Consider the following 142,361-nt stretch of genomic DNA (forward strand, 5'->3'; position numbering starts at 1 on the left):
AGAGACCAGAGGATGGAGTAGTGGCCAAGTAATCTCTGTCAAAGGGTCTTAACTGGCAAACCAGCTGAAGCTGGAAAAAGGCACTCCTCCTAACTACCAAAGCCATCTGAGTCTTCAGTGACAGTGCTGGATCCAGGAACGCTGCCACCCCTGCTCAAAGGACAGACCTGCTTTTCCCAGGTGAGTGCAACCCCATCTATAACAGGCCACCTCCCTACCTAATACCTGTGAATTCAGACCAATAGCAGTGGCTACGTAGGAGGTGTAACTTCTAAAGCAGGGTCTCCCAAACGTTGGTCTCCAGCTGTTCTTGGCCTACAACTCCCATCATCCCTAGCTAGCAGGACTAGTAGTCCAGGATGATGGGAACCCTAGTCCAAAAACAGCTGGAGACCCAAGTTTGGGAAACCCTGTTCTAAACCCATGTGCTCTACCCTTAGAAAACAAAAAAACAGAGATACTTGTTTCACTGAAGAGTCAAAATACCAACAATTATTAAATCCATTTAATTTTTTTCACATTGCCTTTTGTTACAAGTATTCTCTTCACATGCAATTATTTTCTATGAGACCAAAACAACGGGAGAGTTCTTACATGGTACAAATTTTTACATCTCCTAGATATGCAAATTAAAAATAATTTAGTTACTGCTGTACAATGAAAATCCATTTATTCACAGTTAGACCATTATTTACAGGGCACTCTCCTGAGAATTATCCTATTAAGCTTCAATTTGAGCAATAATACAGTCAGTTAAGTAACAATAGCTACTTAACAGCAAATTACTGAGTTGAGAGGAAAAGGATAGAGCTAGTTCAAAATAGAGTCAAGTTTCTTGTTGTGATTCTTGAGGAGTTGCAGAAGATGCAGTTGACGGATGTGTTAACTCAGCAGGCATTTCATTTCTGCTCTCAGGTGGCAGTGGTGGAAAAAACCCAGCCCTTGGAGGCGGGTATTGAGAATAAGGCCTCACGGGAAATGGACCTCTCACTGTTCAAAGAGAATGATCAAAACCCGTTTGGGTTAGTATTCAGAATGCAGCTACTTTCTTACAGATTTGACACTGAATACTCACAAACACGCACACATTAAAATCAACAGTAGCCGTAACCCATAAGCAAGAATAAAGGAAGACATTAGAAAGCTCAACAATACAAGTTCATGATGCCTATAACCATGGAAGATGTTTGCCTTCCATGGTGAAGGCAAATGTTAACAGTTAATACTTAAATAATGCCCATTGAGGTATCCAGGAGCATCCATGTGCAAGTGGGACAGAATTTTCCTTGTACAACAGGATTCTCCTCACCTCTGCAGGCCCCACATGTGCCCAACACTTGCTTGGAAGCATAGAGGGAACTCAGGGAAGGGAGCTGCAGGAGGAGAAAAAGAGGGGGAAGTCCTGTTGTGTAAGGGAAATGTTGCTCATGTGATGTGGGGTTCAACGACTATCTGTTGCCATGGCCAACTTCATAAGAGAAGCTATGGCATCTAGACTGCCTAACTCACGGGCCCCTTTGCCGTGGAAGCTTCCGCTAGCACTGGTCTCTTCATCTGACAAGAGAAGTAGAGTAGCACTTGGTGCAGAGAATTTCCAAATTTATTTATTCTACAAAATGTATATCCTGCCCTTCTTAACACATCTGCATCATTCAGAGTGGTTTACAATTAACCGGGAATGAAAACCGGCTCGGATGCTAGGAGCATTCTAAAATGAAAGTCAACCTTATAGAAATAATTTGTCCAGCAGCAACCATATAATAAAACTGGTTGTTGTTTCAACCCAATGTTTTAATCAATCATCACAAAGCAGTTAAGAGGGCCCAAACGGGCCTCACCAGGTAGGGTATTTTAAAACCTGGGTGCAGCTGCTGAGAAAGGCTTGTTAGGTTTTCTAACAATAGCTTACGAGGTAAAGTTTAATCATATCTTCCACTAAAAGTAGTTATTAATTCCCTTAACGCAGCTTTGAACTTGGGAAAATGTCCATTAAAAGTTATTGAGCACCATCAGCAAGTTAGCAAGACCCGTTCAGGCATTCACCTCCAACATAAAAAAGAGATTTCCCCAACCTGATGCCTTCCAGGTATCTAGAGAGGACCAGAGTTGTATATGCTAGCCTCTTCTTCCACCTCTCTACTAGCTGCAGAACTTTACAGACTGAGTGGGAAGGTCTGGAGGGGGAATCTTCATGTACTCAGCTGATTGCAGATTCCCGTCCACATGGAGGAGTCTATGTGAAGAGTCTTCCTTCCTACCTTCCCACTCCATGAAGCTGATGGGAACAGAGACACTGGGAGCAGGTTTCCTCTCTCGACTAACTTAAGCCCATTAATTTCAGTGGAACTTGGGTGCAATTCATTTTTCCTGGGTTGTGCCTCAAGTTATTGCGGTTTCCAAACGTTTCCCCGTGAAATGCATTTCATTATTTATTTTAGGGGGGAAATAATGTAAGAGCAGCAAGAACCTACTTGGCATAAGAGGACGTGGCAGACCAGCAAAATCCCTTGGGAAATATTCTCGAGGTCCATATCCGCTAGGAGGCACTGGTGGAAAGGGAGGGCCTCTTCTCATGAAAGGCCCCCTTGGGTCCATTGGCATTAGAGGAGCTCGCAGTAAGGGCAGTGGCGGCGGCACAATTCCAGGCCCAAAGCCTCCATTGTCAGGTGCATGAGACTGATCCGAGGCATTGAGCGTATTCTGCGAGGAAAGGGAAGTGGGCAAGTTAAGATTTAGAAAGAAGCTCGTGCCGCTTTTTCAAGCCACTGAGAAACTTGTCAAAGCACGTAAGCCCGAAAAGAAGCTATGATTTACAAGCTCCAAAGAGGGCAGATCAAAGCAGAAGCCCAATCCAAATCAGGAATGTGGGCTAACAGGACTGAGATGGAGCCAAACTCAAAGGCTACAAGTAGGAAGTTCATTAAAGCAAGACACAACATCACCCCTGTGCTGAAAAGCTAGTCCACTCATTTCCAACTACCTTTCTTTTCGGTCCTTTCATCTTTCTTGCTCTTGCAGGTTGTAAATAAATTCAGTCGTGAAACTATTATTTTAGCTAACATGTCTTCAGTAATTGAAAATGCCCACAAGGTAATAAATAATGCTGCAGCAAAATACATGCTGTGTAAAATCAATTTAAAGAACTGTCAAATTCAGCAGAAACTTGGCAAACCTTTTTCGCACCAAATGAAATTGATCTTCTCAGTCTTTTGTCTGTTACTTACACTGTCATTGGGATGATCTCTTATTCCATTTCCACTTAAGTCTGTTCCTGAGTTATTCTCAGATGCTTGTCCATCTGGAAGTGGGGGGAAATAGCCAACAAGCACTTTAGCATTAAGTAGTCCCAAAACAGCTTTCCTCCAAAGAACAGATGGGTGTGGAAATGTATGTTTTTGCACATTTACTAAACAGAGGTGTTGACTGTATTGATACTTTTGTGCCCTTCAAAAAACAAAACAAATAGTGCCATTCCCGCTCACAACCAGTTTGAACTATTGTTTTTCCTACTGAAGTTAAATAAATGACAAGGCTGCTGTATAGATTTACTAGACGATCATTTCAGGGAAGAAAATTTATCTTTTCAAAACAACCAGTGTGTAAACACCAAAGGCATTGTTTAAACGCTGTGCTGGTTGTAGAGAACAAGGTCTGTTTCAAAGTCTAAATCAATGTTTTACTGATCTTGGGTCAAATGTCTTAGATGAAAGGCTTTTTGCTTTCAGCATGAATTCAGGTTATTCCTTCCCACATGTGACCACAGATGCTGAATGGAGATAAAGGAATGATGTGACTTATGGTAAGCAAAGCATAGCTGTCCAGTTAACACAGAGAAAGTGCAGAAGTTTCTTAAACTTTATTGCTGCCTCTTTTTTTTTTTTTTTTTGTATCACAAACATGGATTACTGCTTGGTATTACAAACAGCAAAGAACATTAATTTCAAAATACCAAAGTCATTACTGGCATTCTTTGATATGCTACGAACAAGAGAACAGAAAGTGCTCTGAGTGTTTGGATTTCAAGCTCTTTGGGCTTTAGTTCTGAGCAGAAAAGGATTATTTACTGCTGCAGCCAAATTTGGTAATGAACTCCTTTATTTGGGCACTAAAAGAAAGCAGTTCCTACCTGCTTTATCAAATGAAGGCATGCTATAACTTCTTAGTTCTGCTGGTCCTGAAAGTCTTCCTGAGTTTGGATGACTGGGATAAAATCTTTCTGGTCTTCGAGGAAGAGATTGCTCATTATACAGCTGACCTACCATTCAATAAAAAAGTGCAATTTATTCAGTAGATTTTATTAGAATCACTCAATGATGGCTTATCAACAACTTATATCTTCTATTCCTTGTGTTATGGAATATGCAAACTAAAGGACATGGGGCGATAGCTAGCTAAACCTAGTAGCTGATGGAAATCTCACATCTATCCCATTTACCAAGGTCGATCAACTATACAATATGGTCTTGGAATCTTTAAGCAGTTATCAGACTCATATATATCATACGTATGCTGCTATCCCTTAGGTACAACATCAAACACTTGAACCTAAAAAGCCCTGTTACAGATAGATAGCCGTGTTGGTCTGCCATAGTCAAAACAAAAAAAAATCCTTCCAGTAGCACCTTAAAGACCAACTAAGTTAGTTCTTGGTATGAGCTTTCGTGTGCATGCACACTTCTTCAGATACACTGAAACAGAAGTTGCCAGATCCTTCTATATAGTGAGAAGGTGGGGAGGGGTATTACTCAGAAGGGTGGTGGGAATGGGTGATTGGCAGATAGCTGTGATGAGCCTGTTGACGACTCTTAACGACTGCAATAGATCTTACAGGAAATTGCAACTCATTACCAAACTTAAAACCATGGAGAGACCTGGTCTGAACAAAGACATTGGATTCTTATCTCATTATACATGACAAAGCCATTTTTCACCTTCTCACCCCTTGCTTTTTCCTGTAAGACCTATTGCAGTCGTTAAGAGGAGTCAACAGGCTCATCACAGCTATCTGCCAATCACCCATTCTCACCACCCTTCTGAGTAATACCCCTCCCCACCTTCTCACTATATAGAAGGATCTGGCAACTTCTGTTTCAGTGTATCTGAAGAAGTGTGCATGCACACGAAAGCTCATACCAAGAACTAACTTAGTTGGTCTTTAAGGTGCTACTGGAAGGAATTTTTTTTGTTTTGACTAAAAAGCCCTGGCAATGATCCCTCCAGAGGTCACAGCACAGTTCAAAACAAAAGGGAGCTCAGCAGTATTTCATTTTGTAATTGCCATTAAAATAGAAAATGTCCAAGAATGATGGGCTGTGTTTAGTTACCTGGAGGCGGGGGCATTATCCTGTGATCTCTATCCCATGGAGGTGACAAAGATCCAGTGTCAGAAGGTGGTCTGTGGGGATCAGATAACCTGTCAGAATGCAACTCTCCTCTTTCATTACTAACTTCATACATGCCAGCATTCCCCGGTCCTCTTGATCCTAATTGAACAAGTTACAATGGATTCAGTCACTTGAGACATCCGTCATTGCAGTTTTCACCGAGTACCAAACCACGAGATCCCAACACATTGAAAGGTGGTAGAATAACACACATGGCTCCCTTGGTGAATTTCAGTCTTGTGCTCTTTTTCCAGGAGGGGTGCAACTGTTCAGTCAGTCAAAAGTACAGTAAATACTCAGAGACAGCTGCTTTGAAAGAGGGTGGAAGGAACCCTGAAACAAAGTCTACATTATATTCTGATTCCTCTCACTGGGCAAAGGGAGGAAAAAGAATGTTAGAAGTCTTTTCATCAACCTCATCAGTGTTGGCAACATCTTGGCAGAGATTCCTCCTCCCTCAGAGCCCAATTCTGCTTCCTCTTCCCCAAGCAATTTGATCAAACCCATCAAATGCAACGTTCTCCCCTCTCTTAAATCTCTAATATTTAAAGTAAGAAGACAGCTGGAAAAGATTAGAGAATTTTTTTCCCATTTAGAAGAATAAATGAGAAAACACGCTTTAAACCAGTAGGGCAATATTTTGAACTACTGTACATTAAAGCGTTTTCATTTCTAATTATTCAAGCTGTTGAGAAGCTTTTAAGGTCTGACTCACTCTGTGGCTCATAAGTACTGATTTATGTTGGTCTATCACCTATTTTGTTATACTTGTACTGGCTCTGAGTTTATCTGAGTATAGTTGCACTTTCAAGTCAGCAAATTGACATATTTCCTCCATCCTCTCCAACAAAAGCCAGAACAAAAAGAAACAGCTCCTGAGATTATTCACCACATGCTGTCAATACATATCAGTTAAAAACAAAATTATTTTGTTTTTTTCTGTTGAGATCAACAGCCTAAAATACAAATAGACTCAAATATTCTTGCTACAATGATATAAAAGGCCTACTCTTTCAAACTCCCTTTCTTGAATCTGAAAGATTCACTTTTAGTAGCTAGATGGATGAGCAGTGTTGGTTTAAAAAATTAAGAGTAAAGTAGGTGTTTTTTTAAAGCTTTTATTCTGTTTTTGTTTTGCGTTGGACACCCATCTACTGTAATGAGCTGCAGAAACTAGGGGAAATAGACTGTTCCACAAATGGATGGACAGCACTAGGGGAAGCACAGATAGTTTCATGATATTCACAAAAAGCACTAGTAGGTGCTGTTAAGAATCCTTCCATGAGCAGAATACATCTTTCACATGTAAAAGAGCATTTTTAGATCCAACACACTGGTTTTTGGAACATAGAGTCATAATGGTACTGTATACTTCTGCTTCCTGACCTGTATGCTAGAGTGCATTTATATGGATAATTTAAGCTTACTCTTAACCGGGTTCTTTTTAGTATACTTTTACAGATAGATCCATTACCAAGAAAGGAGGGATAGACTAAGAGGAGAGAGAATCCATGAAAGTTAAGTTTTCAAATTTAAGAATTGTACCTCTTCCTCCTCCACCACCTGGAAGCACAGGTGAAAATCTTAAGGGGCCCTCCAATAAGGTTGGAGGGGAAAGAAAAGCTCTTGTTTCAGATGAAGGTCTGCCCATTGGTGAGGGTCCATATGGGGAGTGCTCTGGAACAGTTAAAACAAAATACTAAAATTCACAGGTTAGAGTTAATGGGCTGACATAATAGTTCATTTCTCACCTAGGTTTAAAACTAATTTGGGACAAAAGAAAAGTCAACCTCTTGGCTTCATTATCAGTCATGGAATTAAAAAAAAAAGTCATTTTAAATAATTTTCAAATGCTCTACAGATTGTTAATAGGAACAAAAATTACAATGGGAATCAAAATACTATATGCTGTTGCTGCTACAGGTCAATGAAATAAAAATGATCCCTGCATGAATAAAGACCAGCTATGTTTTCATACATAAATGGAGTCATGATCTCTTTACACTTCAACAAGATGCACATTTTAAAAAGTACTGTACCTCTGCCAAATGCCCTAACTGGCATATCAAGAGCATAAGGATCCTTTTCCAAACGATCAAATTTAAATTCTGCTTCTGTTAATCTAAAGGAAAGAAGAACATGTTAATAAACTAACCTCTTTCCTATTTTTTTCTAGAACTCAACTTTTCAACTGTTGAAAAAGGTAAAAATCAGTTAATGAAATAGATTACAGGCATTAATTGTTAAATCAGAAAGTTAAATCCGGAGTTTGGGAGTACATTGTCAGTACAGTCATACCTTGGGTTACAGACGCTTCAGGTTGCACACCGCACCAAACCTGGAAGTACCGGAACGGGTTACTTCTGGGTTGCAGCACTCGCGTGTGCACAGAAGCACTAAATCACGCATTGCGCATAAGCGCCAAATCGCGACCCGCGCATGCACAGACGTGGTGCTGCGGGTTGCAAAAGTGCCTCCCACACGAATCACGTCCACTGTAATATGCTGATGACACATATGTGCATATGTATCAATTTTTATTTTTCCAGAAAACCCACATAACTGATCACTGGTGTCACATAGTAACTGAACAACGGCACATTGTTCAGTGACAACAGTACGTCAACAAAATCAAGTTCTTCAGTATGTACATTTTTATGCTTACTTTTGTCTACTGTATGCATTTTCTTCTCTTATATCACTGAGGTGCCTTTCAGCTGCCCGCGCTGCCAGCTTTAAAAATAAAAGTTCTTGTTAAATACTGCTATTCCTTAAAGCACAAGAAATATTTCCAGTTGAAAGTTCGAACACTGTTATCTATTATCGTAGAACAGCAGTCTATTAGAAAGCCTATGAAACAGCTTAAATGATACTAAAAGTGAAGTACCCCTCTCCTGTTGTGAGCAAAGACCATAATGCAAGACTGCTGATTTCAATGCAGTTTGCAGCTGCTGGACCACTGTGACTCTATCAAGGGTCTGGGTGTAAACCTGCTTTTAAATACTCTGATCTTTCTTATTCACTAGCAATTTGAATCAATGAGTACTAACAGACAAAGAAGCTATGGAATACTGATGGCCATAAAAGTTGGAGATTAATTAGCATGCTCCTTAGATGGAGTAGCTACTAAAATGTCACCCTCTCTGACACCCACAACTTACACAGAGACGGTGCTGTTGAGCTGGTGAAAACAAACTATGAGTAGCCAACATGTTGCCCTCCATGTGGAAGTCTACAATATCCACCAGCCCATCAGAATGGCCAACAGGGCTGGGATGATGGGTAGTGCAGAAGAAGAGTTTGGATTTGATATCCCGCTTTATCACTACCCGAAGGAGTCTCAAAGCGGCTAACATTCTCCTTTCCCTTCCTCCCCCACAACAAACACTCTGTGAGGTGAGTGGGGCTGAGAGACTTCAGAGAAGTGTGACTGGCCCAAGGTCACCCAGCAGCTGAATGTGGAGGAGCGGGGAAGCGAACCCGGTTCACCAGATTACGAGTCTCCCGCTCTTAACCACTACACCACACTGGCTCTCTGTGTAGTCTAACAACAACTAGAAGTAAAATAAGAAAATTCCTTCCAGTAGCACCTTAGAGACCAACTAAGTTTGTTATTGGTATGAGCTTTCATGTGCATGTGCACTTCTTCAGATACCAACAGCTGTCCATGCACACGAAAGCTCATACTAATAACAAACTTAGTTGGTCTCTAAGGTGCTACTGGAAGGAAATTTTTTATTTTGTTTTGACTATGGCAAACCAACACGGCTACCTACCTGTAACTAGAACATCTAGAAGTGTACCAAGTCTAGCAGGATTGGTACAGATCAAACTAATGGGAGGAATTCAAGGTTGCGCTCTTCTGATCGTTCCATCAGGGCAAGCAGTTTGGCTTGCCAGATGGAACGATCCCCAGGAACCATTCCAGTTCTCCCACCTGCCACCCAAGCCAGTTTGAAGGGGTGCAGAGTCTCTGTGCAAGGGCTTCACTAATTGAATCCCACCCAACGGTTGTTGAGCAAGCCCTCAATACTAGCTGGGACATTTTCCCTTCCCATCTGTTTTAGCGGTCCATGCCAATTCAAGCTCTGGAGGAAGCTTTCAGATGGACAAGCCTTGGATTCCGTTTGTGTGAATCTCTTGATAAAACTGGAGTGCCTTATAAGGGGAAAGAGAGGGGTGGGGTTTATTTTTTGTCGTGTGTGAAAGATGGGTTTTGCAATCACATTTTGTGCTCCATTACTGCAATGTTATCAGAGGACAGACTGTTTTATTCTTAGATAAGAGCCGCAAGAACAGCCAAAATATTTATTAAAATGGCATTGAAACAAGGCCAAAAGAGTGTTGCAAAATCAAACATTTTAAAATTGGCATTGGGTTTGGAAGGATTTATTTTTACAAGAAGGGATTTACTGTTACTATAAAAAAAAGATTCCATAAGACATTGAGGAAACTGGGCACAGCATCCATGGGCTCATATTGATATAGTCTTTTCCTGCCATAAGCTTGTACTTTTTGAGGTAAATTAGATTTATCCAGTGCTTTTTTCCCTGGGAGGATGCAAGGGTATGCATACCCCTAAACATTTTGTGAATCTTTATCATTTTGTCCATTTGCTGTATTTATTTCCCCTGATTTGAACTATAAAATGGAGATTTCCTTGAGTCAAAATGAGAGTACCCCTAAACATTTTTCTTAAGGAACAAAGCACTGGATTTACCCCACCTATTTTTTACTGGTACTGATGAAAAGGAGTATTTTTATGGTCCTACAATTCTGAATCAAGGGGCATGGGAAGCTCCCCCCCCCCTTTCTCCATTCTTCTTCTGCCCTGAAAGAGTTCCTTCTGAAATGCATTGCAGAGTGGCTTTTCTCCAAACACAACTTGAACTGCCACAAATTCTGCCACTGAACAGCACACAGAGCCCTGCAGCTGATCCTACAACTGAGCAATAGCACCAGACTTTATCAGAGGAGACAGAAAATACTTATTTAAAGAGAGCATGTTTAAAAGGCCCTATAAAATATAATTTAAAAATCCTATTGGGGAGCTGGTGGTCAGTAAATGAATAAGATAACAAACGGGGTGGGGAAGCAGCATCCAGGTGCACATCTGGATTTATAGCAGCTCACAGAAAACCTTCAAAATAACTTTTGTCAATTTACCCAGCATAAGGAGTTCAAAGGAGCAGTCTAACAGTTGTTTTGGGACAGCTGCAGAGCAAGGGGCAAATGAGTGTATTAGAAAGATCCAGGTGAATCTCTCAAAAGCAGAATACTAATAGTTTAAAATAATAAAAATGCCCTGGCCCCTTTTGAAAGCATCACACTTTTCAGAAAGGCTGGGAAGTTTTTAGCATTTGCAACTTACCCAGTTATCGTGAGCTTTCTGCTCATGGGACTTAACCTGTTAAAAGAGAATTCCACATTAGTTCAGAGGTGCAGAATTCAAATCACAGTCTGAAAGGCAAGATGCATTTTTTTCAATTCCAAAGAGCCACGCTAGCACATGACCTGTGGGAAAGTACAGTTATACCTCGGGTTGAAGTAACTTCGGGTTGAATATTTTCAGGTTCTGCTCTGCAGCGCGCGTGACTTCCGGGTTTCGCCGCTTGCGCATGTGCAGACGCTCAAAACGACATCACATGCATGTGCAGAAGCGGCAAATCGCAACCCGTGCAGATGCAGGTTGCGTTTGCTTCAGGATGTGAACATGGCTCCAGAACGGATCCTGTTCGCATCCAGAGGTACCACTGTATATGGCAATTCACCTTCTCTCCACACCCACCTTCTATTAATCTCTCTCCTTTCCCCACTCCATAATGTTTATCTCTGTTGTGCCTCCATTCCACAGGTCCCTCTGCCTTCCTCAATACTGTTTTTCTCTCACGTTGCTCTTGCTTGCTCACTCCTCCTCTCATTTCCCACATTTTTTCCTGCGGTTTCTTCTCTTATCTCTACTTCTTTCTTGCCAAGTTCATCCACAACAGCAAACAAGGTCATTGTTTTTTACGTTCCCAGGATTTTCCCCCAATGAAAGTGTCTCGGGCACAAGAGAGGAATGCCATCTGGACAGATACTAGCATGCCTCTGTTTCTCAGCTGCGTGCCTCAGAAACCAAAGAGGAGGAAGAGGAAAGTGCATGCATTGACACAAGAATTCCCCCATCCCACTCCTATTCATGCTGAGCTTAGGTGGGCCTTAGATGTCTCCACAAGGGGCTGAGAGAGGGCTGGCAAATGATCTGGCATGCTTTTGATCAAATATAAACTAACATCTTGAGTACTTAAATACATAGCACTGGTTGGGTTCACACATGGTTTGAAGTTGGCTTATTTAGAAACTAAAACAGCTTGTTTTAAACCAGGAAATGTGGTTCGTATGTAACGCTAAGCTACGACTAAACTCAGCAGAGGTACTCCTCCTGTAGAAAGAAAATGATGCCAAATGCAAAAAGGAGCAAAGCACAAACAGAAATTTTCCTTTGCTGCCGTGACTCAAAGATGAGCCATGTCTGCAAAGGTGGAATGTTCCTTCACAGCCACTGCTTCAGTTGAAAAGCCGTACCTGCGAAGGAAGGAAGGGGAGTTCACTTGATGTGCTTTTGTGTTGCATCACCTGATGTCATGGGCCATCGTGGACTGACATATGGGCAACCCCATCCACCTATCAAAATGGCCCACAGAGGTGGAGAAGTTTTGGATCTAGCCCACTGGATACATTCCTCGCCTGTGGTCAAAGTCAATAAACCTTTAAAGGTGAGAGATGCTGCATTTAAGATATATGTTATTAATAAAAATAATAACAACAAAGGACTCAATCTGCTATACACTTGTCTGGGAGCAAATTTAATTGAACTGAATTTTACTTCTGAGCAGTGCTTTTTTCTGGGGGGACGAATGTACCCCTAAACATTTTGTGAATCTTTGTACTTTTGTCCATTTACTGTATTAATTTCCCCCAATTTGAATTACAAAACAGTGATTTTCTTGAGTCAAAATGAGAGTACCCCTAAACATTTTTAAAGAAAAAAAGGACTGCTTCTGAGTAAACATGCTTAGGATCATGCTATAATGCTGAAATCCTAAGCAAGCATACTTTGAAGTAAACCCAACTGAAATCAGTCATGGTAAACATAGCACTTGTACTAATTTAGAAAACAATATATATATAAATACCAGATTCTCATAAGAGTGAACTGTTTTTTTCAGTTCTTCTTCTAGTTCTTCTGCTCGTTGTCTGTAATGGAATTATACAAGGATAATTTTGCACACCAGATATTATCACAACACCTTAAGTAACATTGAAAAGTATGTCATTAAAAAAAAAAAGCAACAACCCCAAACCTAATCTAACTGGGAGCCCTACTGAAGCAGAAGGCAGAGCACCAGTTAGGCAAGAACAGATAGCCTTTGAAGCAGATTGGAACCTGCCTGCAGAACTATTCCCTTTTGTCAAGCTGCCTGCAAAATTCTGTTGTTGTGAAAGAGACAAAACTGGAATTGAATGGGGTCTCTTCCAATTGAAGCTTAGCAGCCTACATTGATTTACAAGGCCCTGTAAGGTTGGGGGAGGGTATTAACCTGGCTGTGTCGAACCAAAGGCAAATTGTTCCAGAAGCTCTGCAAATGTCATCTTGGTAGTCAAGATAACCCCACAATTAACTGGCAGCTGTAGCAATGAGCTCATATATGTTTATATTCACTTGTTTTCTCATAAGCTAATTTGCTTGCTATGATGCTATCCTTATCTGTGGGCTTGGAGTGCTGGGTTCTGGGCCCAGAAAGGGCAACTATCTGTAAGACTTGGGCATTGCCAACTATGCCCTCATCTGGTCAGGTGGAGTGATGGGAAGTCCTGGCCGAGAAACGTATGCTGCTTTGTCTATAAAGCATGTATGAATGTTTGTGTGGGTGCAGACAGCCATCTCCTTACTTCAGTGTCAATCCCATAAAGGCTGGGAGACCTAGCAGGCTGATTTGCTGTTAAGTCTGCACCTTTCTTTTAATAAAGCACTAGAACTGACCATTCTGACGGTTTTGACATCCTTCTTTGGCATCTCTGCACCCAACCACTCCCACAAGCCCTTGTTTAGAACACTGATGCAGAAGGACCTCCTCCACTGATGCAGAAGGGACACTAGAATATCTAGCACCTTAAAAAGGGGATAACCTATCCAGTCAATCTGGTGACTGTCAAGACCCACAAGCTCTGCAAGGCTACCTTAAAGCTGCCTGCCCCTTAGGGGAAGTTCTGGGTGGGTTTGGGAAAAGCATGAGCAGTTTCGTAACAGGGCTTTCCTGGCTCCTTAGGATGAAGGGATCATCTAGAATTGAGGTGGGATGGGACACAGTGGGCTCCAGAAGGATGGAGGAAAGCAGCAAAATCTGGTGAATTGCCTTTCTACTCAAGGAAGATACATTCAGATCCAAGCCTCTGATAACCACTCTCTCCACCCAAAACACTATGAGAAGGGGCTTGAGTCAGTTGTGATTACTGTAATGGGGCTTCACTGACTTGATTAGAGGTACTACTCCATACGACTCCTCTGATTTTTCAAAAGTTTCAAGATGCTAGGTCTAATTCTCCACTGAATTTTGTTCATTCAACAGAGGAAAATACCAAATGAAATCCATAGTTACCGATAACGGTTCACTTCTTCAGCAGCATGACTGATTGTCTCATCAACTTTGGAAAGCTTTTCTTCTTTCTGTAAACGGTCTTTTTCTTCTACAGTTAATTTCCTTTGAAAAATAAAAGAAACAAAGCCTTTCATTAGCCACGACTCAACTGTTTTCTAGTCATCTTAAGAAAACATCCACAAAAAGCTGAAGCTCATTTCAAAAAACAAACACTGACACGTACAGTAACTTCCATTTGCCCTAGTAGCCTGATCCTTAATTATAAGCAGCGTAAGCAACAATAAAAATGGTGTTAAAATCCTCAATACATTAAAGGTTGTGCCACCCTGTGCATACTTAGAGGGCTTCTCAAGGTGTGAATCAGCTAAGAATCCCTGTCAGTAGAAGTCCTGTGCAAATGGGGCTTCTGCCTGCCCCCCCCCCATGCAAATTGGCTAGGGATGGAGACAACATTGCATGTGGGTAGGAGAGGAGAGATCATTCCATCTGGCAAGCTGCAACACATGAGCAGACAGAATGTTCAACACAGCACCACCCTCACTGAGAGTTCAGAGCAAACATGCATAGGACTGGGCTATAGCAGAACTTGCCAAATTTATTCCTTGAAGGTTGCAGCAGTAGCTTTGAAAAATGATTTGTGAAGAACTTGCCGGTAAATATCTGCTAACAATAGTAACTTGTCCCCAAGAGAAATTTAGTACTGATGAAGTGCTAGCACCCCCGTGATCAAAATGATCAGGGGATAGGCCAACTCCAATCTCTCTCACCACCAAAGAAACACAAATGAACAGCAGAGAACCTGCACGAGCAACGCTGACACCAAATCCTACATACATTAAGCAAAATAGAAACATTGCCACCCAACCCCAACCCCACCCATCTTCCCCCCCCCCTCCACCCCTTAATTCCCCCTAACGTCTCAACAGATGAAACTGATTTGTAAAAATGTTACATGGAAAAAATACGAGAGACATTACACATACTTCTGTAAAACAAGAAAATCTTTAATTTAAAAAAAAATGATCAGGGGATCTTAAGATAAAAGAATGAAATCAAGGAAGAATCCAAAAGAGGAAATACTCAAGTTATGGGTGACTTCAACTAGCATCATGCAGACTGGCTACATATGTGTTCCAGCCATGACAAAGCGGTAAATTATCTAGATATCCTAAATGACTGTGTCATGGAACCAACCAGAGGGACAGCAAGCCTGGACTTTTATCTTGAGTGGTGCACAGAACTTGGTACAAGATGTAAGTGTTGCAAGCCAGTTAAGTGAAGTAGCCATAGTGCTATTCATGCACATACATGAAAATGGCCAATTGCCAAGAAAATCCAGCACAGTCACATTTGGCTATGAAAGAGGAAACACCCCCAAAATGAGGGGATTGGTAAAAAGGAAGTTGAAAGAAAAGGTCAAGAGGGTCACATCAATCCAAAGTGTTTGGGAGTTGTTTAAAAACACGGTATTAGAAACCATATGAAGTAGTAAGCAAATAGACCAAGAAGTGGCAGCAAGGTCCCAGTGCCAAGACAAGGGTATAATTGTTGAAGAAACATGGCAGGCTCAAGTTACATATAACATCATTTTTCTGTTATCTAAACAAAGATTCATGTATCAAGCAACAAATCGACCACTACCAATACCTGTGAAGGTTCATTTCATTTTCTTGATATAGCTCAGTCATGACTTTAAGCTTTTGCTGAAGCTTCTGAACTTCGCTTTCAAAGTGTGTATTTTCAGAATGCAACGTGACATGTTCCTTTTGTAGATTTTCAATGCGTTCTGTCACAAGAGTTAATTACAATTAACTGATATGTTAAACCCATACGATAAAGGAAACAAATATTGAAGACTGAATACAGTATTCTAATGCTGAAAAGAAAAATGATTTCTGAAGGAGTTTGGAAGAGATGTAAAACCTCATTATGTCCCTGTACAATAACTCCAGTCACTTTGAAAAATGCTTTGAAATCTCACTAAAAGGATACATTTCCCCCCTCCCCTTTCACATGTATTTGTGGACCAAATTTTGTTTTGATTTCCTTCACAGGACAAATATGTTTGGACCAAATGGGCTGAGGCGCAGACAGGAGGGAAATAAGGCACAGGACAGCTTTACCATAGCTAAATAGAATCCTTTTTAATACTAATACCACACGTCAGCATCAACAGTTTCCCAGCTAACAAGCCCCGCATCTCAATCTACTAAGATAATGGCAATGTAATGCATAGAAATCCAGGTTTGGGGTTTTGTTTTTGGTGTCTTCTTTGGTGTCTTGTAAAAACTGAATTCTTCGTTTTAATGGTTTTTTTCCAAGATACCTTATACTTCAGTGAACCCTGATCATTTAAGAGATTTCTAATTATCTTTACAGCTTCATTCAGTTAAAAGTAAAGATTTTCCTAAAACATTAATGGAAAACAGCTTTCTTCTTCCTTTTAAAAAAATAATAATTAAAAATCAAGAATTCATCATTACCTGCAAGTTCCTCTTTTGCTTTGTTTTCATCTGTTAGCTTTGAACAGATTTGATTTACTTCTGATTCCATAGATTTTAGACAAGCATTTAGCTATATCAAGGAAAAAAGATAAATTATTTCAAATCGTAATTGCAAAAGAAGCTACTGATGTACATTTGCACTTCTAAAACAAACCTTTATCTAGTTCTGGATCACTTTCTGGCTGCAATGCTTATTTATGTATTTGATTTTTTCCCCCACCCCACCATTCCACCAAACCACAACAGAAGCTGGTTTCACAAAGTATATCATTAAAACAGCCATTTAAAATAAATATAACAATCACATCACTACATTACACTAAGAATATATCACAGCAAAAACAGTAGGTACCTAAAGGGAGGTTGTGCACCCATTGTTAAAGCAACAGTGGGACCACACACACCCTCCCAAAATGATGTGCCCTCATCTGATGGGAGTGCACACACACAACCAGAGACTTTTCCTGCACAAATGTTATTGCTGCTCTTCCCTCTTCAAGCATCTCCTGGTTCTAAAAAACAGCAGAGCAGGGGATGGCAGGGATTGGACCAGCCTGCCCCTCGCCTGAACAGCCTCTTTCTCTGCTTCCAACGTGTTCTGCACCCCCACTTCTGTCTCTGACTCCTCCAACCCTTCTTCTCCTCTTCCCCCTGCCCTGGCTCCTTTCTCACAGGTGGCACCAAACACCATAAATCACTGGGGAGCCTTGCTCCTGGGTCAGTCTCCAACCCCCTTGCCTCCATCACACACACATCAGAGCCCTGCCAATCCCTGGCAATAGTTAAGCAATAGCAGCACCCCACTGCATCACATATACTAAAGAGGCACACCATTAAACTAATTCTTTGGCTTGAATCCAGAGTTCTTATGAGCAGGACTCCGCTCATAGGCTGCTTCTGCTGGCGGAGGCAACTTTCAGCAATTCCTCCTTCTCCCAGCAGCCCCTCTGGGACAGTGCGTGAGGTGGTGCAGTAGATAGCAGAAATTGAAAAATTACAGTAGTTAAAGTGGTCTCTCTTCCTTTGTCCAGTTAGTTGGAACTCAGCCCACTTCATGCATGGAAGAAACTCTTCCATTCACAAAAGGGCAACTCTGGATCCTATCATTCCAAAAAAGCTTGCAGATATTTTCTATTGAATTTTTTTTTAATTGCTTTATTTTTCCCCCAAAAAAGTTTTTATAAACCAGTAAAGAAAATAATCACAGTATTAGTGTATTACCTTCGCAGCATAAATCAACTTCTTTACAGTTCGTTTTTCCTGATCATCTGGTTTAAGGGAAATGAAGAGAAGGTGAAAAAACCCAACAAATCATAGAAAACTTTTTCTTTTGTTATTTATTTATAAAACACAGTGTTGTTTTTTAAGTGGGAAAGATTTCTTTTGCCCAAGTTTTAAAAACAGTTGTATTGTTTGTAAAAAGCAGTGAGTTCAAGAGGGAGGGGATAGGGACATTATTCATCTAACAATGCTTTACAGAAGCAGTTTTTCTGAAATGTGTTTGAAATGTGTAATCAATCCAATGCGAGAATTACACTCCTCAGGCTTAATTAAGTTCCTTGACCTTTTCATGTGGGCTGCTTATCCTCAGGCTAAGGACAAGAACGAGCAGTGGTTGTCAGACCAGTTTGTGCTTTGCCAAGTTAACCTGGGGTTAGAGTCTCAACAACTTGGATTGTCTTTTTCTAAATTTTTTGTTTTTTAACTTCAGGGGTTACATTGAGCAGTAGGATGCAGCACACAGAAATCTAGCATATGTCAACATAAAGCTTTGGTGAAAATCCACTTTATGCACTGAATGCAACAGGCTATTGCCTATTAATACCTATGCCATAGATTTTGATTAATTCCTTGTGTGTAGTTGATTCACACATATTAAGGAGGAGAACAGGTGACAATTCTAGAATTTGAAAATGAAATCATTTCTCTTTTCCTTCCCTTTCCGTAGGAAATGAATAATGATTTACCCAAGTGCTCCCCATTTTCTGTTTCAGTCTTTATATCATTATCCCAATGGTTGTCTTCAGCAGCAGCATGTTCATCTAATGTACAGCTCCAGTCTTTCATCTTCAACAAGCACTCGGTCAGTGACTATAGCATATTTATAAAACAAGATGCACAAATGAGTCCTTGGCTCTTCACAACGCAAATTCATGATTTTATTCATTTCATAAAGGTAAAGGGTAAAGGGACCCCTGACCATTAGGTCCAGTTGCGGACGACTCTGGGGTTGCGGCACTCATCTCACTTTATTGGCCGAGGGAGCTGGTGTACAGCTTCCGGGTCATGTGGCCAGCATGACTAAGCCACTTCTGGCGAACCAGAGCAGTGCACGGAAACGCCGTTTACCTTTCCGCCAGAGCGGTACCTATTTATCTACTTGCACTTTGACGTGCTTTCGAACTGCTAGGTTGGCAGGAGCTGGGACCGAGCAACAGGAGCTCACCCCATCGCGGGGATTCGAACCGCCGACCTTCCAATCGGCAAGTCCTAGGCTCTGTGGTTTAACCCACAGCGCCACCCACGTCCCAATTCATTTCATATATATTCAATAAACCTATTGAATGTTTAACAGTATTTTCATATCAAGTGTTTTACAGGAATAGTTCCTGTTCTATGTGGACTACTTCTAAGAGAAAAACTTTTACAACAGCATGCATTACTGTGGTAGCTAGACCTCTTGCAAACTCAATACAAGTAGAATTCCAGAACCCCAAGTAAAGTTGCAGGCAGGTTTTCTCTCTATCCAGCACTGCAAATCTGTATCTGACCACTAGCTTCCTTGGTCTCTGAAAAAGCCACCTGAACCTCCACTAAAGCTATTTGGAAATTGCCCTTTGAGGAATTTGGAGGGATGTGGATAGATGCCTAAAGAAATCAGTGAACTATTATGGCCCTAGTTTTCTGCCTAGGCCTTTTCTCCCATTCACTTACACAAATGGAATGCTTGATATGAGAGGAGGGAAGACTCCAAGAAGTTTAAGCAGATAACCCTACATCTCAGCCTTAGCAAAAGGGCTTAGCAACTTGCCAAACATACCAGTCTACCATGCTCCCTCCTAGAGCTTTGCACCAGTGACTCCCATAGGAATCAATGAAGCTATGAGGCAACCACAGTTCCAAGCAGTGTTATCAATGCCTGAGGGACGCATGTGTATCTGTCCAAATATTCCCAAAGGGAGGAGTGAAAGCTGTTGTTGAGTGGCAGGATTTTGAAGCACACCAAGCAATACTTTGGGGGTAGGATGGAGGGAGGGAATTATATACATAATAAAATTGGTTCTCTTGCAACTCTTGGAATTTCCCCCTTCTTTCTCTCTCTCCCCCCCCCCCCCTAGAATTCAAGAGCCCTTCCTACTGTTTTAAAATGTGACGCAGTTTTCCCATGATAGAGCCCCAAAATAAATAACAAATTTCCTCCTGTGTGCCAGGTGACATTAGGCATGCACAGAATTCACACATCTATATGAATAAAGTAAAGCAAGAGCGGCAGCCAGCGTGTAGTGGTTAAAGTGTTAGACTAAGACCTGGGAAACCAGGTTTCAAACCCCCATTCGGTCATGAAAGTCACTGAGTGACCTTGGGCCGGTCCCTGCCTTTCGGCCTAATCTACTTCACAGGGTTGTTGTAGGAGAACCATCCTTTGAGAAAAAAGTTGGGATATAAATATAAGAAATAAATCTTTAATTTTACCTTGACTTGACTTTCTTTGTTTTTAAGAGTCTCCTCCATACCTGCTTTTGAGGTTTCTAACATTTTTGCTTGTTCCTTTAACTCACTTAATTGTTCACTCTGTCCTTCAGCTTCTTTTAAGAGCTGGAAACAAAAGTTAGAAAGTTCAGTACTTAATTTATACCAACCAGTTATTAGAATTTCATAATATTTAATTCTAAAAGGTCTGACCTAAATTCTTAACATTACATACAGCAAAATTCATTGAGCTGAATATTTTGTATTTTAACTGACATTTCATATGTTCTAATTTTTGACAGCTGTTCTTTTGCTATACATGAAATTTAAAATCATTTTTATTGAACTTTTTCTGTTTAAAAAAACATGGGAATATATAAGGTTGCATCCAATTGCGTCTTGCACACTAATAAAAGACTTTTTGATCCGACAGGACCTTCCATCAGTGGAACAGGAAGGGAGGCAATTTTTCAAACCTGCCCTGCGAAATCTGCTTCAGAATGGTTGGGTGGTGGTGGGAAGCCCTTAGAATAGTGTAAGAGGGCAGAAGGGGTCTGCAGGGAGGAAGGGAAATCAACAAAATTGCCTTCCTTCCCATTCCGCTGATGGAAGGTTCTACTGGAGCAAAGAACTTCCCATCAGCTTGAGAGACACAACACGATATAACCCAGAATGTTCTAGCAAATATAGAACTAGAGATTTAAAGCATAAAACCTGACTAAGTGGAACAAGTCCAGCTTTCATGTTACCAGAACGCAACCCAAGCCCATGATTTATCATCCCCAAGCTGGAAATATGAGGTGGATCCAATCTGCGGCGAGACAAGTTATTAAAAGCTGACTGAGACAGTAGCTCAGAAATACTGTCCTGACATTGTCCCAGGCACATCAATCTAGAAAAGTCTCTATAGGGAAGACAAAGAGAGAGTTCTGAAGGAAACACACCCTCCAAGACCAAAGAGCATCCAACCACTCTGATGGCAAGGTAGCAATTGAACCACACACACACACACACACACCACCGCCAAAAGGCCTGAGTCTTAATAAATGCACCGAAATGCCAAGCAGCTTGGAACATCAAACCACTCATAGAAGTTGCAACTGATTTACCCCATGGAAGGCAAAGTCGCAAAAATTATAGCAGTCTGTGGACTATCACCCTTTCCTTCCAACTTTCATTAAACTACATAATAATTTAAACCGGAGCCTTAACAATATTTATAGTCAAAAATTATTCTAAAGTGAGGATACAGTGTTCCTAAAAGGCACTCTATAAAAGTACACAGTGTAAATAATATACCTGTTTTTCACTTTCATGAAGTTGGTTGTTTTCAGCTATTGCATCTTGGACAGATGTTTTCAGTCTCTCTCTGTTGATCTCATATACTTTTAATGTGGACTTGGCCTAAGTGAAATAAAGCACAGTGAAGCTCCTAATATAAATATATACATAGAAGTATAATATAATAGATAATATATTTATATAATATATATCTAAATATCCATATATATCTATATATCTATATACCAGTACATCTAGATATCTATTATATTACATTACATTACATTACATTACATTACATTACATTACATTACATTACATTACATTATTATATTATATTATAAGTATATACATAGAATCACATTTACATTTTTTGTTATTTCTATCAATTCCTTTTGGCATTAGTCTTGTTACAATCCAATCCTAATACCATATCATAAAATTATGTTCCACTGAGTGATACTAAGATATATTGTGGATGAGGGCACAGAGATATATAACTATGTTCACAGAACCCACCTTTCCCCTGCCGAACACACACATGCTCTCCAAAATAAACAACAGGTACAAATCTTTCTGCTCATCTTGCAATCCTGTGAATCTGGGGCATAGATGCATACAATCCCAGCATCCCACCTTCAGCAGCAGTAAATTATATATATCATAGGCATGTGATCTGTGCACCAAAAACCTCTCAGTGGTCTGGGGTTCTAAAGCTGTGAGTCATTCATTTAACTTTGCATGCTGATTTTTGAAAGATATTTTAATGAAAAATAAAATAAGCAAGCAGGGCTTTCTCCACTGACTAATATGACAATACACAGTTCCACCTGTCAAACAGCACTAGTGACGCTGTGTGTACACCCTGTGTTCTAAGTGACAACAATGGAACCTGGTTGCCAATGGCACAGCAGCAGCTTGTGGAGGTCCCCCCAACCGCACCCCCCCCATTGACATCACTGCTGTATAACGGCTCTGGAGAACGTACAAGGCAAAAGATAACTTTGGCTTAAATTATTTGCAATGTTGAAATAAATAAAAAGTCCTGAATTCTTTAATGGCAAACCAAGAGGAATTCAATTTGTTTACAAGAAAGAAATGTCTAAACAGAGCAGACATAAAGAACTTGTGTTCAAGACTAATGAAAAATGTTGACAGTGGGGTCCAAGATTTTGCTGTGGTGCATGATGAAACATTTACATTAATATCTAAAGATTGGCTTACTTCAGCTACTTGCATTTGAATAGACTTTGCTTCATTTTCTAAGGATTCCATTCTTCTCCGTATTTCAATCAACTACAAAGACAGTAAAATAAATTTATATAAAACACTCTGGTTAATACTGCCTTGTCAAAACAACTGTGAACAAACACTGTATTGAATTAGATTTAAATACTGTATTTCTCAAGGGATCACCTGCGACCATTTTATTTTATTTTCATTTATTTTCAGCTCTCATTGATAGGAAACTATATAGATTGCAATAAAATAGAAGTGACACTCTTTGACTTAATCTAGCCAGGCTACAAAGAAAGAGTTGGGAGTGCATTCTAGGTGTTGTCACAATTCTTTCTTTGAAATTGACAAGTGCACAGCCCCTCCCATTTGTCAAAGTGCCCATGTGGCTATTGGGGCATTTCTCCACCCCTGTTCCCCACCCCTGTTATAAAAGATGCTTTAGAAAGTTGATTAAATAACTTCCAAAAGTCAACTGGCTCTATCTACTGTGCCCCAAAGGCAAATGTCTCATTCTCTATGAAGGTATTCTATGCACATTTGTCAAGAAAACATTCAATTCTATTAGCTTTGTGATAATGCTTTCATACTGAAAGATCTTCTACCCTTATACATTCATCTAAACAAACAACCCTGGCACATGGAAACAGGAAGTCCAATTAACTGTAGTCCACATATGATTCTCACAGAATGCTGAATACATGGGAGAAAAGTCCCACTGAATTCAACTGGACTTTTTCCGATGTTCAGGAATTGGGTAAAGGTAAAGGGACCCCTGACCATTAGGTCCAGTCATGACCGACTCTGCGGTTGCAGCGCTCATCTCGCTTTACTGGCTGAGGGAGCCGGCGTACAGCTTCTGGGTCATGTGGCCAGCATGACTAAGCCACTTCTGGAGAACCAGAGCAGCACATGGAAACGCCATTTACCTTCCTACCGGAGCGGTACCTATTTATCTACTTGCACTTTGATGTGCTTTCGAACTGCTAGGTTGGCAGAAGCAGGGACCAAGCAATAGGAGCTCACCAGGTTGCGGGGATTCAAACCCCCGACCTTCTGATCAGCAAGTCCTAGGCTCTGTGGTCTAACCCACAGCGCCACGCGCATCCCTGTTCAGGAATTAGCTACAGTTAATTAAAATGGCAATAAATCATCCTCGGATGAGCAAAACACACACAGAGAGTAAGATGCAGAAATAGAGATAGCCGCATTTCAAGAACCAACATTGGGTTCAGGGGTTGCAAATATGGTGGTACATGTGCCATGTGCCCTCTACGGTCTTACTTGGAACCCACAGGGCTCCCACCCTGCTGCTGAAATTAGGCTTGAAAGAAGTGTTCTATTGCAGCCAAAAGAATAGGCTGCAGTGTGCATTTGTTTGCAATGTGATGCCCACTGCAGTTTCTCTGGTTTACAAGTGTGTCCTTGGAACCAAAAATGTTGGCAACCCTTGCTGTACATAATTAAATTCAAACAGTGCTGCCTCCAGGACACACTGAAAAAATGTGGATCAGTCTGATAAAGAAACAATACATTTAACATATTTGGAATATGAAGTACAAAGTGTTTTTGATCAAAAGCCACAGGAGCAATTGACCTTCAATGACTTAATGTTATTCTTAAAAAAAAAAAAAAGCAAATAGAGAGGAGATGAGGACAGGATATTCTAATTTTAATGCAGATAAATTACACTATCTGATTTCTCTTTGAAGGCCAAACTTTCTGCCTGAGAAAGACCGCTTTGAACAAAAGACATACCAAGTCATCCTGCTCTGATCGTTTGGATTTCTCTTCTTTAAGTTCTTTTTCTAAACATTCTATGTCACTCTTGAGTGCAGAGTTCGAGCTGCTCAGTTCTTCATATGCTGCCTAAAATGATCAAGTTTTGAAAGATAACAGGAAGACATTTATAGTAAGGTTAATCAAGAATTAAGCAGTAGCTACTGAGCACTTTTAACTTTAATTATGTATTGTAGAAACAGTAAGAGCAGCTCCACAGACCAGGCTACATTGGATGTGTTCATTATACTTAATTTTAATGCACTAAAAATTAAATGCCTAGGTCAAGGATGTACAAAATCAAATTATTCAACCTGCATAAATCATACAAATTAGTTAGCACAATCTACTTCATTTTACATACTTGAACCTACTTCTGCCAGCCTTGCATGGATAAAAGAGCCTATGCAGAGTATGACATCCCACATTTTCTACGTTGTTGAGAAACAATGTACATTTCTACATTTTGTTGAGCTTATCTGCACAGATAGGGTTAAAGGTAAAAGGTAAAGGTACCCCTGCCCGTACAGGCCAGTCTTGACAGACTCTAGGGTTGTGCGCCCATCTCACTTAAGAGGCCGGGGGCCAGCGCTGTCCGGAGACACTTCCGGGTCACGTGGCCAGCGTGACAAAGCTGCATCTGGCGAGCCAGAGCCGCACACGGAAACACCGTTTACCTTCCCGCTAGTAAGCGGTCCCTATTTATCTACTTGCACCTGGAGGTGCTTTCGAACTGCTAGGTTGGCAGGCGCTGGGACCGAACAACGGGAGCGCACCCCGCCGCGGGGATTCGAACCGCCGACCTTTGGATCAGCAAGCCCTAGGCGCTGAGGCTTTTACCCACAGCGCCACCCGCGTCCCCAGATAGGGTTAAAAGCCTTTAAAAATGAAATGTGAGATTACCAATATTCCAGATTCTGCACTTGTACAGTAAAATCCTAACTTAATGCCTTGTGACTGGACACAATAGCCAACAAAAAGCAGCGAGTTAGTATACATACACGTCATAAACAACAACAAAAACCTACCTAGTGCTGCAGTTCAATGCTTACTTATTTGAAAGTGAGCCCCACTTACTTACACAGTTGGAATACTGAACAAACATGCACAGGATCAGGTGGTAAAGTATATTCTATTTTATAACATATATTTTACAGATGCTCATTCATTTATGTTCCTTAAAATGTGGAATTATGATGAAGATAATTAGCAGGATTAGAAATAGTATTATTTTTGAATGTTTAATCTTTATTCTTTTTCTTACATTGACTCCTTTTTGTTGTTGTTTTTAAGCCAAATAGAGGTTTATATTAAAATATGAAGTGGTATATAAATAAAATGAATATTATACAAGTATTTTTCCCAGTTCAACTTTTACCTTCATGCTTGATGTACTGGCTGACCCTTGCAGAAGACTGGCATCATTTAGGGAGTTTTCTAACTCTTCATACTAAAATGAAAATCCCATGTTAGAATTAAAATAAAGGAAATCAGACAACCTATGGCTGTGCTCCTCAAACTCCTCTGCTAGCAAAAGCTCCACACATTTCAGCTTTATAATTATCAGACTTGTCAAGAACTAGGCTAAACAAGGTGTTCCAAATAGTAGTATGGGAGCCCAGAGAGGGACAATTCCTAGCAGAATTCTCAGGAAAACAAGGTTCTATAAGCCAGGGGTTCCCAAACTGCAGTGCATGGACCATCAGTGGTCCATGAGCTTCACTCAGATGGTCTGTGACATGTCTATAAAAAATCAATTTAAAATCCTACAGCACCTAGCACAGTGCAATACCATTGCTACCACAGACAGAAAAATGATTACGGTAAGTAGCCTGCCAAGACCCTCTGCAATTTTTAAGTGGTCCATGGCAGGGGGAAGTTTGGGAAGTACTGCTCTATGACTTGGTACCAATGAACTCTTTTCTCCTAGCATGGTTATCACCCTTTTGCTGTGGGTGATCTAGGCATCTTTGCACATTATAGCATTTCTGTTGCAGGCATATTGCATGGTTAATGGTTTCAGAACAAGCCTGGATATTAAGTCAGTTTCCACTATGGCTCACTATCTTGGCTTGTTCCATAACCGTTAGCCATATTTTCCTGGTTCAGACTCAACAGGAAACTTGGTTAAAATAAAGCTTTCTGGTTGGTTGGTTGGTTGGTTGATTGGTTGGTTTTCTCACTCATACAAAGGAAGAAGCAAAGCAGGTGTATGTGTAGCCAAAATACTCATTCATCATCTGAATGCAGCTCCTCTGTAACGAGGTTGGGCAAGTGCATTGGAATAAGAAATGGTAATTGAAGGGAAATGAAGGAAAAAAACTTCCAGGTACACACACATTCATTAAGCCAAATCGATATAAAAATAAAATAAAATAAAATATGGAAATCTATATTCTAGTATTTAAAAAATTTGGGCAGAAGCAATAACTCTAAGCATTTAAGCTTTGAAGGGAAACAGTAACCATTACCTCTTTTTTGCAGAGACTGAGTTTTTCTAGTACTTTACATTTGTCTTCAACTAGTTCAGCAACTTTACTGGCAAGCTGTTTCTCTCTTCCTAAAAAGAGGAAGAGCTATATGTGGTAACCTTTAACGGAGAGAAAACGGTTTCAACTCAATTCTGCAGCTAAACTCAACTCACAGACAAAAAATTGAACTTACCTACATAAAGTCTACTTCTAATCTGCAAAAGAAGAGCAAATATTGCAGTTTGTTTACAGCATAGATGGGATTGAGGCTCAGTTTTCAATATTAAGGGAAATTTAGAGTAGCATAGTCAACAAAGTAGATTCCCAGTGCCAGAGCAAACGTAGCATCAGGGCTCTCTTAAAATCAATTAAAAGATCAAAAATAGGCAAGCAACTTGCAGAATCACACACTTCCTCCCCACACTTCCCCATTAATCACAGTTAAATGATACATCATGATATTAACAACGGTTAAAGCTAACTTCATTTGCCACATAAACAGGATTCTCAGAATATGGAGCTAGTTCATAATTCTGCATGGGGAACTTAATTAGCCTTAACAGACTGCTAATGTTACTGCAGTCGTATATCTTAACTGGGGATAAACAAGACTGCTCTCTGGAAGGAGCATGCAATCACATAGGCTATTTGTATCTCAGTGTATACACAGCTGGCCCTTTTCTCAACATGAAAGTTAGCTCACCTGCAAACTCTCACAAGCGATAGCATTAAAAATGCCAAAAGGCAAAACTACAAAGCAAAAAATAACAAAATTGCAAAAGTAAAGGACCTACTAGACTAGAGTGTTTATGTGGCACTTAAGCAGTTTAGCACTCTACGGATGCAACATTCTCCACCTTTCACTACCACAGAAAGAATGTAGTGGTCAAGGGAGCCGTGGACTCAAAAAGGTTGAAAACCTCTGCCACAATCCATTCCCCATCATTATGTCTGCCAATGACTCAAAGTAACAGCTTGTGAATGGAGTGGACCCTTTGCATAACTTTGACATTCAAGTGCTTCCTACTACATTCTTTCTGCACTTCATGCAAAAAAAGTGGTACCTCGGGTTACAAACGCTTCGGGTTACAAACACTTTGGGTTACAAACTATGCTAACCTGGAAGTAGAACCTCAGGTTGAGAACTTTGCCCCAGGATGAGAATGAAAATTGTGCTGGTGGTGCGCCGGCAGTGGGAGGCCCCATTAGCAAAAGCATGCCTCAGGTTAAGAACAGTTTTGGGTTAAGAACAGACCTCCGGAATGAATTAAGTTCGTAACCGGAGGTACCACTGTACTGTGGTAATCAGTCACTGCCTGTGAAATAGTACAGGAAGACTATTGTCTTAGATCTAAAAGCTTTTTAAAAATCAATCTAGATTGAATGGATGTGGAACTTCAGAACCCAATAATGTAGTCAAAAAATAAAGGTATTCCTAATTTAATAGATTCAAATGTTGTTTCATCATCTTGCTGATGAAAAATACACACAAAATCTCATGCAAATTAAAGTTTCCATAATGTTTCTTCAAGCTACAAGGAAACATCAGAGCAATAAACTAATATCTTTAAAAAGATGGGAGTCAGGGAGAGGCCAAATGGACAAAAATAAAGAATACTAGTTCAAGGAGAAAATTAGATAGTTACATCATCAGGGACAGCAGTTTGCACTACTGAGTATAATTTAGTAATTCTTCAAAATTTATTCTGAAACTGTAACCTATATAGTCTTGAATATTTCAAAGAAAGCCAATTTATTAAAACTGAAATACTGCAAATATAAACTATTAAAATAAATGCAACTGAACATGGAGATGGATTTTGTTTAATTTGCTTTTCCAACACCAAGTTGAAATATGAAGTTGCCAAAATACAGACAAGTATTTAATTCTACAGCTAAAATCCAAAGCCCCATCACAGGAGAAGTCTGGAAGAATGTTACATAGGATTCTCAAAATACAAATGAATATTTTAAAAGCAATCCAACAAGTTTGATAAAACTCTGTATAACTCATACTGAATACTTACTGACTGATAACTCCTACACATCAGAAGTAAGATAGTAAAAATGGCAACAACTGCACCACAAATCACCATTTCCCATGGAAAGCCATAAAGATCTGGACCAGGTTTCATATTTTCAGGCAATGCTGCAAGAACCTTAAAACAAAAATGAACAAAACAAGCTTTTCCCCCAACAATTAAGAGCAAGGTGTTAACATAAACTGTGTATATTTGATCAGGCTAATTCAGCGTTATTTCAAAACACAATTGATAAAACATTTTTGCAAGACAGAAATCAATACAATAGAAAAGTTGAAAGGGGGAAAGAGAAGAATGTCTCATCATAAGCAAACTCCACAGTTTAGTGCTTCAGTCTTTTATGTTTACTTTTTTAGAACTGATATAGACACTTATCAGAAGCCCTGTATTTAATCTGGAGATTTCATTTATTTAACACTATTGTTCAACAGAAGACAAGAGTGATGTTCTTGATAGTATTGTATGCACACTTCTAAATAAGACAGATAGTGTGCTATCCAATGTTTGCTTACTTTGGGTTGCTTTTTTTAGGAAACCCCAAAAGTTGATGCTCATAAAGGAAGGAAAAATTATTAATAGAACTATGAACACTTGTTAGCAAGAGTTCAGTGCCTCTCTCCATATAGGACAAAACTGCTAAACAGCAAATGACAGAAAACAGACTTATAATATAAGGCAGTGTCAAAGATTTGGTTGACTAGATGAAATCAATATATGAAACAAAGACCTTGCTTCCGCACACTGCTTCTTGGTTCCATCTCACTGTCCTTCTAGAATTGCCAAATCACAATGTTGTAGTGACAGCAGGAGCTACAACTTGCAGAGCTCCCTTTACATAAAATTCTTAAAAGGAACAGTAGCCCTGTCAGACTCTATAGACTAGGAATAGAGAACCTGTGGCCCTCCAGTTTTCATGGACTCCCAACTTTATCATCCTTGACCATTGACCATGCTAGCCTGATCAACATCCGGAGGGCCCCAGGTTCCTCATCCCTGATCTAGATTCTAAGGTATTTATATAGCCAGTGACTTTTTGGAACACAGTACCTATCCCTTCAAATCTCCATCATTTTTCTAATCCGTCCTATTTTCCATCCCATGTGAATTTTTCTTTGACTCCATTTCTTCATGTCTCAATAATCAGGTTTCATCAGATTCCTGCTTTTAAGGCTACTGCCTAGTGTCACACTTTCCCTTTAGATACCCCACCTTTTGGCCAATCCTCTTAGTACTCAACTTACAGGCCATTCTGACATTATGCATTGTGATTTCTTCACAGCCTCCTTCTGCTTTTTTGTTATTTAGCTCACCCGCCACGTATACACTTTTTTCTCAGTCTATTAACTGCACTCTACCCTTAAATTTCCAGAAGAATTAGACTGTTATAGCAAAAACAACAAAGTATGGCATAAACTTTCACATCTCATGAAGTGCACTATGGCCCATGAAAGGTTATGCCCAGTAAAGGAAAAGGGCAGAAGTGTCACAAGACTCTTTATCGTAACTCTATCACTCAGCCACCTTATTTCTGGGATCCTTGAATCTTAGCTTTACTATCGCCACATCTACAGCTGCCCTGCAAAACTGTGCACCTGCATTTTAAACCCAACCTAACAGGTAATTTCCCCCACTCTCATTTTGATCCCTCAAACACTGGACTATTCATGAACATTTTCTGTGGAACGCCCTCCCACCAGATGTCAAAGAGAACTACCAGACTTTTAGAAGACATCTGAAGGCAGCCCTGTTTAGGAAAGCTTTTAATGTTTGATGTATCACAGTATTTTAATATTCTTTTGGAAGCCGCCCAGAGTGGCTGGGGAAACCCAGCCAGATGGGTGGGGTATAAATAATAAATTTATTATTATTATTATTATTATTATTATTATTATTATTAATGGCCTCACACCAGCTTGACTAATCTGTATCAGAAACTTCACCACCACATACATAATGCAGAGCAGATCTTTCCATGCTATTCTTCCATCTTCAACACAAGATGAGGTTTTTAAAACCAAACTGGGCTCTTGAGCAATCCTTGGTTCAGAATTGGCTGTTCTTGTATTGGCATGGTAGCCTATTCATTTCTCCCAGATGAGAAGCAATTTATCGGTTTCCCTTCTCAACTTTTTATTTCACAGCCTAAACCAGTAAAAGCATAGATGTTCAAAACTATGACTTGCCACATTAACACTCTGAGAAAATGTAGCGATGATTTACACAACCATTTTTCATATGAATATATTCCTCCTCCTCCACCCCGCCCCATGATTTTGGTGTGGCATCCAGTCTTGTGAATGTTCCCTAAAGTTCCTTGAACTCATCATGTCCTGGAAAACTTTTGAAAAACAGACTGAGTTAAGACACAAGGAGTTTATTTATCTTCATTGCCTTTCTTCCATCATGTAGCTCCCAAGCAGTCATGCATCCAGTTGGCATCAAGGCTTTTGAAGAAACATGCACAAGACTGAACAAAACATCAAAATATAAAAGGATAAAATACATACAGAGAGAGAAAAGAACTTGTGGTGAATTTATAAAGTGAAAAACCATGGTTGTCTGAATGACTGTTACGTACACAACATACAAACCCAGTTTTACCAATATATCAAATCAGTTTGTTATTACTACAAGTAATACTAAGCATTCTTTTGTGCACAAGTGAGTTACAATCCTTATCTCAGGTATGGCAAAGATATGGCCTTCCAGATGTTGCTGGTCTACAACTTGGGCAATTACTGAACACAACAGCTGGGCTGATGATAGCTGGATTCCAACAACATCTGAAGGGCCACAGTTTCCCCATCCCTGCCTCAATTATTTCATTCTGACAACAAACTTACCGTATGAGATAGGTTAGTGCACTGTCTAACATCACTCTGTTCTATGGTCAAGTGAAACCCAGGTCTTGAACTTGGGCCTCACCATCTCTCAGACACAACACTATGAACTGATCCACACATGCAAGTCTCATCACACAATAGCTGGCATGAATTGCTTCTACCAAAAAACATAGTATTTGAGGCTGGTTTGATTCAAGGTACCTGATTTATAAAGGTTGCTACATAGAGGCAAATCAAAGACTGAGAAATATGCACATGTGAATTCAACCTATAGTATTCTTACAGAAGCAAACAGGATACAAGAGAGAGGCACAGACTACATTAGAGAGCCACCTTGAGTTTTATAGCAGACACCTCTTTCCTTCTTCCAGACAGAGACCCGCCTATCCTTTTAAGAAACAGGTGACAGATAAAATACAGCTTTGGAACTAAACTGAAGCAATGAGAAAGCTCCACCTGAAGGTCAGCCTCTCACAGCTCTTAACAGCACAGGAACTTATCAGAAAAAAAGGTGGCAACCTACTTGGCTTAAGTCAATGGTTGCATTCCTACCACCATCTACCCACGGTGCACAGCCACCTGTGAAACATTATGCCAGCCTGGAGGCATTTTGTCATTACAGGGCTTCATCTGAACCTGGACTTTGTCCTAGAAAGGGCTTTTAATAACCAGGAGCACTTGAAGCAACACGGCCGTGCCTCTGAGCATGTGCAGGGCGCAGTCCCCCCCGCCTCTTGAGTACCGCAGCCTAGACGGGCGTGACAGTGAGATGGGCGCAACGGGGGGGGGGAGTAGGCTTTGGGCCCCTCTCTCGTCACAAGGCAAGCAAAGGCGGCATCCCAGCCGGGGGCAACGCAGAGCTGCAGAGCCCCGGCAAAGGCCGACGACTCCACGCCCCCCCCCCCGGCGCCCTGCCCTTCCCCGCACTCACGCTCTCCAAGGCCAGCCCGCAGTAGCGCCGAGCGCCGTCCCGCCAACCCAGCCCGAGGCCTCCGGCCACGGCCTCCACGGCGTCCTCCGGGCTGCCCCCCGCAACGGCGGCGTCGCTGGCAGCAGCCATCTTTGCTGCAGCAACTGCGGCTCGGCTCAGGGGGGCCGAGCGGCAACCGGCAGCACCGCCCACACCGCCTCTTCCTGTCCTGGGCGCCCGCCCGGCCAACGGGACGCACCACCGGCAGCCTCGGAGGGGGGAGCCGGGAGAAACCATGGCCGGAGGGGAGGGAGAGTCGGGCGCCGCAAAAGGAGGACACCGCCGTCGCGAAAGGGTTTTCTTTAAAAAAGGGGGGGGAGAGGGGGGAAGGAGGAGAGACGGCAGCGCTGCCGGGGAAGGAGAGGCTGTTTCGGTGTTGGGGCAGGAGGCCGCATAGGCATTTCAGTCGCCCCCACTGTACGGCAGTAGGAAGCACCCACTCCCCTGTATTTTTCTGCATGTTCGCAAAGGGCAAAATAAATGATCCAGCCCCGAGGAGGCTACAAACCAACTCCAAGCAGCGACCTGAATGACACAGAGCAAGCAATCCCTATGCAGTCATCTTCCGTGTCTGCTCATGTTGCTCTTGTAAAGGGCGGTGGTGCAAGTTAGTTAATTTGGTGAGACAGAAAAATGCCAAAGAAGACAGTTGCATTTTTCTCTCCGGCCAAAGTCAAATCAGTCTCTTGGCTTTTAAACCGGTGCAAGTTATTGCAGAGTATACTGCAACATATGCAAAGGGCACTGGAGAGCTTTCAACAATATGCGATAGTTGAGGGGGTTAAGGGCTTGCAACAGGGTCCTTGGACGAGATGAGGCATGCTACAAGCATATCCCTAATTTAATCTGTGGAAGACTGAAGGATATGGACTATTAGTATAAACTAATTGCAGCCCTAAACAGGTAAGGAGTAAGAACACAAGAAGAGCCTGCTGGATCAGATCATTGGCCACCTAGGTCCGGCTTCCTGTTCTCACAAGGGCCCGCTAAATGCCTGTGGGAAATCAGGAGCAGATTTCTGCCTCCATCTGCGAATGAAGAACACAACCTTTGGCTAATTAAACAATCTATGGCCTTTTAAACTGGGGGGGGGGAGGTATTGTTTTTGTTAGGGTGTTCTGTATGTTTATGTTTTTATATTGTAAACAGCCCTGGGATCCTAGAGTGAAGGGTAGTATAGAAATTTAATAAATAATGGTAGCCATTGATAGCCCTCTCCTCCATGAATTTGCCTAATCCTCTCTTAAAGCCATCAAGTTGGTGGCCATCACTGCCTCCTTGGGGAGCAAGTTCCATAGTCTGACTATGCTCTGCATAGTTTTACCTGTCTTAAATCTTCCAACAAACTCAGTGCTTCTAAGCATATACAGTACTGTACAGAATTGTGCTACATGTCTTAGGTCTCATGGGGTAAAAATCTTTACAAGCAGGGACCAAACATGTAGCTGCTCCCTATGGGATAAGATATGGGGTGGAATAATAAGCTCCCCAATAAAACATTCTGGCCCTGGAGTAAAGAACACTGATATTTTTAAGTAGAGTCATGTAGGGAACTAGTTTGTGCTGAAACGTATCTTCTTTCAATAGTACACACTTACCGGTATTTTTACAAAGTCAATATAACTAGTTTGAAACTTGTATCTCTGCTTCTCAGACTACTGATAAATTATAAATCATTGCCTTATTTAAATGCAGATTGAGCAATCATGAATTAGCAGCAGACAAGCAGAACCACGTTATGATACAGGTTTATGACAGTGCATGCAACCAGTGTAACAAGTCCCTGCTTTAAGTCTTGTGTCCCAGTAGGAAATTATATTCAAGATCTTTTTACTTCACCAACTGCTCCATTCTAAACACATTGAGGCCACAGTCCAACATCACACTGAATTCAGTGGCGTAATGACATATGTCTTGAGTAAATTGTTATACTGGGCAGTAAGAATTTGACACTATGCTCATGTGTTGAGCAGATGAAGCGCAAAGCATTCAGCATTGAGCAAGTTGACCCTTGTTCTTTTTCTCCATTACTGAGGCAGCCTTCGGCTCTGCTGCTGTGTGGTGCTAAAGAAAAAACTATTTGCTACACAGGAGTATTGTACAAAGAGGGTGTGCCCCACCCCCACCCCGGAAAAGCTAGAAAGTGGGGGACAGCTGCTATCAGGCAAGCTCTTTCCTTTGTGGTTTCATGTTTCAAAAACACAGCTGAGAGTGTGGCAAACAAACAGATTCCCTTGTCCATTTAGCAAAAATGGTACTGCCACTGTATTTGTATTGCACAAGCCTTTGCACCACAACAGCTATGGGTGTGGGGAGGAGAACAGGATTGAACTGCCTTTGGGGTTATTATAATTAAGGAATCCATCTCCAAGTATTGTGTTTAAAATAGGGTTTAGTCTTTGGGGCCTTCTTTCATAAGAATATAAGTGACTATGATGCTCAATCTTACATAAATGAAAATAAATTTTGGTTGACTACTACTTTTGAGAAAAATATTTTCTTGTTTTCCTAGTAAGATGATAGGGACCTATATTCAGAGGAGCTTCTAACACTGTAATACAGAAGGAAAACAATGCCCAAGCAACTTGTGCTGCTTGTTCTCTGCATATGTTTCTATGTGCCCATAGCCTAGTTTTCACATCTTCCCGCCTTTTGTGCAATGTCTAAAGGCGGGAAGGGGAACCTGCAGCCCTCCAGATGAGGCTGACTCCAGCTCTCATGTGCCCCAGGTAGCATGGCCAATGGTCAGGAATTATGGAAGTTATGGGAGCAACATCTGGAGAGCCACATGTTCCTCATCCTTGATCTTGAAGCCATTCTGAAAGTAGGTCACCCCACAAGGGCTGAAGCTACAGACCCTTAATACAGATTACCCTTTTTTGTAAACTTGAGGGGAAATTATATTTATGGGAACTTTAAGCAGTATTAGCATAAAGATGACAATTAACTCCAATAACAATTATAGCATTGTGTTTCAATCTGGGAGCATTTTAAGTAACACTGTATTCAAGCATGTGCTTTTTCTCTTCAAACAGATAAGAATGCACAGTTTGTTGTTAAGAATCCTAGAATCCTTGGGATAATATTCCTTGTTTTGTAGTACTTGCAGTTCTTAGCAGAAACACCGAAGCAGGCGAAAACTGCAAAGATTACAGGGGAAATAAATTAAGCTAATAGCGTGTGGGTGGGGGCCAAGGAAGAAAAGGAAAATATCCTACTCTGGAAAATTATATTTATGTCTAGGAGTATGAAACAGGAGACATTTTGATTAACTCTAATAACAATTTCTTCCGTAGATTCTTACATTAAATTGGTATAGGCTATTTGCACCTCAGAGTATAAACAGCTGGCTCTTTACTTCAATGTGAAAATTAGCTTGATACCTGGGTGTCATAACCTGGGACAACCGTGAATGTCATGACCTAGGAACTATTCCGAAAACATTAGGAATAAGTTAAGAAGCTCAGCTGCCAACTCTCACAAGTCATAGTATTCAAAATGTCAAAAGACAAAACTACAAAGCAAAAAAGAAATAAAAAGGCAGCAGTAAAAGATCTACCAGACTGGAGTGTCTATGTGGCACTAAAAAGTCTGGCACGCTAAAGATACAACATTCCCCACCTTTCACTATCGTTAAAAGTTTAACTACCTTTAAAAACTTACCTCTTCCTCTGCTCTTTCCATTTACAAACCAAGTATAGTAATCACATAAAAGTTACGTTTAAAAATCTGTAAGAATAATTAAATTAGCTCTAGTTTCCTAGTTGTTTATCCAGATAACAAGAGCTCCCAGTAGCTTATGTTTCCAAATGGGAAAGAGATCCTGCTTTGACATGTATGCGTTTAAGGAAGGGGTGCAAAAGGGAGGTTAATGACAAGCAACTTTCTTCCAGTATAGTATTACAGTAGTCAGGTCCTTGTGAAATATCAGATTAGTCGCAGCAAGTATTTAAAAGGTATTGCTAAACAGATGCTTAGGTAACACTTTTTCTTTTCTTTTTTTACAAGTACGGTATAAGACTCAGCTGAAAATATTACCTTATCAGACTCACAAACGACAAGACCTGAAAGCTGGACTTTAAAGGAAATACAATACATATATGCTACCTGTATGGCAGCGCTGGTTTCTTATTAATTTCTATTTTCTCATGTAATTGTCGTATACTTGTATTTAATACTAAGGCAACTTCAATTAACTAAATATGGATAAATTTGCAAGATGCAGCATACATAAAACACAAGTTGAATTGAACTTGGTGGGTCTTATGTCCAAGTAAGCATGTTTCAGTTCAGCCTGTCAAGTCATTCTTCAGAACATACACTTTTAATCTCTTACGGTTAAATTTTAAGGAACCCCGGATAAGAGTTATTTATTCCATTAGGTAAAGGTAAAGGACCTCTGGACGGTTAAGTCCAGTCAAAGGCGACTATGGGGTTGCAGCGCTCATCTCGCTTTCAGGCCGAGGGAGCTGGCATTTGTCCACAGGCAGTTTTCCGGGTCATGTGGCCAGCATGACTAAACCGATTCTGGCAACGGAGGACCATGATAAGTTCCAGAGCGCACAGAAATGCTGTTTAACTTCCCGCCACAGCGGTGCCTATTTATCTACTTGCAGTGGTGTGCTTTCAAACTGCTAGGTTGGCAGGAGCTGGGATAGAGCAACGGAAGCTCACCCCATTGTGGGGATTCAGACCACCAATCTTCCAATTAGCAAACCCAAGAGGCTCCATGGTTTAGACCACAGCGCCACCTGTGCCCCTATTTATTCCATTAATGTATGATGAAGCTGCTGCAGCTAGAAAGATTCTGAAATTTTAGAGTCCTCTTATTTCTGTCAGGCAGTTAAAGCTTGTGCATTTTCACCAACTCTGTCTGAATCACCACATTTTAAATAATAATAATAATAATAATAATAATAATAATAATAAATTTTATTTATATCCCGCCTCCCCAGCCGAAGCTGGGCTCAGGGCGGCTAACAGCAATCAAAATAGTCCGACATTCTAAAAACATTCATTATAAAATTAATTAAATCAAATTAAAATCAAATTAATGGCAACCATCAAGCAAAATTCTGTGCAGAAAGAATGCCGATTGCCAGAGGAGGGGGTCAGGCTGCGCCCTGCCCATTCTATTTCTATTTTCTATTTGCATTTCTATTCTATTTTCTATTTCTATTTGCATAAATTTCTATCATATCAAAATGACTGAGGATAGCTACAATATAGTCTTCTTTCATTTGACCTATACACTAATAGCTCTGTGATACAGGTGAGGCTGAGGGATACCAACTTGTGCAAGCAGAGCCATCTTTCCCATAGGGCTTAGTGGCTCGTTGTGCCAGGGCGCAGCCTCTCAGGGGCGACCCAGTGAGTGAGGGAGCTGCGCGGCTTTGCCAGTGGCCTCCCCTTTCCCTGCATGCTGCCAGCTGCGCCACACCATCCATCTTTCCTTCCTACCCTCATCGGCCCGCCCCCCTCTGTGGGCGGCCGCATTGGCGCTGCTGCTTGTGCTGCTCCCACAAGCGCGCGGCGGTGGTGCGGGCGGTGGTGGATGAGAAGCCACTCCCCGACTCTGAGGCAGTGGCCGAGGACAGGCCGCTGCCTCCTCTGCCTCCTCTCCCTCAGCCGCAGGAATCCCCTCAGCCACCACCCACCGAGCAGCTGTCATTGTCGTCGTCTGAGGGAGCGGTGGTGGTGGGAGTGGCTCCCAAGGGGCCTCCTCCGTGTCACCGGTGCCCACCACTCCACCACCACTCCCCGGGGCACAGGCAGCAGCGTGGCAACCGCCTCCTGTTCCTTGGGCCACTGGGCAGCAGCTAGAGTGCCAGCAGCGGGCTTTCGTCAGGCAGTGGAGGAGGAGATGCCCTGGAGCCTCAGAAGCGAGCGTGGGGTTCTGGCGGTCTGGCCAGCCACACCGCGTCCACCACATCAGCAGTGTTTTCTGAAGGTGGTGGCTCCCAGAGCTATGAGGTGGTCCGCGAGTTGGGCCCCAAGTTCTAAATTCTGGAAAAGGGAGGGGCACTAGAGGGATTTTTGCACAATGGTGCCGGATATGCTTAAGACAGCCCTGTGTGCAAGGGCACACTGATTAGCTTCAGAGTTGAGCACAGATTTCAGCCAGACCTCTCCCATCAAAACTCATCGCTCTTGCCTTTTACAAAAGAGTGATAACTCTGTGGGCTCTCAAGAAGCTTTTAGGCTTCACACAAGATAATTAATTCCATTCTACCTAGAAAATAAAGTGATGAGCCAAGGATGACATGTCATCTGCTGCTTCCTCATGTCATCTACTGCAAGGGGTTCCTAGTGTTTTAGCCAGGAGACCTACACAAAGAATCTGCTCGTGTTACAAGGCTCAGAACAAATTTAAAATGTGATGCAAAAAGCACATACTCCTACATATGTATGCAAATATGAAATGCCTCCCTAGGAGGCACTGTGCACTCTTGTATGCATTGATATGAGAATTCAGGAGGCTCAATACAACACTATTGCCGACCTTAAAAGCACATTTTCCACTCAAAGAATTAAGGGCACTCTAGTTCTTTACAATTAGATCTTTATCCCTTCTACCCACTGCAGGCCAAATTTAACAGGGAGATAAGGAACGGTTCTTAGTGATATCACAGGAGTCAGTAGAGATGGAAGGACCTGTCCATTTCAGTTCTCTCAGTTTCTAATTTTTTCAGTATTAAATTTAGTCCTACACATTTCTGCAGTGATTTGCAATTCTTTAAAAACAAACCTCATAAAAACACATCAGCATTTCAGTGCAAATCTCTCTTAATACACATATTATTGTATGTAGCTTTGACTAATAATATTCATTTCTGCAAGCATTTTCTCCTAATATAATGTATTTTGTTTATAATGCATTCAGTTTTAAGGACACCTTTACCCCAATATATGCATTTTTGCACACATTACTTGCCCAGACACCTGCATCACAAAATCCAGATAAGTGCGAATTTGAAAGGATGGCTGCATTTCAGTTCTCATATTGTTTCAGAAAGTGTGAATTTGATAGACCCTCCTTTAAATGCAAGCTGAATCAAATTTCTCCCCCATCTGAACTTGCAAACATTCATAACTTCCGTCCATTCCTACTTTAGATCAGGTTCAGTGCTATTTGAAAACTACAGGGAAGTGACGGGAGTGAACTAGCAAATGCAAACTTAGGAGGAACGTCAAATAGAATGTTTTCAAAGCTGTAACTAGTGCATTTTTATGATTATTGTAGAAATACAAAGTAAATACACGTACCTTTTTACTGGTAGATGCCATCACTGAAAATACAGGTGTTATAATGGCACAGAAGTCATTCAAATGCAGGATTATCTGAAATAGCCATTCTCTTTCTGTTTCATGAAAAAGTAGAGGAAGAGAGAATGAGTATTACAATATATCTTCTTTACAGAATACTATATGTAATTACAGTTTTTAGATTAATCATATTCCTTACCATTACTGATAGTATAGTTATGAGTCACTAGATTGTTCTCTGATAATTTTCTTTTTGAATTTGGCTGATGTTGACTATTTTTGGCTGAAGTATGTATTCTCTTCTCTGTATTTATTGGAGGCACATTATTTGCTTCTGTATGTTGGCCACTGTTAGGTTCTTTATCCAAATTCAAGTGATGTTTTTCTTTAGGATGATCGTCAGATAATTTTCCATTATTGGTCATACCTACAAATAATTGTAAAAGTGGTATCATGTTTATTTCCACCTGATTATCCATTTTTTACCTGCATGTCAATACCCAGGATCCCTATTCATATCTCATTGTCAATTCAACCATTAAAGTTCTCTTGTACCACAGTCTCCCAACTTACAATTAGAAATATTAAAATCAGGGAATACACCACCACATCAAAGCATGGCTAATGAAATGAGTCAAGGAAGCTCTTGGAGGCTAGAAAGGTTCCTACATAAACCTTAAGTATTGTATGAATAAGGAGGGGGGAAAGGAAACACAAATATTGGCAAAAGAAATGCAAGCAGAAAATAAGGAAGAAAAAAAGCATTGGATCGCATCCCTGAAATTATTAAGACTGACAATATAAAATTACTGCATTTAAATGTGTTAGAAGCAGGAAACTGGCTAGGGTGGAGATGCATACAAGCATGACTGATGGAATTTGAACCTGATCACTTCTGGAAGCCTTTTTATATCAATTTATTAATGTGTCAAGGAATATGTTATATTTTCCATTGTTGTACTGAAGATGAAAATTTAAATATGACTTTTCCTTATATAATAATCATATTTAGTAAACTGCAATGGACTAAAATCCAGATATGTAAGCAACAACCAAAAAGCCTTTTGTTAATAGCCCTACCAAACATGTATCTTCTGAGATACTATTGTTGCTGTGGGGCTGTTGCATCCTTCCAGCACCCAGCTATTTATTCTGCTGATAGAAAATGAATGATTCTTTTTTTTTGTATTTTCGGTTCTATATTATATTTCCTGACAAAGCACAATACAACTTGGTATTATCCTGCTGTTGTGTAAGCTTATAATGGGCATCAGCTTCTATAGTTCATTTTATACTGGGGAAAAAATCACATCATCCCATCGGTCAGACATTTTGCTTTTTTTAAATAAAAAAGCAAAGTGCGATATTGTTCTTGCTTTGTTAGCTTTTATTATCAAAACAGTGGTCTGGTACCTGATTCTGCCTTTTGAATTTCACATTTGTTTCTGATGTCCAGCACAAGACTGTGCAGTTCTGGAAGTAAATTCACTTTATCCTTCAAACATTTTTCATGTCCACTGTTTAATTTATTTTCATGTTCCACCAAAGTAGTCACTTCTTTCATTTCCCTGAGAATATCTTCACATGGAAAAGTGGTGATATCACGGCGAAGTTTCTCAAACTCTTGCTCTAGTAGCTGCAGTTCATGCCTTTCACACATATTTGCTTCAAGTGTCCTTTTAGACTCCTCAACAAACTTGAAATAAAGTTCCTGTAATCCACTGAAGGAAGTGGCTTCTTTCAGGTCCAACTCTGTATCAGCTGTTAATTGACCATTTTGAACTATTGTCTCCTGATTTGCAGATCTGTCATACTTTTGGTTGTAATTTTTTGAGTCTGCAGCGACAGATTTTTCCTGGATGTTGCTGTATCTTTCCTCTGGGCCCGGAGATCCCTCATCCATAATTTTAAAATTATCTAAATACCTGATAGCTTTTGTGCTCTGAACTTCACCTTTGTCTTGTTCAAAGTCACTTCTCACTACATCAGCCTCCTGCCTCTTTGTCTTAATCTGTGTTCCAATAATATTTCTACCATCTTCATATTTTTTAGAGTCTTCATCGTCCTTATTTTTAAATGGCTCTCCAAGAAGCCGTGATAGTTTACCAGAAATGTTACTCCCGACACCTCCTTTCTCTGTCTTGTCACTTGTGCAATCTATATTCTTGCATCTTAGTTTTTTCTCACTATCTTTACCCGTTTTGCCTTTTTCTTGACTATCTCTTGCATGCCCAGAATAAGCTACTTTCTCTGCATGGTTTAGATTTTTAGGAAAAGGAGAATTTAAGTCATGTGCAAATGTTTCATCATGATGATCTTTAGCTAAATGGTGTGTGTCCATGCCATCTTTAGCATGTGGAGGGATAGGGTCCATATAATCATCCACAGGCTGAAGATGATGTGATAAATGTTTGCTAGGATTAATATTATTATCTGGATTAGATGTATCACGTCGCACTTCTAAGTGCTCGATTGGATTTTCACTGGCAGGACTTGTTCCAACTACAGTATATTGTTTCTGAGGTAAACTATTAAAGTCAGTTGTCGCTAAACCGTCTTTAGGTTTTATGTCAGTTATCTCTGAAGTTGTGCATGCTATCTGTTTCTGATACTCGGGTTTAGTTTCTTCAGTATTTGGAATGATATCTATTTTTTTATGCTGAGCTGAGATTCTAAGCTTCTTCACTTCTAAATCTGCAGTTAAATGTTGCTTTCTATCATGTCCCTTCTGACTTATACACTTTTTGTCAGGTACTAAGCTCATAATATTGGTACTCTGACAGTCAAGGTAGGAAGATGATACTTGTTCACCTTTTAACTCTTCTTTATCTTCATTCTGATGTGTCAGACTTGCACACATTTGAGGTGAGTGAATACTTTTCTTGGGAAAAGTGCCCGAGGAGCTAGGATAAGGAAATACACTTTGCCCTTGCTGATCTATTAATGAAGCATCACTAACTTGAGCACTATCTAAATGTTCTTCTATTGCTTTTGAGTTTTGTTCCTCTTCAACACCTTTTTCTCCTATCTGCACTTGTGGGCCCTGAAAGCCTTTCTTCTGCACACCGTAGGCGACAGAATCATAATTCGGTATGCGGCTGCTGTCCCCGGAAATCTCCTTTTCACTTTGAAACACTTCCTCAGACAGTGGAGATGGTCCTTGATTACTTGATGTATTTTGCTCATTGTGTCCTTGTTTGCCTTCACTAAGTTCTGAGATATGCTGTGAAAAATGCATTTGTTCTTTTGCACTTTCTTGAGAAAACAAATTCTTGTCTACCTTAGTAATTACACTTTGGTTCATCTCATCTTCAGCACTGGGGTTGATATGAAAATAATCTTGGATGGCACGAGAGGGGACACTTTCTATATTTTTAACATCAGGAAGTTTCTTTTCATCATGAGAATCTATAACATTATCTGCCCTTATATTGTTGCTTATACGTTTTTTTGAATGTAAATGTGGCACTGGATCTGAAACTTGTATTCCTTTCATAACATCTGTATAACCTATGACAGGAGTATGACTACTCCCATTCAAAACTTTTGAGACTAAACAATTATTTTTATTAACATTGTATTTGCTAGATTTGGAATCTTTGTTAATAGCCTTATACTGTTGTTGTGGTGGTCTTCTTACACTGTATGTTAATTCTGGTGCTTCATGTTGTTCTGTTAAAAATGGATTCTGATTTTTTGTATTAAATTCTCCGCTCCCTTGGATAACTGTCCTATCTTCATCAAGAGGTATCTTATCTTCGCCTGGAATGTTCTTTGATTTGGAAAAACTATCTGAATGTTCATTCAACTCCTCAGAAAATAGTGCTTGTTCAACATTATCTGGACTGATTGCTTTCCCATCATGTGGCTCATCTTCTCCTAGGATAGATTTTTCATAGGAATATGTTTCACTAATATAATCCTTTCGCTCTGCCAAATCAGCTAGCTTTTGTAGCTCTAAAGAAGACTGTTTGGCCTCTAAGTTATGGACATTGTTTTTATCTTCTATATTGGAATGGCCCTGTGTGTCCAAAGGTCTTCCATACAATTTTTTTCCTGTACATTGACCATTGACCTGGTGTTCTAACTCTATAGATTTTACTGACAGAGGATGTGGTGTATTATCTTTCGCTAGTTGTTCACCCTGTCTTTTTCCTCTACTTTCTTCACTACATTTTACTGCTAAAGAAGACAGCAAAACATTTCCCTGGGTAGTATCAGCATCTCTGTTTTCTGGCACCTTTTCAGTAATATTCTTATTTTCTAGTAATTCTTCTTTGCCTATTTGTAGTACTTCCTCACTCTTTTTAAATTGGGTGCTTTCCTCACTAGACTTTAGATTATTGTGTGCATGCTGAGCATTATTGGTTCCTTCAGATATAAAACTCTTATAATTCAGTACACTTGTAAAATAACTAACAGAAAATAAAGATTTCTGGTTTTTAGGACCCTCATGATTTTCTTCCTTTGCAGTACCTTGACCTATACTATATGATAACTCATCTACAACTGATTCCTGTGGACTCTCAACAGTTACATACTCATGCCCTGGTTGATTATCTGATGTAACCCTATTATAATCAATCAAACTGTTATACATACTTTCATACCAACCTGACTGGTCATTTGTTCTTTCTGACTCCTTTGTTACAGCTTTAATTTTACTGTTTTCCATAACTTGATTGTCTGGTATTGAATCCTGTTCTGCATAGGGAGACTTAAGTCCTTTATCACCAAGCAAAGGTGATGGACTTGCTGCATCCTTTACGTCTGCATGCTCATCTGCTAACTGCGCATCAGAATCTGTTTTTCTAACATGTATGCCTGGGGCTTCTTGGACATATTTTTCTTTCACTTGTTCTTCGTAAAGAGTAGGTTCAGCTGCTTGCTTTGGGGTTTCTTGAACAATTTTTTCTTCGTCTCGTTCTTCATAGGGCATCAGTCTGCCTGTTTGCTTTCTCAAGCCATCGTCCGTTAAGCTTGATTCTTCACTTGGATGCTGTTCTTCATCTTGATCTGCTTCTCCTCCACCTGCAAGCTTTTCTTTGTCTGCATTTTCTTCAGCGTAACGAAAAGGCAAAATATTACTGAATTCCAGATCAAACCAGCTTGATTCAGTTTGTTCGGAATTGCTATGTTCTTTTATTCCTTCTGACGCGGTAGAACTGCCATGGTGGCCGGCATTGCCAGCAATGGTGGAGCTGTCGTGGATTTCTGGATCATTTTCTTTGTACAGCAGATCAAGTTCTGATTTGTCACTTCCAAGATGCATCAAATCTGCGAAAGTACTTTTAAACCAGCTGGAGCCTTGTGGTGCTGTTTCACCCTCTTCGTTTAATTTTTTAAAGCCACTATCATCAGTTATTGCTATTTTCCTGCGCCTGAATGTAACTTCTTCTGTTTTCTGTGATATTTTTCTGACCGCCTCCTCATTTTCATTACTTCCCAAGCCAAGCCAGCCAACAAAACCAGACACAGTCCAGGCCGACTGAGTTGGGACAGCTTGCGGAGTCTGACTAATTTGGTCTTCTTCCGGAGTAGTCTCATCTTGTCTGGTCTCCCTGTCGCTGAGTTCTGTATCACCATAGCTTGTAGTTTCCAGCGTATGCAGGTCTTTGTATTTACTGTCAGATTCATGACTGTCAGGAAATTGTTCTTTATATTCATTTGGGTAAGAAATACCTCCAAGTTTCAAGGCTTCATCTTCAGGCATTTCAAATTTGGTGTCTTTTTCTTCTGAGTACGGAGGTATATATTCATTTTCTTTGTCATAATGATTAAGTATGCTGTCTTCATTTTCAAAAACGTATTCCCCTCCATCAATACAAAGGAAATCAGTTTCCTAAAAATAAGCAAGTGTCTGAAGTTAATACGCTACTACCCATTTAATACAACTCTACTATTTGTTAACATTATATCATTATGAATATTTTTTAAAAGCATGCAAATGTTCCAACAGGGAAATTATGAAATAATTAAGTTGTTAAATAATTGTGAAATGTACATTCTCTTTAAAATTTAACACAAGGAATATTTAAAACAGAGCAACTTTATTAATCATTTTTATGAGACCAAGATGAGTAGTTCATGCATTTGAAAGAGTTCTTTAGAACATGTTTTACACACATGCAAATGTATATTCTTATGCATATTTGTTGGAAGCGGCAGTGATAGATGTTAAGTTGTGAGTGAACAAATCAGACGACACAGCGATTCTTCAAACAGCTCTTGTTTGTTCACAGGCCCAGAACAGAACTGGACTGAAGAGTTCAGCCAACCTGCTTATATAGAGCTCAACTACAAAGCAACAGTAACAACTTTCTATCCAATCACTGAACGTCACTTTCAATTCCTTATTTGCATATGTGGACCTGAGTGAAAACTATCTACAGTACCCCCCTGCTGGCCCAGGGTGAGTAAATAACAATAGACACTTAAAAGACTCTGGGGACACAGGCCTTTGCGTAGAGATGGGCAAGTCTCTCAATTTTGGTTTCTCCCAAGTTTCTGTTCTTGGAGTTTTTAAAGCAGAGGTTAGATGGGCATCTGTCATGGAAGCTTTAGTTGAGATGCATTGTAGGAGGTTGGGCTAGATGACCCTCAGGGTCTCTTCCAACTCTAAGATTCTATAACAAGTTTAATACATACATTCATATATACATTTCCACAACCAAATATCTCCATTTTGATATTACTTTAATTTACCTTAGTTGGCAGTTCTACTTCTTTTGTAATAAAAGTTTCTTCAATCCAGACTGCATCCACTGGGAAATATCCAAATTCTGCACCTTTCTATAAAATTAAACATGTAGCTTTTTATTATAAAAGAAATGGGGTTTTGTACTTAAAATTGACATACAACAAATACAATTGTGAGAAGAATCTCTGCACTTATTTCAATTAAGTCTGGATAAAAAAAACAAACTTATCTCAGAAAATTTTCTCTCCCGCTTCATAAAAATACACAAAGTAATAGTACTTTTAATGTTATTATTTTGCACATTATTAAAAGTACTCTTGTACATTACAATAACCAGCCATTAATTGCTGTTTGGGCCCTACTGGGTACAATAATGGCCTTATCTTGTTCCACAATGTCTCTAGCAAATATTCCCAGTTAATTTATTAGGAAACAGGGATATGACCTAGTTGCTTGGCTAATAAAAAAGCACAGGAATGTTCTTGTTTACATAGACCGATGTAATGTAATAGTGAGTGCCTACACTTAATGTGAAATTACATCTCTGGAAGGAAATGTTCAAATAAACGATTATGGTTTATGCCAAGAGGATTTAAAAGGATTACACTGCTTGCCACAATATTAACATCACTTTGAAATCTTACCTAGGGCACAATTTATTAACAGTAGGAAACAAATAAGTAACATATTGCCCCCTGCCCCACCAAGGGAGAGTTATAAACCACACACACAGTTATATATTGCATTACTGTGTTGTATTATATTAATGCCAAAAGATTATGAATACCTGTAACATTTGTTAATGGCACTATGTGATGAAGCACTCACTCCGGTGGCAAAGTGGACCACAGATTTGAGTGACTTATTTTTCTCACATGCTGATCCTGCTAGTTCATGAGAACTACCACTGATTTTGTAAAGACAACATGGCCTGATTCAGAGTGCTGACCACCCATAAACTGTGAGGTGTGGAAACACTGTACAGTTTTTATTCATGGAAACAAATACTTTGTCTAAATTCTAGGAACCTTCCTTACCCAGAAACTTCCTTTGCTGCAAAAGGGGGGTGGGGCTTATGGCTCGCATAGATCTTGATAAGTTTGCTCTCAGGGTTACAGCAGCCAAATCTACAGAGCAATCTTTTTCATGCACTGCAGGGCAGCAGGGGGTGTTCCCTTTGGATCGACACCATTTCAGAATAAAATTATTGAAGAAAAGTATAATTTTCCCTGCAGCTAAATGCATGCTGAATTTTCTACCTGTGAAAGTGGTATCATAACTTACCTCTGAAACGTTTGTGAAACTTACCTGGCTAGCATTTTTAAATGTCTCAACATATTCATGGAAAAGTGTCTAGCCCACTGAAAAACCACTTATGAATAACCACTGCTTATTTTCTATAAAAAGGTGCCGGTACTCACCATGAAGTTGTTACAGTGAGTGCCACACTTTTAACCAGTGCTTTTCTTCTGGACAAAAATGGTGCTGTTATTGTGTACTCTTGAGTACCCCAGGAAAAAAACACTGAATAACCAATCTGTTGATATAAGTGAATTCTGATTGCTCATAAGAGAAATAGTTGCCTTTTGAAATACTTACACTTCCTGCCCACAAGTCCTCCCTTTTCCTGGAGAGTTTGGAGTATACGATTATCTCTTCGCCAGTTTTGAAGTTCAAATAGCGGCAGTCAGGTCCTATGTAGTCTTTAATGGCTAGCACTCTGCTCATGAAAGCTGCATGTATGTAAAAAACAGAGGAAACTTAAGCAAAGTTAATCAAATGTAGTCTGGATTTGATCTTATACATGTGGCTTCAGACAGTCATAGAATCATAGAATTGTAGAGTTGGGACCACGGGGATCATGTACTGTACAGTGATACCTTGTTTTACAACCATAATCCATTCCGGAGGTCCAGTTGTAAACCAAAACAGGTTGTAACCCAAGGTGCGCTTTCGCCAATAGGGCCTCCCCCCCAAATAAAGGGTTGTAATCCCCAAAAAAGGGACACACACGTCAGGGTTTGGCGTGGTTGTAATCCAAAACGGTTGTAGAGTGGTACTTCGGGTTACATACGCTTCAGGTTACAGACTCCACTAACCCAGAAATATTACCTCGGGTTAAGAACTTTGCTTCAGGATGAGAACAGAAATCGTGCTCCAGCGGTGCAGCTGCAGCAGGAGGACCCATTAGCTAAAGTGGTGCTTCAGGTTAAGAACAGTTTCGTGTTAAGAACGGACCTCTGGAACGAATTAAGTACTTAACCTGAGGTACCACTGTAATCCAAAATGATTGCAAACCAAGGTACCACTGTAGTTCAATCCCTTGCAATGCAGGTATCTTTCACCCAAAGTGTGCCTTGAACACGACCTTGAAATTAAGAGCCTCATGATCTACCGACGGACCTATCCCAGCTGTCCTAAAGTTTAAAATCTACTCTCCTCCCGAATAATATGTTGCCACATGCAAAAATCACAGTACATGTCCGAAACACACTGGCATTGCATTTACATTATTTGTGTACATTAGATATCCTCTTGTCCTAGAAGATGGGGGGAATTTCACCTCACTTTAAATGAAATGTTTTACCACTTACTACAGAAACAACAAAATCCTGTACACATTTTTTCAGAAATGGTTAGTCTCACTATGCAATTCTTAAAATAAACGAACAAACTTAGAATCATAGAGTTGGAATAGACCACAAGGGCCATCGAGTCCAACCCCCTGCCAAGCAGGAAACGCCATCAGAGCACTCCTGACATATGGTTGTCAAGCCTCTGCTTAAAGACCTCCAAAGAAGGAGACTCCACCACACTCCTTGGCAGCAAATTCCACTGTCGAACAGCTCTTACTGTCAGGAAGTTCTTCCTAATGTTTAGGTGGAATCTTCTTTCTTGTAGTTTGGATCCATTGCTCCGTGTCCGCTTCTCTGGAGCAGCAGAAAACAACCTTTCTCCCTCCTCTATATGACATCCTTTTATATATTTGAACATGGCTATCATATCACCCCTTAACCTCCTCTTCTCCAGGCTAAACATGCCCAGCTCCCTTAGCCGTTCCTAATAAGGCATCGTTTCCAGGCCTTTGACCATTTTGGTTGCCCTCTTCTGGACACGTTCCAGTTTGTCAGTGTCCTTCTTGAACTGTGGTGCCCAGAACTGGACACAGTACTCCAGGTGAAACTTAAATTAATTGTTTGCGCTGAGTAGCGTTTGGTTAGAATTTCCTCTAATGGTATCCTAAATAAGTTTAATGTTTGTATATGAATACACATTCTTCTTGTCTTTTTTTCTACTACACATGCGTTTCAGCACGCAGTTTTAGTTTTCCAGTTCCACAAAAACGCACCTAGAGCACACACTATGAATTCTGCGAACTGAATTTTTTCTTCATTTTACGACGAATGCTAAGCGAGAAACACATTATGGAGTAATTAGAAATACATTCCAAAATAGATTTTAACAAGACTGCTAAACTAAATTTGGGGGCGCTGGGCAGATTTTTGCAACCAGGCAGAGCATATGCTAAAGACGGTCCTGTGCATAAATCATGCCCAGGAACACTGTAATAGACAAGTCCTACACATCTGCACGGGACGCGGGAGGCGCTGTGGGTTAAACCACAGAGCCTAGGACTTGCCGATCAGAAGGTCAGCGGTTCGAATCCCCACGACGGGGTGAGCTCCCGTTGCTCAGTCCCAGCTCCTGCCAACCTAGCAGTTCGAAAGCACGTCAAAGTGCAAGTAGATAAATAGGTGCCGCTCCGGAGGGAAGGTAAACGGCGTTTCCGTGCGCTGCTCTGGTTCGCCAGAAGTGGCTTAGTCATACTGGCCACATGACCCGGACGCTGTACCCCGGCTCCCTCGGCCAATAAAGCGAGATGAGCACCGCAACCCCAGAGTTGGTCACGACTGGACCTAATGGTCAGGGGTCCCTTTACCTTTACACATCTGCACAAACACTCCACCTCACAGTCCTATTGACGAGCATTTCACTAGTATATAACATTAACAGGCAGCACAGTCCTATGCATGTTCTCTCAGAGACAAGGCCATTGTATTCAATGAGTCTTGCTTCTTGTATATACAACTGCAGCCTTAGCCGCAATCCGAAGCGTTCTTAACTTGGGTTGGGAGTAAGACTCATTGAACTCACCCAGTGGCACTTCCTTCTGAGGAAATATACAGGAGATAGTGCTACAAACAGTGCAGTTTTAAGGCAAGGTACAAAAGCAATAAGATTTCACAAGGTGCTAAGAAAAATAGAAAGACAACCGAATCAACCCAAATATATGGTATAGATTTAGTAGAACACTAGTAATTTGTATACATAACTAAAATAGAAATACTGTAAATATTAATCAGGCCCTTTTGGAAAGTAAGAGATTTTGAATAAGCACAGGGACAATTCTGACGAAAACTAGGCCCCTGTTTTGATAACAAGCTTTTCTACTGAACTTTGCCCTTTTACATATGCTACAACACCATTCCACCAAATGGCTTCCCATAAAGCATTTGTCTGTTGTTGAAAATATACAGGTTAATCATGCATAAAGCTAATATTTTGCAAACATTTCTTGAAGTATATATTGCATTTTCAAAAAAATTTCTTGCTTTGTTTTGTTTTACAGATTTTGACGACACTTAAATTAGTTTCAAAGAAGCTTACTTAAAGCAAAAGCCCTTATACTTACTTTCGCATTCTGGATCGCCACACTTTTTGTGGCCTGACAACAACTTTGTGCTCTTGGTGATAGTTAGCAATGAAAAGATCAAAAACAAAATTCTGATTTCCCAAATCGGCAGCATCCTAAACGGTTAAAAAAAGCTGATCCCTGACAGAATAAAAAAGAAAAAACGGATTGTGTCTTGGCAATAGAAGTCTGAAACATCATTCACCCCCCTCCATTTAGTTAATATATATGTATTTTAAATCTTTTTGGTTCCATTTTCCTTCTACCTCCAAAGTCCACTTGCATAAATGCCCTTTCAACAAGCTGCTCAGTGAACTGTCCTGATTAAGTGGCTTAATGATTAACTGTGTGTGACAATATGGACTTGGAATTTGAAATGAAAAAGGCGCTTTCAGTCAAACTACAGACTATAGATGTACCAATAGCCTCATTTGCATCAGCAAGTTATTGGAGCGCTTTGTGGAACTTTAGATGCAATGTAGAGAAAGATGTAATATGAATTAACAGGCAATACTACAGAATATTCCAAAACCCTGATGTTCTGTTACTGCTGCTTTAAATTTTGCTCAGAGTATGTTTTTAGTGATCTTAATAACACAATTTTGTGTTTTTATTATTGTTGCTGATTGTACTTTGTATGTGGCCACAGTATTTGGTATTGTGCATTACCCTGGGATCACTCTGATGAAGAGCAGCCAATAAATTTAACAAACAAATAAACAATTGCAGGTCTACATTTTATTTCACCTTATAAATCAGAGATGGAGCACCTATGGCCCTCCCTACCTCCCACCATCGCTCATCATTGGCAACTTGGCCTATAAACATCCGGAGGGCCACAGGTTCCTTATACTAATGCATTATATATTCTACAAGGGTTGCAGCAGGCTTGTGAGATACTGGACATGGAAAAGTGCCTTATATGGTACAAAATTCTTCCATTTGTATCACACTCTTGTTTCCATGAGCTCATGATGGTGTACACAGCTATCTAATTTTATCATCACAATAATCCAGTGAGGTTAATTACCGTATTTTTCCCTCTATAACACGCAGATTTTTTCTTCTAAAAAGGAAGGGGAAATGTCTGTGTGTGTTATAGAGCGAATGTGTGGTCCCTGGAGCAGAAAAATCAGGCAAAAATCAAATCGCGCTTCACGGAGAAGGGAAACATGAAAAGAGGAAGTGGCTGCTTTCCTGCATTCTACCTCAGGGTCTTACTGCCCACCCTCCTCTGTTTCGTTGCTGTGTTTGCTGAAACGGAACAAAGAGCAGGGAAAGCCCCTCCCCTCCAGGCAAGCAGAGGGGAAAGTGTCCTCTCTGTGCTCCGTCTCTGTGCTCTGGTACTGCTGGGGGAGAAGGAGGGGGGGGGAGGGAGAGAGAGAGGGAGGGAGGGAGGGAGGGAGAGAGAGAGAGAGCGAGAGAGAGAGAGATATGGCTGGCTTGGGTGGGGGGAAACTTTTGCCTTTCTTTCCTCCCTCCCGTTAAATCCCTCTCCTGCATTCTTAGCCAGCTGCTTCTCTGCACACCCCTCTCATGTCCCTTCTTTGTTTTTCCTTCGCTCCCCACTTAAAATGTGGTTACAAAGCATAGATCCACATGGATCCTCAGGATCTTTGCATTGGGTCACCCCAAATTCACCATCAGATCACATAGCATGTCCATGGCTACAGCCTGCACCAAAAAAATCACGAACCCACTGTTGCCTGGGGCTGCAATGGTGCAAAAATGTCGTTACAAAGCATGGATCCACAGGGATTCTCAGGATCTTTGCATTGGGTCACCCCAAATTCACCATCAGATAACATAGCATGTCCATGGCTACAGCCTGCACCAAAAAAATCACGCACCCACTGTTGCCTGAGGCTGCAATGGTGCAAAAACGTGGTTACAAAGCATGGATACACAGGAATTCTCAGGATTTTTGCATTGGGTCACCCCAAATTCACCATCAGATCACATGTCTGTGGCCACAGCATGAAGCACAAAAATGATACATCCACTGTTTCATTCAGAATGTTTTTTCCCTTGTTTTCCTCCTCTAAAAACGATGTGCGTGTTATGGTCAGGTGTGTGTTATAGAGCGAAAAATACGGTAGGTAACTTGGCTATAGTTACCCAGTGAGCTCAACAACTGAATAGTGATTTGAAACCAAATATCATTGACCCAAGTCCATCAGCCTATCCAACAGATATTTCCTTTTGTGTCTTACAGCCTTCATTTGGAAGGTAGCCTATGTTCAATCAAGCTTATTGCCAAGTAAGGCTTGCTGCTTTCATGTGGTGTATCTCAGCTTCTTATTCTTCGCTCTCATCTGTTACCTGTCTGGTCTTCTCACTTCAACTGCCTTTTCCTAACTCCTTTTCATCCAAGGTTCTTTTTCCCTCCCATTTATATCTTCCCTCTCATTGGTCAACCCAAATGTTCTATTACAGACTGCCCATCCAGCATACAGGCATTGCACTAGTAGATCAAGAAAAAGTAGTGTTGCTTGCTCTGAGCACCACATTGTAATTTCAGGTTTCCTTTATTATCCCATATAACGTAATAATGATATTGTTGGTGCCAAGGGGGGGCGGGGAAATACTATAGTATAGAAAAGAGAATTCCTGGATTCCAAAATCCAAGTTTAGAGCAATTACTTTTTGGTGAGACAACCCCAGCAGATTTAAATTCACAAAATATGCAGCATGGAAATAAAGGCTTTAAAACATGTCCCCTTAAAAAGTTTTCCCAGCATAGGAAGAAGGCCACATATTGGGTAATTTAAAAAATGGTTTACTTACAAATTCTTCAAAGGTCAGATTCGTGTGCTTCAGAAAAGTTGCAGAGGCAGTAAAACTTGGCTTCCTTACAAAGTGGTGAAAGTTTCTAGATGATTTGTATAGGAGCTCAAGAATGGCTGATGAGAGCTATGCGGTTGAGCTGGAACAACCAGTTCAAACCTCTTCACACAGAGAGCTTCTTAGGGAGACTGCAGGAGAACAAAAACTTTATTACCTAGTTCCTCCCAAGGTGAGCGGAAGTGGACATAGCTAAGCCTGGCAGGTCAGCTTACTCTATGGTCTTAACCCCCTTCATGCATTAATTTGACTTAAATATATTGACTATATGAGGCTGCTTATCTCTCAAAAGTGCTGATGCTGTCTACTCAGTTAATGTTGAATCACCTCAGCAAATAACATAGGAAGCTGCTGTACGTTTAACCAGCCCATGGACCCATTTAGCTCAGCATTGTCTACATCATTTGGCATCAACTACCGAAGGTTTCAGACAAGGGATCTCTCCCAGTCCCACTTAAAGTTGCTGGGGCCTTCTGCATGCAGAGATGCTCTGCCACTGAACGGCATCCCTTCTTTTTGATGAAACATGTTGGGCAATTTAGGTTGCCACACACTCAGCTTGGAGCAAGTTCCAATGGGACTTTTGAGTACGTATGCATAAAACCAAACTGATAATCTTCTTTAAAAAAATAATTAACCTGGAGGTTCATATCTCCTCTTTCTTTATTTTTGGGCATTTTTGTTGCTGCTATTCTTCCCTTTTCCTTCTGCACTTAACCTCCCCGCCCCCCCCCCAAAAAACACTAGTTTGCCCTCTTATAAAATGGCCATTTAATTGTCAATGGAAAGTTTCACATTGGCCCTTGTTGATTTGCATTTTGTTCCTATTTGTTTACCTTGATTATTTAAAACCTAAAATTTGTAAAGGCACTGTGGTACACATGGTACATAGTGGAACATAGAGAGATGCTTCTTAGGGGCATCTTCAGAGCTCTTTCCTTCTGCTGGAGATTAATTATAATCCAAGCATCTTCCAAAAGAGAAATTTTATTAGGGTTGGATACTTTCAACAAAAAGAGCACCCAGTCCCTGGGACATTAAAAAGATTTTTAGCTTCGAAAAAGAGCAAAGCATTGCACCACCCAAACAACTGTCTTTCCAAACCTATCAACTGATAATGTCTCCTTAGACATAAAGATATCTGAACCAGGACTAAACTTTAATGTGATTTAACTGGGAGGGTGTTATGTTAAATTGCTTTATCCTCTTGGGAATATGAAGTGTAATACCAATGTTTAAAGCAGAAACAAGACTACCTTTTGTGAAATGTTCTTCTTAGCCTTCTAATGCTTGCTTGTTGCATTTTACGCCCATTCTCTTTGAATCATATTTGAATTTGTCACCAGTCCCATGCTGCAGAACACTCTTCCAGTAGTTTCCACAAGCATCCTTTGACTTTTAGATCTCTTGAAGATCTTGAAGATCTTTTTATTCTAACAGATATTTGCAGCTGTTCAATTTTTATCTTCATTAACCAGTCAAATTAATGATTATCCCTATTTTTATTTATACTCTTTAAAATGGCATCTTTTAACTGTAAACCATATTGATATTTTATATGGCAGTATAGAATTTTATAAATAAATTGCATCTCCTTTAGTAGTGTGGTTCCCTTTTGGTTCCTTCTCAAATTGTTGCTCCTCTCAGTATCTCCACCTCTAACTGGAACCTGGCTGCCTCATCTGAATGCTTTCATGGCTGTTACCCTGAACATCAAGATTACTATTATTACAATATTAGCATAGTCAGCTTATGACATACCGTATTGGCCTGAATATAAGCCGCACCTGAATATAAGTTGCACCTTTAAAATTGGAGGGGGGAGAAGAAAAAATACCCGAACATAAGCCACTCCTCTCCTAGCTGCTCCTGGCTGCATACTGGGCGGCGGCGGGGGGGGGCACACGCTGCATTGCCAGCGGCCTTTCCCCTTCCTCACTCTCTCCCTTCCTGGCCTTGGGAGAGAGGACACACCTGGCGCTGTTTGCCCCAAACTCCTGGCTGCATGAATATAAGCTGCACTTTTAACTTTTCAGTCGGAATTTGGGGGGAAAGTGCGGCTTATATTCGGGCCAATATGGTATCTTCTCAGATATCGTCACTGGCTACCAATTTGTTACTATGCCAACTTCAATGTGTTACCATTAGTACATAAACACTCAACAGCAGGGGTCCCCAAACTAAGGCCCGCGGGCCGGATAAAGGCCCAAGGGACTCGTTTATCTGGCCCGCGGCGACCCCTGCCGCCCACTGCCCACTTTTACCGGTGCTGCGCTGCACGGCTGTACACTTCCGGGTCAGAGGAGCACTGGAAATAGCTTGTGCGCATGCGCAAGACTTATTTCCGGTGCACATCCGGGTTGGAGGAGGCCCGTGCACATGCGCGCAAGCTATTTCTGGTGCTCCTCTGACCCAAAGTGCGCCGGAAATAGTGTGCGCGCACGTGTATGGGCACACGCTCCCCTGCCCTGCGATCGGCGCTGGAGACACCGGCCCAAGGCACGGTAAGTTTGCTGCCCCCTGCTCAACAGCTTAGGACCAGTTTAGTTGAAGGATCACCTTACTCCATATATGGCCATGCATCCACCTTGATCTGTGGGACTGCTTTTACAAGTGTCAAATGTCTTTTCCCTACTTGTAAGGAATCCGTCTTCCAGCACTGCAGCACTAACACTCTGGAACTTTCTGCCTATTGATATCAGGCAGGTGCCTTCACTCTTTATCATTTGTGACACTTGCTAAAAGCTTTGTGTGGGCAAATCCTATCCAGGTATGCAAAGCTGACATGAATTTTAATATGTAATTTTATAATGTGTAATTTAACTGCTAACTTTATTATTTAACTTTTATTTATACCAGGCTAACACTAACCTACCATAGTGGCCTGTTTTAAGAACACTAAGCAGTTTGCCAACTTAATACTGGTAGGTAAAGGACCCCTGGATGGTTAAGTCCAGTCAAAGGTGACTATGAAGTTGCGGCACTCATCGTGCTTTCAGGCCAAGGGAGCCGGTGTTTGTCCACAGACAGCTTTCCAGGTCATGTGGCCAGCATGACTAAACTGCTTCTGGCGCAACCAAACCCAGTGACAAAAACCAGAGCGCACGGAAATGCAGTTTACCTTCCCACCGGAGCGGTACCTTTTTATCTACTTGCACTGGCATGCTTTCGAACTGCTAGGTGGCAGGAGCTGCGACAGAGCAACGGGAGCTCACCCCATTGTAGGCATTTGAACCGCCAACCTTCTGATCGGCAAGCCCAAGAAGCTCAATGGTTTAGACCACAGTTGGGTGCATAGCTACTGAGGCCAATAGTGTCTTTTCCTATCTACCCTTTCCCCGTTGCAAATTAAGACGTAGAACAAAATGACTCAAGTGCTCTTGGATTCCATCAGCCCATCTACTGAGTCATCTGCAGCCAGTACTTTTAAAAAGGAATTTTTGCTGGGTGGCTGGTGAAAACAAGCTCAAAAGGGCACTTCACACAAATCCTTCGCCAGCCCAGTTCAGGATTACATTCCATACACAAATCCACATTGTTAGGTGTGAGAGACTACTTTAAATGTTTTTAAGGGGTACCTAAGTACAAGTTGAGATTTCTGTTCTTTCCAATGTATGTTTATGGCTGGGAATGGGGATTCCAATTTGTGTCGGACCATTTGGTTTTGGTAGGTGAACGACAAGTATAAAAAAAACTTTTCATTAAACAAACAGTAAATGCAGAATACAGAAAATAGTATATAAAGCTACCTTTATTTAGACTTTTACAGAACAAGCCAATGAATACACTTGTAGGAAGTTTAAAAACAGTATGTCATTTTTTTACACCAACTATATTGCCATCGACTTGCTTTAGATGTTACAGAAATTCCAAGTTTTGAATCCACTTTCCTCAATCAACAGGTATTCATAAATACAACATCTTAACCCCCGATTAATTTAATGGTATACTGCATTTTTATTGGCATTTGAAAGTTTAGCCTGTGGCCAACAATAATCTAGTTTTGAAGTTACCCATAGGTCTCCTGCAACATACTGCAAAGCACAGAAATAAATGAGATGCAAGTTTTTTTTAAAAAAAAAATCTAAGCATTACTCTAAAACTAGGGGAGAGGCAAGGCTTGTTGAAATAACTACATGAAGTCTCTAAACAGATTTTAGATGGCCAAGTAATTAGAATTGGCTTGATACACTCACTTGGCCTCTGTATATGGGCAGTTAGTTCACCAAGGAACGTTAGTAGAAGCTGGCATCAATTTGTACAATGAAAGCACAGAAAAGAAAACCTGGATTATGCACAGGTGTGTGCTCCTTCACAGAACTTGAGAATTCACTTTTTAGCAATTGGAGGGGAAGTGTTAATAGGCAGAATATTCAAACACTCTGTATGAAGTATGGCAAAGGGAGAAAGATATCTATGCGAGATGAAGCGGCAACAGGCTCTCACACCTCTGTAAAATACACATTTATTTCTACAAAAAAAAAGGATCTGATACAGAAATGATTCACACAAATGTAACTATGTACCTATTAAAATATACAGAAACTCTTTTAAGTAGAGGAGATTTAAAAAGATGAAGGGGTTGTCAATCCTTTTATTTGTACACTTTTGCATCGTCACATAATTTGATAAGTCACCTTTTACAAAATCATGTAAAAAGCACAAGAATTGCCTGGTAAAGAGTCTGCATTTCTCCAAAAGATTTTATACAGCATGCAATTAAGGCAGCCTTTTCTTCCCCACATGGAATCCTTTCACTCATCAAGTAATCTTCTGCTGCAAAGATTAGGCTAGGGAGCCTGGTCTCTTCTGTCAACGCCTTTTGTCTTTCCTGTCTGATTTACGGTCTCTTTCACTCCGCGAAGTTCTTTTGCCTGACCGACTACTTTCTGATATAGACCTTTTTCTGTCCGACCTCGAACTTTTATCCTTTGATCCTTTCGCATCTCTGCTGCTACCTTTCGAAGACTTGTGACTCCTGTCTACTCCTGCATTATCCCTTCGCTTTCGATCCAGACTCCTCCTACGCTTCCTGTCCCTATTGTGCCCACGCCCCCTGCTTCGACTTCTGCTCTCGCTGCTGCTGGAACTACTGCTACTCTCTCGACTGCTACTTCCACTAGTGCTGCTGCTGCTGGAGGAACTACTCCGACTACTGCTGGTGCCGCTGCTAGAACTGCTGCCGCTACTACTGCTTGTAGAACTAGTGCTACTGGTGCTGCTGCTAGTACTGCGACTTCGACTCTTGCTGCCTTTGTTCCTCGCTCTACCTCTGCTCCTGCTCCTAACCTTGTTCTTGACTTCTAAGCTTACTGCCTGGATTTGGTCTGCCTGAGTTTCAGGCAGATTCTCAGGCACTACTGTTTCTTCTTTGTCTACCTGAGGCTCTTGATCTTGAGTGGATTCCAACTGTGGTGAAGGCTGTGGCTGAAGCCCAGCCTCTGGTCGAGGCTGGGCCTCAGCCTCGGACCCTGCAATGGATTCCGGCTCCTTCTCTTCTGCCTCCTCTGGTTCAGCTTCTACTTCTGGCTTGTTGCCTTCCTCTTTCTCCAAGGGAGCAACAGGCCCCTCCTGCTCTGGTTGAGGATTACTCTCCACTTCTGGTTCCACTTCTTTGCTATTCTCATTTTCTAGTGGCTCTGCATGATCTGCCTCATTGGTGTCCATCACATCCTGCTCGCCATCTACTGGCAGCGTATTTTCACCTTCCTCTTTCCCTAACGCAACATCCTCCTCCTGATTATCCTGCTGCCTATCATTCTCCTTAATCTCTGGTCCCTCATCTACCTTAACCTCCATTTCCTCTTTCTGCTCCTCCTCCTCCTGTTCTATCTCTCCATCACTGTGACTAGCACCTACCTCCTTTTCTTCCCCTACCTCTTCCATTTCTACATCATTGCTCCGATTACCTGTCTCCATCTCTTCCACCTGCTGAACCGCCTTACCCTCTTCTTGCTCCTTGTTCTGGTCTTCCTTCTTTTCTTCCTTCTGCACCTCCTGGTGTTCTTTTTCCTTCAGAGATTGTCGCCTGGGCCTGGCTTCCATTTTGTTAATTTGCTCAGCAAACTCAATGCGCCTATTTTCAAACAGTGCTGCAGAACGAAAGAAGACACACTAAGCTTATTGTGGGTACTTAGCATGGTTCCATCTTACTGATAGGTCACTTGAGCCACTTCACACAAGGAAAGTTTCATACAGACAAGCGATCATCCATGTTAAGAGGTCAGAATGTGCACTTGTGAATTGGGACATTTGCCACATATTTTTTTAATTACAGGCTACTGGCAGTTATGAGTAGTAAAGTTTCACATTAAGAAATAATTTATAACTGGATCCAACAGGTGGGCAAGATTCTTATCTCCCCAACCCCCTAGAGACAAACTTTATGGGGTAGTTGTATCTGTCTATCACTTGGGCTGGAATTCCAATGTCACACCCATTACAAATGTTCTGTTTGTGCAAGCACATCACCTTGCAAGATGGAAAAACCCCACTTGCAACTATGTGCTGCTCTGAGGATTTTCCCAAACCCCAGAACCAGGACTCTAGGATCCTGGCAGTGCCTTTGCACCAACTTTCCAAAGCTGGGTAGGCAATCCTCCATTTTGTGGGTGGGCCAGTTCTGGCTTTATGTGTTTTTGTGTAAACGTGCAGACTCCCAGTGTGGTGAGAGCCAGTGTGGTGTAGTGGTTAAGAGCGGTAGTCTCGTAATCTGGGGAACCGGGTTCGTGTCTCCGCTCCTCCACATGCAGCTGCTGGGTGACCTTGGGCCAGTCACACTTCTTTGAAGTCTCTCAGCCCCACTCACCTCACAGAGTGTTTGTTGTGGGGGAGGAAGGGAAAGGAGAATGTTAGCCGCTTTGAGACTCCTGAAGGGGAGTGAAAGGCGGGATATCAAATCCAAACTCCTCTTCTTCTTCTTCCCAGAACTGACCCTTTGACTAAGATGCAAGTTCGCTTTACTGCCTTATCAATATCAGTTTAACTTTTTCTACTGAAACGCTAGAAGAGCTTATATCAAAGAAAATGTATCTACCTTACCACCGGTAACATACCATTTAATTTTTTTTGGGAATCATCAAACAGCTTCTGGGTAGCAGGACACATTCTGCCAGGTATGTAGAACAGATGAGGCTTTGTCTTTGTTCTTATATATTTAATTATTTTGGCATTATGATCATTCCATTCTTCTTGCTGGTAAAAGAAAGATTTTTATTTCTTTAGTATTGTCCACAACACAAACACCACATAGCAGCTGCTTGAATTTTGACTCACCAGCTGAGCAAGTTCAACTTTCTGTTCCAATAGCCGCAGCTCTGTTTGTTTAGCACGTCTTTCCTCAAAGAGCTCTCGCCTCTCGTTTTCAACCTGCTTTCTCTCTTCCTCTGCCTGCACTTCAAGTTTCTGTTCAATTTCTTGCCGTCTTTTTTGCTGAAGTGGAGAAACAGTTTCAGATTTGCTTAAGGTGAGCTCAGAAATTTTATTATTAGTTTATATACCACTTAATAGCTGGTCGATCCCTGTGTTGGAATCCGATCAATACTGAAGTCTTTATCTAATTATTGCAAGATGGCCCACAACTTTTGGCTGGACTTAGTAGTCAAGTCACTGCTTATAGTGGTTGGTTTTTTCATTTCTGCTCCCCTAAGGTATGGAGCACTCCTTGTTTATCGAGGAATCCACATTTACAGTGAAGCAGTGCCAGGCAATGCAATTACATCTCTCCAACTTATGACCTGAAGCCTGGCAACCAATAGGAGCTCTGTGCCCCCCTCTCTCTTTCTAATCTGTTTTCAAATTGTTATGGAATCAGAGACAAGTAAATAATAACAAAACTTCAACTATATAGCCAACTAAAGGCAGGGCATACGAAACCTAAGAATGGACCTCTCTAGGCTGCTGGCAGTTACTAGTGGTCTTCCTAGCTGGTTGCCAGAACCCAGTCGCCATACAGAACTGTAATTGTAGTAGGATTCATGTTCTATTGAACTTAATAGGCTTAAGGAAAGTTTTAGGAAGGTTCACTGTTTCCCTTTACACTTGAAAAATGACTTTAAAGTCCTCATGTTTCCACAATGAAAAATCTGAGCTACTGGGTTACTAGCAGTAAGTTTCTTCGCACAAGACAGTATACAATTCTCTCATTCAACAGAAACAGTACAGTCTCTCTCCTCTAATGAACATTACAAGGTATTGAGTTAATACCCTCTCAGTAGCGACTGTTGATTCTTGTTTGAACTTCTGAAGAGTACCCATCAACAGGCCAAATATGCGCCGATTCCTAGAACAGAAAAGGAGTAAAAAGGTATTATATGATCGACTTTCATACGTGTTCATTATTTCATACATGTTCATTATGCATACCTATTGAAACAGTTTTCCAAATCTTCCAGGGTTGTTAGTTAATGGCACATGAATAATAAAAAGGCTACAATAACACAGGGTACAAAAGCTATTTAGAAAGAAACATGACCATTGGAGGTTGCAAATTTCAACAACCAACATGATAAGATAACAAGATAATTCCAGTGGATAGCTTTATCAACAACAGCATTTAATTTCCAAACATATTAAATTAAATGAAGTTCTTAATTTATGACCCAGAGACATCCAAAAGTTTTTTCTAAGATTGAAGACAACAATAAAATACATTAGACTGATTATTAATAAAAGGAACACAATTGTTATGACTTTTCACAAGGAACCTCAAGAAATGATTTGCCATTTTGTAAGCAGCATTGCACTGAAAATATAGTCATCTTCTTTTGACTTACTTTTTTGTTGAGGGCTAGCTGTATGACCAAGAACTTTGGCCCATACGGAGAATCACAGAATTGTTACATTGGGAGGGACTCCCCACCCCCAAGGGTCATCTAGGCCAATCCCTTGCAATGCAGGAAATTAAACTAAAACAACCCTGACAGATTACTAGCCAATCTGTGCTTAAAAACTTCCAAGGATGGAGAGTCTACAACATTTGAGGGAGTCCACTCCACTGTAGAACATGAGAACCCCGAGCACAATGGTCACAGCCTGAAAATAAATTCCAGCCCAGCATTCCAGCCCCACCCCAATTAATACATATGAGATGGTGCTTGAATTAAGAAATAATTTCCCCCCAAAAATATTTGGATACTTTCCCACAAACTACATATCTAAAGTTGATATACAAGCAGCTCAACACAATGCACTGTCTAAAATTGAGACCTTTAGATAGCTAAGATTAGGATTTGAAGCTTTCCTCATAAAAGATGCCAGCACAGAATGTCGTTGGGCAGGGGCAACAGAGCTTCCACAGCTCAAATCTGAACTTATTCATGTTTTTAGATATTTTGTCAGCTGCTTTATATGATTTCTTCCCTGAAAAGTGGGATACAAATCTATACAATTAATAAGTATGTTTTGATTTCTCTAGCAGACTGTGAAACCCGGTTTCATCATCCAAACTTCATAAACAAACTTTAATGAAATATGCCAGTTTCCCAAGATTTTGCACAGAAATGCATGAAAAAGTACAATAGCTGCTAATTTGCAGTGTTCTTTAAAGACCAAGGCTAAAATCCCACCAACATCAATGGGACTTACTTCTGAATTAGACTGGTTCATATCAAACTAAAAAACAAAACAAAACACACACACAGACAAGACGGAAAGGGAACATTTTAGAAAAAAATTATCTGGCAGGATGCCTATCTTCGAAAAACACAACATGCTAAATCTCTACCCAGAGCTTTTACATTCCTGGAATAATCAAAACAATAGTCTGAGATAAATACATCAGCAACTTATTTTGACTTACAAATCAACAGGCAAAGCAAACTGTGCAAGGCAACTTAAATAAACATATGGAAGCTGGGTTGAGTTGTCTGGTGCAGTCAGTACCTGTACACACACTTCTTAAGAAGCAGGCTAAGACAGCATAAAATATTGGACAAAGTTTTCTGTGCAAGAAAGAACATTTCTTTCAAAATTTGTATTACGCGCTTGGAGTTTGAAAACATTGTGGTTACAGTAAACAACATTGTAAGATACCTTTGTTTTCCCTTTTCATCCATGTTTTGATCTTGAATAAGGTCTCGGCGTGTTCGTTCTTTGGAGGTAGCAACAACAGAAGACTGCAACGCTGGCTGCAAAGATCGGTCAAATCCAGGTTAATGGAAGCTTTTCTACATTTCTTTCCCCTCTCTACCCACCAACTTCTAGGTATCCCTTACTTTTTTAACATCATCATCCTCTGCGTCGCTTTCATGGCGTGATTCTCTCCTTGTCCGACGTTCCCCAGCTAGCCTAAATTTAAGAGAGTATCAAAGGCATCCATTTTATACTAGAACCAAGGAAAATGTTTCAATAGGCTTAGAAAATGATGTTAATAAAAGCAAAATAACTACACTAAAATCAAGATACTGTGCTTCAGACTGCTTTGATCCAACCTCTCTGTCCATGTTGTTGCTGGGATCCAATGAACTCTCCGGTGAATGCAGATTAGCTGCTTGCTAAATCTGTTGCTTTATTACAGCATCTTTTCTGCTTACTTTTCTTTCTACAGAACATATTGTAGGATAGCAACTCCTACACAATTTACAGGTAAGGTAAAGGTAAAGGTACCCCTGCCCGTACGGGCCAGTCTTGCCAGACTCTAGGGTTGTGCACTCATCTCACTCTATAGGCCGGGAGCCAGCACTGTCCGCAGACACTTCTGGGTCACGTGGCCAGCGTGACAAGCTGCATCTGGCGAGCCAGCGCAGCACACTGAACGCCGTTTACCTTCCTGCTGGTAAGCGGTCCCTATTTCTCTACTTGCACCCGAAGGTGCTTTCGAACTGCTAGGTTGGCAGGCGCTGGGACCGAAAGACGGGAGCGCACCCCACCGCGGGGATTCGAACCGCCGACCTTTCGATCGGCAAGTCCTAGGCGCTGAGGCTTTAACCCACAGCGCCACCCGTGTCCCAATTTACAGGTACTCAAGACAAAAAAGGTGTTCTACTGAAATCCTATTTAAAATATCACACAGAATCAAGATACACCAGTATAAATTATTTGCTAGTGTAGAATTCCAAGAGGAATTATATGCAACTTAATTAAAGAAGAACTGATACATGAATGGTTTTTCCTTTCTTCCCTCCCAGTTCCTTTTGTATGTCTGAAATTGCAAGCAAAACACAGTCTTGAGTGCTATATAAAAACCATGCAGAAATGCACTACAGAAATATACTGAGTCAGCTAAAAAGGCATGCTGTTCTTGTCTCTAACGTCATTCAATCCTGTTCTTGAATTCAGCCCAGTTTCAATCTCTGCTCACCTATTGGTCGCCCCTTCTAGATCCCTCTGTTTGGCTGGGGGTCCTCCTCCGCTATCCGAGAATCCACGCCTGAAACAAAAGAGCACATCAGTGTATCAGATCAGTGTGCTCCAAACAAGTTTCTAATGCCAAGACCCCATAAAACTAAAGTTCAATCTCTTGCTTTGTGTGCAGCACCTTTTACAGAAGTCACGCCATGCTCTCTAACATTTATATGAAGCCACTAGGTGACATCAGAGGGTGGAAGTAAGATGTCATCAGTATAACAAAGAAAATCAGCTCTATTTCTTTTTTTTTATCTGAGTTAGGTGAGGCTGTTCAGGTGCTGAACCAGTGCTTGGGCTCAGTAATGGGCTAACAGATTGAAAGCTGACAACAAAGAGTTGTGAGAAAGTGGTTCTTATGTTGATAAATTAGGTACTTGGCTTGTTTCAGATGGGGGTGCACCTTCCATGAAGAAGCAGGTTTGCAGCTTGGGGACACACTTGTAGCCCCAGTGTCACAAACTGCCCTTCCCAGGTTTGACCTTATCACCAGGTAGGAACATTCCTGAACAGACAGTCTTGCCACCATGATGCACATTCTGCTCATCTCTCAAATGGAATACTGTAATGTGTTGTACAAGGAGCTGCCCTTGAAAACTTTCATTAGTGCAGAATACAGTTCAGCAGAGGAGCATTGTTGGGTACTGAAAAGACTCAGGGCAGAGGCCCACAAGAAATATTTGCATATGCTTATATTTATGTATAGGTGCCAATTTCAGCTGTCATTTGAAGGGGAGAAACAAACTGGCTGTCAGGGAGAACTCAGAGCTATGGGGTGGCAACAGCGATTTCCTGGGCCAGTATACTATATGCGGATTGGGCTCTCCACCCCATCTACAGTCTAGAGCTGCTGTTTATGTACATATTTAAAAACAGACAAGTGCTCATTGGCAAATTTGAATGGGAGGTGTCTAGGGTCTCACCAGTGCTGTACTTTGAAGTGTTACCAGTTGCCCTGTAAAAAAAGTTAAGTTTAAAGAGGAAAGATGACCAGTATCCTGCATCAAAGACCCAGACACACGGGCCCCCTGGCTACCCACTAACAAGGCTGTTGCTTTATCCCGATGGAATCATATCACATCAATTCTGAAAGAACTACCATGGCAGCCTATTTGCTGCCAAGCCCAATTCCAAATGCTAGTACTCCTTTATTAAGCCGCTAAATGGTTTGGGGCCCAAATAATTGAAGCAGAACATCTCCCTAAACCAGCTTGCTTATGCCTCAAGATTGATAGAGAGTGCTTTTATCTGTTTCCATTGTCAGGGGACGTTCACTACAGTCGTACCTTGGATCTCAAACACCTTGGCTCCCGAACAAGTCTGCTCCCGAACGATCAAAACACGGAAATGAGTGTTTCAGTTTTCGAATGATTATCGGAACCCGAACATCCAGTGCGGCTTCTGATTGGTGCAGGAGCCTCCTGCAGCCAATCAGAAGCTGCGCTTTGGTTTCCAAAAGTTTTGGAAGTCAAACGGACTTCCAGAATGGATTCTGTTTGACTTCCAAGGTATGACTGTATTTGGGTGAGATGCAAGAGAAAGCCTCTCAGCACACACATGCAGCTCTCTCACACACCCATATACCGTACTTCACATATACACTGCTGCAAGTACACCTCTCCCTCTCAAACACATACCTACCCTCTATTCCCCCACCTCACATAAATATTTCCCTCTCTCTCTGCCCATGTATATATATCCAACTCTCATACACAGAACAAACTAAGTATCCCTTCCAATTCAGAAAAGCCCCTCCAAGGGTGGAGGACGTGACTGTTTTAAAAAATAAACTACCCACAAAAGTAACTAATCCCTGAGTTACACAATGCCACAAATTCAAAAGCTTATTCCTTTCTTTTAAGAGCATTTTAAAGAAACTCTAAAAATGTGACTATATCTAGCAATTTTAAACTTTCCAGTAACATAACTAAATACCAAGTAGGCCAAATATCTGTAGGACTGCAAAGACTGCTGTGCAAGCAGAGACTAAAACACCATCCAATAAAAACCAAGCAGAGCTCTGTTGCAATAGCCTTCAAGTACAGTGGTACCTCGGGTTACAGACGCTTCAGTTTACAGACTCCGCTAACCCAGAAATAGTACCTTGGGTTAAGAACTTTGCTTCAGGATGAGAACAGAAATTGTGCAGTGGCGGCAGCAGGAGGCCCCATTAGCTAAAGTGGTACCTCAGGTTAAGAACAGTTTCAGGTTAAGAATGGACCTCCAAAATGAATTACATTCTTAACCCGAGGTACCACTGTACCATACCATGCCAGTGTTAGACTACAACAGCAGGGGATCTGTAACCCTTGGAATAGCATGGTTGGCTGCCCACCCTTCGGTAATAACAATGGTATATGAGCCAAGTGGCAAGTTATACATGCCTTCTACTGAAATCTTTGAAGACAGCAATCTTGTGGGCTCCTCAGCACTGCCATAAACTAGCATTACAGCAACTGTATAAGTCCAACTTGAAATTACTTAATTTTTTTTAAAGTTAGAAGAGAAGTTGCATGCAACCTTAGGGCAGCAGTGACAGCACAAGCAATGGTCAAGTACCCAAACAACTATTTGCTTGTTTGCCTGTGAATATGCTTTGGACCATGAGCAGAACCCCTCTCTTCCCCCTCACTGCACAATTATGGCAGTTGAGTTCAGACTCTAGCTACCTTAAATCAACATATTAAAACAACATTTAACCTTCTTTTCATTTCTAGCCTTCAAATACAAGCGTAACATTCTGTGCAGCATAGAAGCTGCCCCCAGAAAGGTACAGAATTGGTTTCCATTAATCATCCACAGATACTCACCTAAGTAATATACTTCCACGCCCCCTACCTCCACCAGGGCCTGTGATGGTCAATAATCTCCCTTGAGCGGGCCTGGGGGGGGAAGCCAAGGGAATAATCATCAGGAAGGAGCAAAAAGGTACAGAAAACATCCCTCAAAGGAACACCACTGGAGACCTGCTGCAAATGTATCCCCCACACCCACTTTATTAGTCAGCTTTAGTGATTGGGGACGGGAAGAGACTGCTTCTACCGTGTGCAGGACCCTGATGGCCTATTTTATTAAAATACCCTGACTTCCCACGTGGAAGGAAGTAGCAGAAAATGCAGAGGGACGGCAGTGGGTTTTGCCTACCTTTTGTGCCACGGAAACTTTTACAGATTTAGGCTGGGACATGAGCGCACCCTTAACCCGGGTTAACTTAGGCCGGCGCAGGCTGCGTCCCTAAGCGCCCTTACTGGGAACTAGCGAGCCCCATTGAAGCCAAGCGGGGAAGCCGCGTTCGCAGGGCGCAGCCGCGCCTGGCAACTCACGTGGACGCCACTAACGGATTCTGCTCGTAGGCCTCCCTCTGCGCTCTCGCACGGGGACGGGGCTAACGGCTGCACCGCTCGGGCCCCTGAAGCCCCAGGGCGCGTTCCCGGAGAGGGAAGGGAAAGGGCGCGGGCACTAAGGGGGCAACCGCAGAGAAGCCTCTCAGGGGGCGAGCGCGGCGGCCCCCTCTGAGCCGAAACAACCCCCCCGCCGGCCGGCCCGCTCTTGCTCCCGCCTCACCGCACATCGTTGGGGTCCCGCCCCGTGAGCTTGCGGATGTTCTCGTCGACGTGCTTGAGGCTCTCCTTGGCCTTCTCGAGCTGCTCCTGCAGAGCCCGCACCGCCACCGCCATCCCAGCCACCCACAGGCGCGGCCTAGCCAGTCAGGGGCCGGCCGAGAGCACGGCTCGGCGGGAAAGGGGCGGGGCGCCGCGGCCCAGCCCCCCACGTAGCGCGGCTCTCCAAGCAAACCCGCCAATCGGCGCGCGAGGGTTGGATCGACAACCTTCCTCGCCAACAGCCGCGCCTCGTCCCTAGCGAATCGCCGCCCTGACAGGTTGAGTGGCATTTGGGTGCTCCAGTCATCAGCTTCCTTCTTAGCCAATCGGGAATCCGTAGTGCTGGAGCGACGTTGGGAGAACCTCTCCACGTTCGCGTTGCTCTGTTTCTCCTGCCAATCACGGAATGCCAGAGCAGGGTGGCATCGAGTAACCAATCAGTGATGGGAGGTGGGTCGGCTTATGCTTCCCTATCCGCCGTATGACCAGCCCTACTAATTTTCGCGCGCTCCTCGGGTCATGAGGTGTCTTGAAGTGCAGGGGGTGGGACTAAACTCAATTTCCACGGACGCGTGGCTTCTCTGATTCTGAAATTTGCTTATAAGTCCTGTTCACTATTATGTACTTGGAAGGAAGCCCCATTAAGTTAATGGAGCTAACTTTTGAGTAAAAAAACCACAGACTCAGATGCGCAAGTGACAAGTTGAAGTAACAGCATAACCAAAATATGTGAGATGGGCTGTAACTATTAGCAAACACTCCCACTATCATTGCTGTAATTGCCTTTCCTGCACTTTAAGGCAAGCCATCTTATTTATTTATTGGGCCACAGAGGGCTAAAAGGTCACCAAGGCGAGGAAGCAGCAGCATTATTGTTTGCTGCTATCACAGCCAAATGTTAGACCTTCAATGGGTCTCTAACGTGTTTGGTCAAATTAATTCTGAATTTCTGCCTTCCCTGCTTTTTCATCACACAAAGCTTTCCATTAAATGACAGGAAGGCCCAGGTCAATAAGGGCAGAAGGATTCTAGGGAGTGAAACTGCCAAGGGCCCTGAATTGGCTGATCTCGTGATCAACAAGGCTACTGGCAAAACTAGCAAAACTCCTAGAGTCCACTAAGATGCCCAAGTCTCCAGGGGCCACTTAAGAGTTCCTCATGACCAGACAAGATCTGAGTAAATGAATAAACTGCACAGCCCATTATTCCTATGCAGCTCTCTAACCAAAAATTACGTTATTCATTGGCCCATGGGTAATCTTCCAAGCAACTGTACCTGCATATAATTAGCTATCTAAGCTCTTATGTCTTGTGATTCAGTGCTCATCCATACTGTTGTTTAATATGAATAGAAGATTCCTGTACCTTCCTTAATTTGCCATTGTGCATATGACAGTATCTAAATTTGTGCCTTCCTACACTTTCCACTCCCTCAGTTCAGATTTTCTCATACCATTTCCTTTTTGGAGTATCCCTGAGACTGAGGGGAAAGTGTGGGAAGGCAGTGATTTGGAGGATAATGCCATATGCACAACAGAATTAAGGGAAATACAGTACAGGATGCTTACTCTCCAGGTTAAACAACAGTATGGATAAGCCCTTTTAAAGGGAAGTCTCTTACTGTGAAAATATGTCTAAAATTCTGAACATCACAGAATCATAGAGTATCATATCACAACAATTCCAGATCATATCACAGAATAGTGTTCTTCATCTTTGTTTTTATAGTTATGACCAGGGGTCAGCAAACTTTTTCAGCAGGGGGCCGGTCCACTGTCCTTCAGACCTTGTGGGGAGCCAGACTATATTTTGAGGGGAACAAATTCCTATGCCCCACAAATAACCCAGAGATGCATTTTAAATAAAACCACACATTCTACTCATGCGAAAACACCAGGCAGGCCCCACAAATAACCCAGATATGCATTTTAAATAAAAGGACACATTCTACTCATGTAAAAACATGCTGATTCCCAGACCATCCGCAGGCTGGATTTAGAAGGTGATTGGGCCAGATCAAGGCTGTACCACTGTGGAAAGCCTAACATCCTTATGTTACAGCAATAAAGCAAGACACACACATTATGGAGGGGGGGACCAATAATTCAGGAACAATAACATCTATTTCCACAAACTCCATAACATATTGTTGCTGACATCTTTCTGGCTTGAGAGACAATGAAGTGTGCATCTGGGGTGAAGTCAAACTGCTAAGTGACCTCCCTGGGGCGCATGCCTGGGATGTATTGTGCAGATTTCCACCAACCGTGGCATCACGCATGGACAATAGCCTCAACATTTTTTTACTCCACTTTCCCAACCACTTACAGCATTGCATCATTTTAAAATAAAGCAAATTAAACTATCATAAGAAAAGCAATTACAGTTTTGGAAAAAAGTCTTTTTTTATAAAAACAACAACAACAACCTGGGAACAGAATGATAAAAGAAGCTACTATTTACAATTACGCTTAGAATTTGCTCTTGCAAGCAATTCTATGTTGCCATTATTTTCTATTGATATTGTTTTCAGTGCAAGCAACCTCCTAGAGTAATGGTGAGATTGAGAAATGAAAAGTAGATCAATCTTATGGGATGAGCTGCTTTGAGGAAAAGGCAAGATATAAATCAAACAAACAGGATATATATACAATTTATTTACTTCACATTTATCCAAGACCCTTGGAACACCCTATTGCAAGCCAATAGCAACTTATTTATAATTCTTACAACAACCCGCTGAAGTAGGTTGAAGGTGAAAAGGCTGAATTTGAGCTAAGATAATGTACAGCAGAGGCTGTCTGGGATTAATTCCCAGCAGTCCCACTTTGACCCACTATGCTCTCTACACCCACTGATTTAGGCATCCCTAAAGTCACAGTAATCCTAGGGGTGTTCTGTTAAGAGGCCAGAAGAAGAGTTTCCCTTTCTCTTTTCCTTCCGGGGTGGTGTTCTGCTTAGTGTTTTTAGACCTATTTTAAGTTATTGGAATTTTCAAGTTAAGTCTGCTGCAACTGGTTTTTCTTATTGCCAGTGCCCATCCTGAACATATGGGATTTGCGACCATTATGCTCATTTGCCTTCAATAGCAGTAAAGCTCTGCTGAATGAAATACAATTGCCTCTGGTCTAATTTTTGGGAATCCTGCAACGTGTTGTAAGTTTTTACACGGCTAACTGTACGTTGGAATCTGGATCAATACTGAGTAGAACTCCATGACATCTTCAACGTAGCCGTGAGCCCGCCGGACCTTCGCTTCCAAACGGACAAGGGGGAAAGGCATCCCCATGCCCGCGATCGCTCCCCTCGGCGCCCGCAAACCACCGAGCGCCGAGGCGGGGACTCCCCGGAGCTCCGCCCCAGAAGCAGCTGCCGGTTGTTGCCTGGGCAGCTCCGCCTCTGGATTGAAGGAGGGACTCGGCTCGGCCCCGGCGAGGAGCGGGTGGGCCTGGTCCTCGTTCCCTGCTGCCCGGGATCTTCCCGGCATGAACAAGGCGGAGATGGCGGACGAGGCGCTCTTCCTGCTGCTGCACAACGAGATGGTGTCCGGGCTGTACCGCGCCGCCGAGCAGGGCGATGGGGTGAGCGGGGGTTGCTCTCGCAGCTCCGGGGAGGGATCCCGGCGCTTCCCCGTCGGAGGGAAGGGAGAGAGGCGGAGCCCGGGGGACGGCGCAGCCGGCGCTGTGGCCCGAGGAGGGTCCCCTTTTTATATTCCTATTTTTAAAACGAAGCTTCCCTAAATCCGGAATGCCTTCTCCTACCCAGAGCCTCAGAATGGAGTCTCTGGTTTCGAAATCTCTTCCCCTTAAAGCGCTGTGGTTGTTTGAGGGCCTGGCCAAGGGTTTCTGGCGCCTGAACAGATTAGTCCGTGTTCAGTATCCAGGTTTGGGGCTGGTTATGGGCGAGTCCAGTGATGAACATGAACAGACTGCCCGAGAGAAATGTGATAAGCATCACATACAGTATGTACCAAGTAAACTAGGGATGAGCTAAATTAAAAATGTTTATTACATTGCCTCTGATCCACTAATACAGGGGTCAGCCAACTTTTTCAGCAGGGGGCCTCCCTCAGACCTTGTGGGGGGCCGGACTATATTTTGGGGGGAACGAATTCCTATGCCCCACAAATAACCCAGAGATGCATTTTAAATAAAAGGATACATTCTACTCATGTAAAAACACTGATTCCCGGATGGTCCACTAGCTGGATTTAGAAGGCGATTGGGCCGGATCCGGGCCTTAGACCCATGCACTAATACAATGGGTCCCCCCCCCCCCTGCAACAGCGTGCTTTGTGTTTGCATATAACTTTTTAAAATGTTTCAGAAATTCGTGTCATCTTTAGTGTAACATGTCCTTAAATTTAAAATGGGCAGGATTAGGACGACACATTATCCATAATTCAGTTAGGACAGACTGTTTGCAATTAAATTAGTGTGTTTATTAAGCCCACCTGGAGTCAGAATTCAGCAGTGCTTGAAGTGGCATGAAACCTTAACTCTACTGTCTTTTTTTATTCCACTTCAAGTACTTCAGATTATAAAACTACAAAGAGTGTCTCAAAGCGTATGTTTGTAGGACCCAGCTTATTTTTATGGTTCTAAGTTGTTTTAAATTGTTCTTCATATTGTGTTTTAATGCTGTAACCTGCCCTGAGACCTTAGAGTGAAGGGTGGGAAATAAATGACTGACTGACTAGGGGTTTCTGTAAGAATTCCTGCTCTATGATTGCAGTCATGGTGTTGTTGTCTTTCACATGACAGTATATGTTTTGACTCCACAGAGTGGGAAGTGACGGAAACAGGATGTTTGTGTTACTGTGTTCTTTGAAGTGGGACTATTGCCCTTTGTTCCTTTTCTCTTTGCTGTCTGATGCTAGAGAGAGAGGGAGCCATGTTGCAGTGCTCCGTGTGTGTTTATATGTAAATAAAGTAGATTAGCCAAAATGCTGAGTTGCTGAAGTCGGTCACGCAAGGTGCGCAAACTGCGGATCCCTAAGTGTGCTGGTGTCGGTTGGCATCGGTGGCTGTGATGTTCGGGCTGAAAAAAGCTTATGAAGCTCCCGAACGATCGACCAGGAGGGAGGGAACATGCCAGTCGGGCATGTGTCTCTACCAGAGTCCTACTCAAGTGTAGGGTGAGCTCCTGACAGCCTCTGTTGCTTCAAACATCGGTCAGAAATTGGTCCTACTGCAATGCAAGTTTCTGTTGGGGGCTGCACGGCTGCTCATAGCCAGTGTTTGAAATTAGCCAGGCACATTTTGCACCTGGCTATCAAGTACTTGCGACCAAGTGAAGAATCACCATCTGGAGGTGCATGCCTGGGGTTCCTTGGATCTTGCCTGTTTTCACATACTATAACAACACATCCTGTAGAATTCTATCGGTTATATTTTATCTGCACAATTGGAACAAATTTCTGGAACCAAAATGCTTTTACTGTGCCGCCTGAGCAGGAGCAGTGAATAATGTTATAGTTTGTCGTAGCTTGTCTACACCCCCTGCCCTGCTCACCGTTGTGAGCAATATCCCTACGTTACGAATGGTCTGTGTCACCATTAAGAAGAGGTTGGAATAGGCCAATATATATCTGGAAGGTCCCTGGATCAAGAAACTTTTCTTATTTAAGTTCTCAAAAGTTCTTAACCTAGCTCAAGGTAGTAATCTGAACTAGCCAGATAATCAATCTCAGTCAGTCCATCATGGGGTGGGGGGACATTAGAGCCATCTTACCCCAAAATGGCAACTAAACATTCATTTTTTATGCTTAGCTTATATACTTTAGTTTCTGACACTGTTCATAGAAAAGAATTGGAAAGAATGTATGGACAATTGCTTTATGTTACCCTTTTATAAGAGTTTCTAATGACTATTCCAGTGATTGACATCTGAGTTCACAAACAAGATTATCATCATCTGTTCCAGAAGGAAAAGGAGAGGGAAACAGGGAAGCTTCTGCGTTACATTTTTAATTTGCTGAAAATATATATAAAAAACAATATCTAAATAACCCAGAAAACAGGCCTACTGGTTTACTGCAGCCTTCTGATTGCAGCATAAGTAAACAAATTAGCTTTTGATTTTGTTCAGTTAGGATCCTCCGTTTGCATTTGGTGTATATTCTTACAGTCACATAGCCTTGTGTATTTGTTCTACCAAACAATTCATTGTTTTCTAAGTTTTCATGCTATAATAAATATATTGATTTTCTTTCCCTTCTAGTGGCAGACTACCAATAATAATCAAAATTTGGGGGTTGAGTTTTTGAATACAGGCACACACACACACACACACACACACACACCGCATTTACGCAGGGGTTATGTTCTGAGGCATTGCATGCATCAGTGAAATTGTGTATATTTGAAATGCCATTGAAGAAGCCTGCAAACACCCTACCCCTTTATGTGACTTTTTGTGATGTTTTCGGGTCACTTCCAGGTTCAGCATGATGCGCATGTGCGTGGTTGCGCACATCTTGAATGCGCATAAATACGGGGTTGCCTGTAATTCCACTTCTGTCCCCAGGGGTTAATGTTAATGTGACTCTTTAATATATGATCTTTGGTATTCCAGTGCTTTGGAAAGACCTTTCTTCTATGATGTTAAAAAAGGAGTGGGCAGATCTCAGGACTGCCAAACTGTTTATCAGGAGTTGAAAAGAGAAAAACAAACGTGTTTCTGCCTGTTGCTGCAAATTCACTACTCCATGTTGAGTGTCACAACCAACTGCCTTTTGAGAAAAGTGTGGAAGAAGAAAACTTAAAGTATAACTTTGAAATAGATTTGTATAAGTTATTGCGGTTTGTGGGGTGTTCTTTGTTCACACACAAGATTGCCTTTATTATACCTTACAGGAAAATGGACGATGCATCTCAAAACTGGAAAATATGGGTTTTCGAGTAGGACAGGGATTAATAGAAAGGTGAGTGGCATGTTTAGCTTCTCTCTTGACCCATTATTTTCCTGCAGAGTTGCAAATATTCCAGCAGGTTTCCTGATGTCCTTATATCATGTGTAAATTCAGTATATATCATAAGATGCAGATATTCCCTAAGGGATGTTGCTTTTAAAGATGCCCCACACAAACTTTAGTGGCTGCAATGTGATGGGAAAATCAAGGGAATTCAGTGGCGCTGCCTTGTACTAAGTGGATTTTTTTCCCCCTGCTTGTGGAAGACCTTTCTTGTGCCAAGATTTGTAATAATTATTTGTAGTTGTAGTTTCAAGTCGTGGTGGGGTGGAGGAATTTGTTTTATGGATTGACCACCTTTTTGTCTATATTGTTTATGTTTTTAACTTACATTGGGTGTTGGGTTTTTAATTTTTGGAAGTCACTTTGAAATTTTTGTGGGAAGCTAGCTCATAAATTGAACAAATCATTGGCATAATTAGAAACTAAAAATCTGCCTTATGTCGGGTCAGATAACTTGTCCCTCTAGTCAAGTGTTGTGTACGCAGACTGGCAGTGACTTTTTGGGGCCTCAGGGTCATTCTCATCATTTTTTTACTTAATCTGTTCTTTAAACTGCAGATGCCAGGGACTGAAACTGGCACCTTTTATTCTGCTAATGACTTATGCCCCCTCACCGCATCACGTGCATGCAGCTAGAATAGAATAGGCTTTATTTGCATAGCCAACAGGCCATTGCATTGAAGGACAGACAGAAACAAAAATACATTATGGAAATAGTTATCATAAAATAATCTCAGTACTTAAAACTTGGCAGAGGTAATGATAATAATAATAAGATCCTAGGCAAGGAATCCAAGTGACGACACTGATGTCATTCAGACAGCAGCTCTCAGTCTCATTGCTCTCTCGACAAACCTGGCAACCTTCTCTGTTGTCGAGCTGCTCTGGTCGGCTAGGAGTGAGAACAACTTAGCTTCACAAGAGCGGCCCGGGATGGCAGATAGTAGCGGCGTGATGGTCTCATCCCTGAGATCTTTATACAGGGAACAGGACAAGAGAACGTGTGATACAGTCTCCACATAACCAGCTCCGCAGGGGCAGAGCCGGTTCTCGCGTGCATGCAGCTAATTAAATGCCACTACTTTTAATTGCTTTCTCTTAGGTTTACAAAAGATACTGCCAGATTCAAAGATGAACTGGACATAATGAAGTTTATCTGCAAAGATTTTTGGACTACTGTATTCAAAAAGCAAATTGATAACCTCAGGACCAACCATCAGGTATTGTAACAAACTGAACTTGTAGAGTTGTCAGTCATGTTGCATATCAGTGCCAAGTGAGCGGAGAAAAAATTAGACATAATTGTACATTATTGACATTCAAATACGTTAATATAAATTTGGATTCTGTCTGGAATTAAAACAATTGGGATCTGGTAGAGCTCAGCTCTGTCAGCACAATTGCACAAAGAAGCATTTGCTTGGACTACTACAGATGGGGCTGTATGATTATAAATAAGGTCTTCGTATGTAGAAAGCAGTAAAAAGGTGAACAACCCTTATTGACACTCTAGTTTTCTTTCTGCAGGGTATTTTCATATGTGAGAATATTCAAATAGTATTTTTCCACTTGCAGTTTAAAATAAGCAAGGGATGCATCACATTTTTTTCTGATTCTAATTAGGTTCTTATTTCAGAATAATTTTGTTAGGATCATATGCCAGCCACCTTGTGCTGTAAAGAGAATTCCATAAGGGTAGCGTGTGTAGCTAAATAATACCGATTTATTCTATGGTGTTCCTTCAGTTTTGTTTTTGCTGTTTTTCTTCTTGTTAATATTGTACACTGTGTTAGGAAGATTTTATCTTGAAAGGCAGGATTTGAAAGGATGAATGAATAATTAACATGCATACATAATAAAATAATCCAGCTAGTAACCATATTTGCACAGAAGTTAACTTCCTGGGGAGAAAGATGTCTGTCATTAACCTAGCCTTTCTTTCAAAGTGGGGATGATTGCAGTTTAATTGACCGGACTGCATTTGGTAGGAAAATAAAGTATACTGCATGCATTTGCACGTACTCTGTAACTAGCTTTTTCGATGTATATTACCTAGCGGGGTTACAACATTAATAAATGATTCTTGCATGAATAGCCAAGGAAAAGGCAGGATAGAACTATAACTGTTAATCATTTTTTGCAGGGCATCTATGTACTACAGGATAACAAGTTCCGTCTCCTGACTCAGATGTCTGCTGGAAAACAGTATTTGGAGCACGCTCCTAAGGCTTGTATAATTAACTATATCTTACGTAGTTCATAAGAGCACCTTCAAAACCAAATTTCTTCATGGAGTTGCAATACAGTGGTACCTCGGGATGGGAACGGGATCCGTTCCGGAGCCCCGTTCGCATCCTGAATAGAATGTAAGACACGCGTGCGCGGGTCATGTTTCGCTGCTTCAGCGCATGCATGTGATGTCATTTTGACCGTCTGTGCATGCGCGAGCGGCGAAACCTGGAATTAATGTGCTCCATTACTTCCGAGTCGCCGCAGAGCGCAACCCGAAAATACTTATCCTGAAGCATATTTATCCCGAGGTATGACTGTATATTCCTTACATGTATGGGGCAGGGGAGAGCAGCAGGAGTGGTCTTGCAATTGTGTTATCTTCTCCATGCACTTGATGTTCACAGTTGTACTTTATATTGTCATATATTTATTCTGTGTTAATATGTGTTAATATTTATTCTGTGTTAATATGAATTTTTGCAAGTTTGACAGATAAACGTTGGAGGGGAAGCAAACTCTTTTATAGCAGTATTCTATCAGTTGATTGCATTCTGGCTGTCAGATCCACATGTGCACATGCTAGTATTAAAGAAGTATCCTCGAGATAGATAGATAGATAGATAGATCACATATTACTGTGGGCCCTCTTTCCCCACTTCCTGCATGGTAGTGTCTTCAAGCTGCTCTCGACATGGTTAACACTCTCCTTAAATAATGAAATTCATACCTTGGAGGGTTGATCCTTTTTTTTCCTTTTCACTGAAGGGAGAACCAAGTGCCAATAATTAATTAATTAATTTTTGTTATTTATACCCCAGCCATCTGGTTGGGTTTCCCCAGCCACTCTGGGTGGCTGACAGCACACAAAAATATTGTAAAACATTAGATATTTCCTGATACAGGGTTGCCTTCAGATGCCTCCATGACATTTTGCCCTTTCTACCAGCTACAACTGGCGCACCAGTTGCACCCCTTCCTAGACGAAGAGACTGGCCACAGTTACCCATGTTCTGGGGAAACCCAGCCAGATGGGCAGGGTATAAATAATAATAAATAATTATTAAGTTATTATAACCACCAGAATAGATGATTGTATTGCATAAAGAGGCCTCCTCTTTGAAAACAGCGTTGAACATTAAATTGCTCGGCACAAGTTTAAAGAACTTTCAACAGTGTAATGTGAGAATTATATAAATTATCAGAATGTCGTTTTGTTTGACTTAATGTATGGGTCTTTCCCCCCACAGTACTTGGCATTTACTTGTGGGTTAATTAGAGGCGCTTTATCAAACTTGGGAATAAAGAGCATCGTGACAGCCGAGGTTTCAACAATGCCTGCATGTAAGTACTCTTCTTGGCGAAGTGTGTGTGCCAATTGTCTCTTCCACTTAATATAAAGTTGGTGAGACAAATGACCTATTTTCGCAAATATGAGTTGGTTGCTCTGAAAATAGCTTGTTGTAGCCAAGCTTGGCCAATGATAATTTTGCAGTCTGAGGTGGAGGACATGATGGTACTTCCCATCGCTCCCAATTCATTCCAGGAATGCAGCTGGTACTGTTTTCCCCCCTGCTACATCTGTGAGCAGCAGCCTAGTATTGAATAGGGAGGGTAGGACACAGGGCAAACACAAACCCTGCCTTCCACACCTCACTGTTGCCCCCTGCCCACCAGCATCTGCCTAATGATAAAGCCAGCCTTGGGTATAGGTTGCAAAAATGTATAGGGGATTAAAGGTAAAGGGACCCCTGACCATTAGGTCCAGTTGTAGCCGACTCTGGGGTTGCGGCACTCATCTCGCTTTATTGGCCAAGGGAGCCAGCGTACAGCTCCCTTGTGGCCAGCATGACTAAGCCGCTTCTGGCGAACCAGAGCAGCGCACGGAAACGCCGTTTACCTTCCCTCCGGAGCGGTACCTATTTATCTACTTGCACTTTGATGTGCTTTCAAACTGCTAGGTTGGCAGGAGCAGGGACTGAGCAATGGGAGCTCACCCCGTCGTGGGGATTCGAACCGCTGACCTTTTGATCGGCAAGTCCTAGGCTCTGTGGTTTAACCCACAGGGCCACCTGTGTTCCGTTATAGGGGACTTAAGTGGGGGGAAATGTGTTGGGTGGTGGATTTCTTATGAATTTCTAGCTAGAGACCTGCATGCCTAACTGGATACAGAATTTGCTCTAGATTCATGGGCCTTTTCAAGCCCTAACACACAGATGTCACACTAAATTGCTTGGTTTTTTCCTCTGTGTGTCAAGCCAAGCCGAGTGTGGCTGCAGTTCTGGAAATACAAGAGTGTCTGAAGAGAGGCATGCTAGAAGAGGCCTTGGATCCATCAGATCCCAAGCCATCTCATTCTTCCAACAAGGGAGAAATATTACCCAAATTATGGTGGAGTTATTTACCTCACGTTGATTTTTTTGAAGAAACAAAATGGAGGAAAGGCAAAAAGCCACCCTGGCCAGCATGAGCCCAGCAAGACTTTAGGAAGTGGCAGTTCTGTAGGATTTCTCTGTAAGACTGTAATTCTAAATCCACTTACAGGGGAGCAAACCCCATCGAACACAGTAGGATTTACTTCTGAGAAAACATGCACAGGATTTTGGCGTTGTATCTTCAAACATGTCTGAAATAAATGGAGGTAGTAACTTGTAACTAGCTACTCAAACGGAGACCCAGGGTGAAACATGGATTTCATTTCTGTACCTACTTAAGTGGGAGTAAGGCTTACAGAACTGAATAGGACATCTGAGTAGAAACCTGATTGCACTGGTAAACGGTAATTGGTTTTAAAAAATATGTCAAAACTACCTCCTAATACAGAAAGTTGGAGAGATTTTTGTTAAATCTAGCTAACAATCAGGGTAGGGAACTGGATCCAGCCAGTGGGCTGAATCTCGATTTTCGCCACAAACCTACGGTTAACTTCCGACAGGTTGGCAGATGGTTACCCACCTAGTCACCTGATTTCACCATGACATCAGATGGAGCATTTTGCTTTGCCTGCGTGGTTTGAAGTCAAACTGCTCAGCTGTTCTGCTCTTACAGCTAGCTCTGTTTTGGGATTGGCTGCATTGGTGCTGACAGGAAGCCTCCTTGTCAAAGAACAATTAAAAAGGTAAAGGTACCCCTGCCCATATGGGCCAGTCTTGACAGACTCTAGGGTTGTGCACCCATCTCACTCAAGAGGCCGGGGGCCAGCGCTGTCCGGAGACACTTCCGGGTCACGTGGCCAGCGTGACAAAGCTGCATCTGGCGAGCCAGCGCAGCACACGGAAACGCCGTTTACCTTCCCGCCAGTAAGCGGTCCCTATTTATCTACTTGCACCCGGGGGTGCTTTCGAACTGCTAGGTTGGCAGGCGCTGGGAGCGAGCAACGGGAGCGCACCCCGCCGCGGGGATTCGAACCGCCGACCTTTCGATCGGCAAGCCCTAGGCGCTGAGGCTTTTACCCACAGCGCCACCCATGTCCCTCAAAGAACAATTGGGAGCACACAATTGGGACCCCCCCCCCAATGCTTAATTTGTCTTGTGGACCAGAGGTTCCACACCCTTGACTTACTGTTATTGGAAGCTATAATAAAGTACATGTACCCATACCGCTTTTAACTACATGAAGAGTTGTTTCTCCTTGGTAAGATGGATGTTATAATAACTTTCTTTCTTTACAGGCAAATTTCAGGTGATGATACAGAAGATATAGCACATGTACAGGACCAGCTTCCTGCCTTGTAAAATGACAAATAAAATGTATATTTTATTTACATCCATAGTTTATTGAAGCTGTCCTATATTGTATAAAATGCCATATAGTTTAAAACACAAATTTTCAAGTATGACCAATAGCCAGTGTCTGCTGTATATCTTGCTTTTCTTTTCTTTTTTGGTAGTCGCTAAGTTACTGTGTGTTTCAAGGAAGATGAAGCTTACAAGTTTGTAAAGATGGAATGGAAACCTTGATTAAATTTCAAGCTCTAATATCTGGTTAGTTTTGCCGTCCTTGGATATAACAATGCAAAATTTGTTCCAAGCGTTGATCTAGAGATGGGTTTGACAAGATCTGTGCATATATAACGGGGCACTCAGCTATTCTCTGAACTGGGGCTATAATGTCTAATTGATTAATTAGAATGATTAATTAGATGACACTTTTAAATTTGTTTTTAATGCAAATACTTCTAAAAACTGCAGATGACGAGGCCAGTCTTTGAAAGGCGTTCTTTTATATTTTTATAGGAGGGACTGCCTTTACGATAAAGGCACGTGTTAAAACAGGCCTAAACTAAAAGCAAAAATTGCAACCAGACAAAATTAGTCATGGTTTAGTCCCATCAGATTCATTGGGACAAGTTAGCCATGCCTAACAAGTCCCATCAAGACTAAGCATGACTACCTGAAGTCTGAAACTCTGAATCCAACCCTTTGCATGATCAAAACATTTTTTCCCCATCTGCAATTTTAAATTAATAGCTTAATGGGTGAACTCATGATTAAATGACTGAAATACCTTAGTCAGGTTGTATCCCTCATTTAACCGGCTTCCCCCTTCACAGCTTTTGAGATATTAAAGAAATATTGTTTTATGGAACGGGGTTGAACCAGAAGATGGTCTTCAGGCTCCCTACCAGCTCTAGAATTCTATGGTTCTGACTTCATTGTGTGCCTGCAAACACATACATATATTATATATGCTATACTTGTTGGTTGGAATAAATTTAAGGTATTGAAAGTTCTAGATCCGACCTTTCTAAGTTGGCTCACCAAACAAACAAATGACATGATCAAAATACGTAAGTGAACAGGCCAAAACCAAGAATAATTAGCTAAGCGAATTTAAATGCCTACCTAAACAAAAAGGGTTTAAGTCCAGATCCTGGCCTCTCTCATGTTGCCCCAAGTGTATCTTGGATTAAAGGTGCGTTGAAACATGCAAGGGGAGCCGCCCCCCATGACCTCATGTGACCCACAAAAGTTGTCCAGGTGGGAATGGATTATATTGAAAGGGTTCCGTACTCCTCTTATGGCTTTAAAGGTGGTGATCAGCACTTGGAATTCAGCCTGGAAATGTATGTTCTCAAGGCCCAGCCCTGCTCAGCACTCTCCCTGCAACATTTTGCACAAGCTGAATTTCCAGGTGCTTTCAAAGGCATGCCCAAGTAGAGCACATTACTGTACTTCAGTCTTGTGCTGAAATATGTGGCACCATGTTGGTTACTGCTGATCTGTGTGTTAGCTGTATGAGGAAAGGTCTTGAAGCACTTCTGAATGAGTTGCAGTAATTGCTTTAAAGGATAGAAAGGCATGGATAACAACAGCTAGGTATGAAGAGGAAGGCAAATGTCTAATGAACTTTCCACCAAATAAAATCTTGCTCAGCCTCTGACTTCATAGACAGTGACTGGCACACATCAAGTTTGGAAAAAGAAAATAAAAGTAGAATATATCTAAGCTAAATCTCGGCATAGAATATATATTTTTTATACTATTCCTAGTATAGAAGGGGGATTCTGCTTGTGGGAAGCAGTGTTGGGGAATGATCAATGTCAGTTAACTTGCATCTACTAAGCTGCTACATCCATTTTATGAACTAAATTTGACTATTTTAAGATGATGATGAAGAGTTTGGATTTGATATCCTGCTTTATCACTACCCTAAGGAGTCTCAAAGCGGCTAACATTCTCCTTTCCCTTCCTCCCCCACAACAAACACTCTGTGAGGTGAGTGGGGCTGAGAGACTTCAGAGAAGTGTGACAAGCCCAAGGTCACCCAGCAGCTGCACATGGAGGAGCGGAGACGTGGACCCGGTTCACCAGATTACGAGTCCACCGCTCTTAACCACTACACCACACTGGCTCCTAAAGCATTGCAAAGAGCCAATACCAATACATTCACAAATTAAAACTCTTTTGAATAACTTTATTTATAAAAACATAGTATTATAAAAACTTTACAGTAGCCAGATTCAGTCCTGCAGGGTTTTCAATGACAGAATCAGTCTTGTTCCGTGGTGTAGCTTCAATAAGGAGGAGTTTGGTATATGAACTGCAATCACACACTAGCTGCAGGCAAATGGGTCCTTCAGAAAGTGTTTTAGGCACTGTGTTGGTGACCTTTTCCAAGCTGAGTTTTCCAGCCACACTTGCTAAAAAGACATTCCAACTATTCATTTTCTACAGAATTCCCCCCCTACTCAGGGAGATCACACCGGAAGATGGGATATCTCTGCTGTTCGTCACACTTGTCACAGAGGAGCTAGCTAATAACACTGGCTTGCATAGTGCCTTAGAAACAATGGCATCCAATGCTTTTATGCTTTCCAGACTTGTCAGGATGCTTCATCAGCCAGATCATGCTGGTCAAAATACCTATTGGGGGAAAGAATCCATAAAAGTTATACAAGTCGCTAAGGAAAGCCTAGACAAAAACTTAAAATGTCAAAGAAACACAACACATACACTTGGGTATCTCAGACTCCTTCAACTGAACACAGATGTACTAAATGAATGCAAAAACTATACCAATTTCAGTTGTTTCTTCAAGAACAGAGGCCGGGGTGGTAGGTGGCTCAGCTTTTCTTAAGGTTAATAATCCTGTGCATTTGTAGCCCCTGCTGGCATGCAGCCCCACAAAAGATTACCTCCAAGGGAATGTGGGTCTCAACAAGGTTCCTTAGCTCTGATTCATAACAACAAGGAGGTTCCAAACAGGTTTTGCCTTGGTAGTGAATAAACTGCTTCAAGCTAAAACAACTTGAAAGAATCCTATAAAAGGTGAGTTATTTAATTCTGTTGTGATATTCATTCCCTCTGCCCCTACTTTGCAATACACTTTTGATAAGGAATCAGAACCTATTGATCCCGGATGAATAAGGAGGCATCCTCAAGCAATTCTGAGGAGAAGTGACGAGAGGGAGGGGGAAACGAGGAGCAGACAAATTATAGCCTTTATGAAAAACAGTATGTGGTTCTTGTGGTCAGGGCATATTATAAGCCACCCAGAAGCCTCATCACGCTGGATTATAGGGCTAGTGATGGCTGAACTTTGCCCCCTAAATCTGCATAAAGAAACTGAAACAGCCTAGAAGGCCACAAAACTACAGGACTTAAAAATCCAAAGCTTCTGTCAGACCAAGCTTACAATCCTTAAATAGCCTTATACAGAATAACAATTCAGCTCTTTCTCCTTTAGGGCTGCAAATCTGGCCCAGTGGCTTGCAGCTTTGAACCTGCTCTTAATAGTTATGCAACTATGCCATACCTGCCAACTAAACAAATTAACAAGTTCAGAGCAGACACTTTTTCATCATTCTTGTTTTCCTGCAACAGAAGAAAAATGAAGTTAATGTAGTATGTTACAGCAAATGTCAACAATCCCAAACAGATTTGTGACTCAAAACACACTGCACTGAATTTGACCGTAATTTCTTATGTTATCAGCATTTGCTGTTATGCTTCTGAAAACAGGTGATTCACTAAATTCAGGCATTCACTAAATTAATTAAGAACTGTCAGCATTTTGAACACTCACTGTACCACCTAGTACCCCAAATTCTCTTTTCTGCCATACTTTGAATTGTCATTTTCAGAATATATAAAGAAACAAAATGTAAAAAACACACATTTCATACAACCCAGATGATTACAGCAAAAGGAAACTATGAGCAATCAGCATAGATTATAAATTCCACTATTACTTTTCTGCCACAATAATTTGTTGATTCAGCTTACTTCTATGACTCTCACTTCAGAGCATCGTCTGGCCAACTGCCGAATGAGGGAGTGAGCCTCTGGCAACAATGGTTTTTCAAGACAGGCCAATAGCGCATAAAGCCATCTGCCCTAGAGAAATTCAACAAAAGTTGCAACAAGAATTTAACACTTAAGTAAAATAGTTATTGCCTTGTTTTATCAAAATACACCTTGATCTAAGGATTACCACTGTGAAAGATCCATAGCAACCCAGTCACCATAAAATAGATACATGAGGTTTTCTCAAGCCAAATTTAGCTTTCAGGAGCTTCCTGCAGCCAATCAGAAGCCACGTTTTGGTTTCCGAACGTTTTGGAAGTCGGACGGACTTCTGGAACGGATTCCGTTAGACTTCCAAGGTACGACTGTACTATTTTTCTTTAGCCTAACTTCCCAGATTGCCTTATTTGACTCCCCCCCCCCCAAAAAAAAAAAGAAAAAAAGAAAGAAAGTGCAAGTTACCAGTTCTGGAGTAAATTCCTTCTCTGCAAGCCAGTTTGTCAGGTACTCCAAGACACTGGTTACTGTTGCCTTTTAAGAACAAGAGAAGCAGTTATGAAGAAGGGTTTTCTGCAGCTAGTGTTTCCATATAGCCCTTGCGTTATTAGAAAAGATGTAACAGCTATATTAGATATTTTATACCACGTGCAGGGAATCTGTGGGCCTCCCAAGTTGTGGGTGGATTCCAGCTACCATAAGCACCAGCCAGCATGGAGAGCCGCAGGTTCCTAACTGACTTACACAAATGCTAAGGATAATCAAGGAAGCAAATGGCTAAATGGACCACAATAAACCTGTTTTGAATACACGTGCAAAGCCACCCTGCAGTGACAACACATGTTCGTAACGTCTGCTGCTATGAAATAACCTCTAGCCCAGGTTTTCCCAAACTTGGGTCTCCAGCTGTTTTTGGACTACAACTCCCATCATCCCTAGCTAGCAGGACCAGTGGTCAAGGATGATGGAAACTGTAGTCCAAAAAAGAGCTGGAAACCAAAGTTTGGAAAACCCTGTGTCTAGCCCACAGGCCTCATTAGGCCCACCAGCCTTCAGAGGTTGGCATTCTTCTTCTGCAGCCAAAATAGGTGCTTCTTGAATTTGAAATAAGGTGCTTTCTCCCACCACCCTGCAGAGGCACTGAAAAAGGTGCCAAATTTAAAAAGGGCAGAACTCAAGTTTGGTCTGCAAAGGAAGTGTCTTGTTTGCAGCCACGGCTTAAACTTTCAACCACCTGATATCATATGACATCAAGTGACTTGACAGGTGAGTGAGTGGCCCCATCATCTATCAAAGTGTCCTGCAGAAGGCTAGCCACTTCTGGATCTAGCCCTCTAGTGTAGATCCAATTCCCCATCCCTGCTGAACAGTCTTATCATAAACATTTATATTTCACTGGCATATCCAATTTGAAAATCAGGTTGCTGTCTGTGACAAATATTCCTACAAACTTTCCTACAAATTTTTGTTAAATCATAACTAGTAAACTGTAGTTCAGAGCTGGATGCAACTTTCCAAAAGCAATATGTATGATGGTAGGATGTCTATGAGTAAGTGGACAGTACAAATCTAAAGAATTCACTGGTTTCAGCCATATTTGTAGAGTGAAAGAAATAGAATTACCTGATTCATTCTGCTAACAATACTCAGCAATGGAGGAAAGCCAATCTAGAAGAGAAAAAAACTCCATTAGAATATATAGGATTTTTGTAGGATACAGATGTATTTGATGGAAATCAGAATTAGTTTACTACACAAACAGCAGCACTTTGCTGCCAATGGGCAGGACACCCCCTTCATTTGTGCCTCCTCTCCAAATCTGTTCCAGAGGGTCCCCAAAACCCCAGAGCAGATTTTGTAGGTGCAGGACAAGGCTGTACAAAGGAGGAGAGGAAGGAGAAGTCACATTGTATCAGTGGAAGGTATCTCTGTGGTAGACAGTCAAAGTGGGTTATCACCCAATTTAAAAAACAAAACAAAACATCTTTATTTAATGGGAGTGCCATATGCACATAAAAACATGCCTAGGAACTCTGAACAAGGATGTACAATAAATATTCAGCACTTTTGTCCAAACTTAATACGCACTTGTACATAATCAATTCCTTGATCTTCATCTCTGGATTCTTCAACAGCTGTGTCTAAATAGGACTTTTCGCCTAGACAAAACCTTTTCCAGCCTTCTTCATCCTCCACTCTGGGCTAAAGAATGCAAAAAGGCAAATTATTTTATTATTTAAATGTTGTGGGGTGTTTTTTTCCCATTAGGTTAGAGAAAATTCTACCCTCAAAAAAGTCAATCCTGTATTTTCACTTTGTAACACAGTTACCACAACAACAACACTTGGAATCATAATGTGACCCAAGAACAAAAATTTTAAAAAGGCATTCATAAGGGGCTGGGTTGGAGTATTATGGAACAAACAGTTTGACAACACAGTTAATATGTTATATTCAACTTACGATTGCTACATTACTGTCCAAATGTTGCGCCTTCCAATGATTTCTGTGCTTGTTCACACTCTGAAAGAGTTATAATTAAAATCTAATGACTACAGCATTCATCAGTTAAAAAGACCTCAACAGAATTAAATCTTATTTCAAAAGGAAAAATAGTGAGATGAGTGGCAGGCTGAATTTTGCTGTTGTTTTTGATAAGGACTATAACTTTATACAAATCAACACAATGTGATCCTTTCTATTTAAAAAAAAACTCTTGAAAGTTAGTTGATCTGAGAGCATGTTTAATATTGGGAGGCCAATTCTTCAGAATGCAAATCTTTGGGAGTTCTCTCAGGCTGACAAGAAGATTCAGGCAGTGTGTTAGAATATACCAGGAAAAACAACATATTGGATCACTGGCTTGGTGTGTGTAATCATTACTTACCTGGCGAATGGCTGAAAAGTGTGCCACTTGTTGCTGTTGCCATTTCAGAGTTGGAGAATACCCTTCAGGGGCAGGTTGGCATCCTGAAAGCTAACAAAGGAAAGAATGAATATGGCTTTGTTAAGAATTTAGCATAGTTACATTTTAAGGTAGGACCATGTTGTTGCAATTTCAAGTCCTGTTCTGCAAGAACACCAGCCACATGGCTGGTGCAAGGTGTTCAATTTTGTGACTGGAAAACCCTCAAAAGCCTTGGCAGTTTACGTGGATGGTGTCTACTTTTGCAAAACAAACCTTGAAACTGCAATGGCATGGCACATTCTTAAAACAAGAGAACAATCAGACTCAAGTGCTTCCAACTTTATTATTTTATCTCAAGACGTTTATGGATACAGTTCTTCAAAACTTACTGAAATATTCGCAGTCTGCTTCTTTTTCAATTTCTTGGGGTCTATCTGGGCCACAACAACATCAGGGCATTTTGCAGCTTCAATCCTACAAAACAAAAATGGCGTCTAATATTTGGAGTGCCTTCTGATTTCCCTGTAAATTTACCATGTAAAACGAGGTTTTCTATATGCCACACACTGAAATACTTAAGGAAATTGTCACAATCTATCCCACCCTTTGCCCTCAACTGGGCTTCATTGAGAATATTGATTGCCTTCTTCTCTTTTATATAATTTTGCCTCTTTGAGCTGTTTTATTTATTTTTAATGAGAATGTTTTATTTTTAGGCTTTTTTGATCAGTCAAAAGAACAGGCTGTGATATAAAACTATTAATCCAGAACATAACATAGAAGGGCAGCAGAAATGTTATCCATGTGCTTCACAAACTACAGCTGAAAACTGCATTTCTATTTAAAAAAATAAGTGTTGTGTTTTTGTCTTATGTTACAATATTTGGCTATGTATTCTTTCAATTTCTTCTTGTTGGCTGACCATTTTTTGGTTAACGCTCAATGTGTTTTACAAGTTAAATCTTTGCAGCCAGAAGTAAGGCCCAATGCTTTCAACAGAGCTTACTCCCAGGTAACAACACTGCAGTCATGTCACACAGCTGATCAGGAAAGTGAGCACTGATCTCCCCAAATTCCAACATGTGAACATCGCCTGTTGTCATCTCCATAGTCTGCCCCTGTCAGCTGATCCTAACCAACTGGGTATAGCAGTATGTACTGATACTCTTTGGTGTGTGTGTGTATATATCAAAAATCTGCTTGAATTTTTGGACTCTTTGTGCACGTGGCTATGGCGGCTGTCACGATGTGTTCCTGTACTTCAAAATTTAAGACGACAAAACTGTTTTGTTTCATAAGATGGGATGCGGATGGGGAAGAAAGAAAAGGAAAAAGAAATGTGCTAAAAATAAAAATAGTGGCTTACAGCCAGCCTCTGGGAAGTAAATGACCCGATCCCGACAGAACTGCACACACATCTGGCCATCAAAAGAAGCACTTGCCCCGGTCAGCTCTATGCAAACTGCAAGCACGCTGGAAGCAGCAGCAGCAGTCGTGCCCAGGTGTGCATGAGGGTCCACCTGAGAAACATTATTGGCCTCTCTGTTCCCCCGAAGGGGCTGGCAGGCGATCCCAGCCCGCTCCCTCTGCCCCCCGGAGCAGCCCCGCTCCCCACCCCGACCTACCAAGGGGGCGCCCACAGACACCCGGCCAGGCCGCCGCCCACTTACTGGACCCGCTTTAAATATTCCTGGGGTGTTCTGGGGGGCACGGTGGGGTCGAAGTCCTCCGAGAGGTCGCAGTCCTGCACAGGCAGGAGCCGCGGCATCAACTCCTCCGCCGCCGACTCCATCGCTCAGCCTCCAGGAGCCGTCTTTCGCCAGAGCCCGCAAAGCGCAGGCGCGGCAAACAGCGACGCTCGCGACGACCGAGAAGCGGGCCTAGCGCGCACGCGCAAACCGCTGCCTCGAGAGTTCAGCGGGCAGGGGCAGAGGCGCATGCGCAGGGGTTGAGTGGCCGCGTTCCACAAAGAGCAAACGTTCAAAAGCATTACCAGTAAATGAAAAGAAACAAATTAGCAAACAGAATAAATTCAACACTGAAACAAAATAGCCCTAGGTTTAAGTATTTAAATACAAAGGAAAACAAGAGTTAACTGACAATAAAGTTTCTGGTTCTGGTCTTCCTGCACTCCAAGGAGCCTGGCTTAAATGCAGTTCAGAGGGAAGCCAGATGACAGACAGCCTGGCTCCCATAGCCTTACTCCAGAGGAGGCTGGCAGCAAGAGAAGAGAAATGTTGGGGAGCAATGATGGTCACTCTATTCCCCAGCCTCCTGGAAGTACTAACTTGCTGGTGCAGGTCTTATGGCCTGTCCTGAACCCCCCTCCAAAATGAAAGACAAAATAAACGACGGAGCTTTCCCTTTATTCAAGCATAGGATGCACTTGATAGAAACAAGAGCACACAATTTTTGCTTAAAATTCTCTACAGAAACCTTGCATTCAAGGCAACAGATGTCAAGCAGAAGACAGCAGTGATAGCTTGCAGTCACTATTTTTCATGTCAACATGTGGGATTTAAACGCTATGGAACATTGACCATGGACCTGAGATTTTATTTGTTTAATTGGAAGATAAAAAGGTAAAGGTAAAGGGACCCCTGACCATTAGGGGTCCAGTCGTGACTGACACTGGGGTTGCGGCGCTCATCTCACTTTCTTGGCCGAGGGAGCCGGTGTACAGGTTCCGGGTCATGTAGCCAGCATGACTAAGCCGCTTCTGGCGAACCAGAGCAGCACACGGAAACACCGTTTACCTTTCTGCCAGAGCCGTACCTTTTAACTACTTGCACTTTGACGTGCTTTTGAACTGCTAGGTTGGCAGGAGCAGGGACGTTCTGATCGACAAGTCCTAGGTTCTGTGGTTTAACCCACAGCGCCACCCGCGTCCCAATTGGGAGATAAATACTGCTAATAAAACTAGCAAGATAAGCCCACAATAAAAAAAAACAAACCAATACAAGATTATTATATGTATTACCCACCCTTCCCACTAAGGACTCAGCTGAGGTTATAACAGCGATTCCACAAATAGACTTTGAATTAATGGAAGAAACCCTCATTTTCTTGGAGAGGCAAAGAAAGGAACTGGGGGTAGAATTACAGAGGATGGCTATGTGGCTTCTAACCTGCTCATTTGTCCACATGGGCAACAAAATGTTGCCCATATGTTGTCTTGGGAGGCTAAGGAACCAGGGAAATTGTGCATTCTAAATTCACAATTCCTGGGTATTCTAGAAATGCATTACCCATCTAGAGTTGTTTTGTAGTCCTTAATTCTAACTTTCTCTGCTGTTTAAAAGCAGCATTATTTCTCTCTACAGTGTAGTCCAATGTACTCTTCTGGTAACCATGATCATAAGAATGAACCTTCTTACATCTCTTAAAATGGACGTCATGAGTGTAAGGGTAGTTCTACACCACCCAGAAAATGGCTTGTTACATATGCTACAATTAAAAGAAAAGCTTGGGAGATTTGTATCTCTCTCCTTCAAAATGTGTAATATTTTGTATCTTGAAATATTTCAGCTGTTGGAGATTGTTAAAATCTCAGCTGTGGCTGCTCCACACAGGCCATAAAATTCCACTTCATTCAATCCAGTCTGGGCACTTACCTCCACAATGTAATCAGAAGCTCACCTCTTCAAGCTCCTCTCTTTTTAATACGCTCCAATGAATTTCTGTGTTTTACAGGGGCCCTACTGCCTCAAAAGCTATATACAGTACACACCATTTGCCTTAAGTTAGGTAAATCACCTCATATGGATGTGTTTATGTAAGACATAAGTTTTGTAAAGATTTCTTTTTATTCAGGTCTACTTTAGAAACTTGTGTACCATTGCTACACATTTTATTATTACAAAAGTTTATAAAAATACAGATATATACACATACACATTAGTGTTCTTCATGCCTGTTCATTTGTGGAAAGGCTCTACTTTCCAGTAGACTCCCATCTTTAGAAAAAAGGGATGTTAAGCTATGCACAGCAAGATATTCTTACCTAGAGTTCACATTAAAAACACAAAATCAAGTATCATCTCTACTGTAGTTCTAGAACATGATCAATACTTTCTTAAAAAGATAATATTGTGGCTTTTTCTACTCATCACTATAGATGCTAAACAGTATAGAGCACTTCATTAATATAGCAAGAGCCTATTTTGTGTTGCATAAATTCCTAGCTAGAGATGGAAATTCTTTAAACTTTTCGTCTTATATTGGTATCTGTAACCTGGAGTGTAATTGGGGGAAGCAAAACCCAGTTTCATTCATTTGTACAATTCTTATTTTGTGTATATGTTTCATAGATTTACATTTTCAGAATTTAACCACAGAATTCATTCTTATCCACAGTACAGCATTATAAGCTAGTTCTCTTCTTACTCCCCCCACCCCACCCCCACCCCCCGGCCAAACAAAGGAAAGGAAAAAGGAAACCTGGTTCACAAATCAGCAGGTCTTCGACATTTTAGGCAACATTTGATACATAATTGATGTATTAGAGCCATTACCATGAATGGGACACAAAATACAAGTTAATTACAAAATGCAAACCATGATCTCTTACATGACCTAAAAGAATTGTACTCTCAAATCTGGTCTTGCATAAAGTTTTTTTTAAAAAAACCAATATATCTATATATAGCAGTGTTCCTGGCATCCTAGAAAAGTGAAGAAATACTGATAGATGGTAGGATGCATGCAGGTGTAAAGAATAAGCTCAAGTTGATAAATATTACTACTTCCAGTGACGATTATCTGAGCGGATCTGGATGGGAAAGGCAGTAAAAATAATACAAAAGGCAGGGGATCAGAGGATGACAATGAATGGTGTTTCGCAGACACACAAGATCTAATACTTGAAGAGAGTATTGTCTGAGCATGTGCGAAGAGGGAGCCTGATCTACATTTCTTTTTATCAAAGATACATACAACATGCATTGGAGAGAATAAATCCTGAGGAGAACGTGTGACACGGATACCACAGCAAATTATTAGTTTAAAAGAAGGATCAATAATATCTGCATTTTTAAAAGTTCCTAGGAGGGTCCAAAGGCTCTCAACCTCATCTACTTACAAGGGAATAGAAAATTGTCAGTGCTTTGTATTACTGATAAAAAGTTTTTAAAAAAACAGTCCAGTTTCTTGTAGCCTGGAAATAACAGCTACGTTGAATCCTCTTCTCTTCCTTTTGAGTGCTACACACTGAAGTCCATGTCTCCCTTCCTCCCCGCCCGCCCCCCAAAAGCCTTCAATCATCAGGGACTTTCCCAAGCCATCACTGCTTTCTTCAAGGAGCGGTTTCTCTGCAGGTGAAACAGATGCTCTTTATTGCCATCCACTCTGGGGAAGACTTGCCTGTAAGGAAAAGGGGGCTCCAGGTGTTCCTGGCGCAGGGGGATATGTAGTAAAACCATCTGGTTGGGATGCATAGTTCTCCAGAGCAGACGCAGTGTGTGCCTTTAAAGAAAAACAAAACAAAACAGTATGTTTAAAAGAAGACCACAAGCAGGGGCCTTGCTCCTCTTAGTTTGTTTATATTTGCATACTTGGTTCTTAACCTATTTAGTTTATGCAAAATTTAGAATTTCTAAATAAGGATGATTACGGAAGATTGTTTTAAACTAATTTATTGGCAAACGAAACAATCTACATCTTTGAATAAACTTATTTTGCATTTTCAGACTCTCCCAACCCTGAAAACATAGATTTCATTGCCTCTTATATAGAATTTTAATTGAGTTGGGTTGATAGTTTTGCTATTAGCTGTCCTGCGCATGGGATGAAGCAGGATATAAACGCTATGAAAGTAAATGAACATTTCGTGTGGTGGATAAAACATATTGAGGCATAAATGACTGCAAGCATTACAGGGCTTGTAATAATCAGAGTTGTCACAAAATCGGGGTATGTGTGTAGAATGCCACTTTCATTTTAATAGCATGCTTTATCCTCATGGTTATGGAAGAAACCTGTTAGAAGTGGCTAGTTAACCACAAAAGGCTTAAAAGACATCTGGATGGCACATCTGAGGCTGGGGACTAAGATTCTTGCAAGAGCCCTTCTGACCCCACTCTGCTAATATAAAAGAAGCCCAGATTTTCCTTCCCTAGTTCCTATGATCTAGTACCAGGTTCTGGTCTAACCAGAATAAAGCATGTATATACGTTTGCAGACATCTCCTTAACTGATTATCATTGTAGGCATTGGAGCCTTTAGCATGGCGTTCTTGCAGTTTACTTGTCCTTTGTTACCAATGCATAAAGTGCCAACATCTTCCTTTTATGTTCTGTATTTACCTGCAGTAATGCAGACTGTGCAGCTGCACTGTGCTGAAGTTCCTGCAGGGAAGACTGTGTAGCACTCTGGGCAAGTCCAGGGATGCCAGGAAGAGAGAGGAGTCCAGGGAAAACTGTATTTCCGGGGGCCTGAAGCCCGGAAGTCAGGCTAAAAGAATCAGAGGTGGAACATGTTCAACTTCAGACACTGCGGCAACAGTTTAATATACAAAATTCCAAAGTGTATTATAGTGATTAAATTCTATGCTATGATCATAAGGTCGTATACAACTAAATAGTTGCATTACTGCAAGGATTGGCACTAGCACAACAGGATGTTCCCTCCTCTTTCCCTGCACATCCCATGCTTTCCCCAAATCTGCTCTGGGGGGTTGGGCAAACCCTCAGAACCAATTTAGGGGGAGAAGAGGTAGGGAAGAAAATCTGATTGTGCAAGGAGAAAGCCTTGCTCGAACTGAATGTTCACCTTAGCACTATGTGGCATATAACTCTTACAATTTAAATACCGCATGCACAAATTTGTGCGCCCAAGCACTGAATAGACCAGTTATCATTTTGCCAAGAGGGATTTTGCATGTGGAAATTGTTTTGCCAATGTCTGATATTTGGAATTTGATTACCTCAGGCAACAGATATGTGTAAAATACAGCCCAGTGCCACATTTGTTGGTTCTTACTTTAGGACTTCTCTCAAAGAACCTAGTACAAATTTAAGAGCCATATATCCTCTAGCAGGAAGACATTCAGTACTTATCAAGTTAGTAGGGTAGGTTTAAAGGAAATTACAAACTTATAGACAGGTCTCTGCCCGAGTTCAAAAATTTAGCCTGCAACACAGAGAGCTAAGAAACAGGGTATTCAAAGCAAGTTATCAATACTTCATTATCCTTATGTTTAGAACTTCACAACCACCATTAAAGATAATCAACAATTTGCCAAAGAGACCCCCTGACCTCTTGGAGCAACAACGTACCCGGCCTGTGCAACCAGTGCAGAGTTGAAGTTTGAGCTAAAGGCCGAGGCAAACCCTGGCAGCACTGGAGCCGGAGATGGGGCTGTGGCAGCTGCCGGCAGTGGTGCAACTGCTGCTACTGTAGAAGATGCCTGGAGCCCAGGGAAAGAAGGGAGAGCAGGAGTGACAGAGGGAGTGTTAGAGACAGGGAAAGGAGGGAAGGATGAGCTGCATGAGCCTAGAGGTACTTGAGGAACAGAAAACAGCGAAGGGACGGCGCTGCACAAGTTAAGGGGGAATGGTGGAGCTGGAGCAGCCGCTGAAGCAATGAGCGTCGGGAGGGCACTGGTCGCAGAGCTCACATGGGGAGCAGGAATGCCTGATGTAGTCGTAGGTGGAATGGGCAAGAGAGACCCCGTTGGGGTAAGTGCTGGGTTGCCGGCAAAAGCAAAACTGCTGGCCAGTGAAGTGAATGGAGGAAGTGCGTTATATACTGGGGCTATAGGAGCGGATGAGCCATGCGGGGCGATGGAAGGAGAGCTGTTGAGAGAAGAGCCCAAGGAGGAGAGGCTAGAGAGTGCTGGATTCAGGGAACTGCCTGGCAAGGAACTAGTGGAGGTATATACATGGCCAAGTGCTGACAAGCCTGAAGTGCTATGAGAAGGTCCAGAAGAATGGGAAGGGCCTTTGAAACCTGAAATTGTAGGGCTGGTGGGCTCAGTTTTGACCAGCGCAGGAATTGCTGTGGCAGCTGGTGCGGATGAGGCTTGCTGTTCGGGATTAGCAGGACTTGGGCAATGGGCGTGAGCAGCTGAGGAGACACAACTGATGGGCATAATGGAGGACGGCCCTGCAGTTAAAGGGGACTGCGTTGGGGGCGTTGCGCTATTGTGAACCCCAGGCTGAGATGGAAGCCCTGGGAAAATGGACAGCCCTGAAGTGGAAGGGTGCTGGAGGGCAGAGGTAGCAGCTGGAGTGTAACATTTGTTACTGGACGAAGAGGGGGCTTCAGAATTCTGGCTGGTAAGACCAGATAGAGAGGCAAGCTCAGCCGTCACAGCCGAAGGCAGCCCAGCCGAATTCATTATTGAGCTATCGTTTACGGACAGGAATCCCTTCAAGACCGACAGGAGTGGGTTGGGCAAGTTAAGTGGGCATGGCAGGCTAGTGGCAGGAGAACCAGCAATGGCGGACGGAAGGGGACTAGCGATCCCTTGAGGAGTGGGTGTCAAGGACAAAGGAAGGCCAGCAAAAGCAGATGACAATGAATTAGGGTTATTAGCTGAGGCAGTGACAGATGCGGCGGAAAAGGGCAGGCTGGCAAATGGTGTAGAAGTGGATGCAAAAGCTTCGCTTGGTACAGGAGTGGCACATGGTGTGGAGAGCCCTTGCGGAGCTGCTGTAGCAGGCAGCACGGAAGCCAGCCCAGAGAAAGTTGAAGGAAGGGGAGCAGAGGTAGCACAATGAGCAGATGTGGCAGGAACACCAGGCAGCGAATGGGATTTGATGACAGAAGGGGTGGGAGTTGATGGCTGTGATGGGTGGACCGAAGAGATAACCTGCCCAGAGAAGGCAGGAAGGACAGGGGTGGACATGCTTATCCCTGGGATGGTTGGCGATGCAAGTGCCGACGAGTGGCTTATTGCCTTAACAGATGATGGGGTTGGGGCTGGAGTAGCAGCAGGGTTAGAACCATGAGGTGTAAAGAGATGATTCGTTTGTGTAGCAAAAGCTGGAAAGAAACAAAACCGGTAAGAATTCTTGGAAACTAGCAGAAATGCTTGTATTTAACATGAATGCATTGTAACACAGTTTACACAACAGCAAAATAAAAGATGCTACCACCATAACTTGCAAGAAGTAAAATGGTATGCAAAATGAGACACAAAACACTAGCTCATTTATTGTTCTTTGCATTGTTAAAGAATAACTGTAGGACAAGCAAATATAAATACCAGTTTCACTTTCATATTCCATTATTGCTGCTGTCAGTTTAACTATACGGTTGTTTTAAAAATTAATGCCCATCATTCATTTTACCAAATATGATGTCCATTTTTCTCCTATGCATATAATAAATATTGAAAATATTACCAGATGTATTGCCAGACAACTAGCAATCAGGACTAGTACTGAGAAATAAGCCCTGCCCTTTTGTACTAGCTTCATTAGAAGAGCAAAATTATTCACAACACATTTTATTCTTGGTATCAGAAGTAGCTGGATTTCAGCCTCTCTTAGTTTTAAAATTATGTTTAGCCATCTTTTTTCTAAAAAATATTTTCAGAAATACAGGCAGAGTCTGCAAGGAGTTCTTATGTTTAGGAAGTCATCATGCCATAATATATATTGGCCCATCTTTCTCCTGCTATCCCAAGTACTGTCACCCAGCAATATATTGTCAGTGGTCCCTCATTTGTCTGTATCTCCTGTTGCTGTACCTTCCAGTGTCTAGCTAGCCTTACATATCAGGACTAAAAGGAGGAATGCAAAGGAGTACATTCATATACAACTTATTGATTTCCTTTGGGCCAGGGCTGGTGAACCTTTGGCCCTCCAGCTGTTGTACATCAGCCCCAGGCAGCATGGCCAATGGTCAGGGATGATGCGAGTTGTAGTCTAGTAGCATCTGGAGGGTCAAAGGTTCACAAAACCTGCCTTAGGCATACAATATGCATTCTCTTACTTCAAAATCCTAGTTTTTCAAGACAAGGCTGGGGCAGACATAATACTACTCCTTATTAACTACTGTTAAGAAATTAGGAGGCAGCCTTAGGGCATAGCTGTCAACTTTCCCCTTTTCTTGTGAGGAATCCTATTTGGAATAAGGGAATTTCCCTTTAAAAAAGGGAAACTTTGACAGCTATGCCTTAGGGACACTTGTGCTTCATTGAATCTCCTCCTCTCCCTGGAAATAGGTGTCCTCTCCACTTTCTGTGCTTAAGCAGAATTTGTCAGGATAGCAATTTTGGGGGATGAATGGCAGCAAATTTAATCTGAACACACTTTTTCAAGCAAGTTTTGTGTTTCAATGAGAACAAAATGTGTGCTGCGAAGTGCTCTGGGATAATTTAGATGACGGGCAGATTATAAATATTTTAAATAGATGCGCAAACCTAATTTCAGTTACTAAATTCTACATAATACTATTGAAAGTAGAATCGCTTGCAGAAGGCACTCAAAAGTCCTAAGTGGTCATGCTGCACTCGCAACACTTGAGAAATGTGGGAGTTTTAACAGGAAAGGAAAAACAGTATTACATGAAAAAAGCATAGTGGAAGTGAAGATAGGGAGCTGGCCATTAGTTCTGGGTAAAAGTGCTGCAGTAGTTGATAAGCAACTAGGTGATGAAACATACCTTTGACTAGTTCTGCTAAACAGGGAGATAAAGCAAGCAACTTCTCTTTCTTTATAGCAATCTTACTAAGCAATTGCAGCCATTGCTGTCACCAATGCTTTCCAATTTTCCTGCAAGGCTATGTCAAAAACGTTTTACATTAGTTGAAGTTTGCTTTGGTAGCATCAAAACTGCTGACACTCACTCTCTACTCCAGGCATGGAGACTCAATGTGCTCACTTGTTTGGGGGGCGGGGCCGTAAAAATGGAGACTTCAGTAGATCTGGCCTTATTTTGATTGTGTACCTTGTTATTTCTCTGCCAAAGATGACAATAGCAGTCATTCGCTTCTTTGGCAGTAAGTGAAATGCTATAGTACAGGCTGCTGTTCAGGTCATAGGGAGCAGGTTCTGCCCTCACTAACCTGATGTTCCAGAGTCTTTTTTTGCACTACACTGTATGTTGAACGGTTACCACTGACTTCTGAGATAGCATGCAAAGCAGCACTGTGCCCCAAGCTCATGAAAGACACGAGCTTCTACCACAATAAAGGGTTTTGGGAATAACAAATGAAAGAGGAAGTGGCTTATATTACTGTCAGGAAGGTACATGTTTTATGGACGTTTTCCCCACCACCACCCCAATGTTTATTTCCTGTTAAACCAAAAGTGATTAAGTTGAAATGAGGCTATTAGCATTTTCTGGGAAGGGAAGAAACTTGAAGCTCCTACCTAAATTAAATACAAGAAATTCAACTGGGTACTAGTTTTTTTGTCCCCTTGTGATAAATAAATACTTTTAACTTATGGGTTGAACTATAAAAACCACCTCCTCCTCCCCTTACCCTCAAGTATTGCAAAATGTTAACACAATACCACTTTAGGGTCCGTGTTTATTTTCTATTCCATTATGTATTTAGAATTCACTATTATCAATGAAGCTAAGTTCACTCACAGGGACCACCAAATTATACATAGAAACATAGGTTCTGAAGTGCTTCCGTTGTAATTATTCAACAGTGCTCAAAACCAGATGATAGTAGGTTTTAATTAAATATTACTGCATCAAAATTGAGCAAGTATAGACAGTAGCAGTGAATTTTTTCACATGCCAAAGTTTTATGTATCTAACAATTTGGGCTAAGAAAGGTACTTCTGTACCTCATCATGACATATACTTATGAATTTAGTGCTGGTTTAGATATAGCATCAGAAAAAGAAATTCTAAGCAACTGGTTAAAAAACCCCAACACTCAGGAACATAGTAAGTACCTTACCTTAACATTTGCTGCTATTCAAATACAAATGGATTTATTAATTTTTTAAAAAAGCAGCATTCAGCAGAATTAATAATGTTTATCATCCTCACAACCACATGCATTTAAGTTTCTACAGCTACAGCTTGTCTCTGCAAGTGGACAGCTTACCTTGGCTTTGGGAAGATTTTGTCTGATTGGAAAGCTCTTCATTTTCTACATAAAGAACATAATTAATGAGGTGAAAAGAGAATTCTGTTGAGACTACCAAGCTGTTAAAAAAAACAACTCCCTTTCATTGTTTTCATTTTAACAATCGTCATGCCTTGAGAGATGGGAGGCCTTCCCCTCCACCCCAGGCCACTCCAATCACTCCTGCCTACCTGTGACAAGCAGACTACAACTCCCATCAGCCCCAGCCAGCGTGACCAATAGTCATGGATGATGGGAGCTGTAGTCCAACAACACTTGGAGGGTATTATGGTGGCTACCTCTGCTCAAGCCCATTCTGAAGCAATCCTCTTCACACTTCCCACCCTGCAGAAACTATTACAGTGGTGCCCCGCAAGACGAATGCCTCGCAAGACGGAAAACCCGCTAGACGAAAGGGTTTTCCGTTTTGGAGGCGCTTCGCAAAACGAATTTCCCTATGGGCTTGCTTCGCAAGACGACAGCCCATAGGGAAATCTCCGGGACAGCGGGGAAGCGCAGCGCGTCTTCCCCACTGTCCTCGGACCTCCTCCGAAGCCTGGTGGCGGGGCGGGAACACCTCCTCCCGCCGCCGCCGGGGTTCGGAAGGCTCCTCCGAAGCCGGGCGGCGGGGCGGGAACACCTCCCCCCACCGCCCGGCTTCGGAACGATGCTCCGAAGCCGGGCGGCGGGGCGGGAACACCTCCTCCCGCCGCCCGGCTTCGGAACGATGCTCCGAAGCCGGGCGGCGGGGAGGGAACACCTCCCGCCACTGCCCGGCTTCGGAACGATGCTCCGAAGCCGGGCGGCGTGCGGAGAGGTCCGCGAAGCCTGTCCAGGACAGCTTTTGAAGGCAGGCGGGGGGGAGCAAAGACTTTCGCCCCCCGCCGGCCTTCAGAAGAGGTCCAGGACCTCTTCTGAAGGCGGGCGGGGGGCGAAAATCTTTGCTCCCCCCCGCCTGCCTTCAAAAGCCGTCCGGGACAGCGGAGAAACGCGCTGCCTTTCTCCGCTCTCCCGGGAAGGCAGGCGGGGGGGAGCAAAGACTTTCGCCCCCCGCCAGCCTTCAGAAGAGGTCCAGGACCTCTTCTGAAGGCTGGCGGGGGGCAAAAGTCTTTGTCCCCCCTGCCTGCCTTCCCAGGGGCTTTTAAATCGCCCCGGACAGCGGAGAAGTACTCCGCTGTCCCGTGGCGATTTTAAAATGCCGCCCGCCAGCATTTTAAGATCGCCCCGGACAGCGGAGAAGTCCTCCGCTGTCCCGGGGTTTTTTAAAATGCTGGGGGTGGGAAGAAAAGCCCTTGTCCCCCCCCCCCCAGCCTTCAGAAGAGGTCGGGGGACAGACTCTCCCCGGACCTGGTCTGAAGGCGGTTTCCATAGGAACGCATTAATTGATTTTCAATGCATTCCTATGGGAAACCGTGCATCGCAAGACGAAAAACTCGCAAGACGAAGAGACTTGCGGAACGAATTAATTTCGTCTTGCGAGGCACCACTGTACTGGGAGGGAGGGAGCCTGACAGTGACTTGCTAGTTGTCAAGAGCAGGCTTGCGGCCCAAGACATTGGCACAGACTCTCCCACCGATTGGTGACGCTGGTGTGTAACCAGGGCACACGGGGCTTTTGTAGGGTTCTTGCTTTACCTGTTCCTACATGACTAGAAGCATATGGTGGCGGAGCTGGCAAGCCTGGAGCTATGACATTGGCCAGTGGAACAAGACCAGCATTGTTGTAAGCACCTAAGTAAAAGAAAACAGAAATAATAATAATAATAATAAATTTTTATTTATATCCCGCCCTCCCCAGCCGAAGCTGGGCTCAGGGCGGCTAACAACAATCAAAATAATCCAACATTCTAAAAACATTCATTATAAAATTAATTAAAATCAAATTAATGGCAAACGAAGATGGTGTAATGAAGATTCACAGGTCAACTCCAAACAGCATATCAGTTACTCAATACTTTATGGGCTGCCTTCTTCCATAAGTCCTTTCCTATCCTTGCTCCAGATGTCACTGCCAATGAGATATGGTGGGCAGCTACCTGGAGCAGGCAGAAGCACATACTTCAGGAAGCATCCTCTCAAGAGAGGTTCATCAGATCCCAACACTTTGCTGTTGTAAATGCCTGGCAGAGACACGGCTGTTCTGAATGGCTTGTTCATTGCTTTCTGAACATCGTTATGTTATTTTAGTAATGTTTACCTCCATGGCTGATATATCTGATAATATTTTAAGTTGATACTCTATTTTTTTTACTTCCATTAGGATGTGCTCTTACGTAAATCTTGAATTCGCTTTGTGAAAGAAGGCAGTTGTTTTAAATGAATAAATAAATATAGCAAGTTGTTTGAACGGTTGAAACTGCATGTGGAATATCACCTTACACTGAATTCTCAAACAGTGACAGAATCCTGAGCTTTCAATGCTAAACTAGTTAATTTAAAAGGTTACATCAACTCCCCACCCCCTGCAAAAATATCCTGAGCTTTCAGTATTCCTTTAACAGATTAAAGTGTCATTAAGTATTCAGCTGAAATACTTAATTTAAGATTAGAAACTATGAAAAGGCAGGTATAAGGTATCAAACACTAGCAGCAAAGTGGATTTCTGCTGTCCCACCCATGTGTCCAAACCCATCAAGCAACTGCGCCCCAATATTTCAGAAATCTCATTTTTCTTTCACTGCTCCTGATTTTTCAAAAAACAAAGCAGGAACTATTCTTTCAGTTTAATTACTGATTAAGAGTCAATAAAGTATGCATAAGGGATTGTTTTAGGCTGGGTAGGAAGCAGAAACGAGTAGGAGAATCAGCTCCAAGACTCAGCAGGTATAGAATTATCTATGGAGAATTGTTTTGAGCTGCAAACATCACAACTGAAGGACATTAACAAGTTGGACAAAATTTAGAGGAGAGCTATGAAAGTCACAGAATTTTACTCCATCATGCAAATAGTGTAAACAGTAAGAGATCTGAAGCATATATTTAAGAAAATAACTGAGGCTATTGCCTATAGAGAATGTGAACATTCTTCCACAGTGTAAAGGGGAAATGATCACAGAAAACAAACAGGAATGATGGGCTTACTTGGTGCAATGGTCGCATGTGGTCGACAAGGAGGGATAGGATAAGGAACAGGCTTGTGTGGATTGTATGTTGCTGGGGCCTAAACAAGAGGGACAAGAGTTTGTCAAAACTGAACATTTACACATTAATCTATTGCAAAGGCAATGGTAAATCCTCCCCTCATTTTGTACCAGAAATTATATATTGTTTTTTTCACTACTGAAATATTTTGAAGGGAAGTGCATTTTGCTCAGTTCTCAAAATTCCAGCTGACCATTTTCACAGGCTTTCTTACTTTCTTACTTCTGCATTGGAAGCCTACTGCCTACACTGCAGTTTGCCTTTAACATGCCCCAATAACCAATACAGTGGTACCTCGGGTTACAGACGCTTCAGGTTACAGACTCTACTAACCCAGAAATAGTACCTCAGGTTAGGAACTTTGCTTCAGGATGAGAACAGAAATCATGCTCCGGCGGTGCGGCGGCAGCAGGAGGCCCCATTAGCTAAAGTGGTGCTTCAGGTTAAGAACAGTTTCAGGTTAAGAACGGACCTCCAGAACGAATTAAGTACTTAACCCGAGGTACCACTGTAATTGACGTGACTTATCTGCCTTTAAACTCTGTGGTGGAAAACCTTCTCTCAGATACATTTGAGACTTCTTGAGTCACTACTCTTCTGCTATGAACAAATCAACTGAACTCATGAATTTCTAATCTTGCCAACTGTAGGGAAGAGCTGCACCTTAGCAACAGATCACATGCTTTGGAGGTAAAAGGTCTAAGATTCAACTCTTTTTGCAATCTTCAGGTAGGACTGGGAAAGATTCCTGTCTGAAACTCTTGAGAGCCAGTACCAGTCACTGCAGACAGAACTGAACTAGCTGGGCCAGTAATCCAAGAAGTCTCTGCTCGTTTTTTTCTGGAATGTCCACTTCTTCCACCACACAATTCAGGATGGTCCCCTAACCTCCAATGGAGCATTTTCAGGAGGCGACCGGGGAAGAAGTAGTCAGCTTATGCCAACTCTGTGACATTCGTTCAGCTGTGAATACAATGCACTATCACTGATTCTTCTCCTTCATTGCATTCAAACAGTATTTGGAAACTTATCTTTACCACCTCCTTTTCTCCTTCCTCCTTTCTTAAAAAAACCACCAAACTCTACATTGTAAGCATGCAGAATTCATTCTTTTAAACTATTTTTATTACAGTCCCTTTTTGTTCTTGCACCATTTACACCCTGCTGTTACTTCTCTCCCAAGTAACTCTCTTCTGTTTTCAACAACAGGAGCAACCCTAATAATGAAGCGTATAAAAATGTAATTTTGTAGACCTACTGGTTTGGATGGTCCAAGGATACGAGCTGCTATTCCCTTGCCTTCATTAGTGTAGTCTTCATTCTCCTTTTTGACAGGTGACCCCTGGAAAAAAAGGAGGACCCACTATGAAAGACCAAGCTCTCTACTATGTGGAAAGCAAATGCGGGTTACAGAAAGCAGGGGGGCATTTGTAAGAGACAGATATAGATGGATAGATAGATAGGATATACTTAGAGTAGCTCTAACTGTCTGTCTATCACCCATTATCAGGAAAACACCCCCACGGAACCATGAAAGACAGCTTCACCAGAATAAATTAAGATTTTCTGTGACATTTAAGCAACTAAGGCTAGAATTCTATACATTCACTTAGAAGTAAACCCACGGAATACAGTAGAATAGTTTCTGAGTAAACATGCTCTCAGAGTGAAGTTTCAGGCCACACGTTCGAAGGCAGTGGTTTCAACCAGGGTCCTGTGGAACCCTTAGGTTCCACAAACACCCCTCAGGGGTTCCACAAAACTTTACAATACAAGTGTTGATGCAACCTGGAGTACTCTGATCATGCAGGGTTCCAGGGTGCAAGGATGCCTTGATGCACACAGCTAAAAGTGCAACATCCCCATTCCCATAGCCACTTGCCCTTTAAGAAAGCAGACACAAGTGGGAGGTGCTACTGGGAGGGCAGGGCACTGCTCCCCCTTTGCATGGTGGGAGAATACATGTGCAATTCTTCTCAAGAGAAGTACTATTGGAATGATTTTTGGGTTTTCTGCTTTTAACAGGAACTGGATATTTTCTTCTTCAAAACCAATTATTCCAAGTAGATTTTAGTTATTCCAAGTAGTATATGCTTCTCTATAATGAGGCCTGTTTGTTGTTGTTGTTTTTTAACTAAAGAGAAACAAATTAGGAATTACGTTATCTTTTTAACAAAACGTTCTTTTTATTATTTGCCCAATACTGATGAAGACAGGCTTGCTGTTATTCTTTCATTTTTATAGGCAATTTATTGCAGCAATGCTACTTTTATATTCCACCACCAATCCCCCAAATGAAAATGACAAGTATATTCAGTAAGATCATACTGGGAAAATTCCATTTATGCGGCTGGGCTTTCCTTTTGGGTAAGGGTTTCCTGGAATCATGCCACAGGAAGATATCATAGCGTGAGGTGCTTTGCACCCTGCTTTGGAAGCCTGCAATATAAACAAAACAAAGGGCAGCATTAGATTCCAACACAACTATATTAAGTGGTGGCAAAATAACATGTTCTATGAATACACAAGAATGGGTGTAAAGGTCAAGCTATCAGATTCCAAGGGCATCATGAACATTTCAGTACAGCCCAGACGGCTTGTTCTCGCAAGCCACTGCCTCTCCATTCCCCTTCTCTAAGGCCTGATAATTCCCTTAGAGCAGAGCTGGGTGATGGTGGCCCAGTGGACATACCCCAGTGGAACATCTTTTTGAACCAGGGACTGGGATTAGCATAATCCTTAGGTGGAAAGCCTGCACTAAGTATGCGCCCTGGGGGAAAGGTCATGTGGTGCAGCAGTTTCATATTAGGGATTTTGAAGAGATGTTCTGCGAAGCTCTGAAGACACCTTAAGCTTTTTGCAGCTGTTTGCTTTGAATTACAGTGGTACCTCGGGTTACATATGCTTCAGGTTACAGACTCCGCTAACCCAGAAATAGTACCTCAGGTTAAGAACTTTGCTTCAGGATGAGAACAGAAATCGTGCTTTGGTGGCGCGGCGGCAGCAGGAGGCCCCATTAGCTAAAGTGGTGTTTCAGGTTAAGAACAGTTTCAGGTTAAGTACGGACCTCTGGAACAAATTAAGTACTTAACCCGAAGTACCACTGTATATATTCTACAAGTGTTGCAGCAGGCTTGTGGGATACTGGACATGGAAAAGTCCAGACCTCTGGAACGAATTAAGTTCTTAACACTGTATCTCAACCATGAGAATTTATTATTTGACTTTCCTATTATTACAGCAGGGACGCGGGTGGCGCTGTGGGTTAAAGCCTCAGCGCCTAGGACTTGCCGATCGAAAGGTTGGCGGTTCGAATCCCCGCAGCGGGGTGCGCTCCTGTCGTTCGGTCCCAGCGCCTGCCAACCTAGCAGTTCGAAAGCACCTTCAGGTGCAAGTAGATAAATAGGGACCGCTTACCAGCGGGAAGGTAAACAGCGTTCCGTGTGCTGCGCTGGCTCACCAGAGGCAGCTTGTCACGCTGGCCACGTGACCCGGAAGTGTCTGCGGACAGCGCTGGCTCCCGGCCTATAGAGTGAGATGAGCGCACAACCCTAGAGTCTGGCAAGACTGGCCCGTACGGGCAGGGGTACCTTTACCTTTACCTTATTATTACAGCAATGTAATGCATTACAGATTATAATAGGCTGTGTTTGTGACTGGGTAAGTCATAAACTTGGCCCAAAGGTTTAATTCCTACTCATCATGGGACCAGTCAATGAAATGTCTCATAGAGCTACCTCATACTTGTTTGTGCAACTGAAGTAGTGCATCTTTTAAAATCCAGATAGATCTAAAACAAAGAACCACAGCCCCATAGTAGCGGCAGAGCAAACTGACAATACAAGGGCAAATTATACTTTCAAGGGAGAATGCAAAACTTGCAGAGAAAGTCTCCATTTCTCCATAGACTCAATCTCTTTGATACATACAATATCATGCAATGTCCTGAAAAAATCCAAAACTATGCATTTTGCCCCACGCACTTCAAAGTTTTCATGAATGCAGCCATGCAGTAATACCTGTTCAAGAATTCTTCTGCATCTCTTCTTCTCAGACATGCTAGTTCTGAAGAGATCTTCAATAAGGCGGTAATTCTGAGCATCAATAATATTGCTATAAAACGAAGGACTATGTTTAGAAACTGTTAGCGGCTCTCATGCATAAGTCAATAGTATTTATCAGTTGTGCTACTTAATATTCCTCAGCAGCATAATCATAACAACAAAGCTAATTTGAACAGAAAGGAGATGGACCAGTACTATACAAATATACACACACAAATAAGCTATCAGTGCAAGAAAATACCCTCCCCCCCAGTCACGGCCCATGAGGTCAAGGATCTTAACCATTCAAGCCTCCATCAAACCAAAACACCAAGAGGACATATGCTAGTACTAACGGTAACAGTCTGCATGGAATGCTAATCAACAGCCAATACTTACGAAGCCAACAGTTCTAGTGCAATAAGCTTGTCTTTGCTAAAAGTGAAGCAGTTCAGGATGTTAACCACTTTTGCTGCAGAAACAGCTACCATTTTCTAGAAAGAAAAGAAAAGAAAGTTTCAGCAATCCCTATTCACGTACATTAGCTGCAGACTCACATGTCCGCATAAAGGGTTGTTGTTGTTTTTTACAATCAAGTGGTATAAAAATTGTATGAAGAAGAAAAAAGGTCATTGCATTTTTGGCAACCAACGATTGGATCAGAGTGCACAGACTAATCAAAGGTAACTGATGTGGTGCCCATCCTGCTGTTGCGCTGTGACTCCCATCACTCCCAGCCTGCATAAGCAATGATCAGAGATGACTGGAACTGCAGCCTCCAGATGATGGGACTAAATGCTGGCTACCTGGGTACAGACCAATGCTTCAACAGCTTGCTGAACAAGGCTTTTGTTCATAATGACAGCATGAAAAGGCAGTAGAGAACCTGAAAGTCACCTACTGTAGGTCTAACCTACAGAACAGACAATTTACAAGTATAATGTTATTTCCAACTATAGGCCCACAGCACACACAAGCTACCACCAGACTGTACATGAGATCACAACAAAGGTTGCATCGCTTTGGCAACAGAGCTTCCCCTTCCTCCCCACTGTGTATCCCATTCTCTGCCAAATTTTTCCACTTGCCTGCAACTCCCTCACTCCTCTCAAATCCAGAGAAGAAGTTGGCAGACACAGGGGAGAGGTGTGGAAGGGAAAACCCTCTGGATACAAGCCACAGTATTTGAAACATTCAATACTGACTCAGCTAGCCTTTACGAAGAAGGGAGAATAGGATGGAATACGCAGCATTAGCTGAACAGGGAGGCTAAATGGCCCCCCAAAAAGTGAGCATGTCAGAATCATGCACAATCAGGATTTGAAGTCATCTTTAAGGACTGCGGTGATAATACGAATGAGTAGTCCAATCCAAACCTGCTGCTGGAAACCAAGTAAATGCTACTATGGCTATAAGACCAGAGAAATGCAATTCAACAAAATCTACTGCTTCAATGAAAAAACTTACATGTTGCAATGCCTTCATTGCTTTTAACTGTGGTTCAGCCCAAGAAAAGTACCTCAGTAATTCAACAATCTGCAACGAAAGAAATCCGACAGTTCATCACTCATGCAAAAACTGTCACTGAACGAATGCACAATTTGTACATCACTTGCAGCTAGAAGTAAAAAGGTTTTCTCAGAAACTTTTGTAGAATGGTTTTCGTTGATTCTTTAATAGCTGTGAACCAGTTTGACGAAATTTAAATCTAAAACAGTACCACACAATTTAACATTTTTAGAAACGGAATTTCAAAGTTATCCAAATCTTGAAACTCAGTTTAATAAGCTATTTTTTTGTATTTGAAATCTGAATGCAGATGCAGCTACATTCATGGCAGCATCTACCTCGTTGTAAGGCAGTACTTCTCAAACAGTGGACCTTAGATGCCACAGCCTGCCCAATGCCTCTTCACTTGTCTGCCTATCCTGTCCCCTAGCTATTCCACAGCCCTTTGGTTGGACCAGTGCCAGCATCACTGACTCCTTGACACTGCAAGGTGGCTGGGAGACAAATATTTTGGGCAGTTGGGGGGGCAGGAGGAGGAGGAAAGGAAGGTCTCCTTCCTCTGAGGGAAAAGGGCTAGAGGAGTTGTGGAAGGAAATCAGAAAGTGAGATATTTATTAATAATAAACTGAAAATAGAAAGAAAGGGGAGAAGAGAAGAAAGCTGTAATAGCAGGAAGCAGTGAATCTAACAGGAACATTTAGGAATTAGGAAAGAAATTGTCAGTTGGGAGGGAATAAGGTACAAACATAAAAGGAGAAGAAATTACAGAAAATGAGTAAAGATATTTTAAGAGGCATTGTGGGGGGTGAAATACGAAAGAAAAAGACTTCTCCATTTAGAGTCTCTGAATCGGCTAAAACTTCACAGTACTATGACTTGAAGAAAGCTGATCATCTGTGCTCCTTGATGAAAAGAAAACTGTGGTAAAGAATTTAGCAATTTCCATAGGTGGATTAGATAACTGTAGAAACCACCAATGTCAGTAACTAACAGCTGCTCAGAAACTGACTCCATCTTGTGACTGGCTCTGCCCGGCACCACCATTTTGTGACTGGTGGACTTCAGTAATTTCCAGCTGTCTAAAGTGGGCATTGTGGGCACACAGTCTGAGAACCCCTGGTGTAAGGATCTGGTCCCACTACTGGAGCATGAAATTCACCCATACCCAGCAGAGCGCAGAATCAGGCTTCATAAATATACTATTTTCTTGCTTCACAGGGTAGGGCCCTAAATTAGAGAGGGAAACTCGACATTTACACTCATCTCACTCTCCCAAGCTGATAGGAAAAACAAGGCACCTTTAGCAGAATTATTCATACTGCAGCACAGAGATCAGGAAGCTGTGGCTCTCTAATTGTTGTTCAACTCCCAACTCCCAAGAGGTCCAAGCCAGCATGGCCAACTACCAAAGATGAAGGGAGTTGCAATCTAACAACACTTGAAGAGCCCCTGCTGTAGTGACAGTTGCCTTGTCATACTTTCCAGAGCTTTGCACAACCTATTTGTTCTTCAGCATTACCTGTTCGCTAGAAAAGTATCCATGTACATATTCAATAGCTTTCAATTTGTATTCCATCAACACAGCCTATGAAACACAAAAAACCATAGGTTAGTTTGCAAAACTATAGTAATGAAGGCATAAAACTATCTGAAATCAGAGCATATAGCACTTTAGGCCCAGGCCTTCTCTGTACCTTCTTGGATACTTCTGCCTGGCTGGAATGTACTTAAACTTTGATAATGCCTTTGGCTTCCCTAGATTACATTGTGTGTGTGTGAACCTTTTATGTTTGCATGGCTTTAATGTAACCCAGTGCACAAAGTAAGAATCAGTCAGTTACTCTGTGCACTTTTGCCCCCCACTTCCACCCAGTTTTGTCTCTGGCCCTGCCCACCAGAAGTACGTGATGCCTGGAGGTTTGCCCATAAGAAAATGGAAAAGGTATTCATTCCTGCTATAAATTCTGCACTGCTACCATACTTAGTATGAAATAAGTCCTATCAAAGTATCTTTAGAAACAACACTGGCCCTGCTCAAAGTAGGCCTACTGAAGTTAATGGACATGACTATCTTAGGTTCATTAATTTCAAGTGTTCTAGGACTTGCTGATCAGAAGGTCGGTGGTTCGAATCCCCATGACGGGGTGAGCTCCTGTTGTTCGGTCCCAGCTCCTGCCAACCTAGCAGTTCGAAAGCACGTCAAAGTGCAAGTAGATAAATAGGTACCGCTCCGGCGGAAAGGTAAACGGCGTTTCCGTGCGCTGCTCTGGTTCGCCAGAAGCGGCTTAGTCATGTTGGCCCCATGACCATGTTGGCTCCCTCAGCCAATAAAGCGAGATGAGCACCGCAACCCCAGAGTCGGTCACGACTGGACCTAATGGTCAGGGGTCCCTTTACCTTTACCTTACTCAGAGTAGGGCTTTGTTGAGTAACAAAATGTAAGGGTAACCAAAGCAGTGGTGGGATGTGTGAAGCCACACAATGACCGATGGGTTCTTGTTAACATCCTGGGTTTTATTACTGGTTTTATAAGAAGGCACATTATATGCCATTTAAATGTTATGTTATATGTTACAGACACAGAACTCCTGTAACAGAATATAGAAGACATATTTGCACAATATAAAGTTTCTTTCCTAGACTAATGTTTTTACATTTTTTACAGTTGAGCTGTTCTGTTATATTGGTTTAATCACTAATTACCTTTCTAATTTCATCAAGCACCATCTCAAATGCTTTTTTATCCATCTTGCGTTCTTCAAGTTGTAACCCTTTGTCAGTTCCAGACACTCTTTATTGCAGAATTGCCTGCTGTTGAAAAAAACAAATAAAATAAAATGTGAATTCCTGCTCACACTGTGCACCTCACTGACCATGAAGTTCATCACTAAGTTTAGAATGGGGAATTGTTAACATTGAGAGAGCCTCAACTTCTGAAATATCTGCATCAAAGGTAATTCCAAAACTATTCATTCTCTCATTGAAGCCGTATTTCCTAGCCCCAGCGTGGAAAAATGGCATGTTACTGTCCTCAAGCTCAAGGTAATACACAATGTCCTCAAACAGTTACAAAATGAGCAGCCTTCTGTCATAAAAGAACTTACCCAAGCCTTCTCAAATGTAACAGCAGTTCCTTTGAACTCACTCAGATGCACAACACAGAATCTGCATGATGCTGATTGGCAGCAAGAAGGCCAGCAGATATATTTTATTTATTTTAACATTACTGCACTGCCAATGTCGCTCCATGGAGCCCTCAGGACATCCATTTCTAGGTAGAATCCAAAAGACAGAAAAAACAGAACTCAGTAGAAGCTAACACCTCCTAAAGGAAGTTTATTTAATATGCTGAGCATTCTTGTGACATTTCCTATTGTCAAATGCTGTGACATACTATCCAACTTTCCATAAAACAGATCTACATTGAAGCCTCTCTCCTAGTAAATTCTGAACCTGTAAAGGCAAGCAATTAGGACATGTGAATAAAACATTTTCTAGTATTTTAAAAGAACTCCTGAATTCTTCAAAGAGTACTATAACTTGGATCCAAAAGGGCCTTACATGTGCAGAATGACACTTCTCTTGATACAAGGGAAGTTGCCACCAAATTCTGTGAGTATCCTGAGCCCCACCCACTTCTTGCCATTTCATAAGGTCCTTTAACCCTTATGAGCTTTTTGGTGTTGCAGGGAGCAATAGCTATGAAAGCTCCATTGTGCAAGTGAGGGTCTCCTCACACTTCTTTGGATCTAACCTGAAACATTTTCCCCCAAAATCCTCCATTTGTCTCTTTTTAAAAAAAGGAAAGCATAGATCTAAGGTGCTCATAATTATAGAATTTTGTAACCAACCAGTGGTAAAGATAAGGCATTTGACATTATATTATAATGTAGCTAGGGCACATAGCTAAACCATTTCTTCTGTTAAAAGTTTTACCTACAGCCCAATCCAAAAATGGCTCCGATCGAAGCCCATGGATTTTATTCCTGAGTAAGTGATCACAGAACTCCAGTCTCATAACACAATTCTGTCTACACAAAAGTAAGTCCCAATTCAATGAGGCTTACTTCCAAGCAAACAGAGCTTTGGTATATCTTGTAATCGCTGGTAAAAGGCTGAAAACCTTATCACCTTCAATCCCTCCCAGCTCATCAAGGCTTGATGCCCTTCCACAATGCCCCATTTATCTCTGTAACTGGGCTGAGTAACTGAAGAGGGACCATGTGCAGCTCTCCACACCCCCTGCAATGCCTCATTAGAGATCTGGGTGATCATCCTCAACACTGGTGGGGGGAGCGTTCCTCTGACACTCCAGAGATGTTTTGTGGCAGGCTGAACAGGGTTGAGGACATCCTTGCAGAAGTCCATGCTTGTGCAGCAATGTTTATATAAAATAGCATGCAATTTTCTCTTTGCTTCTGTGTACTGAACGCACAAATTGTTTTTATCAGATTTGAATGGAATTCTACAAAGCCAATGATGATATTCAAAACTCCTGAGGCTAATGTAGTGTGAGTCATCAATATTCTGAAGTTCAGGGAGTAAGTAAAATCTGCCCATTCTGCTACAGTACTTCAGTCTCCTCCCTCACTACTTCACACTTTCTTCTATCATCATAAACACAACATCCAATCTGTTCCAGCATGATACTCATCGCAGTGCAGTTTGATTCAACCATTCTCACTAAAACCATTTCAGAATTCCACCTTCGAAATAACTGACGTTGAACCAAATCCAAACACAACCAGGAGTGAACACACACTAGTATAACCTGAGCCACTCTGTGGGCAAATCACCAAGCTTCTTGGGCACACCTGCTTCAAAGGATCATCTCTGTGATGAACAACTGACACTGCCCGGCAGAATGCTCTAATGCTTCTTTTCATAGGGCAAGGATGGGAAACCAGTTATCCTCCAGCTTCTTGTTCCATCAGCAGCAGCCAGCAAAGGCAGCAACCAGGAACAAGACCAGTCGTACTCCTACTACAGTGGTACCTCTGGTTACGTACTTAATTCGTTCTGGAGGTCTGTTCTTAACCTGAAACTGTTCTTAACCTGAAGCACCACTTTAGCTAATGGGGCCTCCTGCTTCTGCCGCGCCGCCGGAGCACGATTTCTGTTCTCATCCTGAAGCAAAGTTCTTAACCCGAGGTAATATTTCTGGGTTAGCAGAGTCTGTAACCTGAAGCATACGTAACCCGAGGTACCACTGTACTTCCAGGGGTCCAGAAGTTCCCCATATTCGATATAGAAGTCCCTCTGATGACCTAAATGAAAAATTGCCCTCGTCACCACCCCAGCACCAACAGCTTCTGCATTGTGGGCTTTAAACAGACGGTTATGCTAAAGGTTGCCATTCAGGGCACAGGACCTCCCCTCCGTCCAGGGGGACTTGCTTCCGAATAAACCTGAACAAAACCTCGCGCTCACACACGTCTCGCGTTTGCTGTGACTCGAATGCCACGGAGTTCAACGGGGTTTAACTCCATCCCCAGGGGGCTCGCACGACGAATTCCGGATTAACCAAGAACTCGAAGGGCGACCCTTGTCACGCTTACTCGGCACTTAGTCCCACTCGACTTTAGCGGCGTTTACCCCCGGGAAACACGTGCCTCAGGGCTGCCGCTCTGACCAAGGGAAGCGGCTCCGGGAGTCCGCGCCCCGCGTCGCTTCAAGGCTGCAGCACCCGAAGCAGGCGGCGCAGGCAGGCCCGAAGCCCATTACGGACGGCTCGGGGCCGCTTCGAGCCCCGCCTTCCCCGCACCCCTCCAGCCGGTGCTCGGCTTACCATCCGCGGCGGCCCGGCAGGCAGGCGAGGAGCGGCCCCTGGCCGGCGTCAAGGCAACCCGCGCGCAACCCCCAGCCGCCCCCACCGCGCGGAGCCAAACTTCGCGACTCGTCGCCTCCTGATGTCATCACCAGCCAAGCACCGCCATAAGAGGCCTTCCTCCCGCCCCTCCGTTCGGGGTGGATGCCGGGAAGGAGGAGACGCACCTGCTCCTGGAGTCAGCCCCGCCCACCCCTCTCCCCCAGGAGGCTATTAAGAGGCTGGCCGCGTCTTGTTGAGGACGCAGAGCTCTGTGTTCAGCGAGGCTTATGGGCTCCCTGGGGGCAATGTCAGAAACTGAGATAGGAAAACTAGGAGCTCAGTGGCACCTTAAACCTAAGTTATGGGCGCCACAATGGAATGGCTAGGCGCGCTTTTTTATAACAAGAATACAAAGCTGAAAATGAATGCACTGCAGCTAAAATATGATATTTTTCACATGGTCTAGTAGTCCATGGGTAGGCAAACTAAGGCGCCGGGGCCGGATCCGGACCAATCGCCTTTTAAATCCGGCCCGCGGATGGTCCGGGAATCAGCGTGTTTTTACATGAGTAGAATGTGTGCTTTTATTTAAAATGCATCTCTGGGTTATTTGTAGGGCATAGGAATTCGTTCATTCCCCTCCCCCCAAAAAATATAGTCCAGCCCCCCACAAGGTCTGAGGGACAGTGGACTGGCCCCCTGCTGAAAAAGTTTGCTGACCCCTGGTCTAGTCCTTCCCCTGCCCAAACCCCTCATAAGAGGGTCTCTTCTCCAGTCTTCAGAGAGTAGCTAAAGTGGGGAGGCAGAAAAAGGTACTCCTTTCCTTCCACTTTGCAATTTTGAATCTGAAATCTTAGGCACAGTACTGCACCCAGGGCTCAAACTGCTCACACTAATGAAATTCCCTGTTGCAAAATGCACCTAGAACAATGGGAGTTTTGAACACTGCCTGGGGGTCTTAAAAAGGTGATGAGAGGCAGCCTCACTTGGGAGGATTCCTTTATTTATTGCATTTACAGTCTATCCCACCTTTTTCTCTAAGGAGCTCAAGGTGGTATACATGGTTCTGCCCCCTCCTCATTTAATCCCCACAACGACCCTGTGAGGTGGGTTAGGCTGAGAAGCAATGGCTGTCATACAATGAGCTTCATGGCCAAGTGGAGATTTGAACCCTGGTGTTCTAGTTCCAGTTCCACACTAGGCCAGAGGTTGTCAACCTTTTGGGGTCCACGGCTCCCTTGACCAATTACATTCTTTCTGCGGCACCCTGTGGGGCTCAGGAGCTCAGTTATGTCACCCCTTGCCTGCAGAGCTGGCAGCCTCTCACCCCTTTTTTGAACAGCCTTCCTTGTAGAGTGTTCCCTCAGCCTCCTCTCCATGGGAGTCCTCTGGGCAGCCGTTGCCACCGCCCTTGGTCTCTTGGCTGCCCCTGCTGCCCCAAAGAGAGGTACCTCCTCACGTTGCCCCACTGGGTCCTGGGACTTGTCTGTCCATTCCCAACAGCAAGGGCTGGTGGACTAGCTGGCTGGGCTCTCTGACCCACTTGCTTGCTTACTTTGAGGCCGCCTCAGCTCTGGCAACCAGCACCCCCTGACCAGCCCCAGACGTGCTATTCACCTGCGGAGCTTGTAGCCAGGGCTGCTGCAACTAACAGCTGTGCAAGCCTTTGGGAGGCAGAGATGTGAGATGGCATCGGAGGAGGGAGGGAAGGAAAGAGAGACATAGGCCAATGTTGCCTGTGGCACCCCTGGCCATCATTCAAGGCACCCCAGGGTGCCATGGCACACTGGCTGAAAACCATTGCACTAGTGACTCACATAGGGCTGCCACCTTTGTTCTGGCAAAATACGGGGCGGGGGGGGCAATTATTTTTTTATCTGGTGCTGAAGTGACTTCAACGCAATCCATTGCAGTCTACTGCAGCCTAACAGGATTCCCCTTCTGGAAATTTTCACACACAATCACACACACATACACATGAAATTGTAAATCTGTCTGTTCTTTGCTACCCAGAGCTTAAATACCTGACCTTTCACTACCCTTTCAAACACATGCATTTGGAGAGGTTCCCTAACTTGGCAGAGAGAGAGAGAAGACCTGAAATACAGGACAAACTGTATCAATAGCAGGACGCAGCATTTTACATTGAAATGTGGGTCGATCCTATGTATACAGGGCAGATAGCAACCCTACTTATGCCTTATAGTGGTGTATAAGCTGCTGTTTGAAAATCACATTTTCAGTTTCTGAAGGATTCCACTAGTCTCATTTTCTTCAGCACCTTTGATGAAACCAAAATATATGAAGATATACAAACAGTAAAAAACAAATAAACACCCTTCTACTGGACCTAATTTATTCAGCCTCCAGGGAGTATATTCTCAAGGTACCTCCATCACAGCCTCTACTGTGTTTACACAACCTCAGCCAAATTGCACTTCTGTAAAGTTTAGAAAATAGATGAAAAATGAAGCAAGGTGTACAAAAACATGCCATGAATCATTAAAAGAACACTGTGTACTATTCCAGTATACACATGAGATGCTTGGGAATTGGGTGGGGAAAGTGCTGTCGTGCTCATGTCTCTCTTGTGGGCTTCCCCAAAGAGGTGTCTGGTTGGCTCCCAAGATAGCAGAGTGTTTAGCCTGATGCAGCAAGCCTTTTCTTATGTTCTAATGACAAACTGTTTTCTACAAGGTTCTGTGTAGATAGAAGATCGTTTTGTCCTGCTTTATATGCGCTTTTTCGGAGACAATAGCTTTACCGTAGCGCCATCTTATGGTGTATTTTGGAAAGTTCAAGAAATATCAGTTGAGTAGTACTGTATTGTTCATATAATAGCTTATGTACGTATTTTGGTTGCTGTTTTTTTGTTTTGCAGTTTGCATTAGTTCAGATTATTGATTCTTATGGGGTTCTCACTATTTTCGGCTAGAGGTAACTTTTTAATACTAAGGTTATGTTCTGACGGATAGTTTTCGCTTCCGCTATTCTATTCTTTAGGGTCTCCTTGCGAAAATAGTGCTACATGTCCTCCCTGTTGTACTCTGTTAACTGTAAACTTGTGTTAAATATGTTCGTCGTCCTGAGCGGAACCCAGTAGCTTGGCTGGGGGGCGAGGGCAGGTGGAAGGAGCGGAGATAAATAGGCAGGAAAAAAATAGGCTGAAAGGTGACTGGATGTGACTAATAAAGATTTCCCTTAAAATATTTTTATTATTATTATTTTTAAAAATCCATCCCTGCCTCTTGGGCTATGGAGCCAATGAGTGTCTGGTCATCTCCTCTGCTTGCTTATCCACGTGCAGATCAAGCAAAGGCTCGAGAGACCGGCATCGTAGGCAGAGTGGTGTGGGGAAGCAGAACTCCGTCGGACAAGGCAGTCAAAACAAAGACGGCCACTCGAACCCAGAGGCACAGGCCCCTCGCTCTCTTTGCTGAGGCTTGGCAGGGAAGAGTGCGAGAAGGCGGAGCCAGAGCGACTCCCGCATGCAGATGAGGTGCCGCCGCGGAGCATTATGGGGGGAGCATGAAACGGGCTTCGCGGGCCCTCGGAGAGGTCGTGGCTCCGTCAGGCTGGATGGGTACATGATGCCCGACTGCGAGCGAGCGATGGGAAGCGGGGACGGGGCCCTCGGGCAGGGCTTGGTATGCTCGCTCTGCACTGAAGGGGTGCGGGAGGATGGCGGCCCGGGTCCGGTCTGATGAGAAAGCATACTTACCTGGCAGGGGAGACACCTTGATCATGAAGGAGGTTTTCCCAGGGTGAGGCTCATCCATTGCACTGCGGGTGTGCTGACCCCTGCGATTTCCCCAAATGCGGGAAACTCGACTGCATAATTTGTGGTAGTGGGGGACTGCGTTCGCGCTTTCCCCTGACAATTCATGTGCAAAAAACAGAATAAATGTTGTTTGTTCATATTATTTTTCTACGTTGTATTTCACGCTCAAATTGTTCGCGATTCTGATTTAAAAAAATGAACGTCTGAGGAAACTGGTCGCGCTTTGGTCAGTAAAGTTGCGCGCCGATGAGTGCTACTTGCTAGGAGTCACGAGTGCCGAAGGGATCCTGTGCTCTGGTCTCCTTGTGGGATCCGCAAGAGACACGACTGCCTGGTTGGTCCCCGGGAGAAGAGCGTTGCACCAACTGCGTGTTGTGTCTCCTTCCCGTTTTCTTACGTTCTAACATCAACAGATTGCATTTCCACAAGAAACACTGCGAAGTTGCCCTGCAAAAACACTGCGAAGCTTTCCCGCAGACAATGGCTTTGCAGTAGCGCCATCCTACGGCATTCGTGGAAATCTTGTATATCTATTGAGCATTGTTCAGGTAATAGCTGAAGAAGGTTTCTTTTCCATCTCGCTTTAATTTCCAACCTAGTTCTTCTCATGGCGTTCTCATTGCCCACCGCACCCCACGTTTCTTTTTAATGCTAAGGCATTCGGTCATGTTCCTGCGGATCCTTTCCGCAGCAACTCTTCTGCCTCCGTTTTGCTCAGTAGCTTTTCCTTGGGAAAGTGGCTCCGATCGCCTTCTCTGTAGTACAGTGGTACCTCGGGTTACATACGCTTCAGGTTACACACTCCACTAAGCCAGAAATAGTGTTACAGGTTAAGAACTTTGCTTCAGGATGAGAACAGAAATCGTGCTTCGGCGGCAGCGGGAGGCCCCATTAGCTAAAGTGGTGCTTTAGGTTAAGAACAGTTTCAGGTTAAGGAACGGACCTCCTGAACGAATTAAGTACCGAGGTACCACTGTATTTCTGTTAACTATAAGTTTGGTTAACAAGTTTGTCCCGAGCTGGACTCCGTAGCTGAGGGGTGGGGAATGAGAGGAGCACAGCAATAGAGGCGGACCACTTGGGCGGACAAATGTGAGTAATAACGCCTTAGGAATCACTGAAGTCTGTTTCTTCAACGTCTGGGGGTGGATAACCAGCCCCGGCCTGTCCCTTGGGCTGTGGAGCCAAAGCGTGTCTGGTCCTTGCCCTTGTAAGAATTGCAAGCAAGGCGCCGAGGGCTCGAGAGTACAAGGACTACAACCGAGGCGGCCGCTGGAACAGAGGCCTTTGGTCGGAGCGGGGCTTGGCTGGGAAGAGCGGGAGGAGGCGGAGTCACTCTCGCATGCAGATAAGGCGCCGCCGCGGAGCATTATGGGAGAGCACGAAATGGGCTTCGCGGGCCTTCGGAGAGGTCGGGGTCCGTCAGGCTGGACGGGTAGATGATGCCTGGCTGCAAGTGAGTGAAGGGAAGCAAGGATAGGACCCTCGTGCGGGGCTTGGTATGCTCGCTCTGCACTGAAGGGGTGCGGGAGGAGGGCGGCTCGGGTCCGGTCTGATGAGAAAGCATACTTACCTGGCAGGGGAGACACCTTGATCATGAAGGAGGTTTTCCCAGGGTGAGGCTCATCCATTGCACTGCGGGTGTGCTGACCCCTGCGATTTCCCCAAATGCGGGAAACTCGACTGCATAATTTGTGGTAGTGGGGGACTGCGTTCGCGCTTTCCCCTGATGACTGGTGTGCAAAAAACAGAATTAATGTGCCTTACTCATATTCTTTTTCTACCTTGTATTCCACGTTTATCGTGATTCTGATTTTAAAAAATGAACATCTCAGGAAGCTGGTCGCAGTTTGGTCGCTAAAGTTGCCTGATGATGAGCGCTACTTGCTAGGAATCACAAGTGCTGAAAAGAGACACGTCTGTCTGGTTGGTCACTGGGAGAAGAGTGTTGCACCAAGTATGGGTTGGGTCTCATCCCTGTTCTGTTCTAACATGAACAGATTGCATGTCCACAAGAAACACTGCATAGTTGTCCTGGCTTTATAAGCTTTTCCGCAGACAATTTCGTGGAAATCTTGTATATATATTGAGTATTCTTCAGGTAATTGCTGAAGGGTGTTTCTTTTCCATCTCCCTTTAATTTCCACACTAGTTCTCATGGCGTTCTCATTGCCAACCGCACCCCAGGTTTCTTTTTAATGCTAAGGCACTCGGTCAGGTTCCTGCAGACCAATTGGGCAGACAAATGTGAGTAATGACACCTGAAAGGTAAAGGGACCCCTGACCGTTAGGTCCAGTCGTGATCAACTCTGGGGTTGCGGCGCTCATCTCGATTTACTGGCTGAGGGAGCCGGCGTACAGCTTCCGGGTCATGTAGCCAGCATGACTAAGCCGCGCACGGAAACGCTGTTTACCTTCCCGCCGGAGCGGTACCTATTTATCTACTTGCAATTTGAGGTGCTTCTGAACTGCTAGGTTGGCAGGAGCTGGGACCAAGCAACAGGAGCTCGCCCCGTTGCGGGGATTCGAACTGCCGTCCTTCTGATAGGCAAGCCCTAGGCCCACAGTGCCACCCGCATCGCAATAATGCCTTAGGAATCACTGAAATCTATTTCTTCAACGTCTGGGGGTGGATAACCAGCCCCGGCCTGTCTCTTAGGCTGTGGAGCCAAAGCATGTCTTGTCCTTGCCCTTATAATAATTATAGAAGTGCGGCTCATGCAACACGTTGGCAATTAATATACACAGAACAATAATTATACATACTTTATCAACCTTCTGAAAAAATACAAAACATTAAATAAAGCCACAGAGACATGCAAACTGACCAGCCTAAGATGAACTTACAATGTCTGATTTTTCAAATGCTTAACTCAGTCTTTTAGAGAAGTTCATGAAGATACCAACAAAAGGTAAGTTCAGTGTTATTCAAAATACCGAGAGATGCTAGTGGAGTTGTAGAGACAGGGTGCCAGCGTTTTGCACATGTTTCACCCTGGTAGTCCAAGTAATCAAGAGGCCTTTTACTGGGGCTTGCAGGTAGCATACTCCCAAGATAGTTTTCCAGGCTTCTTCAGTGGTCTAATCTCAAAGTCTTGATACGTATATTGATATTCAATCTTATAAAGAATACTCTTTCTTGGCTTAAGCTTAAAAAACTGATTTGCTATTGAAAGGAGACATTGTAAGTTCATCTTAGGCTGGTCATTTCGCATGTCTCTGTGGCTTCATTTAATATTTTGTATTTTTCTCAGAAGGTTGATAAAGTATGTATAATTATTGTTCTGTGTATATTAATCACCAACGTGTTGCGTGAGTCACACTACTACCAGCAGCACAGGTTGCATTTTTCTAGCTTATAATAATTGCAGGCAAGGCGCGGAGGGCTCGACAGTACAATGTACTGTACAAAGGAACAGAGTCCTTTGGCCGGAGCAGGGCTTGGCTGGGAAAAGCAGGAGGAGGCGGAGCCACTCCCGCATGCAGATGAGGCGCCGCCGCAGAGCATTGTGGGGGAGCACGAAACGGGCTTTGCGGGCCTTCGGAGACGTCGCAGATCCGTCAGGCTGGACGGGTAGATGACACCCGACTGCGAGCGAGCGAAGGGAAGCGGGGACGGGGCCCTGGGGGGGGGGGGCTTGGTATGTTCGCTGTGCTTTGAAGGGGTGCGGGAGGAGGGCGGCCCGGGTCCGGTCTGATTGGAAAGCATACTTACCTGGCAGGGGAGACACCTTGATCATGAAGGAGGTTTTCCCAGGGTGAGGCTCATCCATTGCACTGCGGGTGTGCTGACCCCTGCGATTTCCCCAAATGCGGGAAACTCGACTGCATAATTTGTGGTAGTGGGGGACTGCGTTCGCGCTTTCCCCTGATGACTGGTGTGCAAAAAACAGAATTGAAAGTTGTGGAAGTAATGCAGTTTCTTTACTACTTGTGGCATGTGACTGATGCCTGTTTCTTTGCAGAACTCGTGGCTTTTTTGTGTACATTTTCTTTTGCTCTTTGGTTTGTTTTTCAGACTGAGACAGTCCTATCGTCCAAAAGTTTCTAGTGGGAGGTGTATTTAAAATTGTTACTGTGCAATCTGATATAGAATATACAAAACATAACAAGAAGGTAGAACTCGACTTAGCTCCATTACTGCTCCAATGGAGCGCAAAGGGGGAAACCCCCAGCAGGAGCAAAGCCCCAAACTGATTTCAGCTCCCAAACTAGAGATAACAACTCCTGAAATTCAAGCAGTTTAGAAATCAAGCAACACCAGCAGCGAATGCTGGAAATTCTCTGTAAAACAAAGGGAGCTTTTTCTGTGAAGCTATAGCATATTCCACGAGGTGCCCTGCAGCTCACGAACAAAGGCAACAAAGAAGCAAGGCAGGAACGCTCCAGGCAACCAGATAAGATCTCCGACAAACAGGAACAGCTGATATGCGGGAAACAAACGTGGGGCTAGCCAGCGAAAAGAGGGCAAGCCCCCTCTGCACCGGCCCTAAATAGGGCAGACACGGCCGGGATTCCTCTGCTCTCGCGGGGGCTGAAACCAGCCCCCCGCTCACGTGGGGGGTGGGCGTGAAGCCCGCAACCCCACCTCTTGGGGCAGGCCCAGAAGTGGCTTTGTGATACCGGGGATTGTGTTCATGCTTAACTGGTGTTAAAAAACCCAGAAGGATGCGCTACCTGGAGCTGAGGAGCTTCTGCCGGATTTCTCCACTCCTTGGGAGCCTGCTGTGGAAAATGGGGTGAAGGAGGAATCAGTGTCGGGGGGGGGTGTGCAAGAAAAACGGGTGCAGCCGGAGGAATTGCAGGCATGTGATAACACACAGGAAAAACTCAGGGTGTGTGTGCACACTGCAGAAGAGCAGCAGGTTCCTTCTGATTTTCTTACTCCACTGCAAAGTGCTGCAGACAAGAGCACAATGGTGGTCACACAGCAATACCTAGCAGGTTAAAGAGTGGAGCAAGCCCTCGAAAATGCTCTGTTTCTCTAAATCAGGAGCCTTTTTGGCTCCACACACCAGATCCTTATCAGGATCGGCCTTCTGGCGCCCAATTTGACATGTGAGCAGCACAGCCTACCTGTCTCAGTTAGCCTGACAGTTAGTTCCTTGCATCTCCAAACCAGACTGCTTGGATCCTAACAATGGCAAACTACTTTTGAAAGCATCATTTTCAAACTGGGGTGCACTAGGCTAGCAAAAGCCCTTTGCCCTGGAATATGTAGTGGCTTCGATCCCTGTCTAGATCTGAAGTACTGTTCTCCTCTGTTCCTTAAAGAAATGTTGAGAGGCTTGTTTTGTTTTTTCAATCCAAGATTTCAGCAATCAGTATTCTCCATGGATGCCCTTTTCTAACCATTTCCTTCCTCGCAGATCCTGAGTCCTATGTATTCCTGTCGTTCCAACACTTATACTTTGAGCTGCCTTCTTCCACTAAACTACCTCTCTGTTTTCTTCTAGCTTACATTCTTCCTTGTGTGAAACATACTATAGATCTAGAAGTCTCTTCCAAACCACATTCTGCAGAAAGAGTTACACAGGAACAACGGGAAAGAGTGGCAGGAGACCTGTCAGGGAATTTGTTTGTCTTACCTTCCTTGCCTACAAAGAATAATTTCAAATCTTTCGAAGACTGTGTGGCACTAGCAATGCGGAAAGGGAACTTAACAGCATGCTGCGACCCCACTAACCAACAGATGGCCATGTCAAAGAGTCCGAGCAGCGATGGCAGTTCGGTAAACACAGGCCCCAAAGGGGTGATCAACGACTGGAGGAGATTCAAGCAGCTGGAGACAGAGCAGCGAGAGGAGCAGTGCCGGGAGATGAAACGCCTCATCCAGAAGCTCTCGATGACATGCAGGTCCCACCTGGACGATGAGGAGGACAAGCGGAAGCAGCAGGAGCTCCAGAAAAAGCTGGATGGCAAGCTAACCCTGCAGGAGTACAGCGCGCTGCGTGAGGGCCCAGATGACGAGGAGTTCCTGCAGCAGTACCGCAAGCAGCGCATGGAGGAGATGCGGCTGCAGCTGCGCGGCGGGCAGCACTTCCAGCAGGTTGTCGAGATCCACAGTGGGGAGGCCTTCCTGGACACCATCGACAAAGCGCCCAAGAACTCCCTGGTGATGGTCCATGTCTACGAGGATGATGTCCCAGGGGCTGACTCCCTCCACGGATGCATGGTCTGCCTTGCCACTGAGTACCCCGTGGTCAAGTTCTGCCGGGTGCGGAGCTCCCTGATCGGCGCCAGCTCCCGCTTCACCACCAGCGCCCTGCCGGCACTCCTGGTCTACAAGGGTGGGGAACTGGTGGGCAACTTTGTCCGTGTCACTGACCAACTGGGTGAGGACTTCTTCGCTGGGGACCTGGAGGGCTTCCTGCAGGAGTGCGGCCTGCTCCCTGAGAAGGACCTGGTGCTCCTCACCTCTGTCCTCGATGCCTCCTCCTCCTCCTGCCTCAGCGAGGACAGTGACCTGGAGATCAACTGAGGGCATCCTAGGGGGAGCAGAGAGGCACCTGTGAAGGGGCGAGCCGAAAAGCCCACCCTTCACCTATGGAAGCCCAGAAGGCCCAGAAAAAGTTAAATATGGAGAATAAATGGTTGAGATATTCGGATTTATTGTTGGAAGATAATGAAGGATTTAAATTAAGACAATTTGAGCAAATTAAAGATAAATTGGATTGGCTACATTATTACCAGATCAATGAACTGTTTAAGCTTGATAAGAAAAATGGTTTTGCATCGTGAAAAACCAAATTGGAAACGTGAAGGGAAGTTCTCTTTCTACACATAAGTTCTCTCTCTGCACATAACTGTGGCCTTATGGGAAGTATTGCTTCTTTTCTCTGGCATTCTGGGAAGTCTCGTTTCTGCTTCTGTACACACTGTACAAACCTGTTCCAAATACCAAGACATTCCCTCCTTGCTCAGTTCATCTTAAGTTCATGATGACCTGTTCTCAATGCATAGCTGACCACATCTACGGAACTCGATTATTATATTCTTTCATGTTATGATCAATCATTAGTAATTGTTTTATGCTATATCAATCTTTAGTTATAATTTAATTAGGAGGTTTCATGCCTGTCTAGTTCCAACCTCGTTTCCCAGCCTTTAATCTATCGATGATTAATGTTCACATGTAATTCCCACCTCTCACATGTAATTCCCGCCTTGTACTTATGTTAACCAATGAGCAACAAGTTTCTTTGTGTTTGTATCAACCAATCAGCCACAAGCACACCTGTGGCAATGTTTGTAATATTCAATAAAGGAGAGTTCCCGGGACTTGCCCTGGCAGACGCCTCTCATCACACCTACTGCTCGTCTGCCGTGATTTTCATTCCTACAGAAACGGAGTTGTTAGATACTAATGTCAAAAACTTATCGAAAATGTATAATTTACTGTTGGAGTGGCATACAAAGGATGAACAAGTCAAATCTGTGATGATAGATTGGACAAGAGATGCTGGGCACAATATAATGTTGGAAGATCGGGAAAGGTTGTTGAAGAAAGGGGTTAGGTTTACTGCATGTACTGTACTAAAAGAAAATATAATGAAAATGATGTATAGATGGTACTTAACCCCAGTTTACTAACAAAGATTTATCATTTGAGTGATAATTTATGTTGGAAATGTAAAGAAAAGGAAGGCACCTTTTATCATATGTGGTGGATGTGTCCCAAGGTGAAAGACTTATGGGGAAAGATTTATAATGAGTTGAAAAAGATGTTGAAATATACATTTATTAAAAAAACCAGAGGCCTTTCTACTTGGAATAATAGGTTTGGAACTGCCCAAGAAAGAGATTAGATTGTTTTTGTATGCCACAACTGCAGCAAGAATTCTGTTAGCCAAAAATTGGAAATTACAAGCAGTGGCGTAGCGTGGGGGGTGCAGGGGGGGCCGGCCGCACCGGGCACAACATCTGGGGGTTAGGGCAAATCCACGGGTTAGGGGGCGCAAATTACTTGCCTTGCCCCGGGTGCTGACAACCCACGCTACGCCACTGATTACAAGAAATGCCAACAGTGGAGGAATGGCAGATGAAGATGATGGACTTTTTGGAGCTGGCCGACCTGACCGGAAGAATCCGCGAACAGAAAGAGGAGTACCAAGAAGAATGAAAGAAATTTAAGGATTATTTAGCCAAATATTCTAAGATTATATAAGTAGAATTATTTGTGAGTACCATATTGGCTTAGGAGTTAAATATGTTAAATAGCATATTATGGATAGAAGTTAATATGATAAGAAAGAAAGAAGTTAATCGACCAAGTTAATCTTATTTGAAAATAGTATTGGAAAACTGCTACAATGATTTACATGGAAACTCAGCTAGGGGGATTTGAGGAAGTCACTCAATAATGGTACAAAAGTGGGATTATAATAGTTAGGATAATTGTTTGTATATTTGTTTGTTTTTTATATTGTAATGCTTTTCTTTTATGTTTGTTGTAAATTTGGAAAACCAATAAAAAATTTTTGGAAAAAAGAACGAAAAGGCCACCCTTTACTAGCCCCTAGAAGGCAGTTACCCAGTTGCTACCCCCCACCCCCTTCCCAAATGGAGGAGCCACCTCAAGCCTCCTGCTGAAACCTGTCCAGCAGCCTGCGACCCCTCTGCTCTGTGAAGAAATGAATGAAAAACAATCAGCGAAGCAAGTATTTAACAGACATCATAAAAAACAAATGTCAAACTTGCTGTATTTTAATAAATAATTATCAAATCGAGTACTATCTGCTGTCTAAATTGCTTTTTTTTTTAACACAATCCCCAGTATCACAAATTATGCAGTTGAGTTCTACCTTCTTGTATATCTCCTGTTTTGTATACTGTGGTGTAAACCACTGAGCCTTGGGCTTGCTGTTTGGAAGGTCGGTGGTTCGAATCCCCGCAACTGGGTGAGCTCCCATTGTTCAGTCCCAGCTCCTGCCAACCTAGCAGTTCGAAAGCACGTCAAAGTGCACTGTTAATTGTTTTTACAGTGGTACCTTGGGTTACAGACACTTCAGGTTACAGACGCTTCAGGTTACAGACTACACTAACCCAGAAATAGTACCTCGGGTTAAGAACTTTGCTTCAGAATGAGAACAGAAATCACGTGGTGATGGTTAGCTAAAGTGGTACCTCAGGTTAAGAACAGTTTCAGGTTAAGAACGGACCTCCAGAACAAATTAAGTTATTAACCTGAGGTACCACTGTATTCTGATTTCATATGGCTAAATTTTGTAAGCTGCCTAAGGGGTCTTCTGTGGAAAGGCAGGATAGAATTCTTATAAACAAACCAATAAGGTTGCAATAGGTAAAAGTAAAGGTACCCCTGCCCGTACGGGCCAGTCTTGACAGACTCTAGGGTTGTGCGCCCATCTCACTCAAGAGGCCGGGGGCCAGCGCTGTCCGCAGACACTTCCGGGTCATGTGTCCAGCGTGACATCACTGCTCTGGCGAGCCAGAGCCGCACACGGAAACGCTGTTTACCTTCCCGCTGGTAAGCGGTCCCTATTTATCTACTTGCACCCGGGGTGCTTTCGAACTGCTAGGTTGGCAGGCGCTGGGACTGAACAACGGGAGCGCACCCCGCCGCGGGGATTCGAACCGCTGACCTTTCGATCGGCAAGCCCTAGGTGCTGAGGCTTTTACTCACAGCGCCACCCGCGTCCCGCCCAAGGTTGCAATAAGGCTCCATATATTTATGAGTCTCTTCTCTATGTGCCATTTTAAGTTTAATTCCTTCAATGTAGATTTGATTAGAGTCTCTATAGGTCACTCTAATATGATGTATGTGTCAACATACACAGCTTTTGTGTTACCACCTGCAGGAATGATGAAAACCCGCAGCAATTCTGAATGAAAAATAAAACGTGATCTTAAAACGAAACAGAAGACACAGATGCTGGGAAAGATGGAGGGCACAAGGAGAAGGGGGCGACAGAGGACGAGATGGCTGGATAGTGTTTTCGAGGTTACCAGCATGAGTTTGACCAAACTGCGGGAGGTAGTGGAGGACAGAGGTGCCTGGTGTGCTCTGGTCCATGGGGTCACGAAGAGTCGGACACGACTAAACGACTAAACAACAACAACAACAACCCTGGTGGGAAGGTAAATGGTGTTTCTGTGTGCTGCTCTGGTTTTGCCAGGAGTGGCTTAGTCATGGTGGCCACATGACCCGGAAAAACTGTGGACAAACACCGCAACCCCAGAGTTGTTCACGACTGGACTTAACTGTCAGGGCTCCTTAATCTTTACCTTTACATTGGATTGCACAGTAACGATTTTAAATACACCTCCCATATATTACACTGGAAGTGAGAGCTGGACTATAAAGAAGGTCAAAGAATTGATGCTTATGAATTATGGTGCTGGAGGAGACTCTTGAGAGTCCCATGGACTGCAAGAAGATCAAACCTATCCATTCTGAAGGAAATCAGCCCTGAGTGCTCACTGGAAGGACAGATCGTGAAGCTGAGGCTCCAGTACTTTGGCCACCTCATGAGAATAGAAGACTCGCTGGAAAAGACCCTGATGTTGGGAAAGATGGAGGGCACAAGGAGAAGGGGACAACAGAGGACGAGATGGTTGGACAGTGTTCTGGAAGCTTCCAGCATGAGTTTGACCAAACTTGGCGTGCTCTGGTCCATGGGGTCACGAAGAGTCGACTAAATAACAACAATATTACACTAGAAACTTTTGGGTGATATAGGACATCAGTCAAATGCTGCAAATAGTAAAGAAGCCAAATCACTTCTGTTTTTTGCACATGAATTGTCAGGGGAAAGCGCGAACGCAGTCCCCCACTACCACAAATTATGCAGTGGAGTTTCCCGCATTTGGGGAAATCGCAGGGGTCAGCACACCCGCAGTGCAATGGATGAGCCTCACCCTGGGAAAACCTCCTTCATGATCAAGGTGTCTCCCCTGCCAGGTAAGTATGCTTTCTCATCAGACCGGACCCGAGCCGCCGTCCTCCCGCACCCCTTCATGGCACAGCGACCATACCAAGCCCTGCCCGAGGGCCCCATCCCCGCTTCCCTTCCCTCGCTCGCAGTCGGGCATAATCTGCCCGTCCAGCCTGACGGACCCTGACCTCTCCGAAGGCCTGCGAAGCCCGTTTTGTGCTCCCCCATAATGCTCTGCGGCCCCGCCTCATCTGCATGCGAGAGTGGCTCCTCCTCCTCCTCCTCCTCCTCCTCCTCCCGCTCTTCCCAACCAAGCCCCGCTCTGGCCAAAGGCTTCTGTTCCTTTGTACAGTACTTTGTACTGTCGAGCCCTCGGTGCCTTGCCTGCAATTATTCTAAGCTGGTAAAATGCAACCTGTGCTGCTGATAGAAATAGTGTGACTCATGCAACACGTTGGCGATTAATATACACAGAACAATAATTATACATACTTTATCAACCTTCTGAGAAAAATATAAAACATTAAATAAAGCCACTTAGACTTGCGAACTGACCAGACTAAGATGAACTTATAATGTCTGGTTTCAATAGCAAATCAGTTTTTTAAGCTTAAGCCAAGAAAGAGTATCCTCTAAGATTGAATATCAATATATGTACAGTGGTACCTCAGGTTACAGACGCTTCAGGTTACAGACTCCGCTAACCCAGAAATAGTACCTCGGGTTAAGAACTTTCCCTCAGGATGAGAACAGAAATTGTGCTCCGGCTGTACGGCGGCAGCAGGAGGCCCCATTAGCTAAAGTGGTGCTTCAGGTTAAGAACAGTTTCAGGTTAAGTACGGACCTCCGGAACGTATTAAGTACTTAACCCGAGGTACCACTGTGTCAAGACTTTGAGATTAGGCCAATGAATAAGGCCAGAAAACTATCGTGGGAGTGTGCTACCTGCAAGCCCCAGTAAAAGGGCCCCCCCATTGGGGGTGAACAGCGGCCTCTAGATTACTTGGACTGGCAGGGTGAAACACGTGCAAAACACTGGCACCCTGTCTCTACCACACCACTAGCATCTCTCGGTATTGTGAATAACAACGAACTTACCTTTTGTTGGTATCTTCACGAACTTCTCTAAAAGACTGAGTTCAGCATTTGAAAAATCTATTGAAACCAGACATTATAAGTGCATCTTAGGCTTGTCAGTTCACAAGTCTCTGTGGCTTTATTTAATGTTTAGTATTTTTCTCAGAAGGTTGATAAAGTATGTATAATTATTGTTCTGTGTATATTAATTGCCAACATGTTGCATGAGCTGCACTACTACAATTATTATAAGGGCAAGGAGCAGACATGCTTTGGCTCCACAGCCTAAGAGACAGGTCAGGGCTGGTTATCCACCCCAGACGTTGAAGAAATAGATTTCAGTGATTCCTAAGGCGTTATTGGGATGTAGGTGGCGCTGTGGGTTGAACCACAGAGCCTAGGGCTTCCCGATCAGAAGGACGGCAGTTCGAATCCCCGCAACGGGGCGAGCTCCTGTTGCTTGGTCCCAGCTCCTGCCAACCTAGCAGTTCGAAAGCACGTCAAAGTGCAAGTAGATAAATAGGTACCGCTCCAGCGGGAAGGTAAATGGTGTTTCCGTGTGCTGTTCTGGTTCGCCAGAAGCGGCTCAGTCATGCTGGCCACATGACCCGGAAGCTGTACGCCGGCTCCCTTGGCCAGTAAAGCGAGATGAGCGCCGCAACCCTAGAGTCAGCCATGACTGGACCTAACGGTCAGGGGTCCCTTTACCTTTCAGGTGTTATTACTCACATTTGTCTGCCCAATTGGTCCGTCTCTATTGCTGTGCTCCTCTCATTCCCCACCCCTCAGCTACGGAGTCCAGCTCGGGACAAACTTTGTTAACCTAACTTGTAGTTAACGGAAATACCACAGAAAAGGCGATCGGAGGCACCTTCCCAAGGAAAAGCTAGTGAGCAAAACGGAGGCAGAAGAGTTGCCACGAAAAGGATAAGCAGGAACCTGACCGAGTGCCTTGGCATTAAAAAGAAACTTGGGGTGCGGTTGGCAATGAGAACACCATGAGAACTAGTGTGGAAATTAAAGGGAGATGGAAAAGAAACGCCCTTCAGCTATGACCTGAAGAATACTCAATATATATACAAGATTTCCACGAAATTGTCTGCGGAAAAGCTTATAAAGCCAGGACAATGCAGTGTTTCTTGTGGACATGCAATCTGTTCATGTTAGAACGGAACGGGATGAGACCCAACCTCTTCTCCCGGTGACCAACCAGACAGACGTGTCTCTTTTCGGCACTTGTGATTCCTAGCAAGTAGCACTCATCATCAGGCAACTTTAGCGACCAAAGTGCGACCAGCTTCCTGAGATGTTCATTTTTTAAAATCAGAATCGCGATGAACGTGGAATACAAGATAGAAGAATACGAGTAAAGCACTTTTATTCTGTTTTTTGCACAGCAGTCATCAGGGGAAAGCGCGAACGCAGTCCCCCACTACCACAAATTATGCAGTCGAGTTTCCCGCATTTGGGGAAATCGCAGGGGTCAGCACACCCGCAGTGCAATGGATGAGCCTCACCCTGGGAAAACCTCCTTCATGATCAAGGTGTCTCCCCTGCCAGGTAAGTATGCTTTCTCATCAGACCGGACCCGAGCCGCCCTCCTCCCGCACCCCTTCAAGGCACAGTGAACACATCAAGCACCGCCCGAGGGCCCCGTCCCCGCTTCCCTTGGCTTGCTCGCAGTCGGGCATCATCTACCGATCCAACCTGATGGAGCCCCGACCTCTCCGAAGGCCCGCGAAGCCCGTTTCGTGCTCCCCCACAATGCTCCGCGGCGGCGCCTTATCTGCATGCGGGAGTGGCTCCGCCTCCGCCTCCTCCCGCTCTTCCCAGCCAAGCCGCCTACAGCCAGGGGCTGTTGCCTCTCTGTTCCAGCGGCCGCTTTGGTTTAGTGCACCGCCGGAGAAGTTGGTTTAGACGGTCATTAGTTCCCTTCGTCGTCCTCGTGCTGCTGAGCACTCGGCCCCTTGCTTGCCAGGGTGATGATCAGACACGCTTGGCTTCATAACCCAAGTGGAGTTTTCCTCTTTTATATTCTAACCCCGTCCGAATCTATACATTATCTCAAATGTGCTTTCAAAACATATGTGGAATCCAACCCGAAAAAGTCTGTCCTTAAAAGACATTCTTTACACCTCAACAACAGAAATTTTGAATTCAGAAACACATTTTAAACAGTCACTAATGGTGGGCCATTTTTAGAGTTGTGGTAAATTTAGAGTTTTAAATGTACCGAAGATGTTTGCCTCTTACCTCTGGGTACTGGAATACTTCTAATAACACTTCTTCTTGGGTCATTTATAAGGTTCTGGAAAAATAAACATGTTAGACAATGGTTGTGGGCATGGGCATAGCCAAGGGGCAGCAGCGGGGGCAACTCCCTCCCCGCAGATCATGGAAAACTTAATTAACTGACCAATCACATCAGCTCTGCCCCCTAACAAAAGTCCTGCCCTCCCTAATAAAGTCCTGCTCCCCCCAAAAATCCTGGGTATGCCCATGGTTGGGGGCCTGCTAACTCAAGTGAAAAAGTAAAGCATCAGAGGGAGTTAGGTTGAGTTTGTACAGTACAGGGGTCAGCAACCTTTTTCAGCCATGAGCCGGTCCACCGTCCCTCAGACCATGTGGTGGGCCGGACTATATTTTTTGGGGGGAAATGAACGAATTCCTATGCCCCACAAATAACCCAGAGATGCATTTTAAATAAAAGCACACATTCTACTCATGTAAAAACATCAGGCAGACCCCACAAATAATCCAGAGATGCATTTTAAATAAAAGGACACATTCTACTCATGTAAAAACACACTGATTCCAGGACCATCCGCGGGCCGGATTGAGAAGGCAATTGGGCCGCATCCGGCCCACGGGCCTTAGGTTGCCTACCCCTGGTACAGCATATGGTGCTAGTCCCTTAATACTGGCACTATAGTATCAGTGGTGTCCTCAGATTATGACTTTTGGTCGCAACTTCAGGACCCCACCCAGCAGAATAAGTCGGAGGTCCTCAAAATTATGGAGAGCTGGCTTTCCAAATATACAATGTAATACAATTACCATATAAAGTGCCGCCCATAATACATTCAAATTGAGAGTCTAAATTCCAACTGCATGTGAACATATTGTTGTTGTTTTGTAATTTAGTTAAAGAATAAAAGGAGAATGTCCTGGATGCCTGGATCCAGGTTTGGGGCAAGCATACTTGGGTGAGAGAACCCCAGTAGAGATTTAAAATCACAAAACATGCAGTTAAGTAAAGCGTGTAAATTTAGGCTGCTAGACTTCTAAAATATCCCGTTCTAAGTTTGTTCCAAAGTTCTGTTCTTCCATTAGGATAGAGACCACATGTTTCAAATATCAGATTCATGTGCTTCTCCATACAGCAGCAATAAAAACAGGCAGTACAACTTAGTTTCAACAATGGTAAGAGTTTCTAAATTATTTGTATAGGAACAAAAATATGGCTTGTTAAAGCTAAGCGATCTGGGCTTCGAGTAACTAGCACAGACATCCTTACTGGTCAAGTTCACATTATGGAAAAAGAATGAGAGAGAACAAAGAGTTTGGTAACCCTTCCTCCCAAGGTGAGAGGATGTGACCTAGCTAAGCCTGGCAGGACAGCTTACTCTGTGGTCTTAACTCCTTAATGGATTAGAGTTAAGCATATTGGTTATATGAGACTGGATTTACACCCGCCCCCCACATTTGATTATAGTAACAGCCCCACTTGCAGTACACAGCCATTGAATATCTTTGAGCACCCCATGGTATGGAGATGTAGTGATGGAAAAAGTTACACCAGTTAAATGTCAGTCTCTCGGTTCAATGTGCTGCAGTGAGATGTGCTATTTTGCCAGAGGTTGCAGTAACAGAACAGTGGGCTCCACTTGCCATGGATTCAGCATGCTCCCCTTCAAAAATCCAGTGTCTCTGCATGGAACAATCAATTATAGTGACCAGGATTATAAACTGTTTATTATGACTAGCGTAGTGCTTTGCCGTTTATGTGATACTGTGTTTGACAAGAGCTAAAGAGAAATACGGTGCCCAAGATGTTTCAGTGAAATGCCTTCCTCAGGGACAAAGATTACCAAAGCCTTCTGTTTCAAAAGGTCTTCTTCCTCTTTTCTTGGTACATTCGTGGTTTTGTTTTACTTTGTTGTTTTTCTCTTAAAAAAACAACAAAACAGCTTAATAAAAAGAATTAAAAAAAATAAAAAAGGTCTTCTTCCTCAGAGGTTTATTTAGGCTGCCTCTGACAAGCTACTGTTTTCAACAAATTATTTATTTTACTCCAATAAAAATGGTTCCGTATATGAAGTTACCTGGCAGGGGAGATACCATGATAACCAGGAAGGTGGTTTTCACAGGGTGAGGCTCATCCATTGCACTGAAAAGGAAGGAAACTCGAATTACCCCACCATGCAATTTGTGTTTTCCACGGGAAAGTGGCTACATTCATAAAATGTTGCTGTCTCCTTTTCTGACAGAGGCCCAGGTCACCTAAAATGGGACATGTTCTGGGAGAGAAATCAGATCCAGGTGCTGCTTTCCCAGTCATGGCAGTTTCATGACAAGAAATGCTGCACCTGTTGAACAGATCAGTACCATATACGGAACAGCTGTCAGGAAAGAAGGAGGCAGCACTATGTTCAAGACCCTGGTACAAGTCAGGCACAGGGCTGACTTTTTCTTCTTCTTCTAATGGGGACCAGTAACAGGCCTGTCCAGTTCTTTCCTGCATTGGGAAAAGACAGAACCTTTCCAATATAGTAAAACGTGCTTATTGTGAAACACTCTCTCTACAGGTGCTCCTTTAACCTAGCGGCAGCAGTAAGGTTTTAAGCGCCGGTCATCTTGGCTGTATTCGCTTTTTATTTACAGAACACTTTGTATGCCACCGTTTCATTGACAGAAAAATCAATGCAGTTCGATATATCTATATATATACATATACACACCTTGGGTTAAGTACTTAATCCGTTCCGGAGGTCCGTTCTTAACCTGAAACTGTTCTTAACCTGAAGCACCACTTTAGCTAATGGGGCCTCCTGCCGCGCTGCTGGAGCACAATTTCTGTTCTCATCCTGAAGCAAAGTTCTTAACCAGAGGTAATATTTCTGGGTTAGTGGAGTCTGTATACACACACACACTACACACACACACTACTGTATATATATATACACACACACACACATAAACTATATATATACTATCTATCTATCTATACACACACAAAAACCACACATTTTCAGATCGCCAGCAAACTACTGGGGGGGGGGCGAGGAGGAAGGTTTTTATTCATCGTCTGTGTGAGCCTGGCGGTGCAGAAAAGTTTCCAGCAAACGTTGAAATACGGAAGACGCTTGGTGAGGAATCGGGTCGATGACAAGGCTCGGACCAAGGCGCCTCGCCAAAGCCCGCTTCCACAGCCGCCGCCGCCGCCTGAGCCGTAGGCGGGGCTCTATCTTTCTCCGCCGCGCTCTCATTCGCCGCCCTGCGGCGGAGGCGGGAACAAAAAAAGCGTCCCGAGACCCCGCCTCTCTCCGGGCTGCGCCTCGCAGTGCGCGCTCCTTGCCCCTTTTGACGTGGCACCGGCTTCCCCCCTCAGCCATGTTGGTTGCGTCGGCACCGCTCAGGCTGCTGGGTTCCCGTGTGAGGAGAGGCTGAAGCGAGCGGCGGAGGCGGCTGCTCCACTGGCTGAGCGACGCAGGTGGGTAGAAGCGAAGGGCTGGGCGAAGGGAAGGGCTGCGCCACTTTCCGAGGAGGAGGAGGGGAGGAGGCCGAAGTGGCACAAGAGTCAAGTCCCGCCGGAGAGCCGCTCGCCGACTCGGCGCTGGGAGCGCGCGCAGCGGGAGAGACGCTCCTTTTGACCCCCGGGCGCTTTGGTGCCTGTCGGGGGACACCCCCCAAAAGACCCCCCCCAAGCCTCTCCCGTTCACTTGTAGGCTGAGGTAAGTCGTAGCGAGGGGTCAGCGACAGGGTGCTTGTTTTCTCCCGTACCTCCCCTCCCCAAAGCTAGAATTGTGATTATAATGTGATTATAAATTTTATAAAGTGATTATAAAATACATATTTTTATATATAACCGCCCCCCCTTTCCCTCTTCCGTTCGCCCCCAGCCCAGGACGAGCGTCCCTCACACTCCCTCGCCCTCTTCTATAGGTGAGGGGCTGTACTGTGGACAAAGTGTGTGTGTGAGGGAGAGACTGGGAGTGGGTAGGCGGTTGTGGCACACACGGTGGCTGGAGCATTTGGGATCCAAAACCTTATTCTGCCCCTTCAACGACCCCGCCTCCCTCCCCGGTTTGGGCAGCGTTGGGTATAAAGGATATTGGGATTTCACAACTGTGCTTTACTGAGGAGAGGAGTCAGCGGCCTGAACTAGTACCTGATGCCCAAGAAACGCTGTAAGTAGCCCCTTTCCTGTGGGGTTAGGAGACTGAGAGATAGCGCTGCTCTGCATCATCTGGGAAAGCTGGAAATAAAAGAGGGGATGTGTAAGAAATGTACACAAAGATGTAAAGATGAAGGGGAAAGTAGGGATCATAAAGAGGGAGCAGGAATTGTGCTACATGACGGTGTATTTCGGTCCCTAAATCCAACTTTTAAAGACAAAAATAACCCCCACATCAAACTGATGAAATAGGTAAACATTTGCTAATACATTGTTGCTTTGGTTTTCCGCTCAATGGTTTTTCTTTTAGAATGTCAGGAATGAAAGGAGTTCCTCTTCATGCAGCTGACAAATTGCCTCTGGCCCAGAAATGTTAATGCCACAAAACATTTGTTAATGCTTAAGGTGCCATAGGATTCTGTTGTCTGAGCAATGTGTACACTGTGTTCCCACACTGCAGAACTGGCAGTATTTGGCACAAATAATGCAAATCTACTATTAGTAGTAGAGTGAACAGTAGTAGAGTGAACAGTAGTAGAGTGAACAAATCTACTATTAGTAGTAGAGTGAACAGTAGAGTGAAAAAAGTCACGCAGTTTCTTTCTATAATACAAGAAGCCTCCATTGATAATCCCCCAGGGTTTTCAGAAAAACAAGCTCTCTCTCCCAAGAGCTTTATTTGTAATCATATGTTTTCCTGGATTTAATATATATGTTGCAACAGCATTTGAGATTATCTTCCAAGGGAGGGCTGAATATATGTAGTGCTGTACATTCACTTTTGAAAGTGATTCACTTCACAGGTAACGATATCATCTGCCATATGCCATAAACAGACATGCAGCATGATACTAAACATATATCCAGTGCAGCCCATTTCAGCCTTCTGACAGCTTCTATTGGTTTGTTGAGAAACTTTAATTTAAAAGTTTTATAAATGTGGGGTATTTATTCTATATTCCACCTTTCTCCCAGTGAAGATCCCAAGGCAGCTTACAACACAAATTAGAAACACAAATTAAAAATAAATATTAAAGTCAGCCAAGCAAGTAGCCCTATATAAGCAGCACTGAAAATGCTTAAAACCATTTAAAAGCACAAAGAATTACCGCATCCACTCTCGGGAGACCCTTTCAGAACAGCTAGTTGATGGCCAAAGGCCTGCTAGAACAAAAAAGTGCTTTCCTGTCGGTGAAAGAAAAGCAAGAGGAAGGTCAGTGTAGCCTTCCACAAGGTGGGAGCAGCCACTGACAAGACCCTCTCTCATGTCCTCAACCAAGGTACTTATGAAGGTGGTGGAGCCAAGATAAAGACCTCCTCAGAAGATGTCAAGGCCCATAAAGGGAGATGCAATTATTCAGCTGGCCTGGATCCAAACCATATAGGACTATGTCAGTCATAACCAGCAAACTGTCTCTGTACACACCAAAAAGTTTTCCTGAATGTTGGGTATGAAGATTTTGAAGTTCAGGACGTTAATTTTACAAGTTATATTTTAGGGAGCTAATAATCTCAGTTGAACAAAGAGTATTTAAAATCATGTTGGTGCATAAGCATACTTAGGGCTACAATATTAAGCTCATTTACTAAGGAGTGGGTCCCAGTGATCTCACTGGGATCTACTTCTGTTTACACTTGTTTAGGGGTCTTATGCTGGATCTATAACTTGTTTTTAGATATGCTGTATTTACTAGATGTTTGTATAGGTTTGTAGTACTTTTATGATGAGCATCACAGTTCTGGGCAAACTTACTTGGAAGTAAATTCCACTTAAATTGGTACAACTTACAAGAAAATAGGTTGTGTTGTGCCTAGTGTTTTAGGCTGTAATTCGTGTTTGGAAGGCAAAAATAAAGGAAGAAGATGGGATAAATTTCTTTGCCCAGATCAGGTTTTATGAGCCAAACTGTATGCATAAGCTTCGTAACGTCAGCTATGATGTGGTATTGAGAGGTAAGCATATTTTCATCCATTGGTCTTTAACTGGTGGATTAGAACCCACAAACGTGTAAAAGGGGTTGTACTGGTGACATTGCTATCATTCCCTCCCCCCATATTTTAAGAAAATAAAATAAAGGAAAACGGAGAAGGGAGAGGGGAAGATACTTAACACCAGTATAATAAACACATTAAGTTTGTGTCTTGTAGACAGAGGTTAAAGGTGAGTTTTGGATCTGAAAAGTCTGAAGATGTCTGTTCTAATCAACACGTTGTGTGTACCTTGGTCTTTGTAGAATGTGTAAGCATGTAATAAAACAATGTACAGTGGCTTTAAAAAAAGTGGAAGCATTTCATCCTAAGGTCTTTATCTCACGGATAGTTAATGGATGGTATTCAGTTAAATAATTGTGTGAGGGGAATGACTGCAGCTTACGCAATGGGACTCCCCCGCCCCTCTCCTCCCTCGCACACCTCCTAAACCTGTCCCAAGAGTCCCCCTAAATCTGTTATTGGGGGCAGCATGGAGCAGAGAAGGGAAGAGTTATTCTGCTCACACAGTTCTTTAGTTTGCTTGTGCTTGACACAAGCTTGTTTACATGGAGCTCAGTGAAGCACCCAACCAAATGCTTATAATTCTGAGTTGCCATTGAGAATATTCTTATAGCTGGCTATATGCATGTCTTTGGAAGTGCAGAGTTCAACTGTAAATTTGTATGTAGGGCAGGTATTGCTTTAGTTCCTTCATCATGATATTGATTGCAAATTTTGGTGGCAAAGAGCCAAGTACACATTGTATGCAAATACTCAAAATCACTCTTCTGACACTCTTTTTCATTAAATAAATTTTTGTTTGGAGGAAAGTGTGAAGAGTATACAAGTGGTGAGGAGGGGCACAGAGAATGCCAAACTGTTTTCCTTCTCACTGCTTATCATATTAAAATTCCCCTCCCCTCGAAGAGGTGTTCCCCCTTGGGATTTTTCTTTCTGTAATGGGAAAAGCTACTTTGGGTCTGCTGTGGGTATGAGGCAGACAAGAGAAGACCTAAGCACCACCTCTTGCTTGATTTATTGCTCTCTGATTTTTCTACGTTTTGCTAAGTTCCTCAGCTTCTTCCCTACATGGACCTTTTGATAACACAGTGTTGTGCTTTTTTGCATGGGCTTCGGCTGGGGCAATTCTGTCAATGACAGCAATAAAATAAGAGCTATTCATTAAAAGCAGAGTTTCAGGGAGCTGGCTGCTGATAACTGCACGTCAGAGGGCTGCATTGGTGAGCTCTGCAACTTCAGCAGAGATTCTGCTCTCTCCTTGCTCCCCCCCCCCAACTTGCAGCATCACTTTGTGCTGCTTGGCAAGCTGCTGTTGAAACCTGCAAGTTTCAAAAGTTTATTGATGCAGACTTGTTCAGTACAGCTGGATAATATAGCTATTAGAAACATCTAAATTGAAGCTTGAGATTTCCCCCCATTGTACCGAAGCTACAGCAGCTGCAATAAGTGGAAGGTATTTTGTGGGTAATATCATTTTATGATTGTGGAATTCATTCCGGAGTAGGATCCTGAGAACAATCATTATTGACCACGGTTCAAACTTCTTTCAGAAAACCAGAGTTAATACTAATCATGGTTTGTCCAGGTCAAGACATAATGAGCTATTGTGGTTAGTTGAAAGTGGAGACGAAGGTTTCCACTCTTGTGGCTGCACCAGAAGAGGAGAAGGGAGCCTATGGTGCTCTGTTGCATGCCAGTGCAGCCAGTATGATACAAATGCATTGTGCAATATAGATGTGCCCAGGGTAGGTTTTTGTGGTATTATCTTCCCATCTATGTCACTCCCTCCATAGTCCACTTGCAACATTGATACTTGCCTATAGTGCTTTTATTTATTTATTGTTTGATCTGTAGAACCTGCACAGCAGCTTACAATAAAATTACACACCTACAATAAAACCATACATGCACAATAGAAAGTATTTTGGCATTCAGCTTTGGAATTCTAACAAAGAACACTTTTGGCTTTACATATACAAAGCCACATGGAACTGTTGACAGGAGTTTGGTATTAAAATAACAAATATAAATCAGGCTGTTTATAAAATTTCTTACTCACTTTTCACTATAAGGTCTCAGGGCAGGTTACAACGATATAATATTTCCCCCCTCAAAAAGTAAAACAATTAAAAGTGGAATAGAAAAATATAAATTCAACAAAAGAGGTGGGTCTCACAAAACAAAATATTGTGCCTTAACTGTCAAAGGCCAGGGTAAGCAGCATACAGTGCAAGCTGCACAATGAAGACGCTACCTAGGCATACCTCTCTGGGGAGGGATTTTCACAATTTAGGGCCTGCTGCAGATCCAGGATACATGAAGAGTGTTTGGCATGGAGAGTACAGATAAATGGAATAATTCCTAGCTTATGAGTGGAAAGGTTGGAGGAATTTTACTGAAGACATGGCTGTTGCTGAGCCTGGTAGCTCTTGAATATGTTCACTATTTTGTCTTGTCTCTCCCCCCCCCCCCCCCCCCCCGTTCTGTATTGCTCTTCTAGTGTATAAGTCTGGTTGGTCATATTTAAAACG

At 42.9% G+C, this 142,361-nt stretch overlaps 6 protein-coding genes, 5 non-coding genes and 1 pseudogene across 23 annotated transcripts in view; 6 read left to right on the plus strand and 6 right to left on the minus strand.

The window, feature by feature from the left end:
- Positions 1 to 490: 490 nt before the first annotated feature.
- Positions 491 to 51,640, minus strand: MIA2 (MIA SH3 domain ER export factor 2). Of its 9 annotated transcripts, none has more exons than XM_077925689.1 (29): positions 51,502 to 51,640; positions 48,408 to 48,541; positions 46,814 to 46,900; positions 44,723 to 45,950; positions 40,308 to 40,535; positions 40,109 to 40,203; positions 29,015 to 29,146; positions 27,181 to 27,202; positions 26,988 to 27,076; positions 25,895 to 25,966; positions 24,496 to 24,606; positions 22,726 to 22,797; positions 21,520 to 21,624; positions 20,224 to 20,346; positions 18,498 to 18,621; positions 17,752 to 17,798; positions 16,510 to 16,600; positions 15,674 to 15,812; positions 14,027 to 14,128; positions 12,563 to 12,623; positions 10,756 to 10,791; positions 8,050 to 8,117; positions 7,424 to 7,506; positions 6,930 to 7,061; positions 5,325 to 5,483; positions 4,127 to 4,255; positions 3,225 to 3,298; positions 2,472 to 2,700; positions 491 to 990 (listed from the first exon to the last, which is right to left on the minus strand). In XM_077925689.1, exons 1-29 carry the CDS (start codon positions 51,614 to 51,616, stop codon positions 827 to 829), a joined length of 4,251 nt encoding a protein of 1,416 aa, XP_077781815.1. In that variant the 5' UTR covers positions 51,617 to 51,640; the 3' UTR covers positions 491 to 826. The 9 variants fall into 9 exon arrangements, with proteins under 9 accessions (XP_077781815.1, XP_077781812.1, XP_028575949.2 ...); XM_077925686.1 differs by having other exon boundaries at positions 44,711 to 45,950; XM_028720116.2 differs by having other exon boundaries at positions 41,522 to 45,950.
- Positions 51,641 to 58,078: 6,438 nt separating this feature from the next.
- PNN (pinin, desmosome associated protein) lies at positions 58,079 to 69,437 on the minus strand. Its single transcript, XM_077925771.1, has 9 exons — positions 69,253 to 69,437; positions 68,499 to 68,570; positions 65,645 to 65,713; positions 64,560 to 64,632; positions 64,378 to 64,472; positions 62,551 to 62,626; positions 61,621 to 61,776; positions 61,401 to 61,539; positions 58,079 to 60,437 (listed from the first exon to the last, which is right to left on the minus strand). Exons 1-9 carry the CDS (start codon positions 69,363 to 69,365, stop codon positions 59,158 to 59,160), a joined length of 2,073 nt encoding a protein of 690 aa, XP_077781897.1. The 5' UTR covers positions 69,366 to 69,437; the 3' UTR covers positions 58,079 to 59,157.
- A 3,092-nt stretch (positions 69,438 to 72,529) lies between these two features.
- TRAPPC6B (trafficking protein particle complex subunit 6B) lies at positions 72,530 to 82,473 on the plus strand. Its single transcript, XM_028720157.2, has 6 exons — positions 72,530 to 72,871; positions 76,148 to 76,215; positions 77,369 to 77,486; positions 78,410 to 78,493; positions 79,746 to 79,839; positions 82,167 to 82,473. The coding sequence occupies exons 1-6, from the start codon at positions 72,578 to 72,580 to the stop codon at positions 82,196 to 82,198; spliced, it is 690 nt and encodes a 229-aa protein (XP_028575990.2). The 5' UTR covers positions 72,530 to 72,577; the 3' UTR covers positions 82,199 to 82,473.
- Positions 82,474 to 84,397: 1,924 nt separating this feature from the next.
- On the minus strand, positions 84,398 to 90,997 carry GEMIN2 (gem nuclear organelle associated protein 2). The gene is made up of 10 exons (XM_028720170.2): positions 90,820 to 90,997; positions 89,539 to 89,623; positions 89,129 to 89,218; positions 88,705 to 88,764; positions 88,330 to 88,443; positions 87,865 to 87,909; positions 86,707 to 86,775; positions 86,224 to 86,334; positions 85,754 to 85,812; positions 84,398 to 84,861 (listed from the first exon to the last, which is right to left on the minus strand). The coding sequence occupies exons 1-10, from the start codon at positions 90,939 to 90,941 to the stop codon at positions 84,822 to 84,824; spliced, it is 795 nt and encodes a 264-aa protein (XP_028576003.2). The 5' UTR covers positions 90,942 to 90,997; the 3' UTR covers positions 84,398 to 84,821.
- A 1,939-nt stretch (positions 90,998 to 92,936) lies between these two features.
- Positions 92,937 to 115,836, minus strand: PROSER1 (proline and serine rich 1). Of its 2 annotated transcripts, XM_028720184.2 has the most exons (15): positions 115,668 to 115,836; positions 112,984 to 113,150; positions 112,583 to 112,690; positions 111,399 to 111,464; positions 109,838 to 109,906; positions 108,770 to 108,864; positions 108,347 to 108,440; positions 106,656 to 106,766; positions 105,586 to 105,669; positions 104,268 to 104,346; positions 102,822 to 102,917; positions 101,166 to 101,210; positions 96,424 to 98,134; positions 95,452 to 95,599; positions 92,937 to 94,612 (listed from the first exon to the last, which is right to left on the minus strand). In XM_028720184.2, the coding sequence occupies exons 3-15, from the start codon at positions 112,625 to 112,627 to the stop codon at positions 94,481 to 94,483; spliced, it is 2,775 nt and encodes a 924-aa protein (XP_028576017.2). In that variant the 5' UTR covers positions 112,628 to 112,690; positions 112,984 to 113,150; positions 115,668 to 115,836; the 3' UTR covers positions 92,937 to 94,480. The 2 variants fall into 2 exon arrangements, with proteins under 2 accessions (XP_028576017.2, XP_028576026.2); XM_028720193.2 differs by lacking the exon at positions 112,984 to 113,150.
- A 3,565-nt stretch (positions 115,837 to 119,401) lies between these two features.
- Positions 119,402 to 119,565, plus strand: LOC114585678 (U1 spliceosomal RNA). Its single transcript, XR_003703950.1, has one exon. It is a non-coding gene; the product is annotated as a U1 spliceosomal RNA (small nuclear RNA).
- Positions 119,566 to 120,479: 914 nt separating this feature from the next.
- LOC114592208 (phosducin-like protein pseudogene) lies at positions 120,480 to 126,782 on the plus strand (annotated as a pseudogene). Of its 3 annotated transcripts, none has more exons than XR_013392187.1 (2): positions 120,480 to 120,561; positions 124,926 to 126,782. The product of XR_013392187.1 is annotated as a phosducin-like protein pseudogene, transcript variant X1 (transcript). The 3 variants fall into 3 exon arrangements; XR_013392190.1 differs by lacking the exon at positions 120,480 to 120,561 and adding an exon at positions 120,579 to 120,925; XR_013392191.1 differs by lacking the exon at positions 120,480 to 120,561 and adding an exon at positions 123,128 to 123,227.
- Positions 121,035 to 121,198, plus strand: LOC114585685 (U1 spliceosomal RNA). Its single transcript, XR_003703952.1, has one exon. It is a non-coding gene; the product is annotated as a U1 spliceosomal RNA (small nuclear RNA).
- On the plus strand, positions 123,177 to 123,340 carry LOC114585691 (U1 spliceosomal RNA). Its single transcript, XR_003703953.1, has one exon. It is a non-coding gene; the product is annotated as a U1 spliceosomal RNA (small nuclear RNA).
- Positions 126,783 to 130,234: 3,452 nt separating the features above from the next.
- Positions 130,235 to 130,398, minus strand: LOC114585694 (U1 spliceosomal RNA). Its single transcript, XR_003703956.2, has one exon. It is a non-coding gene; the product is annotated as a U1 spliceosomal RNA (small nuclear RNA).
- Positions 130,399 to 132,845: 2,447 nt separating this feature from the next.
- On the minus strand, positions 132,846 to 133,009 carry LOC114585700 (U1 spliceosomal RNA). The gene has a single exon (XR_003703957.2). It is a non-coding gene; the product is annotated as a U1 spliceosomal RNA (small nuclear RNA).
- Positions 133,010 to 136,995: 3,986 nt separating this feature from the next.
- Positions 136,996 to 142,361, plus strand: part of SEC23A (SEC23 homolog A, COPII component) — a 25,182-nt gene continuing 19,816 nt past the window's right edge. The window contains exon 1 of the mRNA XM_028720272.2: positions 136,996 to 137,154. The gene's annotated coding sequence lies outside the window, so the exon portion shown is untranslated. The remainder of the gene's footprint in view (positions 137,155 to 142,361) is intronic.

The sequence above is a fragment of the Podarcis muralis genome, chromosome 1 (assembly GCF_964188315.1).
Source record: "Podarcis muralis chromosome 1, rPodMur119.hap1.1, whole genome shotgun sequence".
Classification (NCBI taxonomy): domain Eukaryota; kingdom Metazoa; phylum Chordata; class Lepidosauria; order Squamata; family Lacertidae; genus Podarcis; species Podarcis muralis.

Bases quoted from the DNA above. Each gene is read 5' to 3' on its own strand.
- MIA2 (XM_028720116.2), bottom strand. From the start codon at position 51,616: ATGCTGCCGATTTGGGAAATCAGAATTTTGTTTTTGATCTTTTCATTG. The intron at 46,901-48,407 runs GTAAGTATTTCA...TTAATTTTATAG, and splicing joins AGGACTTGTGGGCAGGAAGT to AAAGGTGCAGAATTTGGATA. The intron at 27,077-27,180 runs GTAAGTTCAATT...TCCTCTTTTTAG, and splicing joins TAGAAGTAGACTTTATGTAG to GAAGAGAGAAACAGCTTGCC.
- PNN (XM_077925771.1), bottom strand. From the start codon at position 69,365: ATGGCGGTGGCGGTGCGGGCTCTGCAGGAGCAGCTCGAGAAGGCCAAG. The intron at 64,633-65,644 runs GTGAGCAGAGAT...TCTTAAATTTAG, and splicing joins CTAGAAGGGGCGACCAATAG to GCTAGCTGGGGAACGTCGGA. The intron at 61,777-62,550 runs GTATTAACTCAA...TCTCCACTTCAG, and splicing joins CAACAGTCGCTACTGAGAGG to CAAAAAAGACGGCAAGAAAT.
- TRAPPC6B (XM_028720157.2), top strand. From the start codon at position 72,578: ATGCCCGCGATCGCTCCCCTCGGCGCCCGCAAACCACCGAGCGCCGAG. The intron at 76,216-77,368 runs GTGAGTGGCATG...GCTTTCTCTTAG, and splicing joins GGACAGGGATTAATAGAAAG to GTTTACAAAAGATACTGCCA. The intron at 78,494-79,745 runs GCTTGTATAATT...TTCCCCCCACAG, and splicing joins ATTTGGAGCACGCTCCTAAG to TACTTGGCATTTACTTGTGG.
- GEMIN2 (XM_028720170.2), bottom strand. From the start codon at position 90,941: ATGGAGTCGGCGGCGGAGGAGTTGATGCCGCGGCTCCTGCCTGTGCAG. The intron at 88,765-89,128 runs GTAAGTAATGAT...TAACTCTTTCAG, and splicing joins ACTTTTCAGCCATTCGCCAG to AGTGTGAACAAGCACAGAAA. The intron at 85,813-86,223 runs GTAAGCTGAATC...CTTCTGTTGCAG, and splicing joins CTGAAGTGAGAGTCATAGAA to GAAAACAAGAATGATGAAAA.
- PROSER1 (XM_028720193.2), bottom strand. From the start codon at position 112,627: ATGGATAAAAAAGCATTTGAGATGGTGCTTGATGAAATTAGAAAG. The intron at 108,441-108,769 runs GTAAGTATTGGC...TTCGTTTTATAG, and splicing joins GCACTAGAACTGTTGGCTTC to CAATATTATTGATGCTCAGA. The intron at 102,918-104,267 runs GTAAGCCCATCA...TCTTTTACTTAG, and splicing joins ACATGCGACCATTGCACCAA to GTGCTTACAACAATGCTGGT.